Below are 121,036 nucleotides of genomic sequence, written 5' to 3'. Positions count from 1 at the left end.
CTGTGCCCAAGTGTTTTCCACACATAAAGGCATTATAATGGATACCATCTCATTTAAGGAAGCTCTTTACTTCTATCTTCTTAGGTTATGGCTTGCCCCTCTATAGTCATTCCTTTGGTTTATGAAGGGTTGGAAATGCAGTCCGCTAAGTGCTGTGAAGGAAAGTCCTCACCACTGCGGTGAAGCATTTTAATGAGCTTTCACTATGCAAGACAAATAGTTTGTTGCATATAAAAGAGGAAAGGAGAGGCCTATGAAATTTTGCTTTTAGCCTATTTGTCGTTAAGCTTTTACCATTCGCGTGAAGGAAGGGAACCCGTTGGAGGCTCTTAGGGAAGATAAAGTTCATCATTTTTGGGGAGCATTTTTGATGCTCGAGGCACTGAAAAGGGAAGCCTATTGATGCGCTGCCCTTTTTAGTGCCTCAAGCATAAAAAATGCTCCCCCCTGGTTAAGGCAACCCCATATACTTTCACCCCATGCGTGCATGATGAATGCATCACTACAATGCAAGTAATAGTGTCGATCCCCTTTATCTCACAACTCTTCCACAAATCTTGTCCTAATAAACAAATGAGCAAACGGATAGATGGAGACGCTTACAAACGAATGAAAGGATGGCATGGCTATTGCATTTGTTCAGTTAAGAATCGTTGAATCATTATGTTAAAAGATATGTATGTTTCACAAAACAAGAATAACAACCAACCAAAAAGGTGCCACTGCTAGCGAACATTGCTGTGTTTAATTCCTACATGTTTCATTGAGCAAGACTACGCTCAGTACGAAGGAAGCCAAAGAAAAATGTTCCAAAGGGCTACTATGGATCGGAGAGCAAATTTGATGCTTGAGGCACTGAAAAAGGTAGCGCGTTGACGTGCTACCCTTTTCAGTGCCTTGAGCATCATTTTTACTTTCCAATCCATGGTAGCCTTGAACTCTTAGCTTCCACCATCCCCGGTCATTTTTGCTTCCCAATCCATGTCCCTCGACATCAAAGTCTTGAACAGATTATGCCTCACTTGCATGAATGAGCTGATTTGTGGATTGTATTGGGGTGCATATTTGATGCTTGACACACCAAAAAGGGTAGCGCGTCAATGCCCTGCCTTTTTGGAGAGTCAAGCATCAAATTTGCATGCCGAAAAGTAGCAAAACTTGGAAGATTGCAAGGCATCTTAATCACTAGGGCCTATATTTGTTGCTCATTTTGATAAAATGGGCAGCGCATCAATGTGTTGTCCTTTTTATCAGAGTAAGCTACAAATATAGGCCTCTTTGAATGTACATATGGATGATTATTTCCGATGAGTATGTGCATATAATCTATTACATTTTTGCATATTAGAAACAAAATATGGGCATAAATAATATAGAATTTTCAAATATAGATAATACTAGAAACATATGTAGATGCATAGGTAATTGTATATATATCTATAGTTATATAGATGCATATGTATAAATAGACATATAGATGCATAGAGATATTGATGGACATGCATGGAGATATAGACACATACTCAAATGCACATGCATATCATTCTTATCTATGTGTGTAGTTGAGAACACATATAAACCATGAAACAAATATGGGCATAGATAATATTAGATATAGACACATAGATGCTTATAGATATAGATGCATATGTATAGACACATAAATAATATTAGAGATAGACACATAGATGCTTATAGATATAGATGCATATGTATATAAAGGCATAGATATATATATAGATATAGATGTGTATGCGTATGTGTATAGATAGACATATAGATACACATACATTTAGTCACATAGATAATTTTACACAAACAGATGCAATTCTCATTTATGTGTATAGTCTTTGTATGCATGTATAGTTGGGAGGGGATGAGATTTTCTCTTCACATTTAATAGATGGAAGGGATGAGATTTTTTGGGGTTTTGGGGGAGCAACATGATAGCGTGTCAACGCGTTGCCATTTTCCTCCCAAAACCCCTCTTCATTGGATGGCCTACACTACAAAAGCACACCCCATATGTTGTTAACTACTGGACATGCTAGTTTCATCATGGACATATGCAGTGGCTGCATATACATATATATGTCTGTATATTTAGACAAAAGTATATAAATAAGTATACATATGTGTATACATAAGTGTATATATATGTCTGTATACATAGATAATTGTATACATTTAGACACACAAATAATTTATATTGTTTGAGGCACATGGATATCATTCTTACCTAGGTATGTAGTCTGTGTATTCATGTAAACTTGGGAAATTATATTAACCCTGATCTAGTGATGTTAGATAGCATTGAAGATGCAAGGATTTTTGTTCACTTTTGGTAGATGGAAGGGGATGAGATTTTAGGGGATTTTGGGAGAAAATGGCAGCGTGTCAATGCGCTGCCATTTTTCTCTCAAAACTCCCCAAAATCTTACCCCGCTTCATTGGCTGGCCTATACTCCAACCCCCCCCCCCCCCTACAATGTTAGTTACTTGAAATACTCGCTCTCATCATGAAGGACATCAATGCATTAACATAAGGACACATAAAGACACATATGTGAATGCATGTACATCTAAACAAATAGATTATTGTTCACATGTAGGTGCATTTAAGTATATATATATATATATATATATGCATATTGAGTTTATTTGATTAGATAAGTAAATATATGTAAATATCTATGTGTAGATATGTATACATAAGTAAATATATGTAAATATGTATGTGTAAATATGTATACATAAGTAAATATATGTAGAGTTGGGACACTATAATAAGTTTGCAAGATGAAGGACTCTTTAGTGACATTTGGTTAATGGAAGAGAGGGAGATTTTGGAGGTTTTGGGAGTAAAATGGCAGTGCATTGACGATGTTAGCCCTCAGATTAGGCTAGTATGAAATTATGCCTAAGTGTGGTCATCGAGTGCTGGCCTCGGATGGAAGCGGTGGAGTCTCAACTAAGCACCAATTTTGTACCAGAGCTGCAAGAGATTTCGGTATTACCACCTATCGGCAGAGGCGAGTTGGCGCACTGTCCGTTTAGAAGGTGGCTAGGTAGATTGATATGCTTTGTAACAGGTAAAGAAGAGAACAAGAGAGTAGTGTGTCGAGTTGTCTTCATTTAACTTGAGATTGCTAGGATAGGGAGTGTTCTTTGCAAGCCGAGGCGGCTTAGTTGTACTCCATATAGTTCAATGATTTCAATACAAGTTGATTTTGCTTGTCTATATATTTGACTCTATTACTGTTATGCACTCCATATTCTTCTAAGTGTTCTTAATTATGAATGCGACTCGATATTCTCCCGTCATCATACGGTTCTCCTACAATAGCTAAACCCGACCTCTAAGTGTATATGTTGACACCTGTTTTGCACCCAAGCACTCCTGTTATGAGACTGCAAGAGAAAGCATCTTCACCAAGCACAACACCGGGTTGGGTTAGCACCGAGCACCTTTTTTGAGAATCTTGGGTGAGAGAACCGGAGCATCAACATTCTGGTGATCCTGCGGGGGATATCGTTTATTGGATCTCGAGCTCTGACAAGTTGTTAATAGGAGATTTAGAGAATTGATTTAGTAAGCTCAGTGTCGAGGTTAGAAGGGTTCATGTTAACCAGTGATTGATGAAGCAAAACAGTTTGCTGGGAATAGTGGGCTACTACAGGAAGTTCATCCAAGTGACTCTATATGAGTGGAATCAACTGGTGGTGTGCTTGAAGACCTACGTGTGGAATACGGAGCGTACTAGGGCTACTACTCGGATACTTTCTTCCTTATCAATGGATAACAAATGCTTAGAAAGATGAAGAAGATATGCGGCTAGGCATGAAGATTACCTTAGCCAAAGGAATTGGTTACATCCAACCATGAGAAGTGGAGCGGTCTTGGAATAGGAGCTCAATGCCTGAAGGAGGCTGGTAGAAGCAACTGTCCAATAGGAGCGACATGTATGAGAGAGACTCAGCTATGCTACCCTAGGGGTGGAAGTCGATGACTATGCAGAGTGAGAAGGATGGAACGATGGAGTTGGGTCGAGGCGACCTAGAAGATTGATGGAAGAAGGTCTACCGTGGCAAGTGGAATTCGAGCACTCATCTACGGAGAGTCTAGATTTCGAGTAGATGGAAATTTCTTTAGTAGAATATCAAAATGAATGGAAAGACCAACTTAGAGAATGAAGAGAGCGTCTTCGACAGTAATCGATGACTTTTCCAAAGGGATTGTGTTAAGAAAGACATGAAGGTAGAAGACCACCTACAACTGATGGACAAAGAACCACTGTTAGGAAGAGTGGTGTGCTTCTGATGGAGAGAGATGCCACCGAAGACCCGAGTTGAATGAGGAGCAACTAAGGCAGTTTGCCTGAGTTCCCCTCACAATAGATAGAAATATTACTCAACCAACAATCATACGGCAAATTGTACCTTTGAGGCCCAAAGATACCATCAACCAATTCAGGGAGAGTCTACATCGACCTCACACCCATGAAGGCAGTTATGACATGTGGAAGCTAGTGATTTGGTCCTTTCGAGTGGATGACCTACCTACTCAAGTTTTGGAGTATAGAAATCTAAGTTCAGCTCCAACATCAAGGTAAAGTTTCAAATTTTCAAGGCACGGATGATGAAGACCCCTACAGTCACTTGCAGAGCTTCTTGTGCTTTTGTCACATCAATGGTGCAACAACAGATGAAGAGTATATGGAATATTTTCCTTATAAAAATTGCTGAGAGATGGTTCAATCAATTCCCAATTGGGTACTTCTCCAATTGGTATGCAATGTCCAAAGCATTCCTATGAAGATTTTGGTAGAAGATCAATGAAGAAGATGTGAGGACAAAGCTTAGTGAGCTGAAGTAGAACAAGGGAGAGTCTATCCAATAATTTGTGCCATAAATGCAATCTCTCATCAACCAGTTGAGCATGGTTCCTAATGACAAGTCTATGTGAGCCCGATGAATCATAGGCTGTACCCAGGTAGATTTGCACAAGCTAGAGATTTTCAATCCAACTAGAACCTATGAGGAATTGCTAGATTAAGCTGTTGCTTTGGAGAAGAGTGAAGGCTCAAAAAGTAAGGCAAAGAAGAAAAATATTGATAGTGATACCGAGAAGACACCAACCAAGAAAGACAAACTAAAAACTAGGCTAAAGAAGGCCTTAAAAGAATTGGGCATTCGAGGTAAGCCAGGTAACCATGATAAATGGTGTAACAAGTTTTCCAAGGGTGGACATGTGGAAGAGGAATGGAAGACTAAGTATTGTAACACCTGCACCAATTTTGGGCATGATGGATGACTCGGATTGTTGGTTCAATGGTAAAAATTGCCAAGTGTTAGCAAACTAATTGGTGGCTAATGCTCCACCATGAAGCGGTAAGCCACCATGACCCAAGCAGAAGGATAAAGGAAAGAATGGTAAGGAGAAGACCGCCCCATCTAATATTAAGTGCTTTTGTTGTGGAGAAAATAAGTTACTGTCTAATTATCCAATTTAGGCTGAACACTTAAAGTTCCTTAAGAATAACATGGAAAGGAAAGAAGTGGATCTAGGATGCCTAGTAGTTGTAGCCGAGCTTCCAGATGTAGTTGATGCTCAAGTCGTCGCCCGATCGCAAGGCTCAAGTGGCAATCACCGAATACACAAATGCCTTGAGTAAATTCATCAACTAGAAGGCTCAAAAGGAGTTGGTAGCCAAATTTGCAAGGGAGTTAAAGGGAAAAGATCCAGTAGTAGAAATGCTCGAATAGACTCAGCAATCTGTGAGAGGAGAATACGCAACGTCTAAGGCAAATGAAACAAAACCAAGTACTTCACAAGAGTTTAGCACAAAGCTAGCTCGAGCATGGGATATATTTAAGAATATGCAGGTAAAAAGGTGCAATCCTTAGCAACTATAGTTGTGATTGATACTTTGGTAGTTGATGAGGAAGTTCCAATGATTACCATCATCAAGGTTAAGAAACAACCATACCGGGAGAAATAGTGGATGGGGGTTCAGGAGGAGTGAACATCATCTCTGAAGAGATTGCTTAGAGACTGAAGTTCAAGTCATAAAATCCATCACCTTTCTAAGTGCGCATGGTACATCAACGACTAGTTGACCCCAAAGGTATGTTGCATGCCCATTGCAGGATGTGGTCATCTTGATAGGCATGATCTATTATACAACTAGTTTCATTGTGATTGCTATGGAACAACATGCCTATCCAATCTTATTGGGAAGAACTTGGCTCAAGAGTGTAAAAGTACTCCATCAGAAGAGATGATCATCAAGACAGATAGTCAAGATGTGTGTAGTTGTTGTCAACCAAAGAATATGGAGGTTACAAATCCATTTCCTTAGGATGTCGAGTCACAATTGATGGAGTTCTTGTAGGCGAGATAGACATTTTCCAAGTGGCTGAAGATATCAAACATAAGTTGAAGGATGAGCAGATTGTTAAGCAAAAATATCTCTTCCTAAGTAACTTTACTATAGGTGAGATAGACATTTTCCAAGGGGCCGCAGACATCAAACAAAAGTTGAAGAATGAGCAGATTGCTAAGCAAAAAGATCTCTTTTCCAAGTGGCTGCAGACATCAAACAAAAGTTGAAGGATGAGCGGATTATTAAGCAAAAATATCTCTTCCTGAGTAACTTTATTGAGGATATTGAAGGGGAACGAGCAATTGCCAAGGTGTCACACTCAACTTGGTACTAAACAGTTGGTTCCGGAGCCAACACAAGAACTAAACCTTGGAACACAAGAACATCCTACTACGGTAATAGTAAGTGCCAATCTTTCTTTCAAGCAACTCGGAATGATTTATTTGCTAAATACAAGGATGTATTTGCATGGAGTTACATAGATTTATGGGGAGTCCCTCTTGAGTTGTGTCAACACAAGATACCTTTGGTGCTAGAGGCTAATCTGATTCGATAGCAAAGGTACATAATTAATCCTAACTATGCCAAATAGGTAAAATCCAAGAAGGATCAACTCCTACATGCTGGGTTCATTTATGCCATTGATCGTAGTGATTGGCTCTTTCCTATTGTGGTTGTGCATAAAAAAAAATGGCAATTTGCAATCTCTGAGTCTGTGTGGACTATAGGAAATTGAATGCACACACAGTCCCTGATCTATTTCCTACACCTTTTACTGCTGAAATTTTGGATGAAATTGCAGGACATAAGATGTACTCATTCATGGATGGTTACAGTGGCTATAGCCAAATCACAAGGGCTCCTAAAGATCAGTCCAAGACTACCTTTATCACAGAATGGGGAGCTTAAGCAATTAAGGTTATGCCTTTTGGATTGAGAAATGCTCTGTCAACCTTTTAGAAGTTTATGGTTGAAACTTTATGAGATTAACCATAAACTTTTCGAGATTACCTCACTGATCTCATTGCGATTTATCTAGATGACTTTTGTGTCTATTCCTCAAATGTAGATAACCTTGGATACTCGGAGAGGGTTTTTCTGAGATGCAGACATGCGAGTATCTCATTGAACCCTGCTAAGAGTGTGTTTTGTGTTGGAGTTAGAATATTACTTGGTCACATCATTTCTAAACATAGCATAAGAACCGAGCCAAGTAAGATCAAAGCAATACATCAGATGCCTGAGCCCAAGAATCTAACTCAATTATATTCTTTTTTGGGATTTATTAGCTTCTATCGAAGGTTCATTAAGGACTTTGCTAGAATTGCAGTGCCTTTGTATGAGTTGACAAAGAAACATGCTAAGTTTGAGTGGAATGCCAAATTAACGGAAGTTTTCCATGAGTTGAAAGGTCAAGCCATGGCTACTCCTTCTAAGGCAACCAAGGTGGGATGCCATCTTCCATGTGCATGTAGATGCTTCCAACTATGTCTTAGGCATTATTATGGCCCAACCACATGTTTGCTTGGATTATCCAGTATACTATGCTAGCTGATTGTTGAAACCTATAGAGTCCAATTAAATTACAGCACTACAGAGCGAGAAGCTTTGGGAATGGTATTTAGTGTGCAGAAACTAAGGCATTATCTACTCAGTAATCTTTTTGTGTTCTATATGGATCATCAAGCCCAGCTCTATCTTATCAACAAGACTATCATCCAAAGACACCTTGCTCGTTGGATGCTTTTTCTTCAGGAGTTCAACTTTAAAATTATTGCTAAACTTTTTGCAGTGGATTATTGTGATAATGAGTATGCCAAGTTGATAAATTATTTATCTAAGGGCACGTTTCTTAATAAAATGCCTCAGGATAAACCCAAGAAATTGGCCTTGAAGGCTTGGAAATACACCTTGATCGATGGACAACTATATCGATAGTGTGTAGATGGAGTTCTTTGTAGATGGGTTTTGCCACATGAACGAGCCATTGTGTTGCAAGAAGCTCACTCGGGTCTGTCAGGTGGACATTTTCAAGGGGAGTTGACTGCTAGAAAACTCTTACAAGTAGGTTTGTGGTGGGAAACCTTGTTCAAGGATGCTCAGCCTAAGTGCATACAATGTGATGTTTGTCAATGCACTGGACGCCTATTGACTAATCAATATATGCCCTTTCAACCCACTCAACCATGGGAATCTTTTCAGAGATGGGATTTGGACTTTGTTGGTCCTTTCAAACTAGCCAGTTGCACTTAGAATAAATACATCATTGTTGACATTGACTATGCTACTAAGTGGGTAGAAGCTAAGGCACTCTGAGACAAGTCGGCTCGGAGTACTGCTAAGTTCTTTTTGAAAATATCCTATGCAAGTATGGATGCCCTTTGTAGCTTGTGAGTGACCAAGGGACACATTTCCTTAATGATGTGATGTAGTCTCTTAAGAAGGAATTCAAAATCATGCATACCGTCTCCACTACCTACTATCCCCATGGGAATGGTGAAGCCAAGTCAACTAACAACACACTTGAGCTCATCCTGACTAAGATAGTATAATCAAATAAGGGTGAATGGGATATGAAATTGGGATGAAACTGCATTCTACTTTGTGGGCCTATAAAACCATTGACAAGGTGATTACCAATCTTACACCCTTTTTTATGGCCTTTAGTTTGCCATTGTTCCCTTAGAATTTATTGTTCCGAGTCTCAGCATCACCATTGAGCATCATTTAGATGAATCAGAAGCAATCAAGGTGCGATTGCATCAGCTAAGCCACCTAGATGAGTTATGCCTCCAAATAGCTTGGTCATAGTTGGCGATACAAACCAAGAGGAAGGCCTTACATGATAGGCACATTGTGCCTAGGTAGGGGTATTAGGCATGGATTAATTAGTCAACAAATGTCTAGTGCATAATCAATCTACCGAGTAGCGGGCTTCTTACAAACTAAACTCGGAAACGGACTACTTGGTTGACAATGCCTTGGTGAATTTCATAGAAGACAAAATGCCAGTTAGCTGTTTGGTCACAATGAAATGCATCATATACTACCACATGGTAGTATTAACATTGAAGGCTCATAAATGCAAAATCATCATGCTAAAGAAAGGGAGGCTCATGCAACCATTGTTCTGTTGGGATGCCTAGTTGTACATTTGGTTCGACTACATTTGGTTAGGGACCTAGTTGCCATCCTCACTTGCATACTTAGTACACTACAGTCCTTAACCCTTCGTTATCATCTTCATCGTCTACAATAGATTCATCTCTGTTTTTACTTACGACATCCTCAAGCTTTCCATTGACCTTTCTACTCCATCTGTTTCTACTGTGCCCATCCATCCCCTTTGCCACTCAGCCTTTTCATCATTCCTCACTATGCACTTACATCATCTTCATAGTCATGTAGACAGCAGAGTGCACCAATCGGTAAAAGAGGAAAAGAAGCTCTCATGTTTCACCTCCACACCCGATTGAATACTTCTCTAGCAATGTTCTTATAGGAATCCTACAGGTGAATCAATTGATGAAGTTTGCCAACTTGCCATGGAAGGAAGTGTGGGATGAAAGAGGGCAAGTCTATGTAGGAGGACATGTGCAATCTCTATAAGGACCCTGGTACTAAGTGATAGGAGTGGATGAGCCAACTCCAGCGCTACACGACTAATTTAGCAATGGTATTGGACATCACTGAACCATTTGAATATCTAGTAGCCAAAGCCTAGACAATGGAGTGGCTTACCAACCCCAAGTGGCCTCCTGTAGAATCAACAATATATATCCATGGCCACCAAGGGGGCACCATTTTGAACCACCACACTCTCCAACCCAAGAGTCTACCATAGATGATGTAGGCCCATCTCATAAGCTAGTACATACTCCACCTCCACTTCGATGAAGGCATTGCCATTGACAACCACACAAATTCAATCCTGGCACCTTTGTGTTTGAGAAGTGGATGGTCCTTGCTAGTTCATGAGGACACGGACAAGGGTAGCTAAGGTGAAATGTTAGCCCTTGGGTTAGGCTAACATGGAGCCACGCCTAAGTGTGGTCATCGAGTGCTGACCTTGTGTGGAAGCAGTGCAGTCTCAACCAAGCACCAATTTTGTAGAGGAGGTGTAGGAGATTGCGGCGTTACCACCTATCACCAGAGGTGAGTTGGCACACCGAGCATCCATCCATTTAGAAGGTGTCTAGGTAGTGTGATATGCTTTGTAACAGTAGGCAGAGAAGAGAACAAGAGAGCAGTGTGCCGAGTTCTCTTCATCTGGCCTGATCTTCCTAGGATATGGAGTGTTCATTGCAAGCTAAGTCATACTCTAGATAGTTTAGTGATCTTAATACCCTTCTATCCATTCATAGCCAAAAAATCAATTTGGTCCCTTAGAAACATATGGAGGGTCATCACAGTGACATCACATTGTATATTAATTTTCATGGGTTTTAGACATCAGTATTAGTCTTGGGTGTGGATACCCTCCTTGTGCTACAATTTAGGGTTTTTGGTTGCATCTACCTTTTTTAGTCTCACACATACTTTATTGTTCTTAAAAACTTAATAAATTCTCTCTCTCTCTCTCTCTATCTCTCTGTCTCTCTGTCTCTACACACACACACACACACACACACACACACACACACACACACACACTCTTAATATCCCTTCCTCCATTGGTTTTACCACTTGCTCAATTAGAGCTCCCCTCGACAACCCCCCTTAATTTCCCTAATTTCTTTTCCCTCAAACTCCCTTTTTCTCCCCTTAATTAATTCCTCCCCCCTTTTCCCCCTTCTTAACAATAATTTTCCTAATATTTCCTTTTCCTTAATCTTTTCTTCTCTCTTCATTTTTTCTTAAAAGCCTTTTGAAAAATTTCTACCCTGTTCTCTCCTTAAAATCCCCTTAAAACTTTCCCACCTTTTCCTACACCGCCTCCCTGATTTTCCTTTTTCTTAAGTTTCCTAATTTATTTCTAAAATTTCCTATTTTTTATCTAAATTTTTTAAATTTTTCTTTATATTTTTTCCCTAATTATCTCCCTATCTTGTCCCTAATTTCCCCCCCCTTTTTAATCTCTCTAGCCCCCCTTTTTTTTCTATTTTTTCCTTATTTTTTACTCTAACTTTGTCCTAATTTTTTCTCTCTCTAACCTCCCTACAAAATAGTGCTATGCAATTGTTTAATGGTTAAATAATGGCTTAAACTATCTACACTCCCCCTTCCCTAACTCAACCCAAACTAGCCCCCCGACTAATCTCTTCCCTTCCCTAACTCTAACTACTTGTTTACTCCCCCACACATGGCCCCAATATTTAACCTCCCTAACTATTTGTTGGCCTGACCCCCTGATTGACCACGCCCCCTTCTATTTAAAGAGCCCTACTTCCCACCACTTTTTCCATCGCATCACTGTTAATCGCAGTACGCTTGTCAATTTTCCCTCCCACCCGTGCGACTGCAAAGTTTATCTATTAAACATTTCTCTTTCCTACTCCAAATTTGTCTATTTGTTTACACACACACACACAAACACAAACACACACACACACACACACACACACACACACACACACACACACACACACACACACACACACACACACACACACACACACACATATACACGCGCACATTTTTCTCAAAACATTTCACACACATATGCACACATCTCCTTGGCTCTAACCCCAAAACCACCACTTTGTTATAAGTTGGACACATTTTGAAAATCATCATAAAGGTGAGTCTTAGAATAAAATAAAATTCTCCCCACTTTTTTCCAAATTTATTACAAATTTATCACCCCCAGTCCCTTTATTTCTACTTTATTTTGCTTTTAAATTGTTTCTTCCCTCTTAAGTTTTCTTATTTCATCCCAAACCCCCCATTCTTTTTTTTTTCCCCTTTGATGTACCTTTAGTAATTCCTATTTCTACTATACCCAATTATAACCCCTCTGATTTCCCCTGACCACCACTAACACCCTTTACACCTTTAAACTACACCTTTTTCCCCCTTCCCATTATTTTGACATTTATTTTTTTAATGTTCTCCCCAACCACATTATGTTTATTTTATAGTCTCCCCCTTATTTTTATTATTGTGTAGTAATTAAGATTACTCCTCGTACCTTCCTTAATTGCACCCTTCTCCCTTTTCCAAGCCCTTTTTTGTCATTTTAACTAAAATCCCCTCTAAAATCCCTCTTAATGTTAAAATTTAAAAACCCCTCTAAAAGAAACTACCCCTAAATTAAGCTACCCATGCACCTAACCAACCCCGTACCTTACCTTTACCACTGCTTACCATCCTATAGCCTTAACTACCATGTGCACACTACTTTCTCTCATTTTTATCCCCTCTTAACTACTGCTAACCCTTGTACCACTATCTTTTCCCTTATTCCACTGCCCCACTTCGCTTTCACAATAATTGCCTAGCATGGCCGTCTTGTAATGATCACTCTGCCTTTTTAACTACTCATTTTCCATCTATTTTCTTCCTTGCTCCCTTTGCCCGTAAGCCTACGTTTTCATTGCAGCTCCCTTGTAGCTACTTCTCGCTTGCAGCTCCCTCGTTTAGTACAATTGTGGCCATGAAGGTCGTAACTTTTTCCCCTGAGAAGTTATTATCAAAAAGTACTTTGCTTGTTGCACAAGTTCTTTGTTCTTACTCTCTAGCTGTATCTTTAAGCATTGCCTCTTTTTCAGTGTGATCTTCTCCTTGGTATCGTGCGTGATCATCTCCTTTCTTCTTGCATCACCATGCAAGCTCACCATAAGCTCTCCTGATCTAGATAATTCCGCACAAGATTTCTTTCTTTTCTTTGACTCGTATTGGTGGTCAAGATTGATTACCTTCCACTCGTAATGGCCTCACCACTGCGACGGCTCCCTGTACCACTTCCTTGCAAGCTCCTTGCTTGCTCTTCTACCTTTTGTGCCTCTCAATGCCCACTAGCTCGTTGCGCCATCCTTGCTTCATTTTTCACTCCCCCACTAGCTCATTGCACCTTCCGTGCTCTGGAACAATGGATTGGGGAGGTCACCTTTTTATAGCTATGAGGGTGGTAGTTGGATCAACGTAATCGGTGGAACCGACCAATCAACCTAGTCGGTGAAGCCGACCAGTCAACCTAGTCGGTGGAACTGACTAGTCATCCATGGAATATTCAAGGAATATTCCCTATACCATCGCCTCGAGGGCTCTCTCCCCTAAACCCCCACCAGGGGGGCTATTGGCCCCCCTGGGACCCCCTAGCTAGGGGCCAGCTGTGGCCCCCAAACCCCAGCAAGAGTAAGGGGCTTCCACACAATCACCTTTCTACCATTAACAGTCTCATTGATAGACTTCATATGACATGCAAGTCAGGATCCATCTAGTGTCCCGAGCTCACACATGGCTTCTTCTCATATGGGGGCCTTACAACTTGAGCACCTTAGACCATTGGTGGATACTAGGAGGGTGGGGCATTGAGCATATCTAACACCCCCCCTCAATGTCCACCCGTAGGTGAACTACCTTTTTGGCCCAATGCCGGTCTCTGAAGATGGCCCTAAAGTTGATCCTTCCCGAGTGCCTTGGTGAAGCTATCTGCTCCATTTTGCTCTGTTGGACAGTAGATCAATTCCACTATCCTGTCCTCGATCAAATCACACACATAGTGATACTGAATCTCTATATGTTTTGTGCGCGCATGAAACACTGGATTTTAGCAATGGCCATGCAACTTTGATTGTTCCACCTCAGCACAGTTGCCTCATCCTCTTGCACTCCCATGTGCCATAAGATCCTCCTCAACCACACTGCTTCACATGCAGCAAAACATGTTGCCTTGTACTCAGCCTTGGTAGAAGACAATGCCACTGTTGGTTGTTTCTTACTGTGATCCAAGAGAAGATACCTGAACCTAAAGAGAAACAATATCCAGAAACTGATTTCCTGGAATCAACATCTCCAGCCCAATCTGAGTCACAATGACTAGCCAAGGAAGTGCCCGTACCATAGGTGATGCCATAATCAAGAGTGCCCTTCACATACCTGAGCACCCGCATCCCTACATTCCAATGATTCTCTCAGGGCTTTTGGAGAACCTGCTCAAAATGCCAACAACAAAACTGATGTCTGCTTTGGTGTTGCACAGATAGATGAGACTGTCGACCAACTTTCTGTACCTCCTGATGTCTGCTGGTGGTGAGGCATCCTCCATAGATAGCCTCGCATTTACCTCCATAGGTGTAGCTATCTCCTTGCACTCAGACATGCCAAATGCCTTCAAGATCTCCCTTGCATATTTCTGCTGAGAGATGAAGATCTTGCCTGGCTCTTGTCAGACTTCAATCCCCAAACAATAGTGCATCAAGCCTAAGTCTAAGTCTATCATCTCAACTCAGTGCTCAATGCCTTTCTAGTCTGTTGGATCATGTCTTCATAGTCACCTGTAATAAGGAGATCATCCACATATAGAACAATAATAGCAGATTTTCCACCTTTCCTGTACACATACAAGTTAGCATCTGAGGCACATCTTTTAAAGTTTAATTTATGAAAGAATTTGTCAATCCATTGGTACCATGCTCTTGGGGCCTATTTCAGCCCGTACATCACTTTCTTCAGCTTACATATCTTGTTTTTAGAATGGGGGGCCTCAAACCCTGGTGGTTGAGCCATGTACACCTCCTCCTTGAGGTCACCATTCAAGAATTTTGATTTAACATCCATTTGATAAACTGGCCACTTTTTATGAGCAGCCATCGATAGTACTGTGTGGTCATTCTGGCCGACGGAGTGAAAGATTCCTGAAAATCAAACCCTTCAACCTGTGAAAATCCTTGTGCAACCTTTGTACTTTTCCAAAGTCCCATCGGCCTTGTACTTTACCTTCCAAACCCACTTGGTGCCAATAATACTTTTGTTAGGTGGTCGATCTACCAGCTCCCAAGTTTCATTCTTCATGATGCTATCATATATTATTCTACTTGCACACAGCGTTTTTCCAATCTCGATGTGCAAGTGCTTCCTCCAAACTCGCAGGCTCCTTTACTTCTACAATAATCTCAGCCATCAAGGCCATATTGACTATGTGATCATAGAGCTACCTTACCCATTGCGGCAATGGCTTTTTCGGTGGTGTAACAATAGGTTGGTGACTTATACCTTCATCATCTGATCTTTCCTCCTCCTTTATAGCTCCTGAGACAGGTCCATAGTGAATTACCTCTTCGCTTGATGATAAAGTGGAAGACCTCTTCTCTGCCTCCACTGCATGTGGCTACTCCCTGAACACCACATCACGGCTCGCTATGATCTTCTTTGCCTCTCAGTCATACAACTTATAGGCTTTCTTCTCATCACAATAGCCTAAGAAGATACATTTGGTGCTTTTTGGTTGTAGCTTGTTTCTCTCTGTGTCTCGTACATGTGCATAGCATTCACACCCAAACATTCTAAAGTAGGAGACAGATGGCTTCTTACCGCTATAAGCCTCATGTGGTGTTTTACCTTTGAGTGCCTTTGTATAGCTGCAATTAAGGATGCAAACCATAGTATTGATAGCCTCAGCCCAAAAGTGGTTTAGCAGTCTAACACCTTTCAACATACACCTCCCCATCTCCACGGTGGTCCGCATTCAACGTTCAATAACAAAATTTTGATGAGGCATATGTGGTGTCGTCGTTTGTCGCTTAATTCCTTTGCTCTTGCAAAAATCTCCAAACTCTGTAGAAACAAACTCACCATCGCCATCCGATCTAATTTTCTTCACTTTTCTCCCTGTTTCATTTTCAACAAGCTATAGCTATTCTTTAAATTTACCAAAAGCTTGAGCCTTTTTGTGAAGAAAGTACACCCACATCTTCCTACTATAGTCATCGATGATCAATAAAAAATAGGAAGATGGCTTGTGTAGGCATCTTACCGCACAAGTCAACATGCACCAACTCTAGAGGAGAGTTTGCTTTATTCTTGCTTTCTTGTAGGAATGCCTTTCTCTGTTGCTTGCCCATCATGTAAGCTTCACATGATTCTTTGATTTCTGTTACTCCAGGTAAGTGAGCAACCTTGCTTCTGCATCTCCTTCAGCACTGCAAATCCGATGTGGCCGAATCTTTCGTGCCAAAGTCTGCTTGTGCCCACTCCAGTGGTGGCTATAAGAGCACTTAGCTCATACAAGTTGTTCCTCCTTACTCCTGTGCCAACACTAAGATTGCCAGCACTATCCAGAATTTTTGCTCCTATCTTGTTGAACCTCACCTCATGGTCAAGGTCAGTTATGGAAGCAATTGATAGCGAATTTCTCTTGATTTGTGAAACATACAGCACATTAGATAGTTTCATAGCATCTCTATTTACAGAAACAAATGAAACCGTACTTGTAGCCTCAACAGGGCATTTTGTATTATTACCAACTGTCATAATGATGGGTTCCTGTAGAGGCTGCATGGAACAATATAGACCCTTCTTGCAGGTCATGTGACAGGAGGCACCACTATCCAAAACCCATGAATCAGTGATCGAAGCTTCTTGAACTGAGGAACACTCTTCCTCATGGCCAAAAATAGATCCAACTCTACTTCCACTGTGTTAGCTGTCTCTTTCCACTTATCTGTCTTCTTCAGGGTACCATTCTTTTCATCTGCTTTCTTGACTAGGCAATCTGCAATCACATGGCCCTTCTTCTTGCAGTAGAAGCATTCTTCCTGAAACTTCTTCTTGCCGCCCTTCTTCTTTTTGTCACCACTAGTAGAGGACTCACCTTTGGTGGAGGAACCACCTTTGCCTTTCGCAGTGGCAAAGAACGTAGCATCCCCATTGCTGCCTCCATCTCGAGCTTTAAGCCTCAGTTCCTCCTCCATAAGTAATGTACAAAACTCCTCAAATGACAATGGTTGGGGTCTCACCTGAGTGTTAGGTGCTGTTACCAGTCCATCAGACCTTGGTGGACATATCCAGAGACACCATTGAGCTAGCTCTTTGCTAGTCTTTTGTATCCCAGCACCAGCCATCTGGTCATGCAGATTTTTGATTCGGTTATGAACGCCTCTGGTCTCTCCTTCATTAAACTTCTCAGAGCTGCGAGCTGATTCTTCATGTTTTGGATCCTTGTCTAATTCTGTGTCTCATACTGAGTCTTCAATATGTTCCAGGCCACAGTTGCCTTAGATGTATGCTAAATCAAGGTCAAAACACTATTAGTAGTGTTCCTTGTGGGTCTGGGTTAGCAGTCCCCAGTACTATCTCCAGAAGTTCATATGAATCCAAAATAGCAGTAATTTTAAACTTCCATAGAGTATAGTTCGTACCATCTAGCTTGCCTTCAGTAAAGGCTAGTGGGCGAATCCTCAACACCTGGATTGTTGGTGCAACTGGTGCAGCTGCGGCTGCTGAACTCAAGCCACTTCCTATTGCCATCACTCCGTATGCTGTTGAAGCCCTCGCCTCTCTTCTACTCTTCGATCCTTAGAGCTACCTGGGCTCTGATACCATGTTAAATTACACAGTGTAGCAGAACAGAAACTGAACAAAGAATAGAGAGTACACAGCAAACTGGAGATGAACAAAATTTTCCTTCAATGATGGCTCCATCCACCCGTGCGCTCCCACAGTGGAGCTTAGATGGCAATCTAGACAGATACTAGGTGAAGAGCTACTAGCTGGAAGATCTCTATTGGAAGATTTGATCTAGTACAATGGACTGGGGAGGTCGCCTCTTTATAGCTATGAGGGTGATAGTCAAATCAACGTAGTCTGTGGAACCGATCAGTCAACCTAGTCGCTGAAGCTGACCAGTCAACCTAGTCGGTGGAACCGACTAGTCGTCCATGGAATATTCAGGGAATATTTCCTATATTGTCGCCTCGGGGGCTCTTGCTCCTGAACCCCCACCAGGGAGGCAGCTAGTCCCTTTGGGACCCCCTAGCTGGGGGCCAGCTATCCCCCATACCCCAGCATGAATAAGGAGCTCCCACACAATCACCTTTCTACCATCAATGGTCTCATTGATAAACCTCATCTGATATGCAAGTCAGGATCCATCCAATGTCCCGAGCTCAGACATGGCTTCTCCTCATATGGGGGCCTTACAACTTGAGCACCTTCGACCACTGGTGGATACCAGTAGGGTGGGGCATTGAGCATATCTAACAGGGCTTATATTTCTTAATTATCTTTCATGGGAGTGGAGTACCCCCCATCTTTAATTCATTTAATTTGATTGGGATGTGGATTACCCCCCTTCTTTAACTAATATATTCATGCATTTCTTCACTCTTGTTGCCTTTAGGCAAAGGCACCAATTCCCATGTAGCATTAGCATCCAAGGCATCCATTTCTTCATCCATGGCTTTCTCCCATTTTTCATTTTCCATGGCTTGCTCAAAAGAAGTGGGTTCTGGTTCCTGTATCACTTTGACCATATAGGCATAGTGAATGGCTGTAAATCCATCATATTTCAGCCTATCCACAGGATACCTAACCCTGGTAGACCTGTGCAAAATAGGCTCACTTCCAGGTGCTCTCAAAACATCCCTGGTCTTCCTTACTCCAGGTGTAACAACAGAAGGAATACCCAACTCATCATCAATGCTCTGTTCTGAGCCACTGGATTCACCATCCACACAAGAGTGACCTGCATTCACATCAAACATGGGCTGATCTACCTTCTCTTTTCCTTTTCGTGATACCTGTGTACCACTCTCTGCATTGCTTTGAGGGGATTCTCCTGATCTCAATCTACCTGTCCATGGCGAAGCATGTGAACCACTGGTAGAGGACACTCCAGGTCCACTGATATTTTGTGATTGCTGCTGTGCATTCTGTGTAGCATTACCGATTTGTGCATCTACATCAATCATCACATTTACACACACTAATCTCCCAACTAGCCTTTGGTCGGGCTAGTACCATATAATTAATTCATTATCATTGGATAATTTTAAGCATGTTGAATCTTTGTCTTTAGAAACATTCTTTTGCCAATCCCCCTTTTTTTTAAATAAAAGTTTTGGTTTGCAATATTGTTAAAGGGTACTACAATTTAGTTTTATTTAATTACTTATATTTTTCCAAATGAATGCTTCTTTATCCAATTGGTGGAATTAATTGTATGGCTCATTTATTGATGGGACTTTTAAATCTAAACACACACACTGATTTTCCAATTAGCCTTTGGTCGGGCTATTGCCATATAGTTAATACACATTGATTAGATAACTCTTTATTATGTGTTATTCGTAGACATGCTATCATTTGTTAATTTTTGGCTTTAGATAAATATTTTTCAATAGGTAATCCATTTAATTTGATTACTAATTACTTTTTTTTTTTGCTGAAACATGGGTACCAACCTACCGTGGAATTGGGATACACTTATACAAGTGACATCACTTTTTGACACTTATCATATTGATCCATTTTTTCTCTACACACTACTAGGTGGGGAGTAAGTTCCACATGGTGGGCTTACTCCCCACCATGTGGTCTTACCCTTTGGGTTGGGGGTGGGCCACACACACACACACACACATTTTTCTCAAAAAACTTTCACATGCACACGCACACATCTCCCTGACTCTAACCCCAAAACCACCACTTTGTTATGAATTGGACAGATTTTGAAAATCACCATAAAGGTGAGTCTTAGAATAAATTAAAATTCTCCCCACTTTTTTCCAACTTTATTACAAATTTATCACCCCCAGTCCCTTTGTTTCTACTTTATTTTGCTTTTAAATTGTTTCTTCCCTCTTAAGTTTTCTTATTTCATCCCAAACCTCCCGTTCTTTAATTTTTCGTCCCTCTGATGTACCTTTAGTAATTCCTATTTCTACTATACTGAATTATAACCCCTCTAATTTCCCCTGACTACTAACACCCTTTACACCTTTAAACTACACCTTTTTCCCCCTTCCCCTTATTTTTACATTTATTTTTTAATGTTCTCCCCAACCACCTTATGTTTATTTTATAGTCTCCCCCTTATTGTTATTATTGTGTAGTAATTAAGATTATTCCCCCTACCCTTCCTTAATTACAACCTTCTCCCTTTTCCAAGCCTTTTTTGTCATTTTAACAAAAATCCCCTTTAAAAATCCCTCTTAATGTTAAAATTTAAAAACCCCTCTAAAAGAAACTACCCCTAAATTAAGCTACCCATGCACCAAACCAACCCCGTACCTTACCTTTAGCGGTGCTCACCATCCTATAGCCTTAAGTACCCCGTGCACACTACTTTATCTTATTTTTATCCCCTCTTAACTACTACTAGCCCTTGTACCACTTCACTTTCACAATAACTGCCGTCTTGTAACGATCACTCTGCCTTTTTAACTACTCATTTTCCATCTATTTGCTTCCTTGCTCCCTTCGACCGTAAGCGTACGTTTTCGTTGATGTCCTCCCAGCTCCCTTGTAGCTACTTCTCGCTTGCAGCTCCCTCGTTGTTTAGTTCAATTGCGGCCGTGAAGGTCGTAACTTTTTCCCTTGAGAAGCTATTGTCAAAAAGTACTTTGCTTGTTGCGCAAGTTCTTTGTTTTTTCTCTCCGGCTGTATCTTTGGGCATTGCCTCTTTTTCAGCGTGATCTTCTCCTTGGTATCGTGCGTGATCATCTCCTTTCTTCTTGCATCGCCATGCAAGCTCACCATAAGCTCTCCTGATCTAGATAATTCCGCACAAGATTTCCTTTCTTCTCTTTGACTCGTATTGGTGGTCAAGATTGATTACCTTCCACTCGTAATGGCCTCTACGCTGCTACGGCTCCCTTGCAAGCTCCTTGCTTGCTCTTCTACCTTTTGCGCCTCTCAACGCCCACTAGCTCATTGCGCCATCCTTGCTTGATTTTTCGATCCCCCACTAGCTCATTGCGCCTTCCGTGCTCCCGCTACTTTTTGTCTTCTTCTTGGCCTCTTGTTTACTACGTCTCCTTCTTCCTTCTTTGATTCCTACTTGGCGGCACTTAATCTATCGAGCTCATGTTCTTTGATGGCACTGCCTTGCTTCTTCGAGGCATCCTCGTTGAGCGGCCACCTTGCACAGATGCAGCAAGCTTCTATGCTCCAAGCTGGTAGTGCTACTTTGTTAGTTACCGTTTATGTTTAGACACCTTTCACTTGTAGAGTTTTGAGCTTATTCCTACATTCACTTCTTTCGTAGAGGAGCCTCGTAAGTTTCTTTTTATGCGTAGCTCCTTCTCGGTGGACCTTACGTGGTTATTTTGTAGACTAATTTTACGTAGACAAGCTCTGCTCTTTGCGTTGATTTTTTTTCCCAGTGAAGGATGCTCACGGGAATGTTTGCTTTGCTTCAAACTTGGAGGCATTGACACGTTGGCTGGATGGTTGATCGCCTTTTTCGGCTTCACGTTTAGATAGAATTAGAATCGTATGATGATATGCTCTCAAAGAAAATTTTTACTTTTTAATGGCATTCATGCATTCTTATTTAGTGAATTCTCTTATGTAGTTTCTGTGTATAAAATTTCTCTCTTTATAATTTTACACTCTTTATGTATAAAGTGGCTCTTTATGAAATTCTTCTCGTCTATAAATTCCAAGTTATGTTTTATTTCCCTTCTTTACTCTCCACTAATTTACTCTATTTCTTTTTTGGTTTTATATATATCTATATATATACAACACCATATATCTCCCCAATTATATATAAAATTAATAAATGGCTTACTTTGGTTTGCCTATTTAAAATGTTACATACAAAGTTTTTTCTTATATACTTTTAAAAGTAGTAATTTTTCTAGACCTTTTACGGGCCCCTTACACTTTATATATATATATATATATATATATATTTGCTTGCTTACATGTTTCTTAGATATATAAAAAATTTTGAGACTTTTTTATTGGTTTGCAAAGTCATTCTTCATTACTTTTAATTGTTTGATTAAATTGTGACTTATGACCTCATTCTAGTTAACCCGTTTCTAGGTATTTCTTTATAATTTCCAGTTCCTCTATAGGTCCCTTTTTTTTATTTTACTTCTCAAAGTCTCTCTATTTATAATTATCTAACATTTTTTCATTAGTAAAAAATTATAAGGATCCCTTTTTGTCCCATCCTAATTTTTTCTCTATCCTTCATACTTTCATAATATTTTACAAAAATTACATTACTTGTCTACCCAAATTCAACCTCATTGTTCTAACAACTAGTTGGTTTGGATGGTGGTAAAAGTAAGTGGACCCTGACCTCGAAACCTGGACTACTTGACGGATTCGACATTTTTGTACTAATTCTAGTTAGCAAACTCAATATAAAGCAAAATTATTTTGCCAGCTCGCCTATTTTCTTTTTTATAAAAGTTTTGGATTGCAATATTGTCAAAAGGTACTTCAATTTAGTTTTATTTATTTATATTTTCTAACGAGTGCTTTTTTATCCTAATGATGGAATTGATTGTGTGGTTCATTTATTGATGGGATTATTAAATCTAAACACACACACACACAACTATCCCTTTTTTCCTTTTGATGGTGCTTGTTACTTTTCCTTCCCTTTATAATCCTTCAAAAACCCTTTTTAAACTACCTCTCCTCAGAATTGTTCCCTCACTAAACTTCCCTTACTTCTCTTCTTAACTTCCCTAATTTTCATCCTTTTTTTCTATATTTTATCTTAATTTTCCTAAATTTTCATCTTATTATTCCTAAACTCACCTTATCTTAATCTTTTCTATATTTTCCCCTTAATTCTCTAAATTTCCCCCTTAACTTGTCTCTAATTTTCTTCGTATTTTCCCTCAACTTTCCTTTCTCTTCCTCCCTCTCCCCTCCTAATTAACTTCCCTTAATTTCTTTCTTTTTTTCTATATTTTATCTTAATTTCCCTAAATTTTCATCTTATTTTTCTAAACTCAACTCTTAAATTTTCACTAATCTTTTTCTATATTTTCTCCTTAATTCTCCAAATTTTCCCCTCTCAAAATTCCCTTATTTCCCCCTTAATTTGTCTCTAATTTTCTCCATATTTTCCCTCAACTTCCCTTTCTCTTCCTCCCCCCCCTCCTAATTCCTCCTATTTTTTCGAATTTTTTTCATGTATTTTTTCTCTTCTTACTATTTTTCCTTTAATTGACTCTTTGATCTAACCATAACTACTCCTAGCAAAACCCGACTCAAAACGTGACCTATACAATTTCCACAAAGTCATTTCTATACAGTTTCCACAAAGGGATTCACCAACTTGTACAAACTTTTCCATTAATGCAATTAGTCTTATTCCATTATTTAGCTTCTCTCTTTTGTCTTTTCACTATGCAAAGGGGTGTTGTCAAATCTTACACACACACACACACACACACAGTTTTCACTATGCAAAGGGGTGTTGTCAAATCTTCCACACACACACACACACACACATTTTCTTCTCTTACACACATATAATCACTAACATTGACATTCACACACACACACTTCCTATTTCTCCCCCCTTTTTCATTATCTCTCTCTCACACACACACACACACCCGTTCTTGTTTTTCTTTTTTCTCACCTTAAACCAATTCCCCCCCCTCCCAGTCCCTCCTCTTCCTATCCCTTTGTTTATTTAATCTTATCCTATTTAATTTTTTAATCCCCTTCTATTTTCCTAATCGACCCTTCTATCTTTCTAAATTACCCCCACACACACACACACATTTTCTATACTCTTACACATAGTCATGTGGCTACTGATATATGGATATTCACATTATCCCCACTTTTTTCTCCCCCCCCCCTTCCCTCCCCTCCGCTTACTTCTCTTATCTCTGCAAACCTCCCAATTAATCTCTGCCCTAACTTAACAAAGCTATTCTCCTCTCTCTCTCTCTCTCTCTCTCTCTCTCTCTCTCTCTCTCTCTCTCTCTCTCTCTCGTTCTGCCCAAAACTTAACTCCATTTCTTATCTCTTTAATTTTTCCTGATAAAACCAATTTTTTTCTCTATTCTTCCTTATTTTATTGCTACCATGAATTTTACTATTTTAACCCCCCTTTTTTAAATATTTTTTTCTTTAAATTCATTTCTTTTTTTTAATAAACTCCTCCCCATGTTTTTGCTCCTTGGTTTCACTATTATTGTTCCTTTGGTAACTAATCTACCTAAAGATTACCCCCTCTAATTTAACATGCCTAGCTAAACTCGAAAAAAAACCCCTCCACTAGATACTCCCTAAACAAACCCCCAAAAACCCACTAGGTCAACTTGACTATCGTTGACTAGCTGTCCCGACCCCCTGTCCCGACTCAAGTCCCCTAGCCCTATATAAGGAGCTCCTACGCTAAGCCAAGCCTCACCGTGCCTACTCTATATAGTGCCTCCCTATCTTCTTCCCCCTGTTGCGCCTACTCATCATGGGCTGCGATTGCCTCGACTGCCTCATGGGCTGCAACTGCCTTGACTACCTCGTTGATGATTGACCCCTTACATAAGGTAGACCTTGTCTTCCCTTCGCCTCACTTAGCTTCGTTGCCTTGTTTGCCAGCGACTTACTTCCTGCTCACGTATGGAAGATCTCCCTTTCTTATTTATGGTTTCTCGAGTTGCTTGCGTGCTTGACGACCTTTCTCTCCGCTTGCTCTTGGTCTAGATTTTCATCATTACAGCTTTCAGGTTAAGAGCCTCCTTTCTTTTTTATTTCTTTCTTGTCTCCTTGGGCCGAAACCTTTGTATGGACAACAGCGACTGTCCCGTAGTTCTTTTCCTTAGTATATTTGCGATCCGCCTCGTCATTGCATGGCATTCACTAGTTTTGTTATTAAGTCAACCTTATGGTTGACTTGTGCTCTTAGTCTCTTACGACCTCGTCACTTGTAGATTTATCGAGTCAACCTTATGGTTGACTTTAGATTTAAGACTCTTATGACCCCCTTTATGCACTTCCCTCTTGTGTAATGGGCTCTTTTAATTGAAACTATAGTTCCCCCTAGATATTTAATGCTTATTGTCTGTTTTTTGCTATTTTATATTCTTTCCTTTGTCCCTAACCTTTGCTTTTAGTGCCTTTACAACATTTTGTGTGCGTGTATATATATATATATATGGATAATTTTGAGAGTTTTAAGGCAGTATTTGCTTGAACTCTTTGATGTTGATGCCTTTTTTTCATATAGTCCCTTAAATAATTAATTATATATTTTTATGTATATAGTTAATAAGCTAAAATTCCCATTCACACACACACACACACACATTTGCTTGGTGGCTTCCTCATTTTGATTAGATGCTACTACAGATTGTTTTCATTTTAGAATCTTGGTAAGTGGAGCCCGACCTCGGAGCCTAGACTACCAGATGGATTTGACCCTTTTTTACTAGTTGTACTCATGAGAATCCATATATCAATGTTAATAAGAGTTTTTTCCACATTTATCTCAGCATTGTGTGCTGTGTTGTTTATAGGTTTTTATTTTTTAAACACACACACGCACACAGAAACCTTGTTAACCTTTGGCCGGGTTAACCATGTGTCATGTTGCTAGTCCTTGGTTGGGTTAGCTGCATGATACATGCCATATGCCACGTTGCTTGTTAAACTCTTATCTGGTTGTATAAGATTGAAGTTCTTGTACGCTCTGCTTTAGGAATGACTTATCCCATCCACATTTTACTTTTTGTTGGAATTTTCATAGCTACGCAATCATTGTACCTAGTGTGTGATTGTCTCCAGACAGTTATGGAAATTCCACGATGTGTCCATTGGACAACTGAAAGATTACAACTTGAAGATCAAAAAAGAAAATATCCACTTATGATAAATCCCTTTTTGCAAACACTTACATAGAGGCTTCCTCTTTGGCTTTTTGGTGCGGGGCAGGACACCACTTGATGGGTGTCCTACCCCCATCATGTGGTGTCCCCTCGGGTGAGGGTGGGTACACACACACACACACACATTTTCTACTCTTACACACATATAATCACTAACATTCACATTCACACACACACACACACACTTCCTATTTCTCCCCCCTTTTTCATTCTCTCTCTCTCTCTCTCACACACACACACTTTACTAAACCCCCGTTCTTGTTTTTCTTTTTTCTCACCTTAAACCAATTCCCCCCCCTCCTAGTCCCTCCTCTTCCTATCCCTTTGTTTATTTAATTTTATCCTTTTTAATTTTTTAATCACCTTCTATTTTCCTAATCTACCCTCCTATTTTTCTAAATTACCCCCCCCCCCCCCAACACACACACACACACACACACACACACACACACATTTTCTATACTCTTACACGTAGTCATGTGGTTACTGACATATGGATATTCAAATTATCCCCACTTTTTCATTTTGATTGGATGCTACTACAGATTGTTTTCATTTCAGAATCTTGGTAAGTGGAGCCCGACCTCGGAGCCTAGACTACCAGATGGATTTGACACTTTTTTACCAATTGTACTCATGGGAATCCATATATCAATGTTAATAAGAGTTTTTTCCACATTTATCTCAGCATTGTGTGACGTGTTGTTTATAGGTTTTTAATTTTTAAACACATACACACACACAGAAACCTTGTTAACCTTTGGCCGGGTTAACCATGTGTCATGTTGCTAGTCCTTGGTTGGGTTAGTTGCATGATACATGCCATATGCCACGTTGCTCGTTAAACTCTTATCTGGTTGTACAAGATTGAAGTTCTTGTACGCTCTGCTTTAGGAATGACTTATCTCGTCCACATTTTACTTTTTGTTGGAATTGTCATAGCTACGCAATCGTTGTGCCTAGTGCATGATTGTCTCCAGATAGTTATGGAAATTCCATGATGTGTCCATTGGACAACTGAAAGATTACAACTTGAAGATCAAAAAAGAAAATATCCACTTATAATAAATCCCTTTTTGCAAACACTTACATAGAGGCTTTCTCTTTGGCTTTTTGGTGCGGGGCAGGACACCACTTGATGGGTGTCCTACCCCCATCATGTGGTGTCCCCTCGGGTGAGGGTGGGTACACACATACACACACACACATTTTCTACTCTTACACACATATAATCACTAACATTCACATTCACACACACACACACACACTTCCTATTTCTCCCCACTTTTTCATTCTCTCTCTCTCACACACACACACACACACACTTTACTGAACCCCCGTTCTTGTTTTTCTTTTTTCTCACCTTAAACCAATTCCCCCCCCTCCTCGTCCCTCCTCTTCCTATCCCTTTGTTTATTTAATTTTATCCTTTTTAATTTTTTAATCCCCTTCTATTTTCCTAATCTACCCTCCTATTTTTCTAAATTACCCCCCCCCCCCAACACACACACACACACACACATTTTCTATACTCTTACACGTAGTCATGTGGTTACTGACATATGGATATTCACATTATCCCCACTTTTTCCTCCCCCCCCCCTCCGCTTACTTCTCTTATCTCTGCAAACCCCCCCAATTAATCTCTGCCCTAACTTAACAAAGCTATTCTCCTTCTTAATATATGTATATATGTATATATATATTAATCTCTCTCTAGCTTTCTCTCTCTCTCTCTCTCTCTCTCTCTCTCTCTCTCCCTCTCTCTCTCTTCCCCCCTCTCCCCATCGTTCTGCCCAAAACTTAACTCCATTTCTTATCTCTTTAATTTTTCCTAATAAAACCAATTTTTTTCTCTATTCTTCCTTATTTTATTGCTACCATGAATTTTACTATTTTAATCCCCCTTTTTTTTAATATTTCTTTTCTTTAAATTCATTTCTTTTTTTTAATAAACTCCTCCCCATGTTTTTTCTCCTTGTTTTCACTATTATTGTTCCTTTGTAACTAATCTACCTAAGGATTACCCCCTCTAATTTAACATGCCTAGCTAAACCTGAAAAAAAACCCATCCACTAGTGGATAGGGGTTAGGGGTGTGTGTGTGTTTAAAAAATAAAACCCTATAAACATCACGCCACACATTCTACCTTCATCTTATGTCTCATTAATTTTCCCTTTATAGGTCTTTGGAACCTTCAAATAGCTAGGTTAAATAGTATTAAGATTGAAACTGTCTGCTGCAACTGTAAAGCGTCAAGATAGCATGGCAAGGATTAGAACATTATTTCATCCAATTTAAATAACATGCTGCTACTACCCAATCAACAACCTTGCAGGTGAAGATTACTCTAAGACACAACTCTCAAACTAATATGATTCTACAAGGCATCAATGTTGACAAGATCCATGGGTTCCATGAGCCATTCCCTTCACTTCATGCAAAGAGCTCGCCAAATGCAAAAGTCATGCTAAGAAACTTCAAAAAACTTGGGACCTTTTCTGTGAACCCGCAAGGACATGTAGTTGAATCTTTGAGCAACTCACCTTTGCTGCAGCAATTCTGGTTTGCAGTAGTGCACATCTGAACTATTTTGAGCAATTGATTGGAGCATCAAGCTTTCTGAATTACATAGTGAAGGCTTTCCAAAGGACAACAAAGTTAATGATTTCTCCATTTTTTTTGTACTATAGCTCCTTCCCTAAAAAATGTTTGAAGAAACTTTTGTACTATGGCTACTCTCCAAGCACTTCCAAATGTTGAAGTGACTTTTGAACTTAGTCTTTGGGAAGTAGATCTCCTATCGAAGGATATAAGAACCTTGTACATTCTATAGATACTTTTTAGAAATAAAACATATGACTTCTTCGCAATATGCTATTTATTGAATTTTTATAACTTTGTAAAGGAATCTAAAGTGCAGCTTTGAAGTAGCATGTCACAGTACGTGTTTGAGTTTGAGTCTAAGATACACTTATAAGAAAATTGGAGCAACTGATCTTTATTGCAAAAATTTTGATTTGAAAGTGTAGACTTCCGGTTCTAAGCACATGATTTGAAAAAATTACATCCCATAGTGCTTATACTATAGCTTGCGCTTAATACCCACTAATAGTGAAGCATCATTGCATAAGAATTGAGGCAGCACTCGTGCTGCTTTCTTCCTCACATACCATATTGCTCCTCGTAGTTCAACTCTCTGATTTGCGCAAAAGGTATTCTGATGGACACCAACCGCACCTCGATTGCGTTCAACTTCGACACATGATTGGTTGGGTAGTTGAGCTACATCGTTTGGTTTGCAACCAGGAGCGGTAGCCTACGTTGAGAGACTGCGCGCAATTGGAACATAGCTTCAGGTTCTGTGTGTCACTCTTCATTGTTTGCAAAGCGCACAGCTTTAAGCATATCAACTGCAACGGGTTTTGCTACTTGCAGTTGTTTTCCAAAGCAAAGGTTTCCGCAAGCAGCCCAATGATTGGCAGGCGTGTCAGCAACAATCTTGAAATATCTTGAGCTCCCTCGACGGTGCGACGCATTGTGCATTGCGCCGCGCTTCTGAGGAGTAGTTTGCTCAGACGTCCTTTGCCTCGCATTGCGGAGTCTGTAAAGCTTTTCTCGCACTTGCTTGTCTGTCATTATTGTCAGCGGGTGGAGTTTCTTGAATTCAATTGTAATATCCTTGGGGGTACATAATGTGCCCTAGTCTAGCAGTTTATTCTGGGCCCCAACACCCACATGTCTGCTGGTGTCAGTGTTCACAGAAAACATTTTTCTCAACAAACCATAAAACTTGGGGTTTCAAATTTTGAAGGTTTTTCCTGAGAATTTGCCGACCTTTTAGCTAAAATATAACTAAATTGCCTAAAATTTTGCAGATTTTACAAAATTGAGAAAATAATTTTTACAGGTGAAAATGAAAATGTTACAGGTTCATGGTATATAGTTTGCAGGTTTTCTGTGAACACTGGCTGGTGTGCTGTGGGCATCGCCCTAGGGAAAATTAAGTTTCCACTTTGCAGCATGTCAAATAGCAAAATAGACTTGGGGCTAATCAATTTGGATTTTGAAGTGTATGCAGGTACAACTTCCCTAAGCCACCATCCCGACGCACTTGCACACTACTCCCACTAGAAGCATACGACCAATTCCTTGACATTGAGTTGAAAGTGTTGGCAAAGAAATCAACATAGCATTAAACGACTTGGAGCGCAGAACTACCATTTTGTTCGACGCCTGGCTGGCGCTTCTAGCTGTGATTGAGGAAGAATACATGGAGGCACTACGATACCTTGTTAAGAAACCGCTTGTTCTACTAAGAAGAGAGCCCAAGGACATTTACACAAATAACTTCAATCCTACGCTCGTAGCATTATGGGATGCAAACACTGACATACAATTCATTGTGAACCCACACGGAGCGGCTGCATGCTGCACATCGTACATGACAAAAACAGACACAGCCACAACAAAGGCACTGAAAGAATCATTACTTGGCCAGCACTAGAACGTTTTTTCAAATTCTGAAATCTTGTGCTTCCACATGGCACAATATACACCCTTAGATTTAAATTCTGAAAGCCCAAAAGCTTTGCTTTGAAAGCTTTTGAAAAGCCATCTGCGTAAAAAGCCAAGCTTTGAAAGCCAAGTAAAAAGCCAACTGCACCTTTAAATATAGGTGAAACATACCGCTTGTCCCTATTTCAAACTAAACAAAGTCTTCTTTCGTTCTGAAAGCCCAAAAGCTTTGCTTTGAAAGCTTTTGAAAAGCCATCTACGTAAAAAGCCAAGCTTTGAAAGCCAAGTAAAAAGCCAACTGCACCTTTAAATATAGGTGAAACATATCGCTTGTCCCTATTTCAAACTAAACAAAGTCTTCTTTCGCGTAAACTTATAATCTTCGTTGCTCTTTCATGTGCGATAGAAAACTGCAACTTCATCGGGACGAACAGAAAGAACAGAAGCTTTCAATCTTCCTAGTTGCCAATTATTGAGGATGAAGTATGATTTGTGGCACCAGTTTCAAGTCCTGCTACTTCACTTCTCTCACGGAAACCAAGATGCCAAGTAAAAAGCCAACTGCACCTTTAAATATAGGTGAAACATACCGCTTGTCCCTATTTCAAACTAAACAAAGTCTTCTTTCGCGTAAACTTATAATCTTCGTTGCTCTTTCATGTGCGATAGAAAACTGCAACTTCATCGAGACGAACAAAAAGAACAGAAGCTTTCAATCTTCCTAGTTGCCAATTATTGAGGATGAAGTATGATTTGTGGCACCAGTTTCAAGTCCTACTACTTCACTTCTCTCACGGAAACTAAGACTTTAGCTTAAGGTTTCTCGAACGCGACAATCTGCTAAGCGCATGCTCAACTACGCAGCGATCTGCGATCTCTTTCAAGAAACTTTGGTGAGTTGATCTTCTGCTATCACGAACTTCTTTCAATTCCATGCAGCAGGTAGGATATGCAGTTATACAGCATACAAAACAAAGGCCTGATTCTTGTCTAGTGAGAACACTGAAATGTCAGAACTAGGTTGGTTGAGTCCCTTCCCGTTGCGTTGCTTTAAGGCTACGCTGCTCCCTCAGCTTGAAGCCGTTACACAGATAATCCTTGATCGCAAAACGCAAGAGTTGCTGCACTACTTTCTTGTTTGAACGATACTTGCTTGCTTGCATGGCTTTCTCATGTGGTTTCCTCTTGTTTCGGAGACTGAGCATTGCTACGTTTCAAGGTTGGCAGCCAGCTCTCTTGCCTTCGTCGCCACTGGCCACCTCCTGTCGACCATTCCTTCAATGAAACAAGCGTGATGCTATTCGGTGAGTCAGATGAAAAACTTGGCATGCTGATATTCCCGCTTTGTTGTCTTCTTGAGTTAATATTGTGAGACTGCGTGACATCTTCTCGTGCTGATATTGTGTGGGCTATTGTGTGGCTGCGTGATATCTAAATCGGAAGATGGGGACGCCTCGGCCCAATTAAATGATCAAGGGGAATTGGAATGTTATTTGTCGATGTTGTGCATGGCATGCTGATATTCCCGCTTTGTTGTCTTCTTGAGTTAATATTGTGAGACTGCGTGACATCTTCTCGTGCTGATATTGTGTGGGCTATTGTGTGGCTACGTGATACGAAAGATGGGGACGCCTCGGCCCAATTAAATGATCAAGGGGAATTGGAATGTTATTTGTTGATGTTGTGCAGCTGTGAAACGTTCCCAACCATGGAGGACTGATTAGATAACATAATAGCCTAGAAGTGCAGAGGAAACGAATTCCTTGTCGTCTTTCTGTAGTCCCGCAACTCAAGGACGTGATCAATTCATTTTCCTGATGTTTCTTCAAACGAATTCCTTGTCGTCTTTCTGTAGTCCTGCAACTCAAGGACGCGATCAATTCCAAGCATCTTGGGCTATGTTTCTTCAAACGAATTCCTTGTCGTCTTTCTGTAGTCCCGCAACTCAAGGACGCGATTAATTCATTTTCCTGATGTTTCTTCAAACGAATTCCTTGTCGTCTTTCTGTAGTCCCGCAACTCAAGGACGCGATCAATTCTAAGCATCTTGGGCTATGTGATCAACTATAGCTCATGATCCACGGCTATATGCTTAATTGTGCAGGGCTTTTACTGTGTGATCAATTGTAGCGGATAATGTCCAACAGTCCAACGTTGTCTCATCAATTACACTTAATGATCTTTATCGGCTACATAATCAACTTCAGCGGATGATGTTCTTCAGCCTATTCCATTATTTATTAGCAAAACAGAGAATGTTGCTGGTAGTGGAACTGAGCCTCCGAGAGATAGATATCAGCACACGGACGATGTCTGACGTTGGATTGTGTATAGCTTTTGTGCTAGAATTTATCATCTTTAGGAAATTGCACATATGCTAACCAACATATCCAAACATGCAAAACACGAGGAATGCATATTGACTAATCATATTTGTTTTTCATATTCCAACATTCCAGCAAAGAAATAGGCGACTTCTCATCGAGCTGTGGACGTCACAAAGGACACTCCACGTAAGTAGAATGTACGGTCATTTCAATTCTGAAATGTTTCTGCACCGTCTATTGCTCTAGTCCGCATTAATGCGCTACACCTCCAACACTGGAGGTGACTATTCGAAACGGGGGGATGGCACGTTCCCCTATGATATATAATTTTTGGAGAGACATGTGCCAGCTCTCCACCATACATTACGTATGGTTTTTTTTTTTTTACTCCTCATCTTGAGCACGCACACTTCTTTGCACATTCTGTTTCCGCAAGGAAACATTACATTTGCTTGGTTCGACCAACATACTAATCATGTCTGCAACACTTCTGTTTTCGAGATGTTTGCAGCCTCCAAACGAGTGTCTTCTCCTAAAGGTACGCACAACAAAATGTATTTGCTTGATTCAAGTTATTTTATCAATTCTTTCACCTTCTAAAGATAGATGTTCAGTCCATTTTGGTTTTCCTGTTGCGTTTAGACAAAACCATGTGAGTGAAATTATAGCAAAGTTTTGGATGTTTTTTATTATTAATCCCTGTAGGTGTTTAAACCCGAACATAAGACATCGATTCATGTCACGATGTAGAAATGACCACCGGAAACTCCTTCGAACATGACCATTCGTCAATGCTCAGAGCAGCCAGAGGTCGAGCTATTCAACTTGATATAACATCAAGAAAGATGTCCTTGAGGCCAGCTACGTCATCGTGGTTGACCATCGCAGATAGATACAAGCAATGGGTTAGTAATTGCGCAGCTATTTTCTCTAGCCTTCAAATCTGCGGTGTTTGTGGCATAACCACGCTACTGTCTGCAAACCAAAGGATCGTTTCTTCGCAAGGCATAGGGATCTCAAGCCACAGCGCCACACTCGGAAACATGATACTTTTGGATGCCTGCGAGAATATGGGCATGCAAGTGACTTACTGGAAATGCCAAAGCTGCACACGAGATGCCCAGCGGAGCAGATACATTGTGCGGTTGATGCCACAGTACTCTCGGCAGTTGCTTAAAACAAACCACCTCCACACGCAACTGCTAAGCATCATAGATGTATCCATTTCAGTTACCACGACTGCAAATGCGATTGCTCGTGGCACACTCGATCGAAGGTCACTTCTAGACAATCCTCTGATATCTTGGCGAAACGTCCCACTAAGCTTGGCTCAAGAAATCGTGACGAATGTGCTGTCAGGTGTGCTCGCATACAACATCGAGAACAATCCAATATTGCGCAAGTACAATTCTTTAGCAGAGCGTGCGGACATCAAGATGGGTATGTGCATCTTGAGTCCTCAAACCATTGCAGGTATCTTGGAACTACACGATGAGACAGCTCCCTTCGAGTTAATGTCAATAGCGGAATCTCAGCCTGAGCTCCTGCTTTTGCAAAACATGGTGGACCCCGCGAACCGTCGCGCCTTTGATGCAAGGGACAAGCATGAGTTTGCCTCCATACAGCTACGGGGTACAGAAATGCTTTCAGAGAGGGTCGCTTCATTCCACGTCGATGGAGTAGCAGCAGCTGGTAGTGCGTGCGTTGACATAACCATGGAGTCAGCAGTGTTCCCATTCCTGTTCCCTTTCGGACGGGGCTACTATGATGGCTGCATACAGTTCAGCAACTATGTGAAAATGAGAATATGCACCTTATTCTCTATCTACACGCTCTACAAGCCGTACCTGTTGATCATGTTCCAGTTAAAACAGGCAGTGATGATTGCCAATTCAAGCACTCTACATGCTTGCAACGAGACATCGACCAATATAGGAAAGCCAACCCTGCCACGACCGATGAAGACGCAATGAGACACGTGCTTCGCTACAGCATGCCATCAACAATGCCGGGGTCCCCATCGTGGCATCGACGGCAACTGAAGGACCTCATAACGATGGTCGATGCTTGGGGCCTCCCAGATTTCTTTCTGACATTCACTGCAGATGAGGTCACCGATACACGGTGGCAAGAAATTAATGTGATCGAGAGCATCGCAACGCATTATAATGCGCAATTCACTTGGAAGGACTGTCCTGTTGAATGCGTGGCACTTTTCCACGCACGCTTCCACATGTTCATGCGCAAGCATTTGCTTTCATCCGACGGTCTGCTTGGCCGAATACAACACCATGTCGTTCGTTATGAGATACAAAACAGGGGCTCCCTACACGCCCATGTCATATTGTGGGTCCACCATGATGACCGTCAGCGAATTGCAAATGAGATTGCAGCTTACGTCCCCAGGGACGAGGCCCTAGATCCTCGAAACACAAGGCTGCGAGAACTAGTTCTCAAGAAGCAATTGCACGTATGCAGGAAAGCGTGCTACGTCGGACCGTCACACCACAGTTGCAAGCACAGCTTCCCTTTCGCAACACAGCCAGAATATGAACCCATCCTCGACCCTCTAACGCAACGTTGGTTGTATTACCGGCCAGGACATGAGCACCGAAACGTCGTCCCCTACCACCCTTCCATGTTATTGTTGTGGGGTGCGCACATGAACATACAGCGATAACAATCTCTCACTACCTCCTCAAGTACGCGATGAAATCTGAACCAATGGGCAAACTGAACATCCGTTCAGAAGACGCCTCACGTTTGGGGTTGCAACATCTCGACGAAGTAAAGCTGAAACTCATCGCCGCGAGCCTCCTATCAAAACCAACCTCTCCAACAGAGGCCCCGCTAAACTGCATGCAGATACCAACAATCACAAGGAGCGAGACCGTTCACTATGTCGACTCCTCGCCACCATCTCTAAGACAACGCATCGTCTCGCGAAACAACGTCACCCTGCACCCGGTCGACATATACTGCGGGAGACCGAGCGTCATCGAGGAGAGCACGTTCTACGATTACCATAGGCAATATGTGATACGAAAGCCCAAGGAAACGCAACGTGGAACGGTCGGTCTCGACCTCTTCGGCAATAGGATCGCAAAATGTGAGCGAGTAGTCAGATTCACTGACTACCACCCTGGACATCAACCAGAGGGGTACTTCTACAACGTGCTCTTGCGAAAACTCAGCTTCAGGAATGAAACGGAGCTCATATCACCTGCCAACACAGCTGGATCCTACTTTGTCGAATGCCAAATGCGCAGCCTCATATTGAGCAACGAGGACCTCGAGATGTATGTGACCGAATACACGCAAAGGAACTTGCCAGCGACTGACCACACGGACCAGTTGATCAATATGATATTGCAAAAGGTTGCGATCATCCGAGACTGCCCGATGGAAGCGCCTAACATCGACCAACAAACCCCGTCGAAGGGCCAACACGCGCGAGGATGTTGCAAAAAATGGCCGAGTTTCGCACCGTCGTCAATGCCGCATTGACAGTAGAACAACAAAGAGTCTTCGAAAGCCTGGCTTCAACAAGCTCGGGGCTACACGTTGTCTATGGAACACCAGGTAGCGGCAAAAGCTTCTTGATACGGTACTATGTTTCGCATCTGGTAGCGCAAAACAAAACGGCAATACTCTGTGCATCAACAAGGGCGGCTGCGACACGGCTGAGCGGGATTGCAACCACTGTACACTACCAATTCAAGATCCCTGTGCGCAGCAGTCAATACCCACTGAACATCCATGAGACGGATGAGCGACACCTCGCAATCAAGGAAGCCAATGCGATCATCATTGACGAGATGTCCATGCTAACAAGGATGACTTTCGATCTCGTGGTAAGACAAATCGTCAATGTCACTAATGGCACATTGCATGAGCCATTCAGACACAAAATGCTGATAATTTTTGGTGACCTGGCACAATTACCGCCAATCTGCAAACACCGCGAGGATCTCTGCGAGCCGTGCCACATCACGTCCTCCGCGCACTGGCCTGCAGCGAAAATGTACCACATGCAATTCTCGGTGCGACATGCACGAGACATGCCGTTCCTCGCATTCTTGCATACCATAAGACTCAGGACGCCCACAACTGACGAGATTTTCGACTGTTTGGGACAGTGCATTGTCGACAAGGAAGGTGCATGCCACTTCATCGATGCCGAAACAACCATCATTTGCACACACAGAGTCGATGTCGCTACCTTCAACGATGAGCTTGTGGAGAAATTCAACACTCCCGAGACGATTGTGCATGTTCAAATACACAATAACGCCGCGAGCGAACCAGCTCTCAAAGAATGGTTGGAGGACAAAAGCTTCAACGAGATAGGAAAAATTTGTGTGGGGGCGAAGGCAATGATAACGGAAAACATCGACCTCGCAATAGGTGCCGCAAATGGAGCAATGTGCAAAATCAAGAGCATTAATGCAACTAGCAGGGGGGAAATCAACGGTATCACTGTCGTCGTGGACACAACAGCGGCCGTGCTCACATTACGACGCTCAAAGCATCAGCGAAAGGCAATAAATGGAAAATGGTTCCACAAGTCCACATTTCCAGTGACCCTAGCATACGCTATCACGGGACACAAATCCCAAGGCGCAACCATATCCAACAAAGCGCTGCTCATATTCCGAGGAGTGTTTGCCCCTGGCCTGGCATACGTGATGTTGTCCAGAGTGACTGAGAGAACGAGGCTGCGCATACTACATTACCCACATCCAGACATATTCAAACCAATTCCACGAGAGTTCTCAAGTACGCGATGAAATCTGAACCAATGGGCAAACTGAACATCCGTTCAGAAGACGCCTCACGTTTGGGGTTGCAACATCTCGACGAAGTAAAGCTGAAACTCATCGCCGCGAGCCTCCTATCAAAACCAACCTCTCCAACAGAGGCCGCGCTAAACTGCATGCAGATACCAACAATCACAAGGAGCGAGACCGTTCACTATGTCGACTCCTCGCCACCATCTCTAAGACAACGCATCGTCTCGCGAAACAACAACGTCACCCTGCACCCGGTCGACATATACTGCGGGAGACCGAGCGTCATCGAGGAGAGCACGTTCTACGATTACCATAGGCAATATGTGATACGAAAGCCCAAGGAAACGCAACGTGGAACGGTCGGTCTTGACCTCTTCGGCAATAGGATCGCAAAATGTGAGCGAGTAGTCAGATTCACTGACTACCACCCTGGACATCAACCAGAGGGGTACTTCTACAACGTGCTCTTGCGAAAACTCAGCTTCAGGAATGAAACGGAGCTCATATCACCTGCCAACACAGCTGGATCCTACTTTGTCGAATGCCAAATGCGCAGCCTCATATTGAGCAACGAGGACCTCGAGATGTATGTGACCGAATACACGCAAAGGAACTTGCCAGCTACTGACCACACGGACCAGTTGATCAATATGATATTGCAAAAGGTTGCGATCATCCGAGACTGCCCGATGGAAGCGCCTAACATCGACCAACAAACCCCGTCGAAGGGCCAACACGCGCGAGGATGTTGCAAAAAATGGCCGAGTTTCGCACCGTCGTCAATGCCGCATTGACAGTAGAACAACAAAGAGTCTTCGAAAGCCTGGCTTCAACAAGCTCGGGGCTACACGTTGTCTATGGAACACCAGGTAGCGGCAAAAGCTTCTTGATACGGTACTATGTTTCGCATCTGGTAGCGCAAAACAAAACGGCAATACTCTGTGCATCAACAAGGGCGGCTGCGACACGGCTGAGCGGGATTGCAACCACTGTACACTACCAATTCAAGATCCCTGTGCGCAGCAGTCAATACCCACTGAACATCCATGAGACGGATGAGCGACACCTCGCAATCAAGGAAGCCAATGCGATCATCATTGACGAGATGTCCATGCTAACAAGGATGACTTTCGATCTCGTGGTAAGACAAATCGTCAATGTCACTAATGGCACATTGCATGAGCCATTCAGACACAAAATGCTGATAATTTTTGGTGACCTGGCACAATTACCGCCAATCTGCAAACACCGCGAGGATCTCTGCGAGCCGTGCCACATCACGTCCTCCGCGCACTGGCCTGCAGCGAAAATGTACCACATGCAATTCTCGGTGCGACATGCACGAGACATGCCGTTCCTCGCATTCTTGCATACCATAAGACTCAGGGCGCCCACAACTGACGAGATTTTCGACTGTTTGGGACAGTGCATTGTCGACAAGGAAGGTGCATGCCACTTCATCGATGCCGAAACAACCATCATTTGCACACACAGAGTCGATGTCGCTACCTTCAACGATGAGCTTGTGGAGAAATTCAACACTCCCGAGACGATTGTGCATGTTCAAATACACAATAACGCCGCGAGCGAACCAGCTCTCAAAGAATGGTTGGAGGACAAAAGCTTCAACGAGATAGGAAAAATTTGTGTGGGGGCGAAGGCAATGATAACGGAAAACATCGACCTCGCAATAGGTGCCGCAAATGGAGCAATGTGCAAAATCAAGAGCATTAATGCAACTAGCAGGGGGGAAATCAACGGTATCACTGTCGTCGTGGACACAACAGCGGCCGTGCTCACATTACGACGCTCAAAGCATCAGCGAAAGGCAATAAATGGAAAATGGTTCCACAAGTCCACATTTCCAGTGACCCTAGCATACGCTATCACGGGACACAAATCCCAAGGCGCAACCATATCCAACAAAGCGCTGCTCATATTCCGAGGAGTGTTTGCCCCTGGCCTGGCATACGTGATGTTGTCCAGAGTGACTGAGAGAACGAGGCTGCGCATACTACATTACCCACATCCAGACATATTCAAACCAATTCCACGAGAGTTCTCACAGCCGACAACACAACCACACGCATAAAGGTATTCACTACCAGAGATTGAAAAAGGCAGAGGCAAGTCATGAATATGTTGCGTCAAACATGCGTGCAAGGAAAATGGTTTTAATATCTTGTCTGTTGTCGAGAACAGGTGCAGAGAATCATAAAGCTCGGGACATTGCAGCATAAGACATGGACGCAGACAAGGTAAATTCCACCAGCATGAAAGAATCTTTTTTTCTTGAAGATTTAAAAAGACGGCTCATTTGAAAAGACGGTGTAATAAGTCGTGCCTGCAAGCAACTATTTGCGCTATACAAAAGCAACGCAAAGGCAACAAAACCTCCACCAGCAAAGAGGAGGTTCTTCCTAACCATAAAGCAATTCCGGCTAGCAAACAATGCAGAAGAACGTCCGAGAGCTTACATCAACGGCTTCAACACGTATGCGGAACTACGCGACTTCATTGACAACTGCAATAGGCGTTTGCCAGCTAAAAGAGAGCCGGGAGGCTTGAGATTCGCAAATGGTGTGTAATGCTTCCGAAAATTTAAAAAAACCGCAACAGTTGAGAAACAGAATTAACGAGTTGCAAGAACAACATACTCATCCTGGATTGCACTTCTCCTGCAGGACTCCTCAAAGAGATCCTTGTCGAGCTTGACATTGAGTTTGATGAGACCGATAGGATGATGGAAAGTTTGGAGGGGCAGAAGCTACTAGACACGAGGACGAAAGGGATCACAGCGTATGCGTGCGAGCTGCTGCATTACGGGTACAACGTATCCTTGGAGTTGCTGAGGGACACGACGCGCGATCAAGTAACGGCTATACTCGAACAATTCATGGAACAATTTGGAGGGACGCACGACGCGACGCACTCGGTGACGACAATGGAGAAGCTTACGTATATTTTCGACAGGGACTTATACGAGGAGCGCTTCGGTATTGGAAACGATCGTTTCACGACAACAGAGAAAAACCAGGGCAAGTAAATAAATGCATTCTATTATGGACGTCAAACGAAAAAAAAAAGACCGAAAACCTCGATGACTAACGTAATTGTCAATGTTTACGTAGGTATGACATTGAAAGACGCGAGCCTCGAGATGAAGGAGGAGCCTCCACTGAAGCGCCCGCGCAAGGGAATCGCGCGAGCCTCGTCGTCTACTGCATCACGTGCAAGCCCAACAGAAAGTACATAGGGAGCACGATGGACCTACCGCGGAGAATCAAACAGCACAATAAAAAACCACCGGTGAAAATGAAAGAGGACTTGCAACATTACAAGCCCTTCGTAGAAAATTTCAAAATCAAAGTTTTGGAAACAACAGACACCGTAGACAAAGCACGGACTTTAGAGCAGTACTACATAAGGAGCCACAACACAGTAGGTCCATTAGGTTACAACACGCTCGAGGGCCATCCGGCCAGAGCGCGGAAGTACTATTTCCTAAAGCGTAGGAACATAATTTGACCCAAAAAATAAACATTTGTGCCTTCGAAAAAAGGGATCCAATGAAGTTGCAAATGGTGCTGGAACTTTTGTCATACATGCAATGCAGCTTTGGGTTTGGATTTTTCCTGTCACAGTTGCATGCTTCTGGCTCAATTTCGTTTTGATTTATTATTTATACATTTCTGAAATACATCTCCTCGTCGTTCGCTCGAAGTGGAATGACAATAGATTTGCTTACAATGCAAAGAATAGGAATTTGTCTTTCTCCGAAAAAAAGAAAAACTACGTTTTACTGTCGACATGAACAACATCTCTAAAAAAGGTTGCATGCAATTGAACATCAATCTTCTGCATCATTTCTGACAACGTGACTCATGTGAACCTCAACAAGATAGCAAAAGAGAGAAGTATTCATCAAGAGCCTAGCTGGACAAGCACTCTAGTTTGAATATAGCATGAAGAACTTGGGCACGGACCGCTTGCGGAAGATTGGGAGCACACTGATAAACACTCAAGAATTAAGCTCCCAGCAAGCTGCTTACATTGCATTATCTCTGCCTCTATCAACATGCTCTCGGCAATTTGCGTCCATAAACGCTAACTTCAAAGAAGATAGAACACTACTACTAAAGAGAAAGGCAACTTTGCAAACTCTTGCGGGCCATGACACAAACATCTTTGAAGACATCATCCAAAAAAACTCGAGGCGTCTGGTAGAATATGTAAGCAAATACAAAGCGGCTAAAGGAAAGCAATTCAAAACAAAAAAAGAGTAAATAATATGCCATTCACTTCAACCAGCATAAGGACCCCTCACGATTCTACCACGATCAATGCCTTCTTTACATCCCCTTCCAAGAAACTATCAAACGGAACAGAGAAAAATTCAACAAAACTACCCTCGAAAAAAGTGCAAGCAGCAACTAATCTAGAACATCCAGGTCGACCGCATCCACCCACTACAGCTACGAAATCGGATCGGCCATAACCCAACCTCGCAGCCAACTGACACAATCATGCTCGTACAAAACGTACAAACTACTGCCAAACGACGACTACCACCATATGATCAAAAGACTAAATCCAGAACGTCTGCTGCACGTGATGACATCATGCTCCAAAATATATTAAATCCTCACGGGAGGCGCTGGCACCAGCAAAACGTTTACCCTGCAAGCAATAGTCCAAGGGCCTCTCCGGCACTACGCACGAGCGATCAAGGACGACATTGAGCTGCCAGTTGCACTATTGATGGCGTACACAAGCAGAGCGGCATTCCACGTAGGCGGGACAACAATCCATTCGACATTGCATTTGCCGCTTATGACCCCACTGTGTTGCAAACCTCACTGGGGAAACCCTTGACAATCTCAGCGCTAGATACAAAAACCTACAGCTAGTCGTCTTCGACGACGCATCTCTTATTGGCCAAACTATGCTAAACTTGATAGACACACCCCTACGAGCGATAAATCACAACCATTCGAACCCCCTAGGAGTGCTCGACACCATATTTTGCGGGGATTTATGCCAAGCAAGCCCAGTACAAGATGCTTGGATTTTCAACAACCGCTTCAACCTCCCTATTCCAACTACCGTACTAGGAGGAGGAGATCCGTTGCTATGAGCTACAAAAGATAATATGCTAAAAAGACCAACAGTTCAGATACTAAACAAAACCAGAATCGGCCAACATAGCTGCAGAGACTTGTAGTACCTGAACAACACATTCCTCCGACAAAGCCCCCAGACATTGCAGATGCCCCCCATCTTTTCTTCACAAATGCACAAAAGGAGAAGCACAACCAAGATGTCTTCGACAACTTGACCGGGGCCGCCCATGTCCTCGTCACAATTGATAAAAAGAGCAAGACATGTAGCAAACATGTCAAATGCCTGACAAACCCACATCAACTGTTTGCATGCAACTTTGTCTCTAAAAGAAGGAATAATAGACGAGATCTGCAGCGGAAACTGGACATACCCAACGGACTAGTCAATGGCGCTGACGGCACATTCCAGCACGTCAGCACTATTGGCCAACAAACAACAGGATGGATAGACTCCACAACGAAAACATTGGCCCGAAGACAAGATACGAAAACCAACACCTATACTCAACCACACTCTCGCCGCAGTGGACACCGATACAACAGATCACAAAAGAATTCCAAGCCCGGAAGAATTCCTTGAACACAATCACATGAAGGCAATTCCCGATACAGCCTACCAATGCAAGAACAATACATAGTTCCCAAGGCTTGAACTATGACAAGTGTCGCGTTCGACCCACAAAACGTACGATCCCATGATCTACACAGCACTTTCCCACATTTCATGCCCCGAAAATCTTTACTTGCTTGGGCAGCTAGAAAACAAGCATATCAAAGTGGATATCGATGTCCTAAGGGAGATCAAGCGCTTGCAATCAAATGCAAAATGGCACTGCTTGCAAAAAGACATGTCCGCTTGCAAGAACACTCACACAATCATCGAATCGCACAATGTGGTATCCCTGGATGCGCACTTGGATGACATGATGCACGACAACGGTATCATGGCCGCTGACATCCTATGCTTGCAAGAGACGGGACTCCGAGCACTCCATGTTTACCCAGCTTCGAGCAAATATCATGCTTCGGAGGCCACAGCCTCTCACTACTATACAAGAAGATAGAAACCCTGCTTTCGCACGCTACGAGCAGCCAAAAGAATGTCGAACTAATAACAGAAACTTTCCGCAACGAAACACACAGCGAACTGCATATAATCACAACATACAGATCGCCAAGGGCAAACATCCATCACTTCACCCAAATCTTGGAGGAAGATTTGGCACTTCTAAACACAAACAACCTGACAATTCTGCTCGGAGACACAAACATCAATTGGCTGAAAACAACATACGGCACAAGGAACCTAGCAGGCGCACTAGCGAAAGCATTGCTCTCTCAGACAATCAACCGACCAACAACAATCTACCACTCAACTCTAGACCACATCTAGACCAACGTCATGACCCAGCAATCAATAACAGGAACAAACCATTGCTATTGGTCCGACCCCTGCAGCACCTACATTCTACTACTGAAGCGAACCGAAAATCGAGCATTGAGCTCCAGCCCTCCAGCGGCCTGAAGCCGACCTGCATGATAACAAACACCAGCTTCCCTTCGCATGCGACTATATGAGGACCTTTGGCATGGCTAGTGAATTTTCACCTTGTTTCAGTAATCTCTTGTTTACTTCTTAAAGAATAGAAAACCCCGATTTTCTTTTTTTTTAACTGTAAACTACACTTTCTGAGAAAATATCATCATCGCCTTGAAGCTGTACTCACATTAAAATAATAGAATAATCAATGCTGAAGTCAGACATCATTCAATGCTTCAGACATTTTGGGAATCTCCCAGTTGAACATACATTGATACTCCACCAAATCATTTCTTTTGAGAACCTATATTGCTTTGATTCCTGATAAATGTGCGCACTTCTTCATGCAGGTGTCCATGAACTACCAATTGCCTTTTTGAGTCGTCCTGCCAAATAAGCCCCTTCCTATCTCGTGCATATGCACGTACTGACTCGTAGATTTCCTGTATCACACAAGAAAAAATAACCACCTTGCTTTGAGAAATGAACAACGCTGTAAAAGATAAGCAGTCAGAACTAGCATGCTTTGATCATTCTTCCACCCCCAAAAACAACAAAACTTCAATTAAATGTTGAATTTTGAAAAAAAGATTTCCAAAGATGACTCTCTCTGAATCAGAGACCACCATTCTCAAAATGGCATCCTTCACAGATTTGATTGGCAGTAACCACAGAACAAATGTGCTCTTGTACATTCAAGTTATCAAATGACCATTCCATGTGGCAGGAAAATATGATAAGTTGCTAAGATACTGCCTGGCCCAAGTGAGAATCTACCTCTAAAATGTGCCTCTCAAGTAGAAGCTAAATAAAGAGGAAAAGTTCAGAGAATATTGTAAGTTGTATCACAATAACCAATTGCTAATATAGAGGCAAGAGCCACACCGCCATAGCGTGAGCGGCTTCATAAGGCTGCTTACAGGATCCTGAAAAGTCACAATCACAATCACAATCACCTATTACTAATACAGAGGCAAGAGCCACACCACCATAGTGTGAGCGGCTTCATAGGGCTGCTTACAGGATCCTGAAAAGTCACGACCCTTTAAGAGAGCTCGGAGGGTCATTTCAGCCCTTCCATCTTGCATGGGAACACCACCTCATACGAGAAAAAAATGTATCATATACTTAAAATATAAGCCCATTCTACACCCATATCTCTCTAGGCTGTTCACTTTCCATTCAAAACCACTTTTTTGCTCTCTGAATGTTTTTTATAATTTTTTTAAAAGAAAAGGCTCTATTAAGTATGAAAGAAGCTCCAAGAGCAAAAGCTCATGAGAGAAGTACAAATACGCTAAAAGGGCCAAACCAAGCTCATGCAAGAGAGCAAGAAAAAATCCAATGTTGACTCTGAAAGTGTCAACTCAACCCTGTGGAGGACTCCCAAGGAAAACAGGGAAACCACTCCACCCCCTATGTAAAACAGTCATCCTAGTAGAAGCTGCCTAGGAAGACCCCCGCATGCTCACCCAAATGACCATCAAAAGGTGTACTGTATATGTCCAAATACTAGCCAATGTGTGTGCAGGGCAGACCTTGGAACCATTCAAGGCCTTTGTGCACTCCAATTATGCCGCACCAATATACACGCCAAAATCTCGCAGGAAGTATCCATGAGGCATGTGCTTTACAAGAGGGAACCCCTTTGATCCAATCATCTACAAATCCAAAACAGAGAAGGGTACCCTCCCAAAAACCCCAATCTACTCTATCATAATCTTTCTCAAAATCCAGAAGTAGAATGGTAAGCCGCGGGCCACTCTGCATAGCACAATGTAAAGCCTCCCAAAATGAGAAGATATTATTGTTAGAATTATAGATATAATTCAGCAGTGACCAATGTAATTTAATAAGCTAGTTAGGGGCACTTTTCCCTCTTTAAGAGGTTTTTGCCCCTAACCGCAGTTAGTTCACTAACTATGGTTAGTGACTACTAAGGTTTTGAAACTAGGAAAACCTTATCTCTCACTCTTTCAGTTGTACTCTTTACACTCTTCTATTGCAACTCAGCTCTCAAGCTTTCAGCTCTCAAGCTCACTCTCTCTTGCTCTCTCTCTCTCCCCAATCTCTCACATTTGGTATCAGAGCAGGCTGATCATGCTCCCTGCTCCTTCCTTCTTGTCCTCCAGCTCCAGCCCACAAGCTCCTATGCCAGCTCGCTGTATCGTCCGTACAGATCTATACGGACTGTTTCCGTACAGTCCCGTACAGTACCTGCGTGGTCGTCGTATAGCTCGTCGTCCGTACAAGTGAAGCGTCGTACCGTCTGCATCTCCATTCCGTACTGCAGATCTTCAGCCGTATAGCCTGTCGCTAGATTGTACGGTTCGCCGTACAGTTCCGTACGGTTCACTGTCGCCATTCGCACATGCGCGTACTTGCTTTCGTACCTGCAATCTCATCGCCGTACCAGCCCTGCACCATATTCCGTACATCTGTCACGTACCTGCTTTCGTACAGCTCCTGCATCGTACCTGCTTCCGTACCACACGTGTGGCACCAACCTGCTTCGACCGTACAGTACGGCCATCTGTACCTCTGTTGTACAGTCATCGTACAGGCCATACAGTTGCTTTTGGCCTTCTGAACAGGTTTCATTCCTGCAGGCATTCTTGCAGTTGGTTGTCTGGCAGACATTGCTTTGCAGGAATCCATTGTTTGGCAGAGCAGTTTTTTGGGCAAATTTGAGCATATTATTTGAATTGGGCATTTTGCAAAATTTGGGACTTTGCAGATAATTTCAAGCTCGAAATTTGGGGCTTTTGATTCTGTAGTACAATTTCTTGAAGAAATTTGGGGATTTTGTAATTACACTGCAATTTCACAGTGAAATTTGGGGCTTTTGCAGACAGAGCCCACTTCTTGCAACATTTGGGGCTTTTGATCAACTTGCCCCTTTCCGGTTGCAATTTCGGGCCTATTTTCGGGCTTTTGTGTTGGGAGAGCAATTTTGGAGTTTTCAGTTCATACTGCCTTTCTTGAAGTGTTTTGCAGCACTTTTGGCAGATTTTGGAGAGTTTTTGATGCTTGGACAGATTTCTGACAGTGCAAGTGCAGAAATCTGAGTTGCATTTACAGCCAATGCTTGGCTGTGTCTTTTGGGAGTTGTGCATTTCACTCCCAGTGAGGGAATTCAGTTTTGTATCTGCTTAAATCTCTTTCTCAGACACCGAAGCTACGGGCAAAGCCTTGTGGGAGTCTGGTCTCTAGTACACGTGCTCAGGGGTGGCTAATCATGTTTTGTACTATGTTTAGGGTTAGATCCTAGTAGGGGTGTTTCACAACCCCGGATTTTGTATTTTTGTATCTTTTTTATGTGACACTTTCAGTTACACTCATTGAATATAATGCAGACATTCATACCTCCTGTTATCTTGCTCCCAATATTCCCACAAATGTACAAAAAATAATTAAGGTAGGACTCACTTACATTTTCTTGCTTATGCTTAGTGAAGATAGAAATAATTTTTTTAACTATTTTTTTAGGATAAGCTGTCATACCATTGTTATGGATACTGAGTAGTGAGGAATATGGACCATCAATATATCTGTTAAGCAACACAAATGTATCCTTGTAACATAGTTTATGAGGGAGATTTAATTTTATGCTATGTTTGAATGAGTTCTAACGAAGTTCAATTTGATTTAGAACTTTGAGTTAAGTAATACACATATGGAAGAGGGTGACTCCATGTCAGTCCACCTCACAAAGCTACAGGATCTCAGAGAGTAATTATTGAACATAGATGAGATTATTCCTGATTCAGAGATGATTACTACCACTCTGGATTCTCTTCCTGAGTCTTATCTCAGCTTTCATACCTCGCTGAACTTATCATTGAGGGGGGGTGCAAATCCTCTCACTTTTCATGAGTTGATAGGACTTCTGCTTCAGGAAGAGCAGACCAGGAAAAACTTGGCTTCACGTGCAGGTGAACAAGCTATGCTCTCAAAGTTTAAGTCAAAAACAAAGGGACAGGCAAAGACATCAGTAAATCAGCCTTCCAGTGGGTCAGGACAGCCTTCACAAAAGGCTAAAAATGATGCAAGTAAGCCCAAGAAGAAGGGTTTTTGTCATTACTACAAAAAGCCAGGTCATCACATTGCAGAATGCAGGAAAAGGCTTGCAAAAGAGAAGAAAAACAGCTCCGGTATGGCTGTTTCAGATTCAGCTCCTCATGCATCTGACAGTGGGGATGCTGCAGCCAACTTTGTTGGACAGGATTATGCCTTTTTATCTTGCATTTCAGATTCTAGGCTGGCTGCTCCAGATGCTCGGGATAGTACAGCCACTTGTAATGATGACACATATGCATTTTTGACTTGTAGTTATGACTCTTCTATGGATGCATCTACTTTCAGTGTCAATGAAACACTGAACACTTGGTATTTTGACAGCGGTGCATCCAAGCATATCACTTCTAGGAAGTGTCTTTTTACTTCCTTGCATCCACCTCCCGTTGGTAAGAAAGTCACTTGTGCCAATAACTCATCATATTCAGTACGTGGCACAGGAGAAGTTGAGCTTACTGCCATTGATGGCTCAGTTTTCAGACTTTCAGATGTCTTATATGTGCCTGGTATCACCAAGAATCTTCTTTCAGTGTCCACTCTTAACAGAGCTGGATTTCAGGTCATCTTTGAGGATGACAAATATGCTGTCCGAGACAGGGAAGATGATTATGCCTTAAGATTATCTGGTACTCTGCTGCGTTGGCTTTTTCAGCTTGATCTTTTTGAGAAAAGAGCAGCCCATGCTCTTGCAGTTTCTACCCCTACTGCTGCCATGCAGAATGTAGAATTATGGCATGCCCGATATGGCCACATGCATTACAACAGCTTGATGACACTTCAGAAGCACTCTATGGTTGATGCATTGCCACCTCTTGAGTTACCTCCTCCACATGCCTGTGAAGGGTGCATTTTAGGCAAGATGCATAGATTCCCCTTCAAAAAGGATGGTTCAGTTAAAGCTGTCCGCAAATTACAGCTTATACACACTGATGTCTGTGGTCCCATGAGGACTCCATCATTGCGTGGTCATCTCTACTTTGTTACCTTTATTGATGATTACTCCAATTTCACTTGGGTCTTTGGGCTGAAGCGCAAATCAGAAGTGTTCATAGTGTTTAAACACTTTTCAGCCATGGTTGAAAATAAAACCGGACTCAAGATATAGACATTGCGCACAGATAGAGGTGGGGAATACTTGTTTGCAGATTTTGATGCTTTTCTGAAAGGCAAGGGTATTGTGCATCAACTCACAGTGAGGCTGACCCCTCAACAAAATGGCAAAGCTGAGAGGAAAAATAGAACTCTTATGGAGATGGACAGATGTATGCTGAAAAGCAAACACATGCCTCACAAATTCTAGCTTGAAGGTCTAATGTGTGCCAATTACATTTTAAATCGGGCTCCCACTAAGGCTTTAAAAACAAAACCCCCCTATGAGGTCTGGAATGGGAGAAAGCCCTCAGTGGATCATTTCCGAGTCTTTGGATGCCTAACTGTGCCTCTAGCATAATGCCTTGCTTATGCTCATGTGCCAGTTGAATTTAGGCACAAGTTGTCAGATAAGGCAATTAAGTGCATATTTGTTGGGTACAGTGCAGAAAGCAAGGGGTACCGCCTCTACAATCCTGCTACATGCAAGATCATTGTCAGTAGAGATGTGATATTTGCAGAAAATTCAGCTCACACTCAGGCTGAATTTCATATGCCTTCTTCTTCAGAGGATGTCTTTGAGGGGTTGCTACCCATTGCCCTGGGTTCCCCTGCTGATATTTCTGATGCAAATCAGAATTTACAGCCACCTCCCGCCCGATGCTTCAATTCAGCCACAGGATGTCTTGCCACCTCCACAAGCAGTGGAACAGGTGGTGCAACAAGAAATTGCAGACATACATGTTGGTAAACTGAAAAGAAAGAGTAGAGCGGACACAAACTCAGAATACTTGCATTATGGAATGAAGAAGAGTGAGGTCCTTATGTAGGCACCTCATACATGCTCACTGACATCACTGATGACTTCAGAGCTCCACAATCATCTCCTCAATCTGCTCCTAGATTCTCTCAATCATCCTATGTGGCTTTCCACCACCTAACTGTGCTTATGGGCACCTAACTGTGCCTCTAGCACTCACACATAGAAACCAAGGTGTGCCTGAGGCATACACCTTGAGATATCCCATCAAACCCCCCCTCAAGGGAATGCCTCAGGCTATGTCAAGGATACAGCTAGCACAAGGTGTCTCATGCCATCTCATGGTGGTCATGGATCTATCAATGGCTAGGATCTCAAGCTAGCAAGGGTTCCCATGGGTGTAAGGTAAACAAAAAGGGATACAAAAAGGCCTTCCAATGGTTATCTCCCCTGCATGTACATGCACACAATGTCTGCAGGAGGTACCATGGAGCAAAAACATACACATGGCCTACATCATAAGGTGACCAGAGGTGTTTACAAAACACACAAAACACAATAGTTTATTTCATTCATTTTGGAGGACTATCCAGGCTGAGTACCTTGACATAAAAAGAGAGATATGGAGCATACATAGAGATGATTTAAAATGCATAATCTTCAAAGGATGCCTCATCTTGTGGAGGCACAACAACTGAAAGTAGATTTGCATTTTCTGTCTTTGAAGTTGCTTCCTTTTTGGCAACCATTATCTTGGCAATCTTCAACAAGGAAGCCATGTTGGCATTTTCTTCCTTTGTAGCATAACAAGACATTGCTTTATGTTTAGGCTTTTCACATATTTTGCATAAGCAAGCCATGAGAGGGTCTAACCCAGATGTTGGGCAGTGTCTTCTCTCTTACAAGGCTTAGAATAACAACTGAAATGCTTCAAAATATAAGCATTTAATGTAGCAAAGTCTTGTGACCAAATTTTAATAAATGATGCTTTTTCTTATATGCTTCACACAGGTGGCTAAGATGAAAGCTTTCCAATCAAAACCAGGTATAGCAACTCAAAGCAAAACTGAAGCCACACTTGTATTGATGTTATTGAAAGTTTCAAAAAACCAGAAATGCTAGAATAGCATCTTATGTAGCATCATCTTCAAAAACTTGTCAAAACTGTCAAAATCAAAAGATTGAACTTGGAGAGCTTGTATCTTACTCTTCAGAGCAAAGGAAAAGGGGGTTTCTGAAGCAAAAGAGAGCTGATATACCACAGAAGGTCCTCTGAGAAGAAAAGGCGCAAAAACACATCAGGGCGCCATAGCTAGTCTCTCCAATTTCGACTGGTTTTTCTCTGTTTTCAGCTTGAATATGCAACCATTGCTGCTCAAATTTCACCACAGGATAGCTCTAGGTATGGACTAGCTCCCTCTGAAAGGAATTAGAGAAGTATGGAGTATGCTGAGAGAAAACGCAGGAACAAAGGTCGACAAACTGCGTGTAAGACGAAACGAGCACGTATTTCTTCAATTCCTTTCAGCCAGGGGTTCGCCCCTTCGAGGTGGATCTTCAGCAGGAAGGGCGTGGAAAATGGTAGAGAACCGGAGGAGAACAGGCTTAAGCAAACTTTGGGAAGAAGAGGAAGAGATGGTGAAGAAGAAGATGGAGAAGAAGATGATGATGTGGCAGAAATGGATCAAGGGGGATCAAATGGCTCTGATACCATGTTGGTAAACTGAAAAGAAAGAGTAGAGTGGACACAAACTCAGAATACTTGCATTATGGAATAAAGAAGAGTGAGGTGGATCAAGGGAGATCAAATGGCTCTGATACCATGCAGCAAAAATGGTCCCAAACTCGCTGTTACAGACTCTCAGGGAGAGTAAAATTGATGCTCCATTACCTGGCAGGACTCGCAGTGCAGCAAGGCACATGGAAGGTGCTAATTCAATGGAATCAGCATATGCAGGTACTCTTCTTGATGAGGAGGAGCCTGCCACATTCGAAGAAGCAAAGGACAATGTGCATTGGATGAATGCCATGCACGATGAGTTGCAGTCCATTGAAAAAAATCAGACTTGGGATGTTGTAGACTTGCCACCAGGTAAACATGCCATTGGCACACGATGGGTTTTCAAGGTCAAACCAGCTCCATTGACAGATATAAGGCAAGGCTGGTTGCTAAAGGCTATGCTCAGAAAAAGGGCATAGATTATGAGAAGACATTTGCTCCTACATCCCGGATGACCACCATCCGACCTGTTATTGCAATGGCTGCACATTTTGAGTGGAATGTTCATCAGTTGGACATAAAAATAGCCTTCTTAAATGGAGACTTGCTGGAAGAGGTGTATGTCAAACAACCTCCAGGCTTTGAAATTACAGCAAATGCACTTCAAGTATGCAAGCTAAACAAAGCTTCGTATGGGCTGAAACAGGCCCCTCGTGCATGGTATGCCAAGATTCATGCCTTTTTGACCAGCAAGGGGCTGCACAATAATCCTATTGAGAGCACCCTCTACATCAAGATGGATAGGGGGGAAATTTTAGTCATCCTTCTTTATGTTGATGACTTACTGCTCACAGGGTCCAATGAAGATAAAATTGCAGATTTCAAAGCTGATTTGCAGACACCTTTGACATGTCAGATTTGGGGCTGCTTCACTTTTATTTGGGGATCCAGTTCTCTCAAGAGAGACGTGGCACTGTTATGTCTCAGTCCAAGTATGTGCAGAAACTCTTAGACAGATTTAACATGCATGATTGTAAGCCCATAGCCACTCCCATGGAGCCGGGGCTGAAACTCACAATGCATGATGCAGGAGAATCAGTTGATGCCACATCTTACAGTCAGGTTGTTGGATGCCTCATATATCTCTGCAACACTAGACCTGATATCCAGTTTGCAGGATCTCAGGTGAGCAGGTACATGCACAGCGCAAAAACTATGCATTCGCAGGCAGTTAAGTGCATCTTCCGTTATTTGCAGGGCACGAAGTCTTTTGGCTTGTTATTTCCCAAGGGGGGTGACTTGCAGATGCATGCCTACAGTGATTCAGATTGGGCTGGTGATTATGACACTAGGCAGTCCACTAGTGGCAATTGTTTCTTTTTGGGTAAATCTTGCATTTCATGGCTGAGCAAGAAACAATCTACAATGGCTACCTCATCATCTGAAGCTGAGTACAGGGCAGCTTTCACAGCAACAGTTGAATGTGTCTGGTTGAGACGTCTATTTGCTGATTTTCATCTGTCTTTGGAGGGTCCTTCTCCAATTCTCACTGATAGTCAGAGTGCCATTGCAGTGGCAAAGAATCAGTGTTTCATGCTCGCACGAAGCACATTGAGGTTCACTATCACTACATCAGAGAGAAGTTGCATGCAGGAGAGATCAGTATGATCTTTGTGTCCACACATGACAACGTTGCAGATATTTTCACCAAAGCTCTACCACGTGAAAAGTTTGAGGCATTTTGCAGTGCCCTGAACTTATATCCGTTTGGCGATTGATCAGCCTTGTACATGACATTGGCACTGCAAGGGGGTGTTAGAATTATAGATATAATTCAGCAGTGACCAATGTAATTTAATAAGCTAGTTAGGGGCACTTTTCCCTCTTTAAGAGGTTTTTCCCCCTAACCGCAGTTAGTTCACTAACTATGGTTAGTGACTACTAAGGTTTTGTCACTAGGACAAAACCTTATCTCTCACTCTTTCAGTTGTACTCTTTACACTCTTCTATTGCAACTCAGCTCTCAAGCTCACTCTCTCTTGCTCTCTCTCTCTCCCCAATCTCTCACAATTATAAAAAATGCTTCTACCATGCACGAAGCCTATCTGCGTATCTCGAATGAGATCTGGAAGAATGGGCTGCAAACACAGACTGGTAGCTTTGACCAAAAGCTTATCAAAGGTTTCACAAAAGAGCGATGGGCCTCCATTGGGAGATCAAAATTTCTGCAATCTCCCTTTCAGATACGATGAATGAAACCCTCTATAATTGAATCAAGAATAGTACCAGCCTTGCAAGGCTCAGGTAACACGGCCCCCACTCATGCTCCAAAAAGCAATTAAAAAGGAAGATGTCAAGCCATATGAACCTGGAAATTTGCCCTTGTGGAGGGCGAGAATTGCCTTCCTAATTCCGGATTTGTGAAAGGTGCATCAAGTGACACTCTATGTCTAGTTTTTGACCAATGCCGGAACATCTTGTCTAGCATCATCTCTGGCACATATGTCACAGGCCCTGCCAAACTCTGTGCCTGACATCATCTATGGCATGTATATCCCGGTCTGTTGAAAGAAGGGAGGCATAAAAATTTGTAGCTATACACAAGACGACATCACGATCTACCATTAAAACACTGTCAAAAACTCTAAATACTTTTGGCAGAAATTCCTTGAGTGGCGAGCCCCTTCCCCTCTCATGGACACAAACTCTAGCACTCCTATGCACGCACACGTTATGTTGTCCCTAACCAGCCAGCACCCGATCTATCACATATACCACGCCCCACATCGTGCACCCTTGTCACAGCCGGTGGTGTCAAACATGCAGCCCTGAAACTTCATGATGACCAAGCAAAAGATCATGAGGGCTTACATCCTAAGTTCATTGCATATGTAATAATTACCTTGGCCCCAATCTTAGCAAATCTTTTTAACTAAGCGTTTTGCATTGCACAGGCTTCACATACACTTGGACCCTTAACACCAGCACCCCAATGCACAGGGCAGGAGAGCCCATAAGCCCGGAAAACTACATGACAATCATGATAGGATGTGTCATGTCCAAGATCTATGCATTAGTACTTGAACAAAGGTAAGCCTATTTGCAGAGCCCCAGGGATGCAGAGCCGTGGGACAAGTGGGCTTCCGAATCGATCACAGAACCATGGATCATATACTCACACTCAGAGGAGTCATCAAGGAGGCTAGGGCACGGAGACAGAGGGTTTATTGCTGCAGGATTTCTCATAGGATTTTGACACAAGGCTGAAAGCCGGACTCATCAGACGTCTACAAGAGTTGGGGTATGATCATGAGATCATTTCGGTAGTCATGGCAATTTATGAGAAAACTCGAGCAGAGTTCGGACAGATGCAAGGTGCACAGAGGAGATCATGAGCATGATTGGGGCCAAACAAGGCTGCCCGTTATCACCAACCTTGTTTGACCTCTACATAGGTGAGCTTGAGACTTTCATTGGGATCTTAAGAGGGGTTGGCTGCGCTCTAGCCCAATCCTTGCTCCAGATTCTCCTATACGCAAATGTAGTCCTATTCGGGTCTCCAGTGACACTTGGATGCGTCTCATACCTTTTGTGAGACATGACTTGAAGGTCAACCTTGGTAAAACCAAGGTGATGATCTTCAACATGTCCTAAGCAGCCATGCACATAGAGCATTTTTGCCAACAGGGCTAGTTGCACCCTACACATACTTCGGGGTCCTTTTCCTATCTTCACGATGCAACCAGCATTAACGTCTGACTAAGTAGACAACTAAATAGGGGATAGGCTGCACTTGCCAAACTCGACCAACAATGCATTCACTCTCACTTCTAGGATCCTCGGACCAAGACTCTTCTCTTTGACTCTTTGGTCCACCCATCACGTACCTCTACTGCATCAGAGAGTATGGATGTTGCACCACAGGGTGATGAAATCTTTCTTGGTTGGCTCTATCCTCATCCATGGCACTGTGGCAGCAGAGGGCGACTAGAAGTGTTGGTCTGCACGTACATGCTAATGGTTTGAGACAAGTTACCTCCCTTCGGGTACATTGTTGAGGCCCCCCCCATCCCGCTCACATATCATGAGGTGAACCAGGTCATCCAAGAGGATCTTTTACAGTTACACACATTCACGAACTGGTTGTGCCCCACGAGATCTTGAGAAGCTCAGTTTTTACAAAGACCATTGCTGCGTATTTCAGCAAAGGCTTTCATTGATACACCGGGATATACAAGGATCCAACTCCCCCCCTCCTTCAGATATCTATCTTAAAGTTTTGCGTCTCATCACACCGACTTCGTATTGAGACTGGCCGAGAGCAGAGGGCATACCCAGAGAGGGTCACATCTGCACCCTTGTGATCATCAAGAGATCAAGTCGGAGAAGCATTTCGCTTTCAGATGCCCAAAGTACTATGATATCAGAGGTCTCTATCATAGCCTCTTAAGAGAATCCAAATGTGCAGCCATGCCAATAACAGTTTTGATGGTTGTCATCCTGGATGTAGGAACAAATGTCTCCTCATAATCAATGCCCTTTTTCTGAGCATATCCTTTGGCAACCAACCTTGCTTTGTACCTGTCAATGGACCCATCGGAGTTCCGTTCGACCTTGAAAACCCATTTTGTACCGATGGCATGCTTACCTGGTGGCAAATCCACAACAGCCCAAGTCTGATTTTTCTCTATGGACTGCAATTCATTGTGCATGGCTTGCATCCAATGCACATTATCCTTTGCTTCTTCAAAAGAGTCAGGCTCCTCTTCATCAAGAAGAGTCCTTGTATAAGCTATCTTAACTAAAAGAGCCCCCCTTGCGTGCCTTACTGCACTACGAGTCCTGCCAGGCAATGGAGCCTCAAGCTTACTCTCCCTGAGAGTCTGAAGCAACCAATTCGGGACTGTTTTGGCTGCGTGTATATCTTGAACTTCTTGCCTAACAACTTCATCCACACCCTAAGGTTGTACTAAATCAGCTGGTGGCTGAATCTGGACATGTGGATCTCGAGGAGGTTGCTGTAAATTCTGAGTTTCAGCGGGGGAACCAAATGCTATAGGAAACATCCCCTCAAACACATCATCTAAAGAAGTTGGAATCTAAAATTCAGCATGTGAATGTGTTGAATTTGAGAAAATATAACATCTCTACTAACAATTCTTGCGTGTAGCAGGATTGTAGAGACGATAGCCTTTGCTTTGTGAACTATAACCCACAAAAATGCATTTGAGTGCCTTATCTGACAACTTGTGTCTAGACTCCACAGGCACGTGGGCATATGCAACACAACCAAAAACTCTGAAATGGTCCACTGAAGGCTTTCTCCCATGCCATGCCTCATAGGGAGTGATTGTCTTCAAAGCCTCTGTAGGAGCCCGATTCAAAATCTAGTTGGCACACATGAGGCCTTCTAGCCAAAACCTGTGAGGCAACTTCTTACTTGTGAGCATGCATCTATCCATCTCTATGGCAGTGTGATTCTTCCGCTCAGCTTTGCCATTCTGTTGAGGTGTAAGCCTCACTGTAAGCTGATGTGTGATGCCTTTCTCCTTCAAAAATGTCTCAAATTCATGAGACATATACTCCCCCCCTCGATCTGTGCGAAGTGTCTGCACCTTGAGTCCTATCTCAATCTCAACCATAGCCACAAAGTGTTTGAAATGCATAAACACTTCTAATTTTACCTTGAGACCATAGACCCGAGTATAGTTGGTGGAGTCATCTATGAATGTAACAAAATAGAGATAACCCCCAAAAGTAGATGTCCTCATGGGACCACAATAAGCTGTAACTTCTGTGTAGCTTTCACTGCACTATCCTTCTTGAAGGGAAGTCTATGCATCTTGCCAAGGATGCAACCTTCACATGCATGAGGAGGCGACTCCAAAGGAGGCAATGCATCAACCATATCATGCCTTTGAAGTGTCATTAAGCTGCCATAGCTCATGTGCCCATACCTTGCATGACAAAACTCCGCATTCTGCATCGCAGCAGTGGGAGTGCTAACTAATAATGCAAGATCGGATCTTTTTTCATATAGATCAAACTGAAAAAGACCCCGATACAAAGTGCCATAAAACATCAAAGCAAAGTCGTTCTCTTTGTCTCTGACTGCACACTTGGCATCATCAAAAACAACATATAATCCTACTCTATTGAGTGAGGACACTGAAAGCAAATTCGTCTTTATCCCTGGCACATAGAGAACATCTGAAATTCTGAAATCTGTGCCATCAGTGGATGTGAGAATAATGTCTCCCACTCCACACACTGAATAAGAAGAATTATTCGCACAAGTCACCTTCTTTTTTGTGGGTGGAGGTGCAGAGACACAAACAGACTCTTCTTGGAAGTGATGTGCTTTGAAGCACCACTATCAAAATACCAAGTATGAAGTGTCTCATTTACACTAAGAGAGCATGCATCCTTTGAAGGATCATAACTGCAAGTCAAGAAAGCATATGGGTCATCATCATTAGTGGCTGTAGTATCTAAACTACCCACTGAAAAATCTGAAGTGCAAGACAGAAAGGCATAGTGCTCTTCCACAAAGTTGGCTGCAACATCTCCCCCATCATGAGAATGTGGAGCTGATGCATCTGACACAGCCATACCGGAATCCCTTTTCTTCTCTTTGGCTATGCGCTTCTTGCATTCTCTAATATAATGACCTGGCTTCTTGCAATAATGACGGATGCTCTTCTTTTTCTGCCTCATCCATCCTGATATCTTGCTGTTGCTGGGGATGATGATGATATTGATGATGATGCTGAGATTAATATATAGTCGACCACCGACATCACTATGTTGTACTTAGGACTTAGTATTGCCATTCTGCATTTTTGGCATTTTGCATTTTGCATTGGTATGGACGCTCGTTTAGTAGCTCCACTACCACAGCTCGTTGTATCAGGATTTTCACAATCTCATAGACCCATCGGTCTTCCGAAGACTTTAATAAACTTTCTTTCTTTCTTTCTGCTTATTTGTATCACCCTTTGCCTTATAAGAAGGCTGTCCAGAATCAGCTTTATGCTGATGTGTAGGCTGATTGGCATGTGGCTTTTGCTGCCCTTTACCCTTGGGCTTGAACTTGGAGAGCATAGCATGCTCGCCAGCCCAAGTTGCCATATTTCTGCGAGTTTGTTCCTCCTGCAACAGAAGTCCTACCAACTCGTGAAAAGAGAGAGGATTGCTGCCCCCCCTCAATGACATATTCAGCGAGGTGAGGAAACCGAGATAGGACTCAGGAAGAGAGTTCAGAGTGGTGGTGATCATCTCTGAATCCGGAATGACTTCATCAATATTCAGCAATTGTTCCCTCAAGTCATGAAGCTTTGTGAGGTGAGAATTCATGGAATATCCCTCCTTTATATGCGTATGGGAAAGTTCTCGCTTCAGAAAGGAAACCCTGGCATCATTTCTTGCTGCAAACATACTCTCTAGTATCTCCCAAGCTGCCATAGATGTCTTGCATGACCGAATATGAGGTATAATGAACCTCGACAGAAAGAGAAATTACTGAAAGAGATTGTGCATCTCTAGAGTCCCATCTTTTCTGCTCTGTTGTGGGAGCTCCTAGAGCGGCTGCTCCAACTACTCGTGCTGCATTTGCACCTCTACCCCTACCTCCAGCTGTAGGAGTGACAGGTGTAGTCGTTGTATCTCGTCTTGCTTCATCTCCACTGACATAATCCCAAAGATGTCTGCCAACCAAGATATTGCGAACCATGAAACTCCACAAGGAGTAGTTGGTGCCATCCAACTTATCCTCCTGTGTGAGAACTCCAACACCTCATTGGGGTTGTTTTGAGCCATTTTCACGAGATAATCTCAAAAAATACAGCAAACTGACCAAGTAAAATCCCTTCCTGGGATGTAAAATGCACAAGTAAAATCTGCAAAGAAAAATCTACCCACAGTGACAAATACTGTCACAGCCTATCAAAGGCTCAGAATGCACTTCAATTATCCTGCAAATGCTCTCCAATGTCACTCAAAATTGCCTGCAACAGCAGTCCCAAAATGCTTGTACACTGCCAAATTGCATCACAATGCCAAAAGCCCCAATGTCTTCAGGGAAATTGCATCCAAAAGAGGGCAAATTGTTTGAAATCCCCAAAAATGCAAGAAATTGCAGTGTAAAGCAAAAAGCCCCAAATTTTTGCAAGAAATTGCAACTCAAAAAGGGGGAAATTGATTGAAAGCCCCAATTTGCAATTTATCTGCAAAAGAACTAAATTCTATTGCCAATGTGTCCAAATGAGCACACCCACAATCTCAAAATGCACCTGCTTGAATCCTCAGCCAAACAATGGCTTAAAATGCACCAGAGTAAAATATCTGCAAAAACCCAAATGCTCCAACGTGACTCAAACTGAGTCCAAAAAACCTGCAAAGTTCCCAAATTGCTCTTCCACTGCAAAATTGCAATCCAATTGCAAAAGCCCCGAATTCTCTACAAAAATTGCAAGCAAAACCAAAACGCTCCAAATTCTGGAGCAGATTTTGCAAACTGATTGCAATGTCTGCAAAAGAATTCAGAAACCCCAGATTCTATGCAAAAAGAACCTCCTGCAAAGGAAAGCGCATGCAAAATGATCCTGCAAGCAAAACCTGTACGGAGGATCTGCAAATGAAGCAGATTGTACTTCTATTTGGAATGTCCTGCACAGGTACAAAGAGCACAAGAACTTGCGCACGTGAGCGGGCTGCTGCAGGTACACAAAGTGTAAGTGCTGGTACAAACCTTGCATGTGTGATAGCTGCTGGTACCAAAAAACGGAACAGGTATGTACGGAAGCTACAGGTGCTAGCAGTGCCGTAGAGTTGTACAATCGCTGCAATGAAGCTGCACACACGTACGGCAGAACAGCAGGAGCTTGTACGGATTCCCACACGCATGTACCACTTGTGTAGGGACGGCTAACGGGACATGTACGATTATACGAACAGATAGTCCATACGTTGTAGGGACAGATTTGGGTGGCAAGCTCTTGCTGGTGACGCACATGTGAGTACGGACAGCATACGGGAGAGGCTTGTAGGCAGCAACATGCACCTTCGAAAGTACAGTACGGATGGCCGTACCAATGAGCAGCAGCAGCAAGATCAAAACAACAACGCACAGCAATTCTAGTCGAGCTTGTAACGCTAGTCGCATCGTAAAGATCGGGCCGGAGAATAGGATCCATGAAACATTTGAGTCTTCAGTCTCTGAGCTTTTGCGCAGCTTCTTCCACAAATACCAATGCCTTTCTCCACAACAAAGCCACATTAACTAAAGCAATGACTGCTTATATGCCTAGAAGCAAAACCTAGAAGCAAAAAAAGTGGTCTTTGTGACCTTTTGAAATTAACTCGAAGTGAAAGTGGTTTGCAACAAGGGCTATCACAAAGAGTCTAGTAGATGAGCAGACCTTCAACAACCTTTGATGTTGCCTTGAAAAGTAAAACTACTTTTTGACTAAGGCAACACCTATCCAATTGCCTTAGCTACAAGTCTGATTAACTTGAAGCTTGTAGCAACGACAGAGTTTGAGGTGAGCTGCACAATTAAAGAAAAAAGAGCTGCCTTTAGGCAAAGTTTTATCAGGAAAGAGGTCCCCTCCATAGAGAAGATAGCGGATGGCAAATATGACTGGAGTGGCCTGTAGATCTCATAAAACTGGTGTGAATAAGTTGCTCTAGAAGATCATGACCAACCTGAAGCAAATGCCCCATTGAAGAGGCTCCAAATCTAAAGTTGGCGACTAATGGACCATCAACTTGAATAAGAGAGTTCCAAAATAGAGGCCGTGTGGGAAATACTGTCTCCCCCCGGGGTGTACAGCACAAAGCAAGTCTCAAATCTCCTATATGTAAAGAGTCTTGTGCTCCAACGAGCTGCACTCACCTCCATGCTCTAGGATGAAGGACTTAATGCGGTCAACAAAGAGATGCTTCCAAGGCTAAAGTCTAGAGAGAGTCCACTCACCCACAAACTTAGTCTTATCACTTGTCCAACTAGCCCTATTACCATCATAGTAAACGGCAATGTAAGTGTGAAGAAGAACAGCCATCTCAATGTGAGCCTCCTGAAGATACTAGGCAATCTCCCAGCATGTGAAAATGTTATCCAGAATAAGATGGCCGTGGACAAACCATGCCTATGAGCAAGGAATGATGTCTAGAGTGAGAGGCATGATTGATTGTGCAAGATATTTTGTAAAAAATCTTGCAAGCCATGAAGCGGTGATTGGTAACACAGTATTACCCCCATTTAGATATAAAACTTAAAACGTGATCAAACCGAGTAACTCCTAACCCAACTAAGGCCCGTTGAAGCTAAGAAAAAATAAGGGTCTATCATGTCCCACAATGGCTTGCAAAAAGACCATCGTCACCTGCATTTCTATCAATGGTTAAGAGAGGTAAATGGAGTATCCAACACCTTTGGCATGCATAGGTCACCACCCTTGGTGTATGAGCCCAAACAAAATCTTTAACTTATAAGATGCCTACTAAGAGCAGGGTTGCCGTGAATAGTGCTATACTACATATACAATGCACATGACCATGTGAGGATCAGATTGAAGAGTGCCATGATCATCCAAGATGACTCCCATTACTCTAAAAAGCTTCCTACAATAGGAGTCTCAGTTATGCAAAAAGCTGTTGAGTGTGGAACCTAATCCAGTTGCTCTCAGTCTCCTATCATCCTAGATATGAGCTAGCTATGCAGATAGGGAGGGGCAATCTTGTTAGAATTATTATTATAATTCAGCAGTGACCAATGTAATGTAATAAGTAGGTTAGGGGCACTTTTCCCTCATTTATAGGTTTTCCCCCCTAACCACAGTTAGTTCACTAACTATGGTTAGTGAAAAATAAGGTTTTGTCACTTAGACAAAACCCATCCCACTTCTTGTAATAGTCACTTCTTCTATTGCAAACATTACGTTCAGCTCTCTTGCTTCCTGCTCTCTCACTCTCTTGATTTCTAACATTTGGTATCAGAGCAGCAAGACCCTGCTCCCAGTTCCCTGCTCCTTGCCCGCAAGACCTTCCTGCTCCAAGCTCCCTGCTTGCAACTTCCGTCCGTACAATCTGTACGGACTGATTCCATACAGCAGCCCACGCTTCAGCTCTCGAGGTGCCGTACAACGCCATCAAGTCCGTACAGCCGTACAAGCTCACGGAGCTCCCGTTGTCCGTACATCTGTGACAGCCCTGTACAATCGTACGACGTACCGTCGTACAGCTCCGCCGTTCAACTGCAGTTAATAATTCCGTACTTCCGTCAGGTATCCGTACATTCAGTGTTGTCTATGCCGTACTGTTTCGTACAGCCGTACATTCCGCCGTACAACCGTACCTTCGTTGCACGTGTGGCAACTGCAAGTCGTCCGTACTTCTATCAGCGATGTACAGATTTCGTATCTTCCGTACAACTGTCGTCCGTACTCCGTACAGTTGGTCGTCCGTATAGCAGCAGCAACAGCAACCATACAGCCGTACATTGTACGAATTTCGTACTGACAGTTCCGTACTGTCAGTTCCGTACAATCTGAGGAGCTCGTACTTTGTGCAGATTTTTTCTTTGCAGGTGGACTCTGGAAGGTGTTTCCTCATAGGCATTTGTGCAAAGAGCCATTGTTTCGCTAAGATCTTGCAAGAATTTGGGGCATTCCGTAGTTGTGGACAGACTTTGCATTTGTTGCAGAGAATTGCAAAAATTTGGGGCTTTTGCAATCACACTGCAATTTTGAAGTGAAATTTGGGGCATTTGCAGGCAGAGTGCAATTTGTGCAACATTTATGGCTTTCAGACCATTTGCCCTCTTTTGTATGCAATTTCCCACAAGAAATAAGGGCTTTTGCATTTGGGTTGCAATTTTGTATGTTAAAGAGCATTTTGGAAGTTTGCAGACAATTTTGGACTTAGTACGAGTCAAATTGCAGACTTTTGCCACCTTTTGCAGATTCTATTTGCAGATTTTTGGGCATTGAGCAGAGCAGTGTGGTGCATTTTGAGCCTTTCACAGGCTGTGACAATATTTGTCACTGTGGGCATATTCTTCTTTGCAGAATTTACTTGTGCATCTTACATCCCAGGAAGGGATTCTACTTGTTCAGTTTGCTGTATTTCTGAGTTTATCTGGCAAAAATGGCACATAACTCAAATGAGGTGTTCGGGGTTCTCACATTGGAGGATAAGTTGGATGGCACCAACTACTCCTTGTGGAGTTTCATGTTTCGCAATATCTTAGCTAGCAGAAATTTTTGGGATTATGTCAATGGAGATGAAGAAAGACCAGATACAACGCCTATTGTCACTCCAGCTGGAGGCAGGGGTAGAGGTACAAATACAGCACAGGTAATTGGAGCAGCCACTCCAGGAGCTCCCACAGCACAGCAGAAAAGATGGGACTCTAGAGATGCACAAACTCTTTCTGTTACGCTCTAGCCGAGGTAGCATGACCTCGGAAGAATCAGTCGACATTTCCCTTAAAGGATCTATGTTTGTAATTATTTGTTTGCGCTTCATGTAAATGATCGGGAGGGAATTAATGTCAAGGTCCTAGGTGAGGGTTGATAGCACCAGACTAGGTGGATCTAAGGCTAGGGGCCTAATGCAAGGAATGTGCCTAGGGGCAAAGGATTTTAATGTGACGAGTGCACCTGATAACATCCTATCTAAGCCCGCAGCAACGGGATATACACCCTTTAATGATACGGAGTTAATTAAAATGAAAGGGCAAGTGGCCAATCATGATGTCATTGTGTTGTATGACTCGGCGTCAACTCACAATGTGGTTAACTCCAAGCTCGTAAAGAGGCTGAAATTAAAGACAAGTCCATCTGACTATGCGTATACAGTCAGGATGGCAGATGGAAGTTCAACTAAAGTATGGCACCAAAGGGTTACCCAGTTGGAGCTTCGGATTCAAGACTATGCTGAGAAGCTTGATTTTGAAATGACCAAGCTTACTCATGCAGATATAGCCCTGAGTATGGCGTGGCATTCTAGGAAGAATCCAGCCATTGATTGAAAGAAGCACGTATATCAATTCAAGATGAATGATGTGCTTTATGTCTTGCGAGGTGAGAAAGATATACCTCAAGGACCGTTGATTTCCGTGATGGAAATCCGAAAGCTCAAGAAGAGTTTTTATTCCTTTGCACAGCATCGGTAGAGCCGGTTGATGATTCTTCGGCTAGCACGGATGTTACACAAAGTGCTGAGATGGCCAAGCTGGCTAATCTTATAACAGAGGAGTTCTCTGAATGCTTTAGGGATGAACTACCTTATGGGTTACCTCCAAAGCGGAAAGTTCAACATAAGATTGAACTAATCCTGGGGCAGAACCTGTAAATAGACCTCCCTATAGAATGAGTTTTACTGAAGAGGCGGAGGTGCGTAGACAACTGGAAGAATACCTCAAGTTGGGGCAGATTGAACCAAGTTTCTCACCTTTTGCTTCGCCAGTGATATTAAAGAAGAAAAAGGATGATACGTTTCGCCTCTGTATAGATTACAGAGCATTGAATAATATCACTGTTAAGCACAGGTATCCGATGGCTCGGATTGATGATTTGCTAGATGCATTACTTGGGGCCGTGATTTTCAGCGAGATAGATCTTAAGTGTGGCTACCATCAGATCCGGATTAGAGCCAAGGATGTGCATAAAACCGCTTTCAAAAGCAAGTTTGGTCATTATGAGTTTTTGGTAATGCCCTTCGGATTTACCAATGCTCCAGCGACATTCGTCATGCTTATGAACAATTTACTACGTCCGTATATCGGAAAGTTTGTAGTACATTTTATTGACGATATCCTGATATTCAGTAAAAGTATTACTGAGCATCGTGAACACTTAAGAGTAGTGTTCAGTACTTTGAGGAAAGCCAGTCTTTATGTAAATAAAAAGAAAACTATACTGTGTATGGTTAGGCTTGAATATTTAGGATTCATAATTACTCCAGAGGGGGTAGAAATGGATCCGAAGAAAGTGGCTGCGATACTAACTTGGCCAATCCCTCAGAGTCTGACCGCGTTGCGATCATTCTTGGGATTTGTCCAATTTTATAGAAGGCATATCAAAGGATATTCCAAAATAGTATCGCCATTGACTGATCTGACCTCAAATAAAGTACCTTTTATTTGGGGACAGAATCAACAAGAAAGTTTTAACACCATAAAACAAGCTGTGGTCACAGGACCGGTGTTAAAAATAGTCGATCCCCAGAAACCGTTGTTCCTGGAAACCGATGCAAGTGGCATTGCGGTAGGAGCAGTTCTCCTTCAAGAGGGAAGGCCAGTAGCCTTTGAAAGCAAGAAGCTTTCTCCCTCTCAAAGGAATTGGCCAACTCATGAATTGGAGTTGTATGTTGTTATCCATGCTTTGAAAACATGGAGGCATTATTTGTATGGTTCAGAGTTTTATGTGGATGTGGATCATGATACTCTGAAACATTTTTGTAAACAACCTGACTTGAGGGGCCGCCAAGCTAGGTGGGCAGAGCTCATGCAGGAGTTTATGATTCAGTACCAAAGAGGAAAAGATAACAAGGTTGCTGATGCGTTGTCTCGCATTATGCATAACCTGAGTTTCACGGTATTAGAGAGTGCTCTAATGATCGAGATCATAGAAACTCAAAAAGTAGACGAGTTTGTCCAGAGCTTATGGCCTAAGGCTCATGTGTTTAAACCCGGGGAAAATGAAAAGGATGACCTGGCATCCAGAAAAGGCCAAACTTATGCAAGATATACCATAAGGGATGGTATGCTAAAAAGAAATGGCAAGGTTGTAGTACCTAGTTAGAATGATCTCAGGCAGAGAGTCATTCGACAGTGCCATGATAGCCCATGTGCGGGACACCCAGGGGTCGAGAAGACATATGATCTCGTGAAGCGAGATTTCTTTTGGCCAAAGATGAAAAAGCATATTCATGAATATGTGACACGGTGTTTCTCGTGTCAGGTAAGTAAGGCCGAGCGGGTGAAGCCACCCGGACTTTTACAACCTTTCGAAATACCACTGAGTAAGTGGGAGAGCATTTCCATGGACTTTATTGTAGGGCTGCCTACGACACAAGGAGAGTATGATTCTATCCTTGTGGTGGTTGATCGTCTAACCAAGATGGCTCACTTCATTCCGACTAGAGAGTCTGTTAGTGGCCCGCAAGTGGCGGATTTATTCTTTAGACATATATTTCGTCTGCATGGAGTGCCTAGATCCATAGTGTCAGACAGAGATGTCTGATTTACCGGTCATTTTTGGACAGCGGTATTTGAGACACTAAGGACTGAGTTGGGAATGAGTAGTGGGGATCATCCTGAGACGGATGGTCAAACGGAGAGAGTCAACCATACTTTAGAGGATATGCTGAGAGCATATGTGTCATTGAGGCAACATACATGGGACAAGTGGTTGCCATTGTTAGAGTTTGCCTACAATGATAGAAAACATTCCTCTACCGGGTTCAGTCCGTTTGAGCTGAACTATGGTTATAGACCAGCCAATCCAACTATAGTTGGAGTACCTCAGAAAGTGCCTAGTGCCGTGAACTTTGTGGTTCAGATGCGGGAGATGCTAGCACTTGCGAGAGCTAATATCCGCCAGGCTATCGATACAGCCAAGGTGTATGCAGATGAAAACCGGTCTATAAGAGTATTTAAGGAAGGAGAAAAAGTTTTTCTCAGAGTTCCTTCGCACTCGAAGTCGTTGACTTCAGGAGAGTGTGCTAAGTTATCACCTCGATACTGTGGGCCGTGGTTAATTCTAAAGAGAATAGGCAAGATAGCCTATAAATTAGAATTACCACAGGGGTGTAAGGTGCACCCGGTTTTTCATGTTTCGCGCTTAAGGAAATTTTTACATACAGGTGACTCACTAATCGAAGGTGTGGTTTTGTTTCAGGAGATAGAGGATAATGCGAGACGCAAACCAACAAGAATCCTGGACCGAGGAACAATGCAAATACAAAATCGGAAGATACCCACGGTGTTGGTTGCATGGCATGGTCAGCCTCTATCCAAAGCTACCTAGGAATCCGTATACCAGTTGCGGAGAGTGTTCCCAGATTTTATCATTGAGGACGCTGATGTCTGAAGAGGGAAGGAATGTTACGCTCTAGCCGAGGTAGCATGACCTCGGAAGAATCAGTCGACATTTCCCTTAAAGAATCTATGTTTGTAATTATTTGTTTGTGCTTCATGTAAATGATCGGGAGGGAATTAATGTCAAGGTCCTGGGTGGGGGTTGATAGCACCAGATTAGGTGGATCTAAGGCTAGGGGCCTAATGCAAGGAATGTGCCTAGGGGCAAGGATTTCAATGCATCCCAAGAGAGGGGTGAAATGGTGCATTAGGAAGGCCCTCTGATGATGACATTTAGCATCTAGATCCATCTAGGGAGATGGGGCTTGTTGAAGCTTGAGAGAGAAGAGAATAGTGATTTTCACGTATGGTTTTGATTCGTAATTCTCTGTCTGCTCGTTAAGCTTCAGCAAGGTTGGCTGGGAGGATATCCATGGTGCTGCTCCCGTGATCTGCAGTAGGAATAGATAGTTAGTGTATTACACTTTCAGTAATTTCTCTTTCAGTCAAGAGGTTCATTATACCTCATATTCGGTCATGCAAGACATCTATGTCAGCTTGGGTAATACTGGAAAGTATGTGTGCAGCAAGAAACAATCCCAGAGTTTCCTTTCTGAAGCGAGAACTCTCCCATACACATATGGAGGAGGGAGATTCCATGAATTCTCACCTCACTAAGCTTCAGGATCTCAGGGAACAATTGCTGAGAACATTGATGAAGTCATTCCGGATTCAGAGATGATCTCCACCACTCTGAACTCTCTTCCTGGGTCCTATCTTGGTTTCCACACCTCGCTGAATTTGTCATTGAGGGGGGGCAGGAATCCTCTCTCCTTTCACGAGTTGGTAGGACTTCTGTTGCAGGAGGAACAAACACGCAAAAATATGACAACCCGGGCTGGCAAGCATGCTATGCTCTCTAAGTTCAAGCCCAAGGGTAAAGGGCAGCATAAGCCACATGCCCATCAGCCCACACATCAGCATAAAGCTGATTCTGGACAGCCTTCTTATAAGGCATAGGTTGATACAAACAAGCAGAAAAAGAAGGGCATCTGTCATTACTACAAAAACCCAGGTCATTATATTGGAGAGTGCAAGAAGCGCATAGCCAAAGAAAAGAAAACGGATTCCGGTATGGCTGTATCAGATGCATCAAGTCCACATTGCCATGATGGAGGAGATGTTGCAGCCAACTTGGTTGAAGAGCACTATGCCTTTTTGACTTGCACTTCAGATTTTTCAGTGGGTAGTTCAGATACTACAGCCACTAATGATGATGACCCATACGTTTTTTTGACTTGAAGTTACGATCCTTCAAAGGATGAATGCTCTTTCAGTGTTGATGAGACACTACATACTTGGTATTTTGGTAGTGGTCTTCAAAGCTCATTCAGTATGTGGAGTGGGAGATATTATTCTCACACCACTGATGGCACAGATTTCAGAATTTCAGATGTACTCTATGTGCCAGGTATAAAGAAGAATTTGCTTTCAGTGTCCTCACTCAATCGAGGAGGATTTTAGGTTGTTTTTTATGATGACAAGTGTGCAGTCAGAGACAAAGAAAATGAATATGCTTTGAGATTGTCTGGCACTTTGTATCGGGGTCTTTTCCAGCTTGATTTATATTATAAAAGATCCCAACTTGCATTATCAGTTAGCACTCCCACTACTGCAATGCACAATGCGGAGTTGTGGCATGCCAGGTATGGGCACATGAGCTATGGCAGCTTAATGACACTTCAGAGGTATGATATGGTTGATGCATTACCTCCTTTGGAGTCCCCTCCTCCTCATGCATGTGAAGGTTGCATTCTTGGCAAAATGCATAGGCTTTCCTTCAAGAAGGATAGTGCAGTGAAAGCTACAAGAAAATTGTAGCTTATTCACAGTGATGTCTACGGTCGCATGAGGACACCTGCTTTTGGGGGTTATCTCTATTTTGTTACATTCATAGATGACTTTACCAATTACACTTGGGTTTATGGTCTCAAGGCAAAATCAGAAGTGTTTATGCATTTCAAACACTTTGTGGCTATGGTTGAAAATGAGACAGCACTCAAGGTGCAGACACTTCGCACAGATCGAGGGGGGGGAGTACATGTCTCATGAATTTGAGACATTTCTGAAAGAAAATGGTATTATGCATCAGCTTACAGTGAGGCTTACACCTCAACAAAATGGCAAAGCTGAGCGGAAGAATCGCACCACCATGGAAATGGATAGATGCATGCTCACAAGTAAGAAGTTGCCTCACAGGTTTTGGCTGGAAGGCCTCATGTGTGCCAGCTATAATTTAAATCGGGCTCCTACAAAGGCTTTGAAGACAATCACTCCCTATGAGGCATGGCATCAGAGAAAGCCTTCAGTGGACCACTTCAAAGTTTTTGGTTGTGTTGCATATGCCCACGTGCATGTGGAGTTCAGACACAAGTTGTCAGATAAGGCACTAAAATGCATTTTTGTGGGATATAGTTCACAAGCAAAGGCTATTGTCTTTACAATCCTGCTACACGCAAGATTTTTGTCAGTAGAGATGTCATATTCTCTGAAAATTCTGCACATACAAATGCTGAATTTCAGATTCCGGCCTCTTCAGATGATGTGTTTGAGGGGATGCTTCCTATAGCATTTGGTTCCCCCGCTGAAAATCAGAATTTACAGCAACCTCCGCCAGCTCCACAAGTACAGATTCAGCCCCCAGCTGAATTGGTACAACCTCAGCATGTGGATGAAGTTGTCAGGCAAGAAATTCAAGAGATACACGCAGCCAAAACAGTCCTGCATTGGTTGCTTCAGACTCTCAGGGAGAGTAGGCTTGAAGCTCCATTGCCTAACTCGTAGTGCAGTAAGGCACATGGAGGGAGCTCATTCAGTTGAAACTTGAATCAGCTTCTCCAGGTACTCTTCTTAATGAGGAGGAGCCTGAGACAATTGGAGAAGCAAAAGATAATGTTCATTGGATGAATGCCATGCACGATGAGTTGCATTTCATTCATAATAAATCAGACTTGGGATGTTGTGGATTTGCCACCAAGTAAGAATGCCATAGGTACACGGTGGGTTTTCAAAGTCAAAAGAAAACCAGATGGGTCCATTGATTGGTACAATGGCAAGGCTAGTTGCAAAAGGATATGCTTAGAAAAAGGGCATAGCTCATCCCTACAGGGCTTGTCGCTGTGTTACAAAATTGACAACACCTATGGACCCTAGAACATAGAGCAGCTGCTCTATTACAAGACTTGCTTATCTATATTCTCTAGAAGACTAGCGGCTCAACGTATAGACTCCACGACCAACTCTCATCGAGAGAGCTTGGACAAAAGGACCATCCTTTTCGTAGCGCTCCAGTTTTGTAGAAGCCATGCATGATAGACACCCCCTCTAGAGGAGAAGACCGCCATGCCACGAGAGAACCATGCAAGGTAAGTTTCTCTTAGACCAATGAGCAATCGCCCATGTGCTCAATACGTCTGATTGACCAATCAGACTTTCCATGCAACACCTCAACCTTTCGAGACCCTCCCATGAGGGCGCAACCATGTAATCAAACCCAACAATATGGGTCGTACTTGGAGACATACTTGCCTCAAGGCAAGTCAAGTAGGACCTCCTTACATCATCACGGTTGGGCAGAATGGACAATTTCTATTGTAGGGAGTTGCCTAGGTCTAAGGTCTAAGGCTTGAAGACGATCCAACCTATGACTCAAAGGTGAGTCAACCAGCCCAAAACAAATAAATAAGCCTATACCTAGATGAATCCAGGAACATTCCCAAAGTCATCCTCTAAAAACACAACATAGTGCAGTTTCAATCTCACGATAGTCACTCATAAGATTGAAAACCATAAACTCCATCATGCATAGCAGGGACTAGCTAATATGACATCCCCACTGACGTCACGAGCACCCAACAGTGGGTGTAGACCATAGTATAAAAATATGCTCACATATACAAATCCACACGCCCACACATACTTGAGCATCCATTTATACAAAGTCTTCGTACTGAGTTTCTTTCGACACTCCGGAGATTTGTTTTATTACTCATTTATATATACTAAAACGAGGAGGCTATCTATCTGTAATGAGGACTAGCTGCTGTTTTTGTACATACACGTTTTGATATCTTGAAACATCACTCTTGCCATGACATTCAATTTGAGAAATAGCAAAACTGTGACAAGCTGCACTGGTGATATATGGAACTGAAAGCTGAGGAGTCTATTCTATTTGCACATTGATGACATTATATATTGACCATTCTTTGCATGTAAAAGAAAACATATTCATTCCAGTAAGTATCTTTTGTTAAACAGAAGCCTACATTACTTATTTCCAAAACGATTTACCACACACACATAATGAAAGTAGTTTTCCGGCAAGGACAATATTTATATCTAAAAAGCCAAATACCTTTTATTACTTGTGATCTTTTGCCATATATTTAAAGGTGAATAACTGCATCCAGTTCTTAATGCCAAAAGACTCCTCTTAGATTCACACATTGACCCCTTTGTTTCAAGATATTTGTTTCCCATTCATACTTTCTTTGTTTCTACTATGATATATCCTTGTATACTGCTGAAAGAAGAAACAAGCACAGAACGTTTTCCTCATGCCCACTGATAAAAGAACTGTAAACCATTCTGCTTTGGCCCTTGACATCTTATGTGTGGAATAAAACCTTTTTCTATATCAAGATTTCTTTCCTACTAAGAAATGTGAGGACTCTTTTCACGCTTGAGAAGTTGCAGAATTAAGTGTCTAAAGAAGAAAACCTTTGTACAGTAGTTAGCTATGAGTGCATGTATGCGTGAGAGAGAGAGAGAGAGAGACCTTTGATGGAAAATCGTCATAGAAACAGGCTGCAATATACTGCACTCGCTTGCTATCACTCTCCCATAGACGAATCTGCAACAAAGTAAGGCTCAAGGCATCTCTCTCTCTCTCTCTCTCTCTCTCTCTCTCTCTTCTAAGGTCAGTCAATTTGCAGAGATGCAGGGGCTCAGGGCATATGGGCAGGCAGGCTTCCGACATGATCATGGGGCTATGGACCACATCCTCACGCTCAGATGTATTATTGGGGAGGCGAGAGCCAGGAGACAGAAGGTTTATTGTTGCTTTGTGGATTTCCGCAAAGCCTTTGATACAATCCCTAGGGCTCGTCTCATCAGGCGCCTGCAGGACTTGGGTTATGGTAAGGAGATTATCTGGGCGGTCATGGCACTTTATGAGAGAGTCTCGGGCAGAGTTCGGTCAGGATCTGAGTGGACTGCAGAGATTTTGAGTACGATTGGGGTCAAACAAGGGTGTCCTCTTTCACCTACCTTAATTGGCCTCTACATTGATGATCTTGAGGGTGTCATGTAGACATTAGGGGGGGTTGGTTGCTCCCTCACTGGTACTCTAATTCACTTACTGCTTTATGCCGATGATGTGGTGCTCTTGTCCTCCTCAGCAGAGGGGCTTCAGAGACACTTAGATGCGCTGCAGTCTTTTTGTGAGTCGCATGACTTGAAGGTCAACCTTGGCAAGACCAAGGTCATGATCTTCAACACCTCTGGAGCTGTGATGCATCAGGAGCAATTCACGTTTGACAGGTCACCGGTTGAGGTTGTCTCCTCCTACACTTACTTAGGGGTTGTCTTTTCTAGACCTATTTTCACCATGAGACCGGCAATGCATGCTCGTTTGAGTCACTGGCCAGATTGGAGAGGCAGTGCTTTCGCTCGCATTCTCTTCTCCTTTTTAACTTCAAGATCTCAAGAGTCCTCTCTTCTTCATTGACTCAAACGTGACATATTCATTTTTTAAGGCTGGTGTATAACTGAGAAAACAGTAGTGCTGCTGCAAATCACCCCTTTTGAGGGTAGGAACTGATCCAAACTGCCTAAATTTGATTGTTTTGCTGAGAGCTACAATTCTTGCTCAGAGCAATACAGGAAAAAAAGTCAGGTTGGAGTCCATCAAAGGTACCAAGAGGCTGCATATAGTCCTGATGATTCAAGGATGGACTGATGCAAATTGACATTGGAGCAGCGGTCTCTAGTCACAATAATAACAACCATCATTTTGTAAAATTCCTTGCTGCTTGGAGGTATTTTTATTTACTACATTCTGAGGAAATGAAAAGACTTCTATTAAGTATTTAAAAATCTCCAAGAGCAAAGCTCATGGAAACAGTACATCATGCAAAGCATGAAAAAAAAAATACCTTGAATGTGTCAAAAAATCGGCCCATCAAGAAGAGCCAGTAAAGCTCCAAAGCTGACACTGAAAATGCCACCTCAAACCTATGGTTGACTCCAAGAAAAAACATAAGCCTCTCCACTCAAGTGGCTCTGTGCATCTAAATCTCCATCTAAAATGCTCGCTAGGTCTCCCATGAAAATATCTACTAAGGCATGTGCAAGTTTGTAAGGAGGAGGAATATCACCAAAGAGCACAACTTGACTAATTGTCGCCGAACCGAAAGAGCACAACAAGAGCTATGCATCTCATAAAAGATCTCAGGCCCTGAAAGAGAGAATCAGGCCATCGATCCCTGGGTCATGAAGATGGGGGAAGGAACAAAAGTATTCAAAAGTCTAGCACTCCCCTTCCAGATTGCGTTCGCATGTGCGCAAACCCATAAACGATGCAGAGGGGGCTCCTCAACAGAAGGCAGCAAGGGTAAGTAGGGGTTAATCCAAACCTTGACCTCCATAGGTTCACCGCAATCCCTCCATGCATCGAAAGCCAAAAGAAAATAGCCATTTTTCTATGCCTAAGGACTCCCACTTCTCCAAAAAGATTTCTGCATGATTGTAGAAATCTGCAAATTCTCCCGCTAAGGAGCTCTGGTAGGCTTCTAGCACATAAGATTGAGCTTGGACGCCCTAGCATTGCTAATTGTGTAGCAGAAGAACGGAAGGCTCTTCTCATGGTTCCCTACATCAATCCACTCCCACTCCCCACAGTCCCACTGCAAATACTCATTATTTATTTATGTATCTTTGATTTCTTTCATTTAAATGTTTATACAGAATTCAACAAAGGAAGGGGTCGCCAAAGATGATGACCTTTCGCCAAGTGGACTAACTTTTGTACCCCACAATTTTGTAATGAAATCCAAAAAGTGGGGTTTGTCTGCTTTGAAGATGAATGATAAATAATCGTAAGGTTTGAAATTTGCATTCCATTGTTCACAAAGTTCAATAGATACTATAAGCTTCATCTTTGGATGTGGATAGATAATGTTGAAATATTTACTTACTTTTTTATACTCTATTAGTGCAACATTCCAGGCTTGTTTCAAAACCTCTGATTTTATAAGACCCAAACAACTTGTTGTATGTGATATTTGACCACTATCATATTGGTTCTTTTACACAATCAGCTTTAAAAGTTAACTTTCCTTGCGTTTAGAATTTTATTATCCCCTATATCTGAAAGTGGGGATAACATGTATTAGCCTCTAATATACTTGAGCCTTTATTAAGCAGTTCAAAATCTCCCTTGAGCACCTAGTACAAACCTGATCTGCAACGGTCTCTGGGACAGATGGAACCTTTTGTGCAACATGAGGATGAGCATTGTGTTGTAAATAAGATATGATCTACAAAGCAAAGAGAATGTGTCAGCTGATATTTTCAAATCTCTAAAAGAAAATACCTAAATTAAAATAAAAGAGCAATGTAATAGATGAACCCAAAATAAATCCACCAAGGTCGTAGAGCAATTGTAGACATACACAGAAGCTAGAGAGCATTGCTGAGTTTACATTGTAAAGGGTTTTAGAGAAATATGACTAAATTATTATTATTATTTCAAGAAAATGACTTCTATTAAGTATGAACAGAACCCGCAAGAGCAAAATTAATGCGGGAATACATTATGCAAGCATGAAAAAGAACATCCTAGAAGGGGCAAAATAAAAAGCTCCTCAGAGCAAACAAGGAACCCTCAGGCTCTCACTTTTTTCAGGGAAGCCGTGGATTTGTTTTGTACTACATCTGACGAGGACACTCCAAATTGGGGGGCTAATTTGGGATGACTTGGATTCAGAGGGGTGTTACCGTCAAGTACGTAGGATGGCAGGTTGGTATGTGTATCTCATCTTCACAGCAATTTGCTCCTATGTTGGACAGCATCGGGAGGAAAATCCATTTTTTGGAGTTCAACCAAATTGGACCTGGCTTCTAAGGTGGTGGTTGTCCACTAGGTTCTATTGGCCACAACTTGGTATATTTGCTCTTGCTAGTACAGCTCTAGGGATTGCATTACTCAGCTCAAAGAGACCCATAAGAAACTTGTCATGGAATGGACTAGATGGCACCATAGATACTATAGCCAGGGTGGCTTGGGAGACCTTAATCTTTCCCACATGGAAGGGGGTCTTAATATCATAGACCTAGATTTGCAGTGCAAGGTCCTACTTTACAAGGTTGTAACTAACGGGACTTATGCTTGGCAGAAGTCGTGGAATGACTTTTTTATTCAATGCATACAGTAATGTACCCCTTCTTCAAGTGGAGACCAGGAAGGCAGCACCAGATAGATTTTTACTTCAGCACACCTCAGATCTCCTTCCTCTCCTCTCATGGCTGTTATTCTGAAAGCATGGAACAGCTTCGGAAATACCCTTCAAAGAACTATAGAGAATGACTTTCCCAATGATGAAGCTAGATAGTGGGACAGCATATCGTTTTCATGGAGTGTGTTGCCACTGTGGGCAGTCAGCAGGAATAGGTAAGAGTCCGCCTCAAAGACAATAGGTCCAAGACGAGTGTCCGAAGTACTCAGAGTTGCCAATGGTGTGTCTTTCACATATGTAGTACAAGGTCTCCGAGGAGGCATGAGAACTAAGGGCTTCCTGAGTGATAATTGTGGGGCCTGTATATTTGAAGAGGGAAGCATATGTGTTGGAGGCCCATACCCGAGTGCTAGGGGATCCCATACCCAATGTAACAAACTCCAACACGAGTGCTAGGGGATCCCATACCCAATGTAAGATTCAGATCAAATGGATGGCAGCGTGTGGGAAACTCTTTTATCCAGGCTCCAAAGAAGTAGATGGAGCTACGCATGAACTATCAACCTGCAAAAGATGTGGAGCGTTTGGAGCAACGTATCCCTCATGAACTGGAGAGCCGAGTGGCTCAAGAGGGTCCTCTTTGAAAGGTACGCTACAACGACTGGGTTTGAAGTTGACAACTGACGTCCATTTCCAAGTCCGCATGGCTGATCAACACAAAGTGAAGCCTATGGGAGTAGTCGAAGGTGTTAACATGAGAGATTGGTGGTGTGATATTCCTGTCCAACTTTGTTGTACTGGATATGACCGAGGATGAACAAACGTATCCTCTACTTCTTGGTAGACCATGGTTGCGGCGGTCAGCAAAGGCCACTCAAGATTGGGCAACTAATGAAGTTTGATTGCCTTTGGGATCCACACCCCTGGAAATAGATATGGTTATGGGAAAGGCAAGGCACCGACCCCTAAAACTAGGGGAAGAGGATTTCAAAGAGCAAGCCAGAGTAGAAGAGGAGCATTGGGCTCTTGGGGACTGGCCCATTGGAGGTGACCAAGATGGAAGAGAGGAGGCACATGCTCTGGAGGGTTTCGAAAGCTTGACCTACTTGTTGGATCATGCTGTCCAAGACAAAGATGAAGTTGCTATCTTAGACTAGATGTGAGTCTTGGGATCCTTGTCCGTGGAAATAGGTTCTCCAGACTGTGACAACCAGCCTCAAAGTGGGCAATACAAGAAGCAAGCCTTGATACATCTCCGTCAACTAGTCTAGGTGGACTCGCTTATCACACAATGCCCTTCGGCCTCTGCAGCAACCCTCACATGTATAGGAGGATGGTATCCACAAATATCTAGGAAGGTGGTGAAGAGGTCACAAGAGTGATTAGAGAAAATGAGCAAGATGATCCAATGATGACACGACATGGGTGGCACCAACCCTCATGAGGACCATTCCACAACCATAGAGGATGAGGACACTGATGACACTGATAGTACCATGGAGACAAGTGACACGGAAGCAGAGGACATGGAGAGTACCGAATGGGTGAATGACCATTCTGACAGTCTGATACCGAAGCGGGGCATGACCATCAGGTGGCTAATGTTGACCACAGGCTAATGATGCGGGAGATGACTCCTCAAAGGACACGCAACACTTTAGTGCATGATGATGGGTCTAGTGGGAACCAAAAGCAACATGACCAACTAGGAGAAGTAGTTCACATCCGCACTGGAGTTAGAACTCTCTCGAGCAACGGGCAAGCCCACCTCATACATGAAGAGGGAGATGTCACAGATCTCATCTTGCTTGACTTGTACCTATCTGAGGCAGATCTCCCGCCCTATAAATAGGGGGGAAAAACCTTGTCCTAATAATTAAACATCAAAAAAATGGGGGGGTGAGTTCTAAAGGTAAGGTAGTAAGCCTTGTTTGACTTTACTCTAGACATGAAATGATACCATTTTAAACTACAAACAAGCTGCCAATGCTTCAGTGTTTCGTGGGATCGCTTCGCACCTGAAAAAAGTGGCCAAGAATTTTGCCTAACTTTGCAAATCTTTACCATCCAACTTGTATTCTTGAATAAAGAGAATTTCAGTAATACCCCTAGTGACAAGTGGATGAAGGTAATTACAAATTAGTTGCCTTTCAGTGGTGATGAGGCACAACACCAAGGCCCCTCAATATTCTAGATAACAATCCTCATTGGTGGCAAGTTGGAAAACCTTACTCGAAGTAGTGGAAACACCTCTTGCTTGTGAAAAAGTCTCCTAAAGTGTGGAGAGAGGAAATCCACATGGGAAACGACCCCCACACCTATGAAAGAGGATTCTCTATTGATAGGAAAACAAAAACATGCCCTCTTTCTCACCACATACCAGGATGTGGCCACAAGTAAGCACCCACCAATCCACATCAATTCTCTACAAGCAAGAAAAAGCTAGGCAATGTTCCAATACAAGAGCTTGCAACAAGTATGATCAAGCATTCGAGCATACTGTCGGTAGATCACGATGTCAATCACCTCCAATAGCCAAGGTACTGAACGTTTGGCCTAAAAGAACCAACAAGTCCTCAGCCCACCCTTAGGTAAAGGGGTTCACCAAGGCCGAGAGGAGACCAAAGGACTTGAATATTCCAATTGATGAGGCTCCGTAAACAGATGCCACAATGCTTAAGAAGTTGGTGGACCCTCTTTAAGATTTTGGGATCAAATACTCCACGTAAAGGATTGTATCATCTGCAAACTTCAAATCAAGCATTCATGCACTTGGTAAATCAAAAATGTAGGTATATAAGGCCAAAGTCGTATCCTTGCAAATAGTACCCTGAGGCCCATGACAAAAAGAAACAACAAGAGGGTAAAGGAGGCACTGTTGGAATAGGACTGGTCACCTCCCACTTGTGAGGCACCATATGAGGAGTGCATCGGGGGGTGGACCATAGAGAAGTGATGGGCATGGGGCTGCCACATGGGCAGCACATGATCAGTCATGTGGGCAGGGAGAGAATATGAAAGTACCTGGCAGAGGAGATCCACCACAGAGGGCAGATCTGGATCCAGATGCTGCTCAAACATGGAGAGGAAAGAAATGCACAGGGAAAACAGGTTCAGCAAAGGTTTTGGACCATATGGGCAGGTTTGGGGCAGAGGATAGAAGGTGGAACTACCTGGTCCAATGGATGGAAGCCATGTGGCCAAAGTGGGCCAAACCAAATCAAGCAAAGGAGCTCTAGGGGGCTATTTATAGGCCCTCCCCTAAAGTCGGCTGGTAGGGGGCAGAAAGTCGGCCATCTGGGTCGGCTATTTGGCAGGGGATCCAGCCCTATAAAAGGTGGCCCTAGAGGCCTCGTAACACATCACTTGGAGCAGCAATCCAAGAGCAGGAAGGAGCACGAGCAGGACCATCCTTGGGCCTATAAACAAGAGGTGAAGGTGACCTACAGAGGGCTGCAGATTTAGCTCAAGGAGCTGCCCATCTAGGCTGAGTTTCCGGACAGCAAGGTGGAATGGATCCTTTGGACGGAGAGTCTACATAAGCTCAGTGGAGCAAGCAGGCTCGGAGATCTACAGGTGACAGGCATATAGTAGAACCTTTTTGGCATTGTATCTTGTCCAGTTTGTGAATGGATGGAAACATATAAGAGTTGCTTCTATATTGTCTTTGAGCATAGTCCATTTGCTAGTCTACACACACATGAATGGTTGTGAAGTACACACCTGTTGATGAAGCTTGAATCCATAGCGAACATGTAATTCCTGGGCTAATCTATCAGTCTTCCGCTGCAGGATACCCTCTGGTGGGATTTCAGTTTTCTAACAGGCACCCTTAGCAGACTGACCAAGAGAGTGGAGAAGCCTTCCCAGTGTGCCCCAGATGAGTATAGCCTTAAACTTTTTGCATAGAGCCCAAGATCCATCCCATCTTGTGCAACGGACCGTCTTAAGTGTCATGGATTATTGAGGGATGAGTTCAGAAAGGATAGGCAAGGATCAAGAAAGAAAGAAAGCTTTATTGATGTCTGCGGAAGGCCAAAAGAATCTATAAAGACCAGAATCTGAATATATCATGAAATACCTACCATGTGGGTCATTGTATAGAATTTCATATTCTATCACGGTATTTGGGGCATCTTCGAGGATGTGTGCAAATAAAACAATCTCCAAAACAAAACAAGGTGCCACAGCTGCAAATCTAATTGTAGCTGGTTTCCATAGCAAAATACAATACAGTCCTGCTACTCCATGTCTTCATTCATCCAGAAAATACTCTCTGAAACTTTCCAGTCCCTTTGTTCCACATTTTCAAAATGCATTGCATTTCTGCCTTTGTTTTAAGCTCTATGGCAGGGTGCAAGACCCGGCTCCTTTAAAACCCTCAGCAAGAGAAACGTGTGCATTCTATATTTTCCCTTTCCGAGAAGGGAAGGCACAATTCCATCCTAACAACCATATATTTTCTCAATTTGCAAAACCATTACATTGAAGCTAGGCTCAAAACTATTTTCATTATCACCCTTTGTTTCAGCATGCTTCACTTTGAGATTTAATAAGAAGGTAGAGTACTTCAAAACTGAACGAAATTAAATATAAAGCACAGACCTGCTCAGCATTGATGCCACTTGCAAATGCTGTATTCACACTTTCCTTATTCAGTGCCCCAACAACAAGGTTAGGAAGTCGGTACTCGATCCTGCAAAGGAATTTGCAAATGCTTCTATGAAAGGAAGAACGTAATCCTACCAGTTACCCAAACTCAATATATTATGTCCCAAAACTGCCAGATGATTAGGTGCTAGCCAACCTACCTTGCAAACAGACGAAGAATCTGAGTCTGGAGCTTGGAGGTTGTATATGCATAGAGTCGGAAATTGGTTTCAACAATTAAAACACCCTGTTGGCAGGTATACCAAGCAAGATGGGACAAGAATTTAGAGAAACTGCTAGTACATAAGAAGGTTATAACAATTAAGACAGAGTTACAGCATACTTGCCTCTACAGAACGTCCACTAGAAGCTTCAGTGGCAGCAAGGTTTGCAGCTAGCTTTGTGGGTATGAACCAGCGCTCCCTCATTCCCTGGGTAGATTACAGATAACGTTCAGTCATGAAAGAAATTGTTGAGCATAGATAAAATAACTTTACTGGTTCAGAGTTGACCTGTTGGAGCTGCACTAGTCCTAGCACTGCAAGTTCTTCTAAGACTTGTTGCTCTGTTCCTGTGAGTGTATTCACACTATAAGGCTGCATTAAAATTCAACAAAGCACCAAAATTTAGAAAGCCCATGGACATTTCCACACAACTTAGACCATCCTCGGCATCTAGCTCTCCTCACACTTTCATAAAGCTTCAAACCAGGGCTCTATTCCCCTTAAACATAAACAAATGCCATGTGCAAGTCCAGAGGGATTAATCTTAGACCATGCATGATTTTAGTATGTATGTACATAAGTATCACATGCACACACACACACACACACATTTTTTTTGGTAAAAAGCTATCTCATTCAAAAATGTACGCAAACACACACACACAACTGAAACCATCTTGTCACCAGCGTACCAACTCTACTCATCCCCCTCAACCATAATCTACGTGGATGATGAGAGAGGCATCCATGGTAATCTCTTGCCCTCATATGGTTTGGCCATAATCTAGCTCAATCTAGTAGGTGATGATCTGGAATGAGGCACCTGATCTAGCTAAAAACTCTGCAAAGTATAATATCATGTGGAGTGCACCTCTTCCCCTAGATCATGAGTGAGCATCATGACCTGTAAATTAGCCAAGTCGACCCACTCATCCTCTCTAAGGTATATTGCCCAAGTGTCTTTTGCATATATAACTGTTGGTCTAACTAGAGAGTCAAAAAGGAGGGACTACCTATTAACACGCTGGAAGTGGACTTGGAAACACTTGGAGACACTATCCTTCTAGCCTCACTAGAGATGCACACCCTCTTGCAAGCAAGCTTACACTGTTGGTTTCATGGTGAACTGAACTTGTGCGTGTGTACATGCATGCGTGAAAGAAAAAAAGAACGAAAGGTTTATTAGTTAATGTCTGTGAAAGGCCGACAAAGCATGTGAGACCAAGAGACTGACGTGAAAGTACAAAGGTTTATTCTTTCTGGCGGTGGCTGTATCCTGAGATCCTAAATACCAAGGGTCTGATCGAAGGACACTGAATGAACAAAGGAAGGTATCTAGAAAGAAAAGGACACCCCCCAGGGGAGGTGTCTATTACCCACCCAAAAGCAAAGATAAAATAAAATACCGCTGATCCTAGGAACTACAGGAAAGACTCTGTGTGTTAGGGGTAGTTCCTTTCGTGTCCTAACATGTACCATGAATCAAGTGTTGGTCATGAGTAGCTCCTCTCATGTCCTAGTAGTCTAAGCTCCGTGTGGAGTTGACTGGGGTCCCATCAAGAGTGTTGGTGTCTCTGGAGCATGTCTGAGATCAGCTGCTGCTGTCCTCAACTCTCCTTTCTAGGTATACTCAAAGGCAGCATGATGCTGCCTACCACCAAAATGCTGCAATGACGAAGCCCCTGGATGGATGATGCTCGTGGGATTTGTGTTCAGTCTCCTACTAACCTGGTGTGCCTGAAAGTCAAGGTCTCGGTTCAAGCTATCCTACTAACCTGGCGTGTCTGAAAGTCAAGGTCTCGGTTCAAGCTATCCTGATCGGTTTGCACCTTTAGCCTAAATGCGAGGAGAAGAGAGAGAGGGTTATCATCTTAGTAACATGAATGAGCAGTCCATAATAACAAAGCTAGGAGGAAGAGCTGGGTACTACCTCCTCTCACTTATGAAGAAGTCGTCTACAATCTCCTGCTATCTACGGTCATCTCCTACGGTGGATTTCATAAGTCAGGACCTGAACCAGGTGACCTCGTATGCACATCTCTGGTCGGGATGCTGCTCATATCTATGTATCCCATTGATAAAAAGGCAATGATAGGGACATCACATTAGGACATGCTTCTCCATCTCCACCTCGTGTGTCACAAAGTGTATAGAGCCTCAAGTCTCTGCAAAGTCGAGTATGCAACCTCACACCATGCCTCAATCTCAAACCTCTGGAATAAGGTCTTAAACTGGCCCATGGTGATATGTACTGCATGAGAAAGGTGAGCCTATAGGTACCTGAGTCAAAATCATTCAATAGATGCTCCGCTGAAGCATGAACTTTCCATAAAAATTTATATATACATCCCACTCTGAGCTTGTTAGGAGGAATAAGTTGGAAAAGCAGCTATTTTGTTCATGTACGAACACTACTTCTGTCAACAAACCCGTAAATCCACACATCATCTATTCATGATGTTTAGACAGCATCAGGCAAGAAAGGGCAGTATCAGACAGCATCAGGCAAGAAAGGGCAGTATGGCCCTGGGATATGATTTCTATTTTCATGGCAACAAAATTGAAAAATAAGGGGCACCACTTCATCAACAATAAAAGGCAGCTTATTATTCTCATAAATATATCTAGATAGTGGAGCCCTATAGAAACCCAGAAACATACCTCCCCAACGAGGTGAAACCCAAGTTCAAGGAGGAACCGAATCAGGTCTACATTATTTATCCCTCTGTCCTGCATAGTCGTCATTGCATTTATTGTGTCAGGAAGAAGCATCTATGCCGATAGAGGTAAAGTACAGGCACCTTCAAAAAACAGACACATACCTCAGCAGCAGATATATACTCTCGGACAATTTGCCAAAGCTGGAAGTTTGTATCCATCAACTGTGATCACACAACAATTGAGATAAATGCACTCTTATCACTATCAGGTCTATCACAGAGAATTCTTCTCCCTTTTCATACTCATCATTTACATCCCGACGCAGCTATAGAACTTCTAGTATCCAACAAATATAAGGTAAAAGCCTTCTTAAAAACCATTGAAACCATTCTTTGACATAATTATAATTTGTGAGAAAACCTCCAGAGCAGCTGTCTGAATTGGGTAGATTGCTTTCATTCTAGGACTGAACAAATTAGCAAAATAAGGCATCACTTGCAAGTCTTGTGGATTAGATTTAAATACGTAGCAAACAATAAGGGCATCAAGAGGGATCTAGACAAGAAGCAAAGAACTTGCATGCACAGCAAACCAAGCAGAGAAGAGGTTTCAAAGTGAACGGTAACTATCAACACAGTCCCTATTTTCAAATGTGGTGATATGTAACATGCAAAATGTAGGACGATGTTTAATACAAGCATATTCTTATGTTGCATTTATTTATACTGTGCACGTATTATTGATATTATGTGGAGAGTTCTTTGCAACAGAACTATGCACCACCATGGTCACCGAGCACTCTCAGTGTTCAGTCACCAGTGGGAGACATCAAACAGCATTGGATATTGATTAGTGGAATATGCTAGTGTTGAGATTGGGAGTCATAGAGAGATTCCACCTGCAGTCATACAAAGACTGTATTATTATCACATATTGTATTATCAACATGCATGTTAGATTGCAAGACCTACTCATCGGTTCATTTATCATCATTGTTCAGTGCTTTATGGGTAAGCCTTGGTGATACAAAGTCTCTGACGCATTGTAGTAAGCATGGTCTCCAAGACATCTGACCACTAGATATCGTTGCACTTCAGGCAAAGCAACCTATGTGGCCTAGAGCACTAGCACATGTTAGAATTCACCTAGGTTAAGGTTTTGAATGTGTAGCTTGAATTATTAGCTTCAAAAGTCTAATCAATCACTAAGCTTCAATTTTGTTTATAAAAAACTTATGATATATAAGAATAGAGGGGTAATAGGGCTAACTCAAACTATACTAGAGTCACGAATTAGTTCTTTCAATTATAACCCTAGTTAATCTAGATTGCCACATGTCACAACGTGTACAAGTCTAGATTAGATTGCTTTCTACGCTTTTTGGATTAGCTTTTGATCTTTTTTTTAAACTTAATTTGCTTTACAGCTAGCCTTGCAAGTGACTTCCTTCTCTCTTGCTCCTTTATTCTTGCACATCGAATTCCTTGCTCTAGTTCAATCTTTCCCTAAGACAGCCATAACCCCTTGAATGCCTCAAACTTTCTACACATTGCTCCAAAACCATATCCGTCTTCACTAGTGAGAACCTAGCTTGACCCTCTATCTTCATACACCTAAATTGCTACAAATATGATCTCCATGCCTTTTTCTCACACCCTCTGCTGCTGCAGTTCAATAGGAGATTTTACTTGGGTGCCTAGAGGGACTGCAATGCAATACCTAGGAGTAAAGCTGGACATCACATTGGCACAGCAATTGGTACAACTACTATTGAGCATTCAGAGGAAGCTCTTGCATTAGAGCTCAATCAAACTATCCTCGGCAAGTAAAGTAGTGGTTGCCAACTAGGTTTTTCTTGCTACTATGTGATGCATTACTCATGTTGGGCTTTTTCATATCTCGCATCGGCCAGGTTAAGCGACTCATCAAGGATATCATCTGGTTGGGAGGGGATGCCCACTCTTGGGACGTCATTATTCAGCTACAATTCAAACGAGGGCTAGGCATTGTGAACCTAGAGTGCCAGAGCAAAGCGTTGCTCGAAGTCAAAGGCATGGCCTTGAGCCGTGAAACGCAGCTACTCCTTCACAAACTTCATGAGATCCAGTTAGAGTTGGGAGGCCCTTGGATCCCAATACTAGGTGGATTTTTTCTAGGATGAGGGCTACTTGCTTGGGTAGGAGCTCAGAGGTGAGCTTTGCAGCAACTATTTCTCAAGGCTTGGGACGTAGTGCGAGAGACCCACATCGTTTGAAGAGAGGAGGCAGCAGCCCCTCAATTTGAATGACCTTAACAGATCAATGACTGGACACGCCATGGGGCACGACACGCCATGGGGTAGAGACCCAACCTCTTCTGGGGAGGTTTTTCTCGAACCATGGCCAGCACAGTGAAAGAGTGGTTCTCTTCCAAGGAGTTGGCCCCAATTGCTTAGAGACAAAGAGTTGAGGGACTTAGAGGATCCCAAACCAATGCTAGAGGAAATTGAGAGTGCAGTCTCTAAGGGCTGGAGAGGAGCCCATGTCGCACAGGCTCATTCATGGATTGTATTTTACAAGACATGAGATCTTGCTATTGGTGGTGGGTACCTCAGGCTAGTCCTCATTCACATTTACCGTCCGGGACGACAGCAATATGCAAAGACATGAGATCGCAATGAAGGACTTTGGAGAATGTACGCATCAAAATATCAGGATAGCAGCTCAATTTCAAAGGAGATGGTAAATTGATCTAGATCCACGCACAAAAAAGGAGGCGGCTTGGAGGTTTTGGATATGGGAGAGGAGACCCTACAAAGGCTTTGGTGGGAACCAAGAGGATAGTTTTTCATTCAAGTTGCCCCTGATATTCCGTTTCTCAGTTATTCAGTGAGATTGGGAAGAGGATCCACATGGGGAGGACCGATACCGCGTCAATGGCAACAGCAAATTGGCATAGACAAGGACTCCCTCCAAGTTTTCTTGACGATTTTTGGCATAGGCTTTGGGAAAATTACAAGCCAAGGAAAATCTCTCACTTCCTTTGGTTGTAGGCACATAGAGCCCTTGCAAAAGGCACATGGCTTGGGTTTGGTGATTTTTCACCTACATGCTCACAATGTGGTTTTGTAGAGGAGACTTAAGAGGCACTACATCTAGGATTGCCCCATGGCACTGGATGTTTGGAGGAGAGCTTTGAAAATGGTCCTCGTTGGGATTCAAGATGAGATGGTGGTGACATGGGGAGTGGTGGCCACGGCTACAGAAAGAGGACCCGCTTGTGAGTACGAAGACATCCAAGGGAGCTCATCCTTCATATTAGTAGGACGCGAGTTGATCTTCATCCATACTTTGAAGTTTGAACTTCAGAGAGACAGTGTGGATACCTTGACCTGTTGATCTTCATCCATACTTTGAACTTCAGAGAGACAATTTGATACCTAGATAGGTTAGAGGTAGGAGGCTGACAGTGAGCATCATTGCCAAGTGCACGCAAGCCAAAGAGTAGAAAACCACATCAAACTTGGAGACAATAACCAGCATTTGGCTAGATATCATTCATACTCTCAGAGGTAGATGGCATAGACTCCACATAGATTCAAATTGCATTAGGTACAAAAGGAAGGCTTTTATCAGTGTATAGGAGCCAGGACCTTTCCTTCATTTCACAACCGTTATTATCTGGCATTATAAACCACTGGATAGGCTATTTGTTCAGCCCTTTGTATGAGGTAATCCCTGAAACCCTAAAACTCAGCTTTTACAAACCAATTGCAGCCTTCTGGTTAAATCGCACTTCAGCAATCACCCAAAATCAGCTTCTACAAACCAGTCTGTAACATGCGGGGGCTAGCTGTGTGAAAAACATAGATGAAATGTAGAAAGAGAACTCAAGCATGAGAGACACAAGAGATCTTCCTAACTATAGTACACTGCTTCATTCATACTGATGACGTAAATGCCCTGACTACTGTTGTACATGGTTGCCAAATCGGCCTACGAGCTCACTGCGAAAATAACTACTACTGTACGGCTGCTCGCAAGGAGTAAATGGGCACATGAACTGCGCTGGAAAAGCCTGCAAACTAGGCAATCGCATGCCCCAAATGGGGACTAGACTGCCCTTATATAGGGCTGGCCTCTGGCCAACTTGGCCAACCATGTGGTCGCTTTGGCCGACTTGGCCGCCCATGTGGCCTGGCCAGCCGACCATTCTGTTCGGTTCAGCCAGACCAGCTTTCAAGAGTTAGTGCTACCTCACCCAGCTGGGTCCCAAACAGGGTTGGTAGGGGTCACTGCTACAAGGGCTTTGACCCTTATGCATGTGTCATTCCCCTATTCTGAACGTGTTGCTAAATGCTTTGCCCTGGCAACCCGAACTGCTCCATCGTGGCTTGTGACTTTGGGAACTTCGAATGGACCCCCGTAGCTCGTGCCTGACTCATCCCTAGACTAGGATTCACAACAGGGTAGGTCAAATTGTGTCACAATGCTCGCTAGTGTAGGGGTGCATGTGACATTCCCTCCTACTTAAATTCTAGATGATCACAGCTACTGAGGGACTAATTGAATCTGCGAAGCGAATGTGATTGTGATGACCACCAACTACTACTTGAAACTTGACTGTCCTCTCAAAGAACGAGGAAATAACAGTATGATAGGCTCCTGGAAATATTAACTGCATTGCACTCTGAAAGGCTAATGGCATGAAACTTGCTACCAACTGCTAGCATGCACCCTCCACCACTGCAGAAGATCCACCAACATAGAAATGCCGGTGCTACTCCAAGGAGGAGACTGTACTGGATGCTCTCTGAAGGAACGGAGGAGTTGCTGGGCACCCCTCTAATCAATCAACTGCTAAGAACACCTCATCTACCATGAATGACTGGTATGCCTCTCGAAAGGAGTGAGAGATGGTTGGCATAGCTTCTTCCTAACGGGATACTCGGACTAAGCCTGTCCCCATGACGTACTAAGGAAGTACTACGGGTGATGAGTACGCCTCTGATGAATCGACCGAACTGATGTCGTCACCGAGGGAATTGCCGGTGTTGACACTAGTCGTTGCTATTGTTGGTGGCTCGTGATCTAATGGAGAGGATATTGTATGACTAACATCCCATAGTGAAGAGTCACAATAATGGGAAGGCCTCGTCAACCTCTCTGCTGACAGGTACTGCTGCCTCCCTAAAGAACTGAGGCTGCATTTCTTGCAGGCGAAAGGTTGATCTATGGACCAGAATTGCCGACTGTAGCAAGGTATTGAGCGCTTCGTAGAGGGAACTGCATGACAATCCTCACAAACTGGCGAGGAATCATCAGGCTCTGTACTACTGATCGCTACACGTGCAACTCCACTTATGAGAGTACTCACTTCTACTAGGCTTGACGCTGGCCTGGCTAACTCCTGCAATGCCCTCTCCTGTTGAGCATCACGACCAGTGGAACTAGAAACTGAGCCTCCTAGTCCTGAACACTCCTAATGAGAAGGTGAAATGTGAGTCATGCCAACTAAAACTGATGTGGTCAACTGAGCTTCAAGGGTGGAAGCCCCATAGGAACTGACTAGAGCTGATGAAGAGGCCTGAGGGGTGGAAGACCCATCACACCTATCTTTGAATCTGGGGTGTCCCCTTTTGGGTGGAAGCCCCAAGAAAACTAACAGTGGGGAATAGACCCAAGAGGCTCATCTATCACAACTGCTGATGGGTTGGAGATATCTCCAAAGGACCCATCACTCATAGCTGTGAAAACCATATGCTCCCCTGCTAAAGCTGATCCACCTGACTACGCTCCCGGGTAGAACTCTGAGAGTAACTAACTAGACATGATAAAGCTACCGGATGAGTAAAAGACCTAGCCGACGTAACTCCACAAACTGACTAAACTCCAAGAGAATAAACTGCTGAAGCTGGATGATCCCGGTGGGTGATAGACCCAAGAGTCTCATCAACTAGGCGTTCGGAATGAGCTGAGTTGGCCCTTGGGATGGAAGACCCCTGACAGCTGGTTGTGGAAATGGCCCCATGAAGTCAAGACCTTCATGCCCTACATATAAACACAACACATAGTGCAGTTTCAATCACATGATAGTCATTTATAAGGTTGAAACCATAAACTCCATCACGCATAGCAGTAGCAGAGACTAGCTACTATGATATCCCCATTGACGTCATCAACGCCCAACAGTGGATGTAGACCATAGTATAAACATATACTCTCACACACACGAATCCATACACCCAAACATACTTGAGCATCCATTTATACAAAGAGAGGAGGGAGTTGAAGAAAGCACAGCACTAGCAGCCATAAATAAGGGCTGACCCCCCCTAGGTCTTTATTGCAATAGAAATCTGTTTGTTCAAGGCAGCTTACAAGGGAGTAAGAGCTGAATACAAATCTCAACAAAACTGAGAGCTCAAAGGCTCTTAATTTATAGACTAGGCCAAACAATTTGAAAGCATATGCTTTCCAAAAGCTTTCTTACTTAGAATAGGTGCCTTTGCCAAAAAACTAGACTTTTCGTGCTTTCTCCAAAAGTAGGCGCTTTCTCCTAAGATGGGGCGCCTTTAATTGCTGATAACTCAAGTGGGCCCTTCAATAAAGTGGGATGCCGCTTGTCTTGTGCTTTTCCCCTTAAAAAGTGGGAGAATTAAGCACTCCCCAAGGTCCTACACATTGCACAAACCATATCCAACACTTTAACCCATTAGAGGTTAGCCAAATGCATGCATTCTAGCTCTTGGACTAATCCTAGTCCCTTGTGGATGTCCCCGCAGTATTCTTCAACCAATGCAAGGCAAAGAAAATTTAACCTTGTTCTAGTTAACCAAAGACAAATTTCTTTAACCAAAGTTCAATTTAAAAGATTTATCTTTATATCTTGGGAGTAGTACAAATTCATGACAATCCCCCATATAACAGCTAGCTTGATATCTTTGACTTTTTTATGTTTTAGCTTCATTGGGGAGTTGTATTTTCCTTGGTATCTGTGTCACTAATAGGATTTTCTCTTGTTCAGAAAAGCAACGTTCCTTGGTATCTACACGTGGTGTGCAAAGGGCATCCCATTGTGGTGGGTTGATTTTCAGTTCATTGATACAAAAAAATTGCCACAAAACAATACTCTACCTGCATCAAGGATGGAGGCAAGCTCACTAATGGCTTCATTAGGAATGGAATATAAAAGCTATCATGCATGTCCCAATGATTCCATTTTATACAAAGAAAATTTTAAGAACAACACAAGCTGTCCCAAATGTGGAGAGCCGCGCTACAAAAGTGATAGCAATGGTCAATGCTCCACCAACATGCCAAGAAAAGTCTTGAGTCACTTTCCAATCATACCACAATTACGACACATGTTTCGATGTCAAACGTTGGGACAATACATGGGATGTCATGCAAAGAATCGAACTACAGATGGGATGTGGCGTATTCCCATTGATTGTGAGGCATTTCAACATATTGAAAGAACATGGCCAATATTAAAAAATGAGCCTCGTAATGTAAAGCTTGGACTTGCTCCTTATTATCAATTTGCTTGAAGACGATGCTAATTTACACTAACTTTTGATCTAAATTTGAGTTTGGAAATTTCTCCTAACATTGTGCAGATTCCTATCTTGGGAATATATGTTGGAGCGATACTTGCAACTCTTGTCTTAATGTTGTGCTAGGATACAAGGTCTAGTTAGATTTTGTCCTACTCAAAGGCTGTCTCTACTCATTCTACTCGAGAAGCCTACAAATGGTGAGTTTCGCAGCAAACCTTAAACCTAGAACTAGACACATGGCATAGTGCCACATGTATGGTGCAAAAAATTATTATTGCACCATCCTCTCTCGAACCCTAGACTCCTTCAATGAGTTCAAGTCTAATTCTTGATCTGAATTGGTTTACAACCCATCCCAATTCTAAATCCTCTGGTGGGTGCCTTTTAAGGAGTTGAAGGTATAACATAACTTTTGTCGAATGTCTATATGCACCAAACTCCAGTGATTGCTGCAAGAAAAACAACAAGCATGAGGGGATTAGACCAAGAGGGTCTCGATAGAGTTTGAACATACCAAGAGTTTGTCAATAGAGGGTATAAGTGGAAAAGGTCAGGGAACATACTCTCAATATGGGAGGAGAAGCATATCAACCACATCAAGATTGCAAAAATGGAACCACTTGGAAATGCTTTTTGTTGATGTCTTGTTATCCTTCAACTTGAACGAAATAGCCGGATCAACTATATGTGCAGTGTGCTAAAGGCTCTGGTGGATCTAACTTTTCAAAAAACTACAAAAAACCACTTCACTTAGCCTATGAAAAAGTGACTGCTACAAATACATAAGCAAAATTGGCCTTGGAAGATATACTTACTACAGAGCTGCAAGCATGTCACATGATTGTGCAAGTGACATGTCTCAACTTGCTGATTTTCCATCCTTCACCGACGAAGTGATATCTAATATCAATGTTCTTACTCCTAGAATGATCCACAAGATCCTTGGCCAAAGCAATGCATGATTGGTTGTCACAACCAATAGTGTTAGAGTTAGGCATCTCCTGTATGTATATAAGAGAGTGAGGGCTGCTGTGTGGGTGTACCTGCCCAGAAAGAGGTGTAGTGTGTTAGTCCTTCCAAACTGTGTTTTCAATAGGTTAGGTGGGAGTTCTAGCCAAGGCACTATGCTGGGGTTAGACTCTAAAGGCAGTGTTAGCAAGGCTGGTATGGGCTGGTTTAGAGCCTGATATAGGCCCCAATATGGGCCAGTACTCAGGCAGTGGGCCAACATGAGACCCTGACCAGGGTCAGTCAACCAACTTGACCAAGTCAGGTTAACTTGACCAGATGTGGTCGAGTCGTTTGATTGGTTAGGTCAGTCCAGTCGGCTGGTTACCAGACCCAATCGACCAGGTCACTGCTAGGGCTCCCCCAATAAATAGGACCCCCTTTACCGCTCTTGTATTGTTCCATTTGTAGAGGTTTTTCTCAGCAGTCAATGCAGAGTTTTATTGGGCATTTCCACCTGACTCCATTCGCATCTCTTTGCTGTTTCAGTTCACATGTTCTGCCCTCTGCTCACATATCTGCTACACTTTCACATGGTATCAGAACTTAAGGTCGACTCTAAGATACTGGCGTTGACCATACCCTACTCCATGCCATCCATCCTCCCTTTACTGCATCGCGCATGGATGAGACCATCGCCCATGTCTTGATGGTGGGGTGACTGTTCATGTAGAATCAGAGAGCAAGGTCGTTTGAAAGCTTGGGAGCTGGAAAGCATTTGAAGCATGGACAGTTCAAAGTTTGCTGCTGGTAAGCGTTTGTGCTGATGGAGTTTGCTGCTCGAAGGCAAGGACAATTTGTGTGCAATTAAAGCGGTTGAAGAAGGCGATCTGAAGGTGTGACCCGTCTTGGATGAAGGCGAGAAGACTGTGGCAGGCATGGACAGGAAGGGATTCGGAACTCCCTGAAGCAGGCATCACAGCAGCCTCTTCTCTCTTCCTACATTCCCATACAGACTCCATTCTCTCGCGTAAGAGAGAGGGGGGGGGTCATCCTTCCAAGCATCCCTTCTGCTGTAATGTGGTAAAGCCATCTGGTAGGGATGATGCCTTGTTAAACTCCCCCCAGTTATGTTTTTTTATAAGAGTAATATTTCTCTCTTCTTTTTGCAAATTCATGCATATACTCACAAACAGACTATCACACATGAAAGCAAAAATCTACTTGGTCCACACTTGAGAAATTTATTTAATTCTAAAAGGACTTACCAGAAATTGAAAACCAGCTTCTGTTAATTTTGAAGACTCACCACCTCTGTATCAAAAAGGGAAACAAAAGCCTGATATCATTCAAGAAATTATATGCTCTCCTTTGTTGAAAACAAAGAAGAACCTGTAAATCCACGTCGTAGTCCAAAATTGTTGAATCTGCGCCTTAAAATTAGGAAATCAGAAACCATCAGAGCACGTAACCAATATACCTGGCTAACAGTCCTGCCCGTTTAAAAGTCTGGATGATGAAAGGATTCTGTGGCTCATGAGTGCTGTCTGGGAATGCTGAGCTGACAAGTTGTAAAAGGACTCCCTGTGCAGAAATCAATGTCATCACAAATAGGAAAAGCATTATGTCACAGTTGCAACTAGCCACAGTCAGGGACCGTGTGAGGCATGAGCATGCTTCCAGAAACATTTAAGCATACAGTTCGATAAAAGAAGTGCATACAAAAATCCATCCTTTGTACCAAAAGCCACTAAGACAGCTTTATATTAATTTCTCTTCACAGAAAGGAAGGAGGACTGGAGAAAAGTAACAGCTTATACACACACCTCCCATTGTTTCATGGCATAGCTGTCCAACTCCGCTGAGGTAGGAACTCTAACTGCAACGCTACTAGATAAAGGTTCCCTCGGGGGCCCTCCACTGTATAAATCAAATTACCAGGGTGAAGAAAGTAGCAAAAAAATCTCATAAATCCATTCAAAGAAGCAGAGCCTAAGACATGAAAGATATGGAGTCTTTATATGATAAAATGAACACAAAAAAATAGCAAACTAACCCACTGGTCAAGGCATGACGCAACTGCTTCTGAAACTTTGGATTTAATTTGTAGCTTGGCTCCCTCTTTCTACAAAAGAAATCATAGCTGACAATGTAATTCGCAAGAAGCAAACATACTGTTCAGGAAAGAGGTAACAACAAAGAGGAAGCTTTCACAAAGAGAAAGCTCACTCTATTGCAATAATTATGCTCCTGAGTGAAACTTACTATTTCAAAGCCAAGACTTATGTGTCATTATCGAGATGCAATGACCTTTATGGACTAAATTTGCTGCAAACAAATTTGCTGATTGTAAAACTAAACAAAGAGCCCACAAGACTATTCCTTACAACACCCCCAATCAACACATTCTGTGTCAAAAATTTATTTAGAAACATCAACCCCGATTCAAACCTTTCAGAGACTGACAAGATCAGCCGAAGTTGCTCCAACCTATCCATGGCAATTTTATGCTTTGAACGAAAATCAGGAAGAACCCATTCCTCCAGAACCTTGCCAACAACTGCCACTTCAATGTACAGAAGCCTTAGCACGTACATCTTTGCTAGTGATGGCAGTGACCTGCATACAAAGAATGTTTGCACCAGCCCGTGTAGGTTAGTAGACAGGGATTACAGAAAGAGTCTATGCCTCAGCTAATCTATAACACACCACTATCCAGAAACAGGTAGTAGACAGGGATTACAGAAAAAGAGTACGTTTCATCTCGTCTATAAAACATCACTACCCGGCAACAAATAAAACAGGTAGGTAAAAAGTAAAGATACATATAAGCCCATCAAGCTGTCTGCCCATATCACCAAGTACAAAAACTTTTGGAGAAGTCTGCAGAGCCCAACAGAAGGCTGTGTTTGAGTTTTTCCGATTCTATAAGTGGCACACATATAGACATTTCTTGTCAAATCCAGCATATCTTCACATGCATTTGCAATGCTCTGGGGTCAAAGAGGGGTTCATAAATGTACTTTTGCATGGACTTAAAATTACGTTAGTTAGCTAGGCTGACAAGAGGGGTTTGTGACTGTCCGGGTTACGCATGTCAGAGAACTAGGATCAACTCCCTGTTTGTAAGCCCAGGACAGCATGGAAGGGTAACACCTGTAGGATGATAAAGAACGGAGGAAAAGAGAGCGTGTCATGTGGACAGCACACCGGCTGCAACATGGACAGCATGCACACATCCTTCTAGGGTTTGCATTTGACCCACTAATTAGGGCAAAACTCCCTGTTTGTAAGCCCAGGACAGCATGGAAGGAAAACACCTGTAGGATGATAAAGAACGGAGGAAAAGAGAGGCTGTCATGTGGACAGCACACCGGCTGCCACATGGACAGCATGCACACATCCTTCTAGGGTTTGCATTTGACCCACAAATTAGGGCAAAACTGTCAATGTACAGTCAGCTATGGTGTTGGCCATTCATTGGGCCACACATGAGCCCTGGTTTAGAGAAGGTCTATAGACCGTTAGAGGCCCCACGGAAGGGGTACGAAAGGCTGCTGTTAGCCATTGAACCTGGACATAAAAGGTGCAGCCCTTTGAGAGTCTTATAGGCTCCAAGAGGCAGGATCTGGTTGGCAAACAGACCAGCCTGGTCAGGCAGCAGAGGGTCCTTGGTGTCAGTGGTGAACCAAGAAAGAAAGAAAGAAAGAAAGTTTATTAAAGTCTTCGGGAGACCGTGAAGGTCTATGAGACTAAAGATAACTGATACAATGAGCATAACGGTGGCGGTCTCAAAACGGGCCAGCCAACCGTTTCTACAAAAAAAGAGGTTATGAAGGACGGTGTGTCTAGTCCTGATACAAAAAATATGTGTCTACCTCCAGATGATACAAAAAAGAAGGGGGGGGGGCACCAAAAAATGGGACAGAGGGGGGAGATACAATATATATGTGCAGGTGGTGATCATCAGAGACCAATCATAGAGGGGCCGTCAAATGGGAGGCCGGAAAAAACCATGCGATAGATGATTGGCCTCTGATGTCACGCGGCCTAGTCGAGCTCGATCGTCGGGGGCGACGGGTGGCCCTGTGGATGAGGGCAACGGTAACCCCGGTGGGGCGGGCAGAGAGCAGAGACGAGATGTCATGGACCCGGATGTGTGAGTATGTCCGCTGGCGCAGCTGTCGTGGCTCTGGCTCTCGCTCACGTCCGCGTCGTCGACTAGACTGAGGAGAGGTATCCTGTGACTGGAAGAAATCAGTGATGGGCCGCTGGGTGTCCTCACACTGTGTGTGCTGCGCGCGCGTCGCCGTGCTCGGAGAGAGGTATCTTGGTGGCGAGTCATCTCATGTAAAAGCGGCTAGGCATCGCTGATCCGGGAACTGCAGCATGTGTGGGAGGGGGCCGAATCCGTCGCAGAAGAGGCAGTGGTACCGGCCTCGAATGGCATAATAGATAGGACATCTGAAAGCAAAGTGCTCCTCCGACTCGATCTCCTGCAAGTCGCAAAGTGGGCAAAGGCGGCCCTCTCGTGGGATATCCTCTGCGCGTCCGCTCTCAATCCGTAATCAGTGTGACGAAACCCTAAACTGACCGAGGGAGATCCGGAGCGCATGTGGTAGATGAAGCTGTGTGTAACCCAGAGGTGTGATGAAGCCCTCTTGTGAGATCTGGAGGCAGTGTCGGCGGTAGAAGTCGAGCTTCACAGGAAGCTCGGCGTGAAGAAACCATGTCCGCCAGGTGTGGAGCTGGAGCAGATCCGCTCGAATGAGCTGGTTGACCTCCTGGTCAGTGGGGGAGAGGGGAGATGGTGGAGCGTCGAGGTTGTACTGAAAAGGAGGCAACCGGTCTAAGTCGAGGCCTAGTCGGGTAAACCAACTAGAAAGACGACTATACCAGCATCGCTGATCCCCATCAACGGATAAGGCCATAGAGGAGGATAGGGCTAGCCAAGGTAGGCGGAGGCAACCGTCGGAGGAGGAGCTGAAATCCTTGACTCTGTGTAGATAACTGATAGCCTGGAAAGCCGCATCGAGCTGTAGGGGTGAGGCGCCGAACTCTGCTAGAATGATCTGGTGTGGTACCGATGGTTTGCTGCAGATCATCCGAGCAAACATCAGTATCTGTAGGCGCTCGATTCGAGCCCACTCTGTGTCTGAAAGGTCGGCTCCCCACCACGGGCTACCGTACATGCCTGCTGGTGCCATAAAGGCACAAGCAGTATCAGTAGACCTTAGCATGCATGTAGGGCTCATCCAGTGAGTGGAGCACACAGAGGCAGAAAGGGAGCTGTCACTCAGAGTTTTAGGCTCTTCCAAAAGCCATTGAAGTCCTCATCAGAGGCGCGCAGCAGCAGGAGAAAGCAGTGGATTAGGGCAACACAGTGTGTGGGCAGCACCCCTCTATCCCCGTAATGTGGTTCGGTGAGATTTTGGGTCCTCTCTTGGATGTCATTATTCAAGTATTGGTTGTCATATCTTGCTGCCTATTCCAGATCTGGGAGTCCAAGTGCAAGTCTTCCATTGAGTGCTACATGTGGACCACCACCTGTGCTTTCGTTATCAGCCACTGCATTACCTACATAGGTTGTATCTACATTTGTGCATGCAGCCCCATCAAAGGCAGTAAGGGGAAAAGGGAAAGCACCACTCAGGGAAGAATCTTTACGAGCTTGTTGGGCTGCAGCTTTATCAAGAATGCTCGCAGGGCATGTCGCAGGTTCTTCTGCGAGTGTGATCTTCCCTTTAACATTGCTCGTACTCCTGCATTTCTAGAGTTTGTCCAAGCAATAGGAGATGCAGGACCGTCATTTAAGCCTCGATCTTCAGAGACATTGTGCACTCAAGACCTGCATGCAGAGAGGTTTGAGGTAGAGAACGAGCTGCAGCCTATTAAGGCAGCATGGAGTAGATATGGATGCACTATCTTGTCTGATGGGTGGTCAGACACAAAAAGGAGGCCTCTCATATTAACATCCTTGTGCCATGTTGTGTTGGCACAGTGTTTCTCACGTCCATAGATGCAGCCAATGAGTCTCATACCGGTAATTATATTTATGATCATATTAAGAGGGCTATTGAGGATGTGGGACCTCAAAATGTAGTGCAGGTCATATCTAACAATGCTAGTAATTGTCAACGCATGGGTGTACTGATAGAGGCCGAGTATAGCCATGTTATTTGGACACCTTGTGCTACACAGTTTGGATCTCCTTATGGAGAATATAGACAAGCTTCCATGGGTAGCCATGGTGGTTGATAAGGCACGAGCTTTAGTGACTTTCATTACTCGAAAGCATAGAGACCTTGCTATTTTCAGATTCTGAAGCCCTCTAAAACTCGCTTTGCATGTCTTTTCATTATCTTGGCACGCTTGGTAAAGGTGAAGGCCAATTTGTGACGCATGGTTGTGAGTGAGGAATGGATAGGATGGGATAACTCCAGGAAACCAAAGGCAAGGGCCTTTGAGGACATCATGTTTTATGGAGACTTTTGGCATGCAGCTGAGGAAATCATTGGCATTGTAAAATCCCTGTTTATTACCCTTCGCCTCACCTGCACTATAGGATTTGTCTACGAGTTCACTGAGAAGGTTGAAGAGGCAATGAAAGGCTGCACTTGGTTGCAAAGAGATGGGTATATCCAAGTAACAAGTAAATGCTCAAATGGCTTTCTTGTATTAGCTGAGACTTTGAAGTTTGAACTTTCCTTTACTTAGAATTTCATATTTGTAACTCATTATGGCAGGCTACAAGAGATCATGGACATATGGGAGACTAGGTGGAATAAGTTTCATAGGCCAATCCATGCACTGGCCGATATTCTGCACCCTCTATGGAGGAGGGAGAGCCAAGGTGATGATGAGGAGTTGTCACAGATGTACCAAGTTTCTAGAGAGAGCATACCCTGATGCAAGTCAACAGAACTCCATGGAGGATGAACTCCTTGCATTCAAAAACTCTTTTGAAGAGTTTGGTACAGCTCGTGCATGCATCCATGAGGCCCGATTGAGGCCAGCCTCGAGGCATTAGAGTCCTCTCATAGGACTGCTCATCTAGTGCATACGAGAGGAACTAGAGTATATTCTCTGTTATACACACCAAGAAAAGGATTGGACTATCCAAAGCTCAACTTGAGAGGTAAATATCAAAATTACATAAAGATTGAAATCTGAAAATTTGACATTTACATTGAACTTTGAAGCATGACTCCTATAATGTTTGTGGTAGACTTGTGTATGTCCAATGGAGAAGGAACAAGGTCCAATCCAGGTGAGCACAGATAAAATGCGTGCGGAGGTACCTAAGGACGGCGATTTGTTCCATCCTAGACATGAGGATGATGATGTGTATGCCTTTCTCGCTGTGGAGCAAAAATTGTTACTGCGCGCCACACAATCACAGGCCTGTGGGCAACAAGGAGCTGCTGGAGGAGAGGGGGTTGCATCTACATCAATTGCAGTTGCACCTGCACATCATCTCCCTCAGATTTCGATGCTGATGATGATGACACCGAGGGGGGGTATCAGCCAGTTGTGGACCTTGAAGAGTAGATAGGAGAATGTAGCTAGCTAGTATCTGCTAGTATCTTTTAAGTTCTAGGCTGTAGCTAGTTAGTACTTTCAATTTATTGCCTTCTGACTAATAACTCAAGATTGATGTTTCAACTTTGAAGTTTGAAGTTTGAAGCTTGATCGCTTGAACTTGAATCTTGACTCTTGACTTTGGCATAGCATGGTACTTCAAGTACTCGTCTTGATTCTTTAGTATTTACTATGGACTATGGTTGACATTGGACAATTGTGTGCAGAACCCTGAAGAATAAATCATAAATCTGAATCACAATTGTGTGGCTGGCTGCCATTCATTTATGGATGATAATGGTAATTTATATGACAAATGGTTAAATTTTAATGGCTGTTATTGTACATGTTTATGGTAGTACTACTGCGGTTTGTAGATGTTTATCATCATTTGAACGTACTACATATATGTGGGACATATTTCAGACAATTTTGGCACAGGAGAGTACAAGCAGGAGTTTCCAAAAAAATCACTTTTTTTGAAACGTTTCACGTTTCTATGTTTTTAAATGTTTCTGATGACTATGCTATGGTTATTTCTAACAGCAGGGACTCTTCCGAAAGTGGGAGCAAGAAGAAACAAAGAAAATGCTTCTACTGTGACAAGCCTAGAAACATAGCAAAAGATTGCAGATAGAAGATGGCTGAGCAGCAAAGCAACAGGAGGACCAGTCCCAGATGAAGAACCAACAGCCAATCTGGTGAAAAAGGAGTTGTTTTGGGTGGTTGCCCCAAGCACCCCAAAAAAGCATTTGCAGATAACGGCATGGCTGTCAAAATGTTAAGCTGTCACATGCACCCCTACACTTGGGTACAAAATGACACACTGGCTACATCGACAAGTGCGTAATAGTTCCCTAATAGGAGATTTTGTCGTATGCTGTGACCCATTTGTGAGCCCTTGTCCAGGGACAGTCAGGCACAAGCTATGTAAGTCAGTCTCTAAGCCTTAGGTCAAGTCAGAAGATCAGTTCTTGTTCACTGGTACCCACTGGAGAACAGTAGGTTGGTATTTCCATCTTAGGTTTAGTGATAGCTCTAGGTCTAGCCTAGGATAGGAGCCCTTCTGGCCCCCTCAGGGCTGGAGCATATGAAGGGGAATGGGCTGGGGGAGGGCTGCTTATATAGGCTGCCCTGCACCCCACCCAAGGTGGGATTAACAGCCGACTAGAAGTCGGCCTGTTTAGGGCAGGTTGGCTCAGCCCCGGCCCCCTATTTAAGGGTGAGCCCCTTGCCTCCTTCCTCATTCCGTTCCCTCAGATCTTCAGCCTCCTACAGCTCCTCCTCAGCCCCCTCAGAACAGCCTGACACTCACCCCCAGTGACCCTCTGACCAGCCTCAGCCTTTGGCATCAGTTCAGCCCTCTTGGAAGGTGTTCACGCAGCACATCAGGCGGGGAGTCCGGACAGCAAACGGAGTAAGGTTTGGGTCTGTTTCAGCAGCTCTTTTCAGTTATCTTTTACAGTTTTACACAGCTCACTCTCAGCTCTATACTTCAGTCATCTCTCAGCTCTCTTTTAGGATCTATCACTCCTAGATTTCACTCTCTCACTCACACAGTAACCCTGCATTCCGGTGGACAGCACAAGCCTCTCCGTTGCCTTGCAGAAGCATCAGCTCACTCTCAGCTCTATACTTCAGTCATCTCTCAGCTCTCTTTTAGGATCTATCACTCCTAGATTTCACTCTCTCACTCACACAGTAACCCTGCATTCCGGTGGACAGCACAAGCCTCTCCGTTGCCTTGCAGAAGCATCCTACATCGTCAGTGTGGACAGCATCAAGGTCTCGGTATTGGTCGGCACTGCCTCTCAGGTCCTTGGGTCTGCTATACGTGTGCACAGTGAGCTCTTCAAAAGTGCATTTCCGTGCTCTCTCGAAGAGTGTTCTTTGTATTTCTCAGTTATCCAAGTATGAAGCAAATTCTCCCCTGATTGGGGGAGGGGGCCCTCGGTGGGTACAAGGACCCAATCGGTTGTCGACTCGACTCTCTACCCTCATCCCCTTTCTCTCTCTATGGTGGATTACGCAAGACAAAGTCCACCTTGCAGCCCCTCATCTTACGGATGAGGTGGTTACCTGGTGGCAACATTGGGCTAGTAAGCATGCTGACCCAACAAAGTTTAAGACGAATTTCGTTTGGGCAACGTTTGTGACCGACCTCAAAGCCCGTTTTCTCCCATCCCAATATATGCTTAACCTGGAGGATGAGTTTTCTCGTCTCTCCCAAAATGGTTTGCCTGTGTTGACATACAGAAACAAGGCCATCACGCAGGCGCAGCAGTTGGACATATCGGAGAGCGCCAAGATGAAGCAATTCATTCGAGGATTGCACACCAACATCCATTATACCATTCAGAACTTCGACCCGCCAAATTATGAGCGGGCGCTGACTCTTGCAAGAATCAAGAGATGATCTTGAACGGGGAAAAGCCCAAGCAGGTCCAGAAAGATTCCGAAGCCCCACAACAATCAAACAACACAGCGGGTAAGGATCAGAAGAAGGACGACCAGTTCCAAAAGAAAGACGGCAAAGCTTCTGGTCAAAAGAAGGAGGCCAAGCCAAAGATGACTCCAGATGAGAAGGCTAAAGCAGATATTACAGGAGGCTATCTACAGCCCGACAAGCAGAAGCGGTACCACCAAGAACATCATTGCTTTCATTGCCACCACATCGCTGGGCATGGCAAGAAGGATTGTCAGAAGTGGCCTGCCGAGAAGGCTGCGAAAGCGCCTACTTCGTCCGTCGCCAATGTATTGGCTCTTCAAGCCCCACCCCCATCATCAGCTCTATAAATGCCATCTCCCTGCTTTAAATGCCGTTCCTATGATGGTCTTTGAAGGTAAGATAGAGGGCGACTTCTCAAATCAAAAGAAGGCGCTCATTCGAGCCTACGGCACAGCTAATGGGCATAAGTTTATTGTCATGTTCAATATGGGGAGTTCAGAAGATGCCATCTCCCCTCAGCTTGTCAAGACAGTGAGGTGCACCTTGGTGCCTAGTGGACAGGTTCATGCCCGGCTTGCGCACACACATCACGCATAAGGCCATCCACTTCACTTTTTCAGTTCAGAAGGTCATGTTTACGCAAGATTTAATTCTGATTCCTTTGATGGGGTGCGACATGATCCTCAGGATTCAGTGGTCTCGTGAGCACGTACCAACGCTTGATTGGCAACAGGACACCTTCACTATTGTAGAAGGTTTACCTAAGCTTGTTGTGATACGCGGTGATCGGAGCATTCCAGGGATTCCGTTAATCTCTCATATTCAAGCGGGTCGCACCGCCCGCAAGGGTGCCATGAGTGCACTTATCTACCAAATTACTGCAGTTCAAGCCACTCCTCCGATGGGGTAAGCAATGGTGGATCCGTTAGACATCGACCAATAGAGGGTACGCACAGCGGAACACTGATAGAATTGCACAAGAGCTCACACAGTGTGGTGTGGGGTGTGGAATCACAAACTTCTTTAACTTATGTGCATCAGATAGATGCGTAGACTCATCAATAGACAATGAACAAGCCAGATAGACAAACCACCAAAATAATATATTTCCGTCCAAAGCTATGGACACAATACAAAAGAGATAGATCCAGAGTCCCACCAATGGTGTGGTCCTCTGATCTTACCACAAGGTACTCCTCCTATCTGCTGGCTATCTCTAGACTCGAGCCTGCGTGCTCCACCTCGAGCGTATGTAGACTTTCCGTCTAGATCTCAGCTTCTTGCTGCCCTAGAAGACAGCCGAAAATCCCAGCCCTCTGTGAGCTGAGTCTGCAGCTCTTCTTGTTCTCCTCTACCTCCTGAATGTAGGCCTGAGAAGTGTAAGCTTCTGCTCTTGCTGCTCCCAAGTGTGCTGGCTGCTGGATGATAAAATGAGTCCTAGGGCCTCTCCTTTTATAGCCCCCAAGGGCTGCTGAATAGAACCAACCAGTCTGGCCGACCAGACTGGTCTGTAAAAGCCGACTAGGTTGGCTGGTCTAACCAGCCCTATAAAAGGGCTTTTGCCAGGCCCTTTTTGGGCTGTTGCTTCTGCCATTGCAGGAGCCTCTTGCAGGCCTTTTTACCTGCCCTCTGCCCCTTCCTTTTGCAGCCCTCTGCAGGCTCTCTTTGGCCCGCCATGCTGTGCCATATCTAGGGCCTTCTGCAGGTCGCTTTCCTACCCACGAACCCCACCACCTCGCTTGCCACACAGGCGCCTATCTCCTGGCAATACCCTGCCATCTGGTGCTGCTCCAAATATACATCTACTGTCACCAATTGGGGCTGCTCCCAAGAAAATAAAGAATAATCATTATTAGAATTGACTTTCGTCAAAGAATGGTTAAGTTAATTAACCAAGAATACGTTTTATTGTTTTACTTTTGCTTTGCATCAGTAAAAAGAGAACTGTGGGGACGCCCACAAGGGACTAGAAATAGTCCAAGAACTAGAATGCATGCATTAGACTAACCTTTAATGGGTTAAAGTGTTAAATGTTGTTTGTGGCAATGTGTAGGACCAAGGAAAGTGCAAAGAAGCCCTAGAATTAGGGGAAAAGTGCAAAAAGCAGGTCCTACCAAAGGCAAAAAGCATCCAAAAAGTGGGCGCTTATATGGAGGAGGGCCCCAGCTAGGCAAACAAGTAGAAAAAGCAGCGCAATTCTCAAGAAAAGCCCTAAAAGCAGCAGAAAAAGCTAGAAAGCTTGGTTTTTGTATAAAAGTAGCTTTTAGGAAGAACAAAAGCATAAAATAGCTTTTAAAAAGCACTAAAGCTAGAAAGAGCTTTCAAAAAGCAGGTTTAGCTTTTTGCTAGGCCAAGTTTATAAAAGAAGAGCCAAAGAGCTCAAGATCATTCAGTTTTGTACTCAGTTCATGCTCTTGTGAAGAGCCAGTTGTACAAAGACTATTTTCTATTGCAATAAAGACCTTCGGGGGGAGTCAGCCCTTCTTTCTGGCCCCTAGTGTTGTATTCTTGCTTCTCTCCCTCATCTCCCAACTACTCTACTTGTTGGCAATCATGTTTGAACAAGCTCTTCAAAGTTCCCACGCTTTGTTCAAGTTCCGGTTACAGATTCTAATGCAGGAGCAAATAGCGATTTCTCTTACAGAGTCTGTCTTGGATTGCATGCCAGGATCTTGAGCCCGAGAGTGTTTCCTTTGCTGCGATTCTGTGCCAGAGTGTTCCCTTTGCTGCGATTTTGGATTCTACGCGTGGATTAAAGCCTGTAAACACCTGCAAGCCGTGCCCAGGAGCCCAGGAGGAATTTGCAATTGGTTTGAGGGTTGTTCTTTGGTTTAGTTACGGTTTCAGTGGTATCAAAGCCAAGGTTGGTTGCTCTCTTTGGTGACCACGATCCAAGAAGCTTGCAGGCTCAGAGATTCGCAAGCCCTTGCTATATCTGCATATTTATGGTCCGGACTCCTTTGCGACTGGTTTGAGGGCTGTTCTTTGGTTTAGTTACGGTTTCAGTGGTATCAGAGCCAAGGTTGGTTGCTCTCTTTGGTGACCACGATCCAAGAAGCTTGCAGGTCGGAGATTCGCAGGCCCTTGCTGTATCTGCATATTTCTGGTCCAGAGTCCTTTGCGATTGGTTTGAGGGCTGTTCTTTGGTTTAGTTACGGTTTCAGTGGTATCAGAGCCAAGGTTGGTTGCTCTCTTTGGTGACCACGATCCAAGAAGTTTGCAGGCCCTTGCTGTATCTGCATATTTCTGGTCCGGACTCTGCGGGACTCCCCCGACAATTGGTTGCACCATACAACTAAAAGCCACTCCCACCCTTACTTCATCGCGCATCGGGCCGGCTCCCGTCTTCACCCGTATGCATTTACTACCTCAAGGAGGAGTGGAGCTCTGCAAATAGTTGTGTCAGAACAAGAAGTCATGGTTTCGGAGCAAGGGAGTCGATTCAGCTTTCAAGAAGCAATCTAAGGGACCTAAGGACGATCTTTGTGAAGAATTCATGAAAGAAAAGATCAAGGAGTTCTAGATTCTTAAGAAGAAACCTCGATTTCAGCAATTATTCGAGGAGATGATGTCCTATCCAAGGTCAAAGACACGAAAAGAAAAGGGAGACAAAGAACTTTCTCATACTTCTCCATCGAAAGAGTCTTCTAAGCATTCTCCTTTCTCTAGGGAGAATTCACGGAGTCCTGCATCACGCCAGAAGCGCCAAACTTCAAGAAAACGAGGGAGGAGTCTGAAGCCACACGGGAGACGAAGTCGAAAGCATGGAAGGAGAACTCCCAGTTCAAGCCCATCTTCTTCTAGTTCTTCTTCATCTTCTTCTTCTTCCAATTCCTCGTCTTATTCTAAATCCCGAGGACGCTCCCGTCATAAGCGCAGAAGAGGATCCAGATCTCGAAGTAAGGATTTCAAGGAAGGAGGTAAGTCTGTCAAGTTCAGTGCTTTTGATGGAAAGTATGGAGCCACTGAGAAAGCTTTGCGGTTCATCCGTCAGTTTTACATAGCCTTCAAAACAGGGCACTATCGCGAGAAGTCCAAGTTAAAGATTGTGAGTCTTCATTTGACAAATAGTACCACTGCTTGGTGGGGAGCTCTTCTTGTTGCGGAAGAATCTCCAAAGACTTGGAAAGAATTCAAGAAGCAGTTCTATGAACAGTTCTTGCCTAAGAATTTCTATACAGCATGGGAAAGTGTGTGCATGGCAGCCACTGACACCATCGACACATATAATCAATTTTGCCATTCTTTTTTGGAACAATGACAACGGGGGACACCAAGTCTATATGTTTGATTCCATAAATGACTCCCGTGTTGATTCAAATCACGCCCTTCAAAGAAATTTCAGAAAAAACAAAGCTTCGGAAGTATCGAGCGGGATTGCTTCCCAACATACGGACTCAAGTAAGCATTGATCCAAAGAAGACGAAGCTCCAAGATTTGATGCATTCAGCTTCAGTGGTTGAACTGCTAAGGGAAGATCTTCTCCAGACTATGGTAGAAAAAGGAAGGGTGTGAGGGTTGTACCACCAACTCAAGATTCAAAAAAATTTCAGCCTCAGAAGCCAAGGGTACTTTCTTTGATGACATTTTGGTCTTTACTGTGTTTCAAGAACTCATAAATCATAAGCTTTTTATAAATGCCAAAAAGAGTGAATTCTTTCTTGACGAGATTCATTATCTGGGATTCGAATGGATCCAGCTAAACTAAGAGCTATACAGGAATGGCCAGAGCTCACCACGGTACATGAAGTACGCAGTTTTCTTGGACTTTGTTCTTATTACAAACGCTTCATCAAACACTTTGCTGACATAGCAGCCCCCTTACATGATTTGACCAAGGAAAACGTAGTCTTCAGGTGGGGAGAAAGACAAAGGATAGCTTTTAATGCTCTCAATGAAAAGTTAACAACTGAGCCCATTCTCATTGTTCCAGATTTACAGAAATCATTTGATGTGGACTGCGATGCATGTGGAGAATGTGTGGGAGCTGCTCTTCATCAAGAAGGCCGAGTCATTGCTTATGAAAGCCGGAGGCTACATGGTGCAGAGATGTTTCTCGGTGTTTATGAGAAAGAGATGTTAGCAGTTATTCATGCTCTAACTATTTGGAAGCAATCCCACTTCTTGTAACAGTCGCTTCTTCTATTGCAAACATTATGTTCAGCTCTCTTGCTTCCTACTCTCTCACTCTCTTGATTGCTAACATTTGGTATCAGAGCACAGACAAATGCTGAATTTCAGATTCCGGCCTCTTCAGATCATGTGTTGAAGGGGATGCTTCCTATAGTTCCCCCGCTAAAAATCAGAATTTACAGCAACCTCCACCAGCTCCACAAGTACAGATTCAGCCCCCAGCTGAATTGGTACAACCTCAGCATGTGGATGAAGTTGTCAGGCAAGAAATTCAAGAACAGCCCCGCATTGGTTGCTTCAGACTCTCAGGGAGAGTAGGCTCGAAGCTCCATTGCCTGGCAGAACTCGTAGTGCATTAAGGCACATGGAGGGAGCTCATTCAATTGAATCAGCTTATCCAGGTACTCTTCTTGATGAGGAGGAGCCTGAGACATTTGAAGAAGCAAAAGATAATGTGCATTGGATGAATGCCATGCACGATGAGTTGCAGTCCATTCATAAAAATCAGACTTGGGATGTTGTGGATTTGCCACCAGGTAAGATGACAACCATCAGGTCGGTTATAGCCATGGCTGCAAATTTTGAATGGAATGTTCATCAGTTGCACAGTAAAACAGCTTTCCTTAATAAAGACTTGCTGGAAGAGGTTTATGTCAAACAACCTCCGGGCTTTCAAATTTCAAAAAATGCACTTCAGGTATGCAAGCTGAATAAAGCTTTATATGGGCTGAAACAAGCCCCACGTGCATGGTATGCCAAAATTGATGCCTTTCTGACCAGAAAGGGTCTGCACAATAGTCCAACTGAGAGCACCCTCTACATCAAGAAGGATGGGGGGGATATTCTGGTCATCATTCTTTATGTAAATGACATGCCGCTCACCGGATCAAATGAGGAAGGAATTGCAGATTTCAAGACCCAATTGAAAGCTACATTTGATATGTCAGACTTGGGCTTGTTACATTTCCTTTTGAGGATCCCGTTTATTCAAGAGAAACGTGGCATTAGACCAGGTATGTTCAAAAGCTCTTGGACAAATTCAACATGCATGATTGCAAGCCTATGTCCACTCCCATGGAGCCGCGGCTGAAGCTTACAATGCATGATGCAGGTGAATCAATTGATGTCACACTCTATAGTTAGGCTGTTGGATGCCTCATTTATCTCTGCAATACACGACCTGATATTCCGTTTTCAGTTTCTCAGGTGAGCAGGTATATGCACAGCCCAAAGATTATGCATTGGCAGGCTATAAAACGCATCTTCCGTTACTTGCAAGGTACAAAGTCTTTTGGCTTGATGTTTCCCAGGGGGGGTGACTTGCAGATGCATGCTTACAGTGACTCAGATTGGCTGGAGACTATGATACTAGGCAGTCGACCAGTGGGAATTGTTTCTTTCTAGGACATGCTTGCATTTCTTGGTTGAGCAAGAAACAATCTACAGTGGCTACCTCCTCATGTGAAGCTGAGTACAGGGCAGCTTTCACAGCAACAGTTGAATGTGTTTGGCTGCGTCGTTTATTTGCTGATCTTCATCTTTCATTGGAGGGTCCTTCTCCGATTCTCACTGATAGTCAGAGTGCTATAGCAGTGGCAAAGAATCCTGTGTTTCATGCTCGCACGAAGCACATTGAGGTTCACTATCACTATGTCAGAGAGAAGTTGCATGCACGAGAGATCAGTATGATCTATGTGTCAACACATGACAATGTTGCAGACATCTTCACCAAACCACTTCCACGTGAAAAGTTTGAGGCATTTCGCAGTATATCCTTTTGGTGATTGATGATTTCCTTATACATGACATCGGCACTGCAGGGGGGTGTTAGAATTATTATTATAATTCAGCAGTGACCAATGTAATGTAATAAGTAGGTTAGGGGCACTTTTCCCTCGTTTAGAGGTTTTTTCCCCTAACCACAGTTAGTTCACTAACTATGGTTAGTGAAGGATAAGGTTTTGTCACTTAGACAAAACCCATCCCACTTCTTGTAACAGTCACTTCTTCTATTGCAAACATTATGTTCAGCTCTCTTGCTTCCTGCTCTCTCACTCTCTTGATTTCTAACAGATATTATGGGCCATTTCGGGTTAGTGAGCCCATAAACGAAGTCGCTTTTCGACTAGAGCTGCCCGAGACTTGGAAGATTCACAATACTTTTCATGCGAGTCTTCTAAAGAAGTATCAAGGACCAGAACCCACAGAACCAATTCAAGAAGAGCCACCCGAGGTGGAAGAGATGGAGGAGATTCTCCAACCAGAACAAATTGTATATCATACAGAAAAGAAAGGACCCAAAGGCAAGGTGATCCGTACATACCTTGTCAAGTTTAAGAACTATTCGGCACTTGATGCCAAGTGGATAGATGAGGACTACTGCTCAGAGTATCCTCAAGTTTTACAATTGTATCAAGAAGCTTTTCAGTTAAGGACAACTGTTTAGAAGCCGAGGCGATGTCACCAGTTGGGGCTTCTCCCAAGAAAATAAAGAATAATCTTTATTAGAATTGACTTTGGTCAAAGAATGGTTAAGTTAATTAACCAAGAATACGTTTTATTGTTTTACTTTTGCTTTGCATCAGTAAAAAGAGAACTGTGAGATGCCCACAAGGGACTATAAATAGTCCAAGAACTAGAATGCATGCATTAGACTAACCTTTAACGGGTTAAAGTGTTGAATGTTGTTTGTGGCAATGTGTAGGACCAAGGAAAGTGCAAAGAAGCCCTAGAATTAGGGGAAAAGTGCAAAAAGCAGGTCCTACCAAAGGCAAAAAGCATCCAAAAAGTGGGCGCTTTTATGGAGGGGGGCCCCAGCTAGGCAGACAAGTTAAAAAAGCAACGCAATTCTCAAGAAAAGCCCTAAAAGCAGCACAGCTAGAAAGCTTGGTTTTTGTATAAAAGTAGCTTTTAGGAAGAACAAAAGCATAAAATAGCTTTTAAAAAGCACTAAAGCTAGAAATAGCTTTCAGAAAGCAGGTTTAGCTTTTTGCTAGGCCAAGTTTATAAAAGAAGAGCCAAAGAGCTCAAGATCATTCAGTTTTGTACTCAGTTCATGCTCTTGTAAAGAGCCAGATGTACAAAGACTATTTTCTATTGCAATAAAGACCTTCGGGGGGGACCAGCCCTTCTTTCTGGCCCCTAGTGCTGTGTTCTTGCTTCTTTCCCTCATCTCCCAGCTACTCTACTTGTCGGCAATCACGTTTCAACAAGCTCTTCAAAGTTCCCACACTTTGTTCAAGTTCCAGTTACAAATTCTAGTGCAAGAGCAAATTGCGATTTCTTCTACAAAGCCTGTCTTGGATTGTGTGTCGGGTTCTTGAGCCCAAGAGTGTTTCCTTTGCTGCGATTCTATGCCAGAGTGTTCCCTTTGCTGCGATTTTGGTTTCTCCGTGTGGATTGAAGCCCGTAAGAGCCTGCAAGCCATGCCCGAGAGCCCAAGAGGAATTTGCAATTGGTTTGAGGGATGTTCTTTGGTTTAGTTACGGTTTCATCTACCACGCTTAAGCTGAGCAGCCATAGCCGACTTCCCGTCCATGAGCTCCATTTGTTGCAGCCCTCCCATGGCTCCTCCAGGTACCTCTCTTTTCTTCATTCCTTGATTCTTGCCCACATGGCAGACATCACCCTACCCATGTGTCAATCTCTCCAGACCCAGGTTCACCCCCCCCATGCTCTCCTCATATGGGGGCTTACAAATGGGGAGGTGACCTTTCCAACACCCCCTCTCACCAACACATCTCGGCCCAGTGCCAACACGTAGATGACGATGCTCCAATAACTCCCTACACTTCGATGTCAAAATATTTTCCTAGCTTTTCATCCAATGGCTCCTGCTCCACCCATTCTAGTTCCACTTCCGCACACCATCCTAGTACACAAGTCCATCTCTAGTAGCACCTCCTGGCACCACCACCTTCAATCACGATCCCGCCTTCAAACTCGAACAATCCAGCTGGCACAATCTTCCAGTTGTCCCCCTCATAATGAGTGAAGAACCTGGAGTATTCCAGGCACCATGCTCTCACGGTCTGTTTCAACCCGTCCTTTCTTTGGCAAGGTCCGCAACCAATGAATATCTCCAGATAACGTGGACCACGAACTCTCACTGAGCTCTCAAACAGGTACTCTTCTGCTTCAATACACCTCGTCCATCACCTTCCAGCAATCTGCGTCCGAGATTTGAAGAAGCACCCACACTTTCCCTTTTGCCTTCAAAGAAGGCCAAGTCCTTCCAATCTCGCATTACTTGAGACAAATGAAGAGCAGAGTCTCTCCACAACATGCTATAAAGCCTCAAATGAAGAACATCAAGTACATACCAGACCCTCGTACTACTTGTGTGCTTGCTCTAAAAGCAAACCATGCACCTCATCAAGGTACATACCAATAGCCCGTGTAATCCTGTACTCTCCCCTTCTAAAGTGCAGCATCCATCTGAACATGAGACCCTAGGGCACGCTAAGAAATCCACCCTCATGTCAGTATCAACAGCCACGCACCTGGAAGATACCAAGCACTCCATGCTGTCCTTCACCTTCACAAGGGTCTCTGACTCCTCGTCGACCCACATCTCAATGTCAAACATCATCGCTGTGGTTTCTAGGTCGGCATATCTGACCTCAGTAACACACGGAGATGTCACCAAGAACAACTCTTCAATTACCACATTTGCTTTGGCTTTTGTGTCACCCTATAAATCTGAGTCGTACTCCTTCCTTTTATTTTTCTGATCCACCTTCTGCGTTCTGCAGTCCATCGCAAAATGACCTGGCGTGTCACAATAGAAGCACTTCTTCTTCTGCTTCCTCTTGGAAGTGTCCTCGCATAATCAAAGTCGTCTTTCTTGGACTTGCCACCATTAGGCTTGCCCTTCCCTTTGCCAGCGTAATCCTTCACCAGCAGCGCCTTGTCATCTTTGTCGTTGTTGTAGAGCTTCTCCCTAGCTTCCTCCTATAGCAGTAATGGACCCAATTCCTCAAAACTCAGAGGTTTGGGCCTCTGTCCTACTGTCACAGTTGTAACAAAGCTTTTGAAACTCCGAGGTAGCCTCCTCAGTACCATCAAGGCCAAATGGCACGAGTCTACCTTCTGACCAAATGACGCCAATTGATCCCTCACCACCTTGAGTTTCATCAAGTAGTCATGTACTGAATCTCCCTTATCCATATCCAGGTTGTAGAGTTGAAGCTAAAGAAGCAAGATCCAGCTTGTGTTATCTATCGCATACAGATCTTTCACAATGGTCCATGCCTCTACTAACGTGTCGGCCATCTGGATGTGAGGAAGCACAGAATCCGCCGTAGTCCCTATGATCAATGCCAAGGCATGGGCATCTCTGTCTTCCCAAGCTTTGAGCTCCTCTCCATCTACTAGCATGAGTATCTTCCCTTGTTTGTCCACCATATCCTCCGACTTTGCCTCCACTCCCGTTGTAAATTTCCACAGCTTCTGAGCCACTAAATGACTCTGGATCTTCACCTTCCAAATCGGGTAATTTGTCCCATCCAGTTCCCCAAACTCTCCAAAGTTAGGGATGGTGAAAGAAAGAAATCTGGGAGAGGAGGAAGGGAACACAGGGGCTGAAGAGGCTGAAGAGATCGACATCTCTGTTGCTAAACCAAACAGCAAGTCGAACAAAACTCAACCTTCAATAGACCAAAACTCTGAACGCACCTGACTAAACCTGAGTCACCCTCCTTCTCACAGGGTAGGCACAGAGGAAAGGACTCATCAATAGACAATGAACGAGCCAAATAGAGAAACCACCAAATTAATATATTTCCGTCCAAAGCTATGGACACAATACAAAAGAGATAGATCCAGAGTCCCACCAATGGTGTGGTTGATCTTACCACAAGGTACTCCTCCTATCTACTGGCTATCTCTAGACTCGAGCCCGCGTGCTCCACCTCGAGCATATGTAGACTTTCCGTCTAGATCTCGGTTTCTTGCTGCCCTAGAAGACAGCCAAAAATCCCAGCCCTCTGCGAGCTCAGTCTGCAGCTCTTCTTGTTCTCCTCTACCTCCTGAATGTAGGCCTAACGGGGTGTATGCTGCTTCTCCTGCTGCGCAGTTGGCTGCTGGATGATGAGATGAGGCCTTGGGCCTCTCCTTTTATAGCCCCCAAGGGCTGCTGAATAGAACCAACCAGTCTGGCCGACTAGACTGGTTTGTAAAAGCCGACTTCCTATTAAAGGGCTTTTGCCAGGCCCTTTTTAGGCTGTTGCTTCTGCCATTGTAGGAGCCTCTTGCAGGCCTTTTTGCCTGCCCTCTGCCCCTGCCTTTTGCAGCCCTCTGCAGGCTCTCTTTGGCCCGCCATGCTGTGCCATATCCAGGGCCTGCTGCAGATCGCTTTCCTGCCCACGAACCCCGCCACCTCGCTTGCCACACAGGCGCACTTCTCCTAGGAATACACTGCCATCCGGTGCTGCTCCAAACATGCATCTACCAGGCCTGATCCAAGCTGAGCAGCCATAGCCGACTTTCCGTCCATGAGCTCCATTTGTTGCAGCCCTCCCATGGCTCCTCTAGGTACCTCTCTTTTCTTCATTCTTTGGCCCACTTATGCGGCAGAGGAGTCAGCCACGCAGAAGTACATTTGCACACCTATGGCAATGCATAAGCGGACGGCTTTGGCTTCACTTCGCACCCGATCACACCAGCTGCAAATTGAAATAGGAGGATGGAAAGACATGCCAAGAGAGAGCAGAATATGCCAATTATGTGACCAGGGTATGCCAGAAACAGAAGAACACATGGTAATGATATGCCCTTACTATGCACACATTAGGAAAAAGTTCAGCTCTCTTCTTGAGGGACATAACAGACTGGCTGATTTGCTACATAAGGCATCACCCTCAGCTTTGGGAACATTTGTATCTAAGCTTTTCAAGCACAGAAACTCACCTAGACATAAAGGTAGTTTCTCTTATTACCCTCCCCTTTGAGGGAGGAGTCTTTATGTATGTAAGGTTTTGTATTGTTTCAGGTCCCATAGGCCGATTTTTGGTCTTCAAAGGACGATAATATATTCTTCTTCTTCTTCTTCTTCTTTGATTCCTGCACACATGGCAGACATTACCCTGCCCATGTGTCAGTCTCTCAAGACCCAGGTTCACCCCCCCCATGCTCTCGTCATATGGGGCCTCACAAATGGGGAGGTGACCTTTCCAACAAGATCTACTCGAAGAGTTCCAAGACATCATGCTCCGGGATGATCTGCCACGCTAGCTTCCTCCCAACCGACCGGAAGACCATCGCATTGATCTACTTCCAGACTCGACATCTCCGACTAAGTTCCCGTATCAACTTTCAAGTCTATGGAGAGGGAGTTCGAGCAACAATTGTCTCAATTACTACGTGCAATGTTTATTAGACCTTCTATTTCACCTTTCGCTGCACCCATTCTATTTGTGGCAAAGAAGGATAAGTCCGCACGACTATGTGTCGACTACAAAGCACTGAACAAGCTTACAGTAAACAACAAGTTTTCTATGCCCCACATCAAGTACATCTTGGAAGACTCAATGGTGCAAAATTTTTCTCAAAATTTGACCTCAAGAGTGGCTACCACCAAGTCTAGATTTTTGAATGACATCCCAAAGACAGCCTTCCGAACAGAGCGAGCTCATTACGAGTTTGTCGTCATGCCCTTTGGAATAAAGAATGCATAACCAACATTCAACAAGATGATGTCGCGGGTATTTGCAGAGTATATTGGGAATTGCCAATTCATCTTTCTCGATGATATCCTTAGTTTTTCTGCTACAGCCGAGCAGCATATTAAGGATGTGCGAAGTGCCCTACAATTATTGCGTGATAACCAGCTATACCTCAACACAAAGAAAAGTGAATTCGGCCTACTGGAAATTCAGTTTTTGGCCTACATCATTAGTGCTCAAGGGATTCGATTGGATCCAGAGAAGATTTAAGCTATCACAAGTTGGGCTGTCTCAACGACAACTCAAGAGATCTGATCCTTTGTTTACTAAAGGTGGTACAGACACACACACAAAAAGTTCAAGTCACAGGCAAAGCTTTGCAGGCCTTCCATGACTTGCAACGGTTGGCCACGATAGCGCACCAGTTATGAAGATCGCCTCTTGGGATGATCCAATTCTGGTAATCACAAAAGCTAGCAATGTCACCATCGGGGCAGTTTTACAGCAAGAAGATAGGCCCATGGCATATTACAGTGAAAAGCTTAACGATGCCGAAAAGAACTATTCAATTTAATATAGAGAGCTCATCGGTGTCATCCAAGCATTAAAACATTGGAAGCCTTTCCACAGATCACTAAGCCCTTAAGTGACTTCAGACAATGCCTAGTTCACATTGGAACAATCGGCAACAACGGTGGAGCCAGATATTCCAGCAGTTTGCCGAAATGATCGAGTACGTTCCTAGCAAAAACAACCCCGTTGCCGAAGCTCTCAGTTGGAAAGGTTCCATCTAGACCATTGAGCAGGCCACTGTGCTCAAAATCAAAGGAAAGGATCTTGATAGCATGAAGACACAATACGCGGAGTCAGCAGAGTTTGGCACACAGTTCCAGTTAGCCACAACGCTTGCTCCAGGCCAGCTTAGAATTGTAAGATATGCCAAATGGTCAAGGCTTCCCACAAGAAAGCAGCAGGCTTACTTATGCCATTGGCAATCCCTCACGATCCCTTTCAGGACATAGGTATGGATTTCGTGGGACCACTTCCAACATCCGCAGGTACGCGTAATACTCAATGTCTTACGATTGTTTGTCGCTTTAGTAAATATTGTATGCTTATTCCCTGCAAACAAACGGCCAGCGTTGAAGATGTAGCTCATTTGGTTATCAAGTATTGGTATCCCCTTGGAGGGTTCCCAAAGACCATCACATCCGACAGGGACTCCAAGTTTACATCTACTTTTGGCAAGCCTTGTTTGAGAACTTTGGTACTAAGCTGCAGATGTCCAGCGCTTTCCATCCGCAACTGAACGGCGAGACGGAAAAGTATAATGGTATGGCATTTGATATTTTGAAATCATATTGTCATGATGCTCAAGCAAAGTGGAAGCAATTCCTTTCACTTGTGCAGGCCATTTTGAACGATACCTATTCTTTAAGTATTGGTCACACACCTTATGAAGCGGCGTTTGGACGACGGTTTACATCACTCCTCACCCGGATGGTGTCTCCATCTCTTGAAGCCAACAAAACCACCGAATCAATGGCAGAGATTACGGAGTCCTTGAAAAGCCGCATCACCAAATCTCAAGCATCGTACACGCGTCAAGCTAACAAATCCAAAGGAGATGTCAAATATAAAGAGGGTCAAAGGGTGTATTTACACATTATCAAGCAAAGAGGGCAAGCGATGCCCTAAGCTGTCCTTTAGGAGCTTCAGACCATTCCCTATTATTCAAAAGATCAACAATGTCTCAATGAAGTTACGCCTTCCAGACAGTTGGACTATGCACAATGTGTTCCATGTAGCTTGGTTGAAGCCATATTTTGAACCTCCTCTTTCAGAGATTTCTGACGAGCAACAATCTGAAGTTCTTGATGAAGCCAAAATTTTGCAGCCAGAACAGATCCTTCTTCATAAATTCAAGCATGGGTCAGGCCGCAAGATCCGGGAGTTTTACACCAAGTTCCGTGATTGAGGTATCCATGAAGCAGTGTGGTTGGACGAAGATTTTTTCCATGAGTTTTCCCAAATATTGGCGGACTACTTGGAAGCAATGAACCTACCACCAAGTTAAGGAGGGAATGTCACATGCACCCCTGTACTTGGGTGCAAAGTGACACACTGGCTACATCAACAAGTGCATAATAGTTCCCTAACAGGAGATTTTATCGTATGATGTGACCCCTTTGTGAGCCCTTGTCCAGGGACAATCAGGGGCACAAGCTACGTAAGTCGGTCTCTCAGCCTTAGGTCAGGTTAGACAGATTAGTCCTTGTTCATTGGTACCCACTGGAGATAACCTGCATTCTAGTGTGGACGGCACAAGCCTCTCCCTTGCCTTGCAGAAGCATCCTACATCGTCAATGTGGACAGCATCAAGGTCTCAGTATTGGTTGGTGGTGCCTCTCAGGTCTAGGGGTCTGCTATACGTGTGCACAATGAGCTCTTCAGAAGCGTGATTCCGTTCTCTCTCAAAGAGTGTTCTTTGTATTTCTCGGTTCTCGAAGTATAAAGCAAATTCTCTCCTTGATTGGTGGAGGGGAGGGGGCCCTCAGTGGGTACAGGGACCCAATCGGTACTCTCTCTCTCTACCCTCATCTCCTTTCTCTCTCTATGGTGTATAACGCTAACTCCTCGCTAAAGGTTTAAAGAAGGTCTTGCTGTGAATTACACGATCAGATTACCGTTGCATGTTACAATCATGCTTTTTTCTTTAGTTATTCTATTTCATAGCAGCCCATCTTACCACAAACAATGGCTTCTTATATGTCTGGTGGATCCATTGCCCAGAATGGTCCCTGAGCATTGCTAACTCCACTTTTGATGCTTTTTTTACATTTCCCTTTGCCTTTACCATAGCCACGGCTTCAAAGACTTGATCACACCCATTACCATCGGCCTAATCTGAATCATATCTTGCAATGTAGACATGGCAAATATAGACGTCATATTGGTTTGGAGATGAAGTTTTTGTAGGAAGGTGCCAAATAGTTGAGAATGATGGGAATGAGGCTTTCCCTTTGTCATCCTGAATGAGTGGAGCTAACTCTTAATCTGTAACAGCCTGCTTGTATTGCTACCCTCGAAGTCATCCTCCAAGGATTTCTAAGCTAAGAGCTGAGTAATGAGTGGAAATTTACATTGTTCGTGATTATGGACATTGCTTGTCCATCTTTTGTCCATCAATCTTCCATTTTCTTGGCAATTGTGAGGGTCTATGTGTGATTTCAACAATCTTTCATAACCTGCTGCTGAAGACGAGTATTTTCATGGTGATTTCCATAATTGGCAAGTTCCCAATGCCATAGAGACTTTCCTTCACATGAGGCATGAGGCCATACTTGCAAGAAAAAAGACCTATTCCCAGGCTACTACTACAAAAGAACTTAGTAGTTCTCAACAAAGGTGAAAACCATGATGTGGACTCGATGAACTCAATGTGACTATTATAATAATCTTTAATTGTATAATGCCTGCCAGCTTCCTTCCACAAAAAGGTAAAAACAAGACTAAAAACGTCTCATTATGTGTGCTGCTATGTAACCAATGCCAAATCTATAGGGTGGCATCCCAAAGGAAGGGGAGCCACACCATACATGCGACATACATACATAAAAAATAACCAGCTGAACCTTAAATAAAATCGGAGCCCTATAGAGAGCTCTATCCCTGTGTTACCGATCCAGAACCTGCTTCCAAACCACATGTACAAGGTGCAGGATAGCCTCAACAAAACACTTATTGACCGAGCTTCTCAAGCCCAAGATGAAGAAAACTGAATACCAAATTCAACTAACGCAAGAACAAAGCTAGCTGTGGAGGTCTTATTCTGTAGTTTTCCATCTACGGCTTTCAATTTTGAATAAGCCACGATTTCTAGGGAGCATCTACAGCAATCTCTTGTACTTCATTCAACGCCAAGCAACGTGTATCAATATGATTATTAGCCGTCGAGAATCTGTCTATGAATATTTGATGACTTGAGTTCAGTTGAGAACGAAATGTTATTTCACCTAGTGGGTTCTTGGAAGTCCCAAAAAATGCCCTTCGTGATACCAATCGCTTTAATTGGAACGTGTACTTTTTTTTTAAATCAATATCTGCCGAAAAGCTTGTTCTTGTTGCAAGCCTTTACTCTAAAAGTCCTTGCTTTTGTGCCATATTGTGATACACATCCCTCGAAGCTTGCAAGCCCTCCGAAAAGAGATAGTGTATAGCGTTTATCAGATTTGCATCACAAAAAGAGAAAGATCGAACGAAACAAAAGGCAAATTCTACTATTGCGTTTCCTTTCCTTGAGGGTAGTCGAAAACATAGGATACATCCACGAGTAGTTTGCGTGGAATTGTCCTACCTGAAAATGGCCTGGCAAGTCCAATGGCTATCATAGAGGCTATCAAGCTTAGCAGCTGGAAGGTTAGCCACCATGTCCATGAAGTCCCTCGCTGAAAATTTGACATTAGGCATTCTGAGACCTCAGTTCAAACTCTGAGATTTCATGCCCATCAAAGCTGGTGAAAGCGAGGAATCAGGGCAAACGATCAGTGGCCTCTAGACAAGCTCAAACAGTCGAACAGATCCACTTGGATGTGATTTGAGCTTGGCCTTCTTCCACTGTATTGTTATGGAAAGTCTCTAAACGATTAGTTTTTCCCCCCGCCAGCTCATTTGGAAAATTTTATAGAATGGTATGTGCATGTGCAATTCAGCACTAGTACAACTCAACAAAGAAACAAGGTGTGATAATAAATCATTCATAAGGGCTGGCCAAAATCTAAAATACCAAAAGAGGAGACGAATTGGATTTGCAGCTGGAAAAGAGGTGGACAGATGATGAATTGAAAGCGAGCGCGCGCGAGAAAGAAAGAGAGAAAAGAGAGAAGGGGGGGGGAAGAGAGTGGCTAAAAATATGGAGGATTTGTAGAGAAGAAAATAGCAAGTATGATTTTTTGAAAATTGAAAAATGGCGATTTTCGCTTCTTGGGAATCGCCTTCACTTAGACCTGTCTCACGGTGGGCCCAAAAAAAACTTTTATAGAATGGTAGTATTACTGTTAGAACCCGGTAAAGAAGCTAGTACTATGCACCCCTAACTTTTGGCTTATTCATTTTCGAAAATCTACCAACATCATTTAGACCAAGCGGCTTAAACGTGTGGGTCCGATCTTGAGTTCAAGCTCCAACAGCAGTAGCTTAGGATTCTATCTTGATCACCCTGTATGGGGGGGCGCTATTGGCACTTTCAATTTCAGTACAATGCACAAAAAAAAAAGTTTTCCCAAATCTGAACACATTGTATGAGGGATAGAATTTTTCCCCAAAAAAAAGAGAAAAATTTTAGCTTGGTCAAAAGCATACATATCCAATACCAAAGGCATTCGTGGGCCAATACTACGCCACATCTCAACTTTTAATAGGAGCTTGACATGCAAGCATTTCCCCCCCTTTTTTCATGCCTCTTTAGTGGGTCTTTCTTCCCATGGGGGGCTA

General features: G+C 43.4%; 1 protein-coding gene across 5 annotated transcripts; it reads right to left on the bottom strand.

Moving 5' to 3' along the window:
• Positions 1 to 44,545: 44,545 nt before the first annotated feature.
• Positions 44,546 to 120,293, bottom strand: LOC147901269 (transcription factor-like protein). 5 transcript variants are annotated; one of them, XM_087375882.1, is made up of 15 exons: positions 119,901 to 120,291; positions 95,168 to 95,335; positions 94,773 to 94,859; positions 94,543 to 94,636; positions 94,197 to 94,300; positions 93,985 to 94,030; positions 84,390 to 84,449; positions 84,229 to 84,297; positions 81,856 to 81,939; positions 81,691 to 81,774; positions 81,505 to 81,590; positions 81,299 to 81,389; positions 75,695 to 75,775; positions 73,015 to 73,089; positions 44,546 to 44,887 (listed from the first exon to the last, which is right to left on the bottom strand). In XM_087375882.1, the coding sequence occupies exons 1-15, from the start codon at positions 120,011 to 120,013 to the stop codon at positions 44,732 to 44,734; spliced, it is 1,398 nt and encodes a 465-aa protein (XP_087232008.1). In that variant the 5' UTR covers positions 120,014 to 120,291; the 3' UTR covers positions 44,546 to 44,731. The 5 variants fall into 5 exon arrangements, with proteins under 5 accessions (XP_087232008.1, XP_087232010.1, XP_087232011.1 ...); XM_087375884.1 differs by having other exon boundaries at positions 94,797 to 94,859; XM_087375885.1 differs by having other exon boundaries at positions 94,797 to 94,841; positions 119,901 to 120,290.
• Positions 120,294 to 121,036: the final 743 nt, after the last annotated feature.

Source organism: Dipteris shenzhenensis, chromosome 6 (genome assembly GCF_047967505.1).
Source record: "Dipteris shenzhenensis isolate YYH24624 ecotype China chromosome 6, Dip_SZ_1.0, whole genome shotgun sequence".
In the NCBI taxonomy this organism is placed as follows: Eukaryota; Viridiplantae; Streptophyta; class Polypodiopsida; order Gleicheniales; family Dipteridaceae; genus Dipteris; species Dipteris shenzhenensis.
Note: the sequence above shows the minus strand (reverse complement) of the source record. Positions and strands in the feature narration are given on the sequence as shown.

What these genes read in the sequence shown, in the direction of transcription:
- LOC147901269 (XM_087375882.1), bottom strand. Translation starts at nt 120,013, where the DNA reads ATGCCTAATGTCAAATTTTCAGCGAGGGACTTCATGGACATGGTGGCT. An exon ending in ATCTTGTCAGTCTCTGAAAG is followed by an intron (nt 94,860 to 95,167) that starts GTTTGAATCGGG and finishes TTACATTGTCAG; the next exon opens with CTATGATTTCTTTTGTAGAA. An exon ending in ATTCTTCGTCTGTTTGCAAG is followed by an intron (nt 81,390 to 81,504) that starts GTAGGTTGGCTA and finishes ATTCCTTTGCAG; the next exon opens with GATCGAGTACCGACTTCCTA.